The following is a 118,076-nucleotide window of genomic DNA, read 5'->3' as shown; positions in this document are numbered from 1 at the left end:
TGTGCTTCAGTTTTTTGTTTTTCTTTTTTAATACAGGGGGAACATGTTAACGGGATTAAAGGAACTGCATTAGGTTGGTTTCAGTCATATTTATCCGACAGATTCTAGTTTCTTCTTTTAAACGAAGAATCTTAGTCAGACACCAGAGTGAGGTAACAAAGACAGTCCTGGAAACCTGCTTTATATGTGAGTCAATGTCACAGGTAACGTATGTAAACACACCGTAGATTAAAGCCTGTCTAATGCTTCTCACGAAGAAAGTTCAGAAAATTGTGTTAAACTAAAGAAAAAGGGGGGCATGCACCAAAGTAAGTCATGGAGTTCCTCAGGTTCCTGTGCTCGGACAGATCCTTTTCATCTTATGCTCCCAATAGCATGCCATAAATGTCCATTCCTATGCTGATGATACTCAACTATACTTAGACTACAAGCACGTCTTAGGGACATAAAGACCTGGATGACTCTGAATTTTCTGCTTATAAATTCAGACAAAACTGAAGTTGACATCTTTGGACCTGAGAGCTCCAGGGATAAACTGTCAAGCTATATACTCTAGATGGCATTTCCTTGGCTTCTAGTACAACCGTGAGGAACCTCTGGGTTATTTTTGACCAGGATCTGTCTTTTGACTCACGGATGAAGCCAGCTTCTGGTGGAAATGTTCTGCTGTCAGCTGTACTGAGGAGCATGCATCTTCCATCGAGCAGCAGCCTCAGAGGATATCAGAGCCCAGTGGATAAAGTATTTCTGAGGGGAATGTTTTAGGGAAAGAATGAAGAAACTGAGCCACAAAGAGGGATCAGTTCCAACTCTCAGTGTCTGAACTTCAGACCGGGGCAATGTAAGTATCTGAGAAATAATTCCATCCATCCATTTTCTATACCAGCTTCATCCAAGGGGGGCAGGAGCCCATCCCAGCAGTCATTGGGTGACAGGCAGGGTACACCCTGGACAGGTCGTCAGTCCATCACAGGGCCACATAGAGACAAACAACAATCCACGCTCACACTCACTCCTAGGGTCAATTTAGAGCAGAAATAATTCCTCATGGTTTATTTATTGATTTATCTTTTCCTTCAGCAGCAGCTAACGCTAACAGCTTAGCTAATGAAGATGATGTACACCAACTTCTGAGGAATTATTGCTGTTACTTTCTGAAAGATGAACATTATTGTTCCCACATCACTTTGTTAGCTGAAGCTTTCTAGCTGAACGGTTCCGTTCTGTAACTCATCAACCTGCAGCTGTGTGGATAAGGTGTGTTTCCAACACAACACCGGTCCTCTCCTCACTCTCTTGCTACATTGAATGACCAGAGGTCCGTTTCACGTAGCAGGTTTAGTGAAAACTCTGAGTAGGTTAACCCTGAAATGAGGGAAACCCTGAGTTTTCCGTTTCACAAAGGGAGGTAACTCAACCCAGAGAAAGAGGGGTAACTCTAGTCTGTTTCACAAAGAGAGGTAACTTAACCTCACGGTCAGTTACCGGAGTAACAGACTCTCTGAACCTAACCTGGTCGGGACCAGGTTTTATTCAAGAAACCTGGAGTTTCTTTCTGTCTCCGCCCTCTTTCAGCCACACACGCCATTTGATTTCCTCGTTCATTCAGTCAGCAGAGCGAGTTCTTCTACTTCTATAAGTCCATTCGGCACAGCAGGAGGCGACTTTTTTCACGAACATGTCCTTTTGACAACGATCCCGTGGATGAAGGTGCAGCATTATTGCGCAGAGAAATAAATATTCGTCGGAGATGGTTATCAGACCGCGCATAGATTTTTGCATTTACAGACAATTATCTTTTTGAGCGGCACCATCAGAATGTATTGGGACAAAAGAAAAAAAAGACATAGAAGACAATTAAATATTTGTCTGAATAGGCTTAAAAAAAAGACATATATAGGCCTATTACATTTTATAAAGGCACTCGTGTCTTGGGGGTGGACTCCCTCAGCCACTGACCCGACTGACGGATTCAGCGGTGTATAGATAATGGATGGATGGATGATATAGATGAGAAGACATAGTTTATGTGTGTGAAAACAGCATTATGTTGGGAATAAAATAACTGCACAGTCAAATAGCCACTTAATATTTATTTTACAGTGTAAAACATGATCAAAATGAGCCTCCATGCCGAGGTCTCACCTGTTTGAACAATATTTTTATATTTCATCTTAAACTGCTGCCAGAAGCGCTTCTCCCCTGCGGGATTGCACCTAAATGAAATAAATGAATGGGCTACCATTCAAGCAGTTTCCCTGTAATATTATTGTGATTGCAAAGGACTACATTTAAACTTACACTTTTGCTGCTGCAGCGGTGTTGCACTTATTTCTAAAAACGTATTGAAACTCGCCGTATGAGCGCATTAAGATTTCCAATTCGAGGTTGGTGAAAAACGTAGCCCCTCCTCTTCCCCGTTGCCAAGGTGACTCGTCGAATCGGGGCTCCATTGATGCTGGCTTTTTAAAGTTGTGGTGCACGCGCTAAACTCAAGGTGAACTTACTCAGAGTTGATTAACCTCACTCAAATCAGCGTTTCTGGAACTGAAAACTCAGAGTTTTCTATCTCAGAGTAGATCAACTCAGAGATCAGGAATAGACTCAGAGTTGGTTGAACCTGCTACGTGAAACGGACCCCAGGTTTTGATGACAGGTAAGACCTCAGAAAATTGTGTTAAACTGAAAAAAAAAAAGGGGGGGGCATGAAAAGTTATATTATGCCACTTTTAAGATTACATACTACAACTTTAATTTTGTGGTTCAGTCGGTGATAGAAAATCTGAAAGCAGATTATAAAATTAGAAAAACATTTTCAGGTAGCTGACAAAAAGAAACAGAAAATGAAAACTGTCTTTGTCACTGTGCTGCCCTCTAGTGGTTGTTTACCTGTGTGACAGCTCCAGCTAATGAAAGCACGTGAGACAGGTGGCTGATCCTTTGGTGCCCCTTCAAATATGGGGGTGCCGTCTTCTCTATGGGCTCTTTGTGGCTCTCTGCAGCTGTTTGCTTAATTTAAGTGTTTTGGCATTCCAGAGTTAAAGCACAATGGAGCCCCAGAATGGGGAGAGGGCAGGTCAAACAGCACCAAGACGCTCAACATGGTTTGTATTCCTGTCTGGTGAAGCTGTTACACCTCCCCATCGGTGTGCTGAACAAAATGACACAGTTCTGAGCGGCTAAGAAAAGCACCCGAGCAGAGAGGCTGAGTGCTGAGAGAGGTTGACACAGATAAAGATCCTAAAACAAGAGGGTGGACAGAGCTCAGGAGACGTGAAAAATAAGGTCGAGAAGCTGAGACAAATGGACAGAAGGCACAAAGAAATCAAGAGGGACAGCTGGCACACTTCACTAACTACACCACGCACCTGCATTTTTCTGTTTGCATCATGCACAAAGCAGCAAATTACTCCATGAATTGTCACTGCAGCCACCAGAGTGTGATCCTGTTTCCACGACAACCCATGGTCTTCTTCACCCACAGGATAACCTGTCGGTTAGACCTCTGTCTGTCAGCAAAGACAAAACAGGTAAATAGATGGGAAGCTAATATTTCTGAGGAAATTTGAGTTTTTTTCAGGCAACTAAACTGGGATTTGGCTCCAGACCAGTGAGTCACTGCACACAGACAGGATCAGTCTTTTCCTGCATAGTTATAGGGTGGCGCTAAGCTCGTGAACCAGACATTACTGCATGTACAGTAAATGAGAGGTAACAACAAATGTAGGTTCAGGAAGATAGAATGAATGATAGGTGCACATCTGTGAAAGAACAAGAAAGTTAATGGTGAAATACAAAGTGAAATAAATAGATGAAAAAGTAAATTAAAGAAATATTAAAATAATAAACATGAAAGAATTCTTCATTTACTTTGATAATATGTTCATGTATATAAAATGTGTTTTCCTATAAATTATCATTCTATTAATTTATTTCTTAGTTTATTTATTAATTTATGTGCAACTCTAATCATTTGATATCATTTTGAAGCCAAAACAAAACTGCTCACTCCATGGGTGACATCAGCAGCACAATTAACCATCAACACCACAAGCAGTAATCACAGCTCGACATGCAAAGCGATGAAAGGATGAAAGGATTTGGGTCCAAGTTATGAGACTTGTACAATTAGGCTATCATGCATACCTTAAAAAAAAAATAAATAAATTAAAAACGTATTGTAATAACCGGCATGGGTAGGAGAAATTAAATCTAAAAGAAAAAGAAAACGATTCAGCTGTTGCTCTTGTGTGTTATCTGAAGCGTTAATGAACCCAAACCCACCCCCAGAATTTTTTGGGTTACGTTTAACACTAAAGTTTATTTAATCATGTGCAATTACATCAGGATTGAAATCCAAACACCACAGGCTGTCCTAAAAATGATAAAACTGGTAAATTAGACTACACGACTGCATGAAGGTCCTGATCCAGCCCTCATTTCTTTATATTTTCCTTCCAAGCAGCCAGACTTTCTTGCAATCATCTAAAAAGGTCTTGAACAATAGTTCTCCAGGCTGTCTGGAGGTCTTTCAAAGTTTTTCTTTGGATATTGGCAGCTTTTCTGTTTGTTAAGTCACTTAACACTGACCCGTTATTTCATTCAGGCATAAAAAAGGAACCAGTGGTTCATTCCTTGATGAGCAGTATCTGAAAGTGATGTCCTTCAGAAAGAGGAAAAAATCCAGCAAAGACTTTTGCTCAGTATTCTATATGTCTTCATCTGCTATTTAAACTAATAACGTGACTGCAGTTTGCTATTACATTGTTTTTTAATCTCTGACAAAATCTGAAAAACTACAAAACATGTCCTAAAGCGCCATCTTGTGATCATCCTAGTAGCTTTGACATGTTTAGATCCTCTATTCGTGTACATTACTAAAACAAAATACACTTTAAAAGATATTTTTGTTTTTTCTAAACGACACACATGGGCAAAGAAATCGTTTTAAAGAATTCTGTGACGTTGACAAATCCCTTTCACTGCTGAGTTAATGTTGTTATCCTCAGAATCTTAATCAGAATCCTGATCTGTTGGAAAGCAAAAACTCAACTACTTTATTTCTATTTATAAAAATTTACTCTGAGTTTTTGCAACTTCATTCTGCATTATGTTTAATTTGTTAAAATGAGCAGTTTTAAAAGGCGTCGGTGCCGCTAGAACAGCGGAGCGGAACAAAGTCACAGTTGAAGAATTTCTGACGAGCCACTTTCACTGTAACACAGAACGTCGTTATTTGGAGCTGTTAGCTGTTAGCTAGGTAAGTTTGAGCGTCACAAAAATAATTCAGCGCGATATGAAATGTTCTTGCACCAAAACTAAAATCCTGCTCAGTTGTTCATCCAAGAGTTTCGCTTGTCAGACATGACATGATGTTGTGTTGCCAGCAGCGGTGATTTGTGAAGCTAAAGAAGCTAAGGTTAGCCACAGGGCTGCAGCTATGACGTCCTACAATCTCAACTCAAACGAGACAGACTTTATCAGCCTTACTGCTGTCATACAAACTCACAGCTGTGTTGTTTTTATACCATTATCTGAGTGCATCTACTGCCTTTCAAGGCTGAATTTGTGTTATGGCTAACGTCTCATCCGTGACCCGAGAAGCGGATCAATGGGACCGATAAGAGCTAGCGTCTGTCCGTTTGGCAGAATTTATATTTAATTCAGTCGAAATCAAATTGCAATTCAATTTTACAAAGCGCATAATTTTCTGTTAACTGTTTTCATTCATTTGATAAGTTGCCAAAATTGTCGTGTTCTTTTCGGCCCCGAAGGCCTGATTTAGCGTAATCTTTTTTTCTTTTCTTTTTTTTTTTTTGGTAATACCATAAATCTGTTTTGCAGGACACGACGAAGATCCATTAACTAATTTTCAGAAGAGGGTTTTATAGAATACACACACACACACACATACACACACACATACAGACACACACATTGTACGTAGTCATATCTTTGTTCTGACATATAAAGTCTTGGAATGACAGCTCAACAAATACTGAGTTTAAGCTTTTTCAGGAAAAATAAAAGAATATTTATACAGTCATGTGCTAAATAATTAAAAACTAACCACTTATGTAACAGGACATAATGAAAAAGAGTCCTTACCCTGTCTTAAAATTAGGCCAATGTCCTTAGGAGGGCCTTGGTTATATTTTTAATTTATTCTATAAAACCAACGATGAACTGTATTTTAGAATTTCTTGCTGAGAAAGATCAAAATGATTTTATTTGATAGTTGGATTTATTTTCTGCTAAACTACATATGAGAAGAGAAAAAAAAATGTATAAATTCCCAGTTTTTCTCAAGAGGAAAAGCACTCAGGACCAGTCAGTTATGAGGCGAAAAAAATGTATATATCTCGTTGAAATGAAACTCAGAAGTAAATATCTGTTGTTTTTAGGGTCGTTTCAATGGCGGGTGATGAAGCTGCCGGCGCCGACCTCAGCAGGAAGTTTGTGTCTGAGTCAGAGCTTGATGAGAAGAGGAAAAAGAGACAGGAGGAATGGGAGAAAGTCAGGAAGCCCGACGATCCCGAGGGTGAGAACACTTACACGTGGATTCTAAACACACTGAACCGGCTGCAGTGCGAATAACCACATATTTGTTTGTTTCCTCAGAGGCCCCAGAGGAGGAGTACGACCCACGTTCACTATTTGATCGACTGCAGGAGCAGAAAGACAAGAAGCAGCTGGAATACGAGGAGCAGTTTAAATTCAGTGAGTCTCGAATCTTTCTATCATTCAGCTGGTTGACCAAACATCCCATTAATAGGATGAAATAAATATATATATATATACACACACACACACACACACACACACACACCATGTAATACTTTTAATCCTAATGAAGGAAAGGTGATTTCACCACTGAGGGATCCTGCTTGGTTGAATTAAGGGAATGTATCCACCACAGTCTTGATTTTTCTGTCAGAATTTATTTTTACTTTTCAATTTTATTCTTAATCAGGAAAAGCAAATATGCACAACTGCCATTTTGACTATAGTTACAGCATTTTTGGGCTTTATCGTTGTGTTATTCAGTCACATTTTCTACTGAAAACAGGAAAGGATGGCTAAGAAAAGTCTAAATGTCCTTACCAACAATGCTTTTGTACACTTAGAACCTTTTTTTCTGCACTCTTGAGAAAAAATTAGTATTTATTTCAATCCATTCTTTAATAGTGTGGGGGGGGGGGGGGGGGCTCTACTTTTAACCATTTTCTTGTGATCCTAGCTGCTAATAGTGTACTAAGTAATCTTTTGTCATTAGTATGCCAGTTATCAAACACTGTGTTACCTAAATACTTAGTAACAAAATGCTTGTGGATCTCCTTCCATTAGGCTGTAATGACCTGGGAGTTCCAGAAAATGTAGGTATAATTGGCTCCGTCAGTCATTCTCTCCAGCAAGCATTACCACTTCCCTGACGCCTTTTCTGGACGGGCGTAACAGAGAATCTCACAATATTTTTCATGCAAAACTCTCGCTATGCATTTGACCCTGTTGAGAAGTCGGGTGGAAGAAAAATAACATCCACACAACAGCAGAAAATCTGCTAAAACATGTTAAAAAACACCCAAATATCCTAGCCAACTTTATTTATAAAGCACTTTAACAACAGCAGGCAGCGAGTTCCACAACCGTGGAAAAGCTCTGTCCCCTCTGAGCTTTCGCTGTGTTTTTGGCACATCCAGGAGCAGCTGGTCAACTAATGATAAAAAGGTTAAAACTATAAAAAAAAAATCAACTAATTTAAAGCAGTAAAATGATTTGGTATCACAAATCAGGACATATATTAAAAATGTCAGCCAATAACATCCGATAAATCATCTCTTGAATTAAAAACAGAATAAAAACCTGATTATGAACTAAGTGAAGGTGTGTGGAGATGAGCTACGGCTGATAGCAGCAGGAACAAAGCTGCTTTTGTTGTTCTTTGTTCTGCATTTTGGGACTTAAAAACCCTCCAGATGGGAGAAGTTTAAAATCACAGAACAAAGGACGAGTCATGATTTAAAAAGGATTTAGCTAAACATACAGGGACGCTGCGAAAAGCTGTGCCTCACCGATCAGCGACTGGACCATTTACCAATCAGATTGAAGGAGTTGTTCTTTCTTTTAAGATGTTTGACCAAACCATGGCACCAAATAAAAATACAGGACTGATTCAATAAAAACAAAATGGTAAAACATGGTCATTATGGTGCGATCAATCTGAAAGGATAAAAGTTTCCTGAAACGATACAGATGCTGGGGAGCCTTCGCTATTTGCTTCAAAATTCGGTTTATTGTCAGTAATGGTCTTCAGATATTTTGAGAACCACTTCTGGCCCATTCTCTCCCAGTTCTTTGTGGGAATCAATACATTTTTACCCCTTTATGCAATTTGTGTTGTCTCGTTTTTGGACAGATGGATACATTCTACAAACCAGAAATAATCTTGATGCATGATCTGAGCTTAATTAGTGATAGAAATACCTGCAGAGACCCTGATTCACCTGTTTCTGCATGCAGGATGGCTAACTTGCTGGTATCTGTAAAAGTCATCATTTCCCAACCCATGTTCATTCTGTGGAGCCTCTGGATTTTACTAAAACAATCCTGGAGCAGAACCTAAACTTAAACATTCATAAATCAGAGCCTCTGAACTATGTGTGAGTTTTGAAAGCAGACTGTGTAGGTTTGTCATATTTCTGCCTTGTGTTGAGAGCTTGTTTCCGTGGTGACAGGGAACATGGTGAGGGGGTTGGACGAGGAAGAGAGCAGTTTCCTGGATGAGGTCTCCCGGCAACAGTGTCTGGTTGAGAAGCAACGGAGGGATGAGGAGAAGCAGGAGCTGTTGGAGTATAGAATATCCTTTATCGTGTGAAGTATTATCTGCCAGTTCTGTGATTATTTGACTTGTCTTATAATCCATTTTAGTGAACAATAACAGATTTTCCTGATTTGATATACGCAGCATCACATGAGAATAAAAAAATAACTCAGGAGAAATAGAAACATTCCCATTCATGCTGAATCTGTTTCTCTGTTCCTTCTCGTGGCTCCATCATGGTTTATCCACCTTAACTCTGTGTTGTCACAGCGCTCTAGTGAAGCATGCATCCGCAGAAACCCGCAGAGAGCCTGAAAAGAAGGCGGCACCAAAACCATCAGGGGCGGAGCAAAGAACCAGCCACCTGTCTCAGGCCCATTTATTAGCTGGAGCAGTCAAGAGACGCAAGTACGCTCCCAGACGCCTTCCATTTAATCCCAAAACAATGTTTTTCCTTTTGGCTGCTTTTCCTCGTGAGCATCAGTCGACTTTTTTCTCTTGTTTCATCCTTTTTTTTTCTCTACCTGCTACTGAGGTAAACTAATGTTAAATGCTGGATGGCTTTCAACACCATCTGCTTATCACCAAAACATTGAAGTTGCAGAAAAAGAAGCCGCAGGTTTATGCAGGCGATAAATAATCCGAATTCTTCTTTGTTTTCTCACAGTTCTTCGCAGTCGTCAGACAGCAGTAAGAAGCAGAAGGTGGACATCACGACAACGGCAGGAAACGGAGACCGACTCACAGGTGGGCCGCAGTCTGAGGTCTTTCAGACCAGAGAAACCGAGATGTTCTCCTCACTGCTCGACTTTATGATGCTTAGATGCACTATTTATTTTTTTTCAGGCAAAACTGGCTGTTTAAAACTGTCACATAAGACCAAGATTAGTCCACAGAGAACCCAGCTGACTCATTTCTATACTTAACTCAGCGTCATGTTGATGTATTGTACGACATAAATGATAAATTAAAGCAATACAATGTAACTTCTCAAAAAGCCCATTATGGAGCTCCCCCTACAGGCTTGGAGGTAATGTACGGTTACACTGTCATAAATACAACACCCTTTCGCTTTCACGTTTGTTGACGAACCGGCGAGGAGTCAGAAGGTGCAAGCTATGTCGACCGAGAAGGTAAGAGTAATCAAATGTACCTGGGAGCGTGAAAGGGGTCTATTTGTTTTTGCGGGAGGTGTGCCAGAAAGCAAGTCGAAGTACTTCCACTCAGCTCCCGGGCCGCTCCAGCAAAGTTACATAGCGCAGTTATTCCAACTCAGACCCCTGAAGGGCATAGGAGACAGGCCAATCGTAATATTAAAACTCATTCTAGCCGCACAATTTTTTTCAAGCTGTTATTTTAAGGTAGAAATGTTACATAGTATTGCTTTAAGACCTGTTTTCGCAGTGTAGATTTGGATCATTATCAAAGAAACCGTAGCTACTTTTTTTGAAGATATAAGATGATCCAAGGGCAGCGAGACCTGCCTGGAATTTTGAGCTAAAGTTCACCTTTCTCTGGCTGTACCTCTTACTTGTTGTCATTTTAGTCATTTCTATGAGCTTCTTTTATAACGTACTCCAACTTAAACTGATTGTTGAATTCAAATGACCCACCCAAAGTGTATTAACTTAAGTATCCAGCCGTGATGTATGAAAATATAGAAATGAATTCATGCCTGCAGTTCTTCTGTCTGAGGATGTTGCAAAGCAAAGAACTGAAAAACTCACCAGAATAAGTGGGTACGGCTTCCTGTTTCGCTCCTCATGAAGTAAACGGGCTGGGTGGATGTTTGGATGGATGCGTTTACATCTCTGAGTCTTACAGTGTGTTGTGTTGTTCAGCACAGGAGGGTGGAGCAGGAGGAGGGACGAAGGGGGCCGTTGATGAGCGAGCAGTTCCCGGCCTGACAGCCAAGACTCCGTCGGCTCCGCTGGGCGCCGGTCGAGGCGTGTTACACCTGCCATCGGCGGCCGTGTGCGTGGGCGTTTTACCGGGACTCTGTGTTTACTCTGGCAGCAGCGACTCCAACAGCAGCTCGGACAGCGAAGGTAGCGTGGATGCAATCATGTCGCCGTACCCACGGCACAGCAGGGCCTACAGATAGACACACACTCAGTCCTTGCACACATTTTCAGTATTCCTGTTGATTTCACAGCTGTGAGTTAAACTGTTGCTCTTTGTCATCAGAGTTCAGCCCAGTGATAGGAATGAACACTTTAAACCCATTTAAACGCTATTCTGAACCAAATCTAGTTGTGATTTTTTTTATTTATTTTTGCTGTTGTGGCGCTAAAACATGACACCTCCCCCTTCCTTCCCTCAATCGCATTTCACACAGTTTAAGCCGAGCAACAAATCCCGCACTGCCTACCCTGACGACATCCGGCCCCCTCCCCCACGCTCCCCTCCCCACCGCAGCCACAGTGACTGCAGGCTGAACTATTGGCTGAAGGAACAGTGATTGACAGCTGTGGAGCACGGAAGAGACTGCTTTAGATGGTCACATGACACACCCGTTAGCTATCAGCAGCAGAGGAGTGAGAACACAACACGCTCGTCTGACTCTTCCATTGGGTTCAATGCAGAGTTGGAACGGTTTGAAAAAGGCTTTGATTTGTGAGATTTAATTTGTTTTCCCATCAGTAGTTTGTTTCAGAGTCTTTGTGGGGAGATGCTGGATCCTTTGCTGCTGTCTCAGATGTTGGAGTGTATTTTGTTTATCGAAGTCTGAACAGAAAAATAAAGAACTTGTTCTTGTTTTGTGATTACTGTCGAATTTGTGTTAGTGTGACAAAAAAAAAAAAAGAGAGACTGTCTGTTTTCTTATTTTGATGCCTTTGAAATGGACTTTTCTGGCATTTTACCATTTGATTTACAGATAATACAGAAGACGTCTTGAGTGTGCCGAACTGTTGGCCTTCCTAAAGTCGAGACTTTGCACAGCTACCTTGTGCACAGATTACAGCTTGCTTCATCTACTCACTGGGAATTTTTGCCCATTCTTCAAGGAGCTGGAGGTTTTGATGGTGTTCAGCAGTCTTCTCAGTTGGCCTGAGGTCCGGGCTTTGACGAGGCCATTCCAACATTTAAACCTCTCGAATGCTGCTTTAGCAGGCGGCTGAGGGTCTTCATCCTGCTGAAAGGTGCTCCAGTCTCATCTCTGTAAGACTGAAATGTGTTTTCCCCGTCTCTGGCACCATCCATTATGTCATTAATGTATGAGCACCAGAGGCTTTCCTTCTGTTTAGATCCTTTAATCTGACTACTTTGAAGCCTTTCTGTTGAAGTATCCACTGTTTCACGGTCAAAAATCATTAATCCAGTCAGAACCTCTTGTGCTGTCGGTAAAGTATAAATATTTTTAAAACATATCTAGAAACCTTGGTCCAGCGCTTTCGTGATTGGACTAAAGTTACTGAAACCCATCATAAATAGGTTTAATTTAACAGTTTGAAATCCCGTTAAGCGTCCCTTTTCTTTCAGGGATAAAGGAGAAGTGGAAATCCAGTAGTTTCGGGGGCCATTTGAAAGGCTCTAATACCACAACTCCTTGATCTTTAAGATAAAAAAGGTCCTTTCCTCTGCGTAGGGATAAGGTCAGGAGGAGAAACTGGGATCGGTCTTATCCTCCATTACCCTCTATATTGTGACAAATGGAGGAGGCACAGAAGAGAGAGAAGTCAAGATATAAAATTCTGTTTTATTTATTTTTTTTTTATTTAGACATTCTCACTCCTGAGCCATCATTTATATCAGTGAGAGTTAAATATGAGGTGCAGAGCTGCATCATCCGTCCACTGGTTTGTTTGACGTGTTCCTAAAAATAATATGTTCAAACTACTCTTACTTCCAATTAAACACAATGCATTTAATGAATTATCATGCACTTTGTGGAATACCTCTTGACGGCACATTCAGGACAAACAATCTCATCGATGTCACAAGGTGTGCTCTAACGGCTGTTTACCTTTTCAGTGACAGGAAACTGTAAACTTCAAAATGCATCAGACCAAGCCATGTGTGTGTATAGAATTATTGAAGAGGAAATCTTGAATCATGAAAGAAAATGACATTCATAGAAAAATAGCTGACGTTATCAACGCGTAATGGAAATTGTAAACTAGAAACACTATAAATCATGGTTGATTAGCTCTCTGATGGTGGGGGAGCAGCCTTGCGTACAGCCTTGAGCAGGGCTTGTTGGATAACTGGGTACAGTTTATAGCATCCCTCAATGCAGGTCCGAATCCCTGCCGTCAGAGTCTCCTCAGCCATTTCTCCATCCGACTGCAGCCCAGAGATCTGGTTCAGACTGGGTAGGAAGGCAACAGTCAGACCGCCCTGGTTCTCACCGCTGCCAGAACTGCAGCTGTTCTCCTCTGCGTATGTCGGGTCGACCACATAGGAGGCGCCGTCCTGACGGATGGAACAACCGAGCACCAGATCGTACATTTCAATCCCTGCGTCTGCGAGCGCCAGAGAGGCGCACGTGATGGCATGGGCCAGAACTGAACCGCCGTTCTCCAGAACCATCACACTGACCTCGATCTGAGAGCGGGGGTATTTGTGAAGGCACAGCGCTGGCTGCAGACTCTCATGGAGCATCAGCGAGAGGTCCTTGTCCTGGCTCCCCTGGATCCAGGAGCCCCTCTCCGGGCAGGAAAACGGAGCGAAACGCATGTCGGTGGTCAGTCTGGATACACAGAAAAACGCAGAGGTGGTGTCTTCTATAACACAAACATATATGTCCACCTCAAAGTTGTCACATGGATGCTTGAGGGGTAAATGGCTTGCATAATTCAAAGTAATCACAAGGTTATGGCTTCATTATGTTTTTATGCCAGTGTCAATAAAAAGTTGTGTTAGGGTTAGGGTTAGGGTCTTACCCTTAGGTTAGGGACCTGTGTGTTCTCCTATATGGTGTCCTCAGTCTGCACAGTTACATTCACAGATGAGTTGCTATTTAACTGGACCACCATCTGTTTCCCCATATACCTCCATGGGAGGGTAATAATCAAGTTATTGACTGAAGTATGTCTGACGTTGTAATGCTGTCGAAAACGTTCAAGACATTCTGCTGCTTCCAACTTTCTCTGTGGCTTACTTAAAAAAATCTGGGTTACTAATTTTGAATTTTAGCCGAATGAATTAATAGGCAGCAGGTCTGTGGGCTGTCTGTGGCAGTAGCACGACGAGGACGTCAGTAACACCCACTTTACGACAAAAAAAAAAAAAAAAAAAAAAAAAATCAAAATTACAGTAACCCGGATTTTTTTAAGTAAGCGACGCACCTCCACGTTATCAGTGCTAGTGTACAGTAATTAATAAATTATAAACAGCATAGTTTGTGCCTGTATAAGCTTGCCCATAGGAAACCGTTTCATGGCCGAATATCTCAAGAGAGCAGCCAGACGCCTCGCGAATATCTTCGGAACAGCTCCAAATGACCAACAACAAGCAGGGGTGAGTAGAACATCATGTTATAATGTGAAATCAAGGGCCCAATGTAAAAAAAACGGTCTTATCCTTTAATTTGGAATATTTCCTCTTGGGTTAGATCTGCTGATTTATTCTTATGTATATGTATGTGTGTGTGTGTGTGTGTGTGTGTGTATGGAGAAGCAGCATTTAGCTGTTATGCTGCAAACAAGTGGAACAAACTGCCAGTGGAGATTAAACTTTCACCAAATGGAGACATTTTTAAATCCAGGTTAAAAACATTTCTTTTTTCATGTGTCTATGCATGAAATATCTTTTAACTTATCTAGACTGTTGCTTGTTTTTTTAAATTCATTTAAATTATTTTATTTGTTTCTCTTTATATTCTTTTATGTATTTTTAATGCTTCTTACACTCCCTGTTGCAATTCTTTTATTTATTTTATTTTATGTAAAGCACTTTGAATTGTTTGTACATGAAATGTGCTATATAAATAAATTTGATTTGTTGGAAATGTCGGGAAGGACTACTTTCTAATAATTATACAGAACCAACTTTGCTCATAAATAACATCTGACTGTCTACCGTCATACACAGTAAATAAACACATATATCATCACTACATACCTCCCACATTTCATATCCGTCTCATCTTTCCGCTCTGTTTCTCTGGGACCGTAGACGCAGCTCATCAGCTTGGTGTTTCCAGCTTCGATGTAAGCGGAGCCTTTAGCTTGACTCACCAGGCCGCAGCGGACAAAAACCGGCCGCACGTCTACCTGATCCCGCTGCCGAACGTCCCCTCTGGGGCCGTGAGAGAGGAGAGCCGCCGCGGGTCTGCACGTAAACAGAGACGGACTTTGAGACACTTCGGGGCCGCGAACACGTTTCGTATCAGTCGGCATGGTGAAATTAACTGTACAGCAACAAACCCCTGTTAAACTGGTCCTGTGCGAAAACCGCTCCCCGCAGAACTGCAGCTGGCAGAGAATCGTTCCGCCCAAAAATAGATTTAAAGGGAATTTAACTATTTTCACACTCAATAAGCATAAGAGCCTCTTTTGAGTTTCCAATCAAAATTGATTTTCCAATCCCCCATTTATTAGTTCGTAACAGTGTATAAGTATTATCAACAACGAACAAAATTCCTAAAAAAATGGGAAAATGGATATTTGTTGCACATTTGTAAATAAACTGTTTGAATACTTCAAACACTTCTGTAAATGTTATTTGTCAAAATACGTCTCCAGCATAAATTTAATACAAGCTGGGGCGAAAAAAACGCACATTGACACTAGCGTCTTTTGCATTGCATCAGCCAGACAGTGAAGTTTGTAGTGCTGGTGTGGCGGGCTCGGCTAAGATTGACAGTCGAGTTGTCCAATGGGAATTTATAATTGATGACGTTTAGGTGCGGCTGGACCAATGGGCGACTAATATAGGCGTAGTCACAGCCTCTGCGCTTTCCTTGTGATCGAGCAGCGTGGATCGAAGCGGTGTATCAGGGAGCTGTTACTGATTCATTCTACGAGAACAGCGACTTCTGTGAGTATTATTACCTGCTGTTATGCTGTTGGAATAAACAGCTGTTACTGTAACATTTAGCAGAATAGGTTGTCTTTTAATTGTCGCGTTCTGAAATCTTTCATTTAGCCTGAGAAAGGAGAGTTAGCCTGACGGGCTAACATCTTAGCTTGCTAACTTCAACTCAAGCTAGTGTCTCTGCCCGGCGTGTAATTGCAGTTTATACAGTTCCCACAACGTGTCAGCAATGCAAAATACAGTTTTAAAGACTTTTTTAAAGGGGCAGTTTCTGTTGGCTTGACTGTCAATATTTTATGGTATCAATTTTCTTACGCTTGTTTACAACAAAGGTGGCTTGTGTGAATTCACATTTGTCCCAATGAATGAAGAAAATGATCCATTTATTACTTAGTGTTAGATATGTGAGAAAACTCATCATTGTAAGTCTATGTAGGCTCAAACAGACCGTCAATCTTTGGTGGAAACCAAGCCATATTTAGGCATCTGTGTTGAGCTGTTCCATTAGAAGCTTTTTAGTGTTTACTATTCACTTGATTTCTCTGTAAATATGCCTATTGGTAAGAAATAACAAAAATGGTCTCATTTGCAGGTTAAAACTGCCCATTTTCCTCCTCGTCGTGCAGCAAGTTAATGGATGCTCTTTTCTGTCTCACTGACTTTCCTTGACTTTGCTGAAATTTCCATCCCATAGCACAACGTCTGTACCTTTATTTTGGTTTCCAGCTGAGTGGTTTTGTAGTCAGGATGGGGAGAATGGATGTTTATCATCCTTGCTTGCCCCAGAGATCTGAGGGAACCAGCTGTGAGGTTTCCTCAACCGGATAGTTTTCAACAGAGTCCACATATGGGAATTCAGCTGTACAACCTTTTAATTATGCACAATGCTTTGTTTAGCAACGCTGTAGTAATTTCTCAGAGTCAAAAACATATTTCCAACTTTATTGGTCGAATTCAAGTCCTTTTGGGAGTGTTTAAAAGTTTGAATTTGGCTCTGTGTTGCTGTGATTTTCGCGTTTTACTAATTGAATTTCAAAACGGGTTTGTTCTTACTTGCGTCACAATCTTTTTCTTATAACAGAGCACACACAAAAAAAATGGATCTTCAAGTGTAAGGGGTAAAATAAATGTGTTGTAATTAATTTGCCACAAATGCTTAAATGAACAGACACAACATCTTTTTGAACAGCTCCAAATACTTTTTATGAATGTGGGATACCGCAACACAATTAACTTCTGAATAAAGGGTGCGTTTAACGGCTGTTTAACAGGATCACTGAACTTCGGTTGGTTGATGTCAAAGGGTAATATTTAAAACATTACAACAATACATGCCCAGTAATATTCTTGTAATGTTTTAAATACTTGAACGCAGTTTTTCTAGAGAATATAATTGTTTTGTATATGGGATTATTCTCCATCGACTCTTTTGGGCTTTCACATGCGCGAGCGTACAACCAGCCGGTGAGTTATATGCTGTTTATAAAGTTGTTTTGTAACGTCCCCATGCCAGTAATGTGAGAACCATGCATATGGTTTTGATGGTAAGGCTTGTGACTTTATTGTCGGATGGTTTATAAAGTGGTGTGACGTTTCTGCTGTGTGCAAGTTGTTGTTTTACGTGGAAGGGTTAGCGCTTGCCCCTAGCCACCACGTATTAGCCTCGCATGACACGCTGTGCGGACAGAGCGATCTCCACACAGGGAGCGCAGATACGCACCTCTCTGTGTCCTACTATCATTATTTGACAACCCCTGGCAATGGAAACACGCTTCAAATGCCCCGGAGTTCCCCTTTAATTTTAACACACGGTCACCAAACAATGGTCCCAATGTGCGCCACACCTGTGTCAGTCATATCACCATTTAATTAATGTACCATTACACTTACAGAGGCACCATTGCTGTGCTTAAAATGTTTAAAACACTCATTGATAAGCATGCATAAGCCTATAATTTGGTTTATGGATGCACATATGTGGTTGCTTGTATGTAAACGACTAAATGAATGATTGTAGTGGGACAACAGTCCGAATATTACAAAAACATGTAATATCATCGTTGAATATTGCAATGATGATGTGACTTGTGACGAACGAATACATCATAATATGCTGCTAATCTCAGGTGTGATAACAAGGGCTTCATCCCACTTCTGCTTCTTTATGATGATTATCATGCATGTCTTGTAAGAAGGTATTTTATTTACTAAAAATAGTTTATTAATAAGAAGTCTGTGTTATTATATACATCTGTGATATTATAGTGTCTTAGAAACCATTCAGTAAATGGATGCTTACCCTTCCACGTAAAACAACAACTTGCACACTGCAGAAACGTCACACCACTTTATAAACCATCCGACAATAAAGTCACAAGCCTTACCATCAAAACCATATGCATGGTTCTCACATTACTGGCATGGGGACGTTACAAAACAACTTTATAAACAGCATGTCACTTACCTCTTGTCGGTAGGCGCGCGCATGTTAAAGCCCAAAACAGTCAATGGACGATAATCCCATATACAAAACAATTATCTTCTCTAGAAAAACTGCGTTCAAGTATTTAAAACATTACAACAATATTACTGGGCATGTATTGTTGTAATGTTTTAAATACTTGAACGTCCTACCGTCAGTATTTGACAACCTCTAGCAATGGAAATGCGCTTCAAATGCCCCGGAGTTCCCCTTTAATGTTGTTAAAGCTGTTGTAGACTTTAGACTAAAAAGTTGACGAGCAGGGAAGATTGAGCTGGATTAACTGATCATAACGGTCCTTTATGATCAGAATTGTTTCAGTTTCTCTTCTAACTTGTTGTTAGGCCATGTGACAGGTCACATAGAAAAACAGTTTGTGCTGTTTAAAGCATTCAAACATCAAAACATTCAGCCAATTCTGGAGCTTTATGCTATGACTAAGTAGTTCTGCTTGTTGTTTTTCTAAAGTTTGACAAAAACTATAACAAAAAATTATTGGTGGGCAGCGATGAGGCTGGTTAGTGACAAATTCAGCTTAGCCAGCTGGCTAAGTCAGAGCTCCACACCACAGCTGGTCTTTATCTGAATCATGGCTTCAGCTCTTTTCTGCATGGTGTCCTCTTATAAACGGCGGCAATACCAAAAGTCTTGGCACTTAGCTCCAGAATCCAGAAGTTTGATACTTGAACGGTTTAAACATGTCAAATGAATAGAAAGACTGCCGAATGAATGATTGGATTTTTTAAATTGGCTTTTAAACTACATAAAACTCGGTGCTTATTGTAAAGGTGACTAACATGCATGAACAACAAAATCTCCGCCCACAAATCAAGCCTTGTCCAATCATCTTTTTACGGCTTTGTTCAAAGTCAACATCAGAAATTTGAAGCCCTTTAGATGTTTTTCAGCAGATTTAAGTGCACCCTTTCGCAGGAACAGCACCTTGTAGTGATGATTTAGCAGCTGCGTTTTGTAGCATTAAATGTTATTTTTTTGTAAGTATCACGCTGGCAGAGTTCATACAGTTTGTCCACTTATGATCACTTGATCAGCACCTCAGTAACGGCTGTTTTTGGGCTCCACTGGTTGGCCAATGCAACTGTCTCTTTAACCTTCCCATTATCCTCCATGTTGGCTCCGGTTCAGCTCAACCTGGACGTCAGAATCGGAGCATTGAGGGCCAAGTCTTTAGTTCACAGAAACGGGTTAATTGCTGCTTCTGCTTAAACATAGACTTTTTTACCTTTTTATTTGATGAGGTAAACGGTTTTCAATCAGTCCAAATGATTTGGCTGCCTTGTTTCTTTTTAACTGCAGCTGGAAGACAAACGGTCTGTTGTTCGTGACCCAGAACAATTTGATTGGACGTGAACCTAACGTATACATTGCCGCTATGGTTGGAGGTGTTTTTTTCCTTTCTGTATTAAACTCATATTTGTATGTGTGTGTTTGATTTTTGTTCAGATAGCTGATTCAGAATGGACTCCTCCTTAAGTGCAGCTCAAATACGCCAGAAGTTCATTGACTTCTTCCGTCGCTATGAGCACCAGTATGTTCACTCGTCGGCCACCATCCCACTGGACGACCCCACGCTGCTTTTTGCCAATGCTGGCATGAACCAGGTACGCATGGTGCTTTTCTTATCTACGTACCCTCTGACTTACAACTTTTTGACTCTGTGCCTGATTCTCAGCAAACAGCACAGCTCCTAAATTTGATTTTCCACCTCTTCCAATTTAGTTCAAGCCCATCTTCCTGAACACCATCGATCCCTCCCACCCCATGGCCAAGCTCCATCGTGCCGCCAACACTCAAAAGTGTATCCGTGCAGGAGGCAAACACAATGACCTGGATGATGTGGGTAAAGATGTCTACCACCACACCTTCTTTGAGATGCTGGGCTCCTGGTCCTTTGGAGACTACTTTAAGGTATTGTCATTGTAACGACGCGCTCGCCGTTAGCTCCGTATTCAATCGCGGATTAAAATGAACTATAACAAAACAAAGGCACAACTTACCTCAAACGGCTGCTCTGTCCTCCCGGGGTGTCACATCAAAAGAGGTCCCCAGGAACCTGACCCCTTAAATATGGTTCCGAAGGACAGTAGCAAGTAGGGATGTGTGTAAAGATGTTATTCATGTATATGTGTTTTGGGTGTTAAGTAATGGTTTAAGGGTTTGTAAATAGGTGATTATATTGTGTGTATATATCGCAATTATGGATGTATGTACATATTTATGATTTATTGTTAATTATGTAAATATTTGAACCTACGGTGTTTGGTCTCATTGGTCATGTGACTAAGGGTAGGGGTTTTAAAAGGGAGGCAAAATGGTTTGTTGGGGCAGAGTGTTGGAGATTGAGACTGTAGAGTATTGTTATTGTAAAGAGTTTGTATTTTGTATGCGTTTCATTAAACACGCCTTCATTGCCACTGAAAGGATTATTCCTTGGTTTTTGCCTCCGGACGCTCGACAGTCTGACAGTCATGTTTTCAGCTTTTTCAATATTTTTTTGTGCCCTTATATTTGGAAGCAACGATGATGATCACATGTGGGAGTTTCCCAGCTGGGGAATAGTTTAGGTTGAAGAAACACTCAATGTCCATGACCCTCAGTTTGTTTCTTTTTGTATGTTCTGTTTGCAGTGTTTTCTGCAGGCTGACAAACTAGATTAGCTGACCCACTCCTAAATTCTGTCTGAGATAAGGAAGCCATTCGTTGCCATGCAGTGTTTTCCAGTTATTTGTGGCATTTAGCCTCAGTATTTTATGAAGAAAGTCTGGTTAACTCTGTAAACCAGCGAGTGCTGGCCACTCCAGCCGGCTGGGTCCTTATCTGGAGGCTGGTTACAGAGGCTTCATTCTGCTCTCTGCTAGATCATCTGATGCAGGTTCTGTTAAAGTGGAGATGGGCTGAGTGTGCAGAGCAATGTAAGGAAGTAGAGTTGGAGTCTGTGGAACTCTGAATGCATTTCTCTGTATTTAATTAGTAGTTGGCTGTTAGAATATTTGCAGTTAATTTTATTTAATTTTGTTGTTATCTAATGAAATTAAGAAAGCCCGTCACAGAAAATCACTCTCTGTGGCCGTCTCGCCATCTTTTGTGCTCTCTTTGATGTATGAAGGAGACAAGCTGGTGAAGTCATCTTCACACGTGCACTTCAGCCCTGAAACGTTCTGCATGTGAGAACACAGATTCCCACATGATCCCTGCTGCCAAACAATAACTCTGGAAAATGGGAGCGAGATGATGTGCAAAAGCAGCAGGGAGTTAATGCTGCTTTGTTTATATGCATGTTGGTAAAGACGAGTCTGGACATCATTGTTTTCGGTCACTCCAAAACTTTCGTGGTAGTTGTGTGTGAGAATTATTTAAGAAAGTAACCTATTAACATGAACATATTAATCTTTATGTTAAAAGAAATGATGGAATCATGAATGATAACATCCCTATTTGTGGTCGTTTTGAATGTAGAAGAATTCTTCTTCTTTTTAGTCCTCAACCTGTTTGTCGTCTCCTTCGCTCTGCAGCAACTGGCCTGTAAGATGGCCCTGGAGCTGCTGACTCAGGAGTTCGGTATTTCCATCGATCGCCTGTATGTCACCTACTTTGGAGGAAACGCTGATGCAGGCCTGGAGCCTGATCTGGAGTGCAAACAGATCTGGATTGACCTGGGGTGAGTCTGACTCAGAAATGAGGAGTAGCAGCGAACGGGTCAGGTGAAAGCATCAGCTTTGGGATATCTTAGATCAGGGCTTTTCAATTACAAATTCAGTTGGGCCAGATTTTAAAACCGAGACCTTAAAGCGGAGTTTATGGTCGGAAACCAGGTCGTCTGCGTGTGTGTCGCAGTTAACGCAGACATGCCCCCCCCCTACGCAGACACTCAGGTGCACCTCCCCAAAATTGTAACTGACCGCAGACAGTGCCTCAGATATCGTCGCAGGGAGGAGAGAAAGGAGGCCTCTGATTGGTCAACTCTACATCCGCTCTACACTATGCGTATTTCCGGTTTGCTAACCGGCTTGTTTTGTTTGTATGACCATCTTCTGTGACGCTTCTTTCGCCTCTCTGCCAGCTCCAGTAGTAGTAATATTTCTTACATTTCTAGATCGATCAGCTGCATCTCAATCAAAGTGCGCATTCGTCCAGTTGCCATTGTTGTTGAATGACCTCCATAACCGGAAGAGAAACACGCCACCCACCACACCCACAATCCTAGCTTGTTCGTGATTGTCCCTCTTGCGTTGTGGCGTGGAATTAACATAGCGCAGACCGCGCTTCAAAATTGGGAATAAATCAAAAATAACTGCATCATACCTGCGACAAGATCACTGCGAGACACTGCTGCGAGAGTATACACGGCGCTTAAGCTGGGCCGGACATTTTCAGCAGTCAGAAAGGAGGAGGTCATGACAAATTTCAAACCAACACAAATATAATGAAATAACATGTGATGTTTATTCATCATATTTTTTTTTTTAAAACACAGCCACTTCAAAAAGTGCATAAAAACAATGGTGAGGAAATAGTTTTTCCCTTTTGAAATGAAATAAACATATCTGACATAAGAACATCAAAAAGTGCGTTAAAAACTTCTCTAAATAAATCGAACCTGAGGCAACAGCAATGCTATTTTTCACTTTAAAATAATAAAAAGAATATTTTGGTCACAAAATGTCGTCTCCCTTTTGAAATGAAATCAAAGTAACATCCTGGTCATATCTGACCGTAGCACATCACAAGGTGCGTTTAACTGAAGAAAAAAGAACTGTGTGGAGTTTGGAGTTGGCTTTAAAATAAAACGGTATCTGTCCGCCCAGGCGGGGTTAAAACGACGGTTTTCATCGTCAATTTTACGTTTGAGGGTTGAGAGAGACGTACTTTTCAGGGTTGGTTCAGTGTTGCTAGGCTACTGGACTGTTTCATTCACCTTCTGATCTACTGTAGGAATTTTGAGCTCATTTTCGCGACCTGTGTTTTTCATGGTTTTTCTGTGGCTGAACCACAAGTTGGGCCACTCTGGTATTGCTTCATTTGAATAGCCCTGTCTTAGATAATCATCCGTCTACTGTGATTTCTGTCATGCACGTTGTCTCAGTAGTGCCGGATACATCCACTAAATGATATCAACTGTGTTTTTACATAAATTCTGCTTGCTAAAAAGTGATGTGGAAGCCATTTATTGAGCCTCCACAGAAACATTGATGAAGAAAGAACACTGTTTCAGTTTTTAATTCAAGTATTGCCTTACACAAAAAAGAAGCTGGTCCTCCCAAAAACAAGTCGAGCTCAGGCTTCATCATCACTCTAATAATCAGAGTCTTAAGTGGCATATTGAATGGGTAAATATCTACGCCATGTACAGATCGCAGAAATGATCAGAATTTAAAAATAAAAGGAAACCACAGAGCAAAGAGGAGACACTTTGTCCCAGTGTGAACATTTAATGGAGGTTATTTAAATAAGCCCCCCCCCCCCCCCTGTGTGTGTTTTGCTTAGCATGGCGGAGGCCCGCATCCTGCCAGGCAGCATGAAGGATAACTTCTGGGAGATGGGAGACACCGGCCCCTGTGGTCCCTGCAGTGAGATCCACTTCGACCGCATCGGAGGCAGAGATGCCTCTCACCTGGTGAACATGGACGATCCCAACGTGCTGGAGATCTGGAACCTGGTGTTCATCCAGTTCAACAGGTAACACACGGACTGGTGGAGTGCTGGGAGATAAGTCTGTTATTGGTTTATCAGTGCAGACTGAGAGGCTGTTGGGTTGTCATTAGGGCACCAGAACAAACGGGAGCACCAATTTCTGTTTCATTTTAAGGGTTAAAGTTTTATTTTACAATAAAAAAATATCATTAAGTTAAACTGTTTTTATGTTTAAACACAGCAGAACATGGAAATAAAGGACCAATAACACAAATACATGCAAACAATGATTAAAAATGGTTGTCTTCCACATCAAAACGGCTTTCTTTGATTCCCTGATGAATTAGTGTTTCTAACTTCAGTTTTCTTGTTGTATCCTGCTCAGAGAGTCGGAGACGGAGCTAAAGCCGCTGCCTAAGAAGAGCATTGACACAGGGATGGGTTTGGAGCGCCTGGTATCCGTTCTGCAAAACAAGATGTCCAACTATGACACTGACCTCTTTGTCCCTTATTTTGAGGCCATTCAGAAGGTGCAGAGCTGTCCGATGTTTGTGTGAATGTGACAGAGATCTGGTGCACTTCTAATGCGGAATGGCACATTTTGACTTACTTTAAGGAAAGAACATGAACGTAACGAGTGCGTTGTGCTGCCTGGTTCTAAAGGTAGAGAAGGTGTCTGCTTCCTGAAGCCAAACTGGCAGCTTATTCCACAGAGAGGGGCCTGATAACTGAAGGCTCTGCCTCCCAAACTGGCAGCTGGTTCCACAGAGAGGGGCCTGATAACTGAAGGCTCTGCCTCCCAAACTGGCAGCTGGTCCCACAGAGAGGGGCCTGATAACTGAAGGCTCTGCCTCCCAAACTGGCAGCTGGTTCCACAGAGAGGGGCCTGATAACTGAAGGCTCTGCCTCCCAAACTGGCAGCTGGTCCCACAGAGAGGGGCCTGATAACTGAAGGCTCTGCCTCCCAAACTGGCAGCTGGTTCCACAGAGAGGGGCCTGATAACTGAAGGCTCTGCCTCCCAAACTGGCAGCTGGTTCCACAGAGAGGGGCCTGATAACTGAAGGCTCTGCCTCCCAAACTGGCAGCTGGTCCCACAGAGAGGGGCCTGATAACTGAAGGCTCTGCCTCCCAAACTGGCAGCTGGTTCCACAGAGAGGGGCCTGATAACTGAAGGCTCTGCCTCCCAAACTGGCAGCTGGTCCCACAGAGAGGGGCCTGATAACTGAAGGCTCTGCCTCCCAAACTGGCAGCTGGTTCCACAGAGAGGGGCCTGATAACTGAAGGCTCTGCCTCCCAAACTGGCAGCTGGTTCCACAGAGAGGGGCCTGATAACTGAAGGCTCTGCCTCCCAAACTGGCAGCTGGTTCCACAGAGAGGGGCCTGATAACTGAAGGCTCTGCCTCCCAAACTGGCAGCTGGTCCCACAGAGAGGGGCCTGATAACTGAAGGCTCTGCCTCCCAAACTGGCAGCTGGTTCCACAGAGAGGGGCCTGATAACTGAAGGCTCTGCCTCCCAAACTGGCAGCTGGTTCCTCAGAGAGGGGCCTGATAACTGAAGGCTCTGCCTCCCAAACTGGCAGCTGGTTCCACAGAGAGGAGCCTGATAGCTGAAGGCTCTGCCTCCCAAACTGGCAGCTGGTTCCACAGAGAGGGGCCTGATAACTGAAGGCTCTGCCTCCCAAACTGGCAGCTGGTTCCTCAGAGAGGGGCCTGATAACTGAAGGCTCTGCCTCCCAAACTGGCAGCTAGTTCCTCAGAGAGGGGCCTGATAACTGAAGGCTCTGCCTCCCAAACTGGCAGCTGGTTCCACAGAGAGGAGTCTGATAACTGAAGGCTCTGCCTCCCAAACTGGCAGTTGGTTCCACAGAGAGGGGTCTGATAACTGAAGGCTCTGCCTCCCAAACTGGCAGCTGGTTCCACAGAGAGGGGCCTGATAACTGAAGGCTCTGCCTCCCAAACTGGCAGCTGGTTCCACAGAGAGGGGCCTGATAACTGAAGGCTCTGCCTCCCAAACTGGCAGCTGGTCCCACAGAGAGGGGCCTGATAACTGAAGGCTCTGCCTCCCAAACTGGCAGCTGGTTCCACAGAGAGGGGCCTGATAACTGAAGGCTCTGCCTCCCAAACTGGCAGCTGGTTCCACAGAGAGGGGCCTGATAACTGAAGGCTCTGCCTCCCAAACTGGCAGCTGGTTCCTCAGAGAGGGGCCTGATAACTGAAGGCTCTGCCTCCCAAACTGGCAGCTAGTTCCTCAGAGAGGGGCCTGATAACTGAAGGCTCTGCCTCCCAAACTGGCAGCTGGTTCCTCAGAGAGGGGCCTGATAACTGAAGGCTCTGCCTCCCAAACTGGCAGCTGGTTCCACAGAGAGGGGCCTGATAACTGAAGGCTCTGCCTCCCAAACTGGCAGCTGGTTCCTCAGAGAGGGGCCTGATAACTGAAGGCTCTGCCTCCCAAACTGGCAGCTAGTTCCTCAGAGAGGGGCCTGATAACTGAAGGCTCTGCCTCCCAAACTGGCAGCTGGTTCCACAGAGAGGAGTCTGATAACTGAAGGCTCTGCCTCCCAAACTGGCAGCTGGTTCCACAGAGAGGGGCCTGATAACTGAAGGCTCTGCCTCCCAAACTGGCAGCTGGTTCCACAGAGAGGGGCCTGATAACTGAAGGCTCTGCCTCCCAAACTGGCAGCTGGTTCCTCAGAGAGGGGCCTGATAACTGAAGGCTCTGCCTCCCAAACTGGCAGCTAGTTCCTCAGAGAGGGGCCTGATAACTGAAGGCTCTGCCTCCCAAACTGGCAGCTGGTTCCTCAGAGAGGGGCCTGATAACTGAAGGCTCTGCCTCCCAAACTGGCAGCTGGTTCCACAGAGAGGGGCCTGATAACTGAAGGCTCTGCCTCCCAAACTGGCAGCTGGTTCCTCAGAGAGGGGCCTGATAACTGAAGGCTCTGCCTCCCAAACTGGCAGCTAGTTCCTCAGAGAGGGGCCTGATAACTGAAGGCTCTGCCTCCCAAACTGGCAGCTGGTTCCACAGAGAGGAGTCTGATAACTGAAGGCTCTGCCTCCCAAACTGGCAGTTGGTTCCACAGAGAGGGGTCTGATAACTGAAGGCTCTGCCTCCCAAACTGGCAGCTGGTTCCTCAGAGAGGGGCCTGATAACTGAAGGCTCTGCCTCCCAAACTGGCAGCTGGTTCCACAGAGAGGGGCCTGATAACTGAAGGCTCTGCCTCCCAAACTGGCAGCTGGTTCCACAGAGAGGGGCCTGATAACTGAAGGCTCTGCCTCCCAAACTGGCAGCTGGTTCCACAGAGAGGGGCCTGATAACTGAAGGCTCTGCCTCCTGTAATTCATGGAGAAACGTTAAGTTAAACTCTTCCATAGCTTTGGAAGTTATGGTTTCCGTCTTTGTGTAATGTTTTTAGGAAATGCTCCTTTGTGTATTAAAATGACGTCACCGGCAGCTAAATTAGTTTTGTTGAGAGCTGAGATGAGAAAGGGAGCAGATAGTTTTTCCACCGGATGATGGATGCAATTGATTTATTCTTTAAGGAAACATTTATTTATGTATTTATTTAATTTCCTTCAGTACGTGTAAAACCAGAATCCAACTAAATCAGAACCTATATGACGTCTGTTTCAGGGGACAGGTGCTCGACCTTACACCGGTAAAGTTGGTGCTGAGGATGCTGACGGCATCGACATGGCCTACCGTGTCCTGGCTGACCACGCACGCACCATCACCATCGCCTTGTCAGATGGTGGTCGGCCTGACAACACGGGAAGAGGGTGAGACGAGCAGAAAACAGGCTAAAAAAGACATCTGATGTATAGAAGATGAAGCAAACAGTGATGTCGTTTGTGTCTCTGCGACGTTTGTTTGTTTTAGATTCAACGGGCGATTCAAACATGAGCGAAAGCACCTTAAATATAATCCAAAATGCACCTGGAAAAGTTTGTGCATCAAGTCTTAGTGCTTCACTGTCATGTTTTGTTGTTTTTAGCTACGTGTTGAGGAGGATCCTGCGTCGTGCCGTCCGTTACTCACACGAGAAGCTGGGAGCTCAGAGGGGCTTCTTCGCCTCTCTGGTGGATGTGGTGGTTGATTCCCTGGTGAGGCTTTTTTTTTATTCACGTGTCTGCTTAGAACATGTTAAAAACATTCAATATTAGTAGTGTTTGTGTAGCTGGTTCTGGTTCTAATCAGGCTTCCGCTTACGTTCAGTTTCTCAGGTTAATCAACCATCTACCAGTGATGTAATACTTCTGGGAAGAAGCTAATTCCTTGTATCTGTTCGGCAGTAATTACAAAAGTCTCCTTAAAGTCTCCTCTTTGTCAGTTTGAAGTTTGGGATTAACAGAAGAAATATATCACACAAGTCGCTGAACAAGAAAGAGCCTCTCATTCAGAGTGTAGTCAGGAAGTGTGTGTTGTTTTCTGTATATTTAAGATGTTGTTGGGCTGCTTTCAGCCGGTCAAAGGCCGACTTCAGTTTGACACTTGCATCTGTGTGTGGGAGCTGAAACCAGCCTTAAACCAGGTAAACTTAACTTGTGTACCTTCACCGGATGGAAGACAAGAAACGTCCACAGGACTCCGGCGCAAAAGATTAAACAAAATGCATTTATTCCAAAGTTTTCCAAGGTATCTTGTTGCAGGAGAATTCCAAATCAAAGTTGCACTGCGGTTAGAAAACTGTGTCGCTCAGTCCTTAATTCAGCCTCAACTGCCTCCAAAAGCCTAAGACCCGTTTTCTTAAAGCGACAGTAAAATAAAAATGGCTCCGAAAAAAAAGTTACTAAATTCTATTTAAATAAACATGAATTCAATCAAATTAATTAAATAACCTTTTTATCCAGTCAAATTGACATTCATATGAACTTTCACACCTAAACCAACAATATATGCATTAAATACAAATAAAACCCACTTTGGCTCCCACACTGACTTAAACACTTTAGGCACACGCAGCCAGAGGTGAATCACCTCAGGTAAAGGTGACAGAACCTGAGTTGTGTTGTTGTTTTTATAGATTTCTAAGCATTCCACGTCTGAATTGAGCATTATGTAGCCAATACACTTCAAACTGCTTTTGGCTGGTTCGAATCAGGAGTTCAGGCAAATGATATGAACATTTTTCAAACCTCTTCTCATTAGATTTATGGATAAGAGTGGATTAATATTTACAGTTAAACTTTGAATTTTCTGATCATTTAAAACAGGATTTTGTTGTGTTTTGGTCACGATTGAATTTAAAAGTTGTTAAAATTGGCTTTATTAAATGTACTTTTCCACGATGGACACGAGACATGACCTTAACTGATCCAGGAATGGGAAGACAAAACAATTAGCCTGGGAAACCAGGTGCAAGGTTCACACACACATTATTTTGCTTATTCAGAGAATATGACGAAGCATGTTGAACCTACTCGTATCCAATCATATTTGGTCGACAAGGGGTCCAACCTCTGAGGCATATAAATACAAAATGTTACCGGAAATCGAGGCTCTTTCTGACGAGAGTTCTGTCATACTGGGTCCAGCGCTGTTATACTCCATTTGTTGCCAGAAATAAAGACTTCATTTAACTTGAGATTACTCCGGCTTGTTCTTGAGCTTCCAATGAAAGTATCGATCTAACAAAGTCAAAGTCAAACACTCTTTTAAAACAAAGTTTTGTGTCTATAAAAAGAGTCTTTGCAACTTCCTCCCTCTTTGTCTGCGTTCACTCTCCTCCTGCAGGGTGAAGCCTTCCCAGAACTGAAGAAAGACCCAGAGATGGTAAAAGACATCGTCAACGAGGAGGAGGAACAGTTCCTCAAAACCCTCAGCAGGGGGCGCCGCATCCTCGACAGGAAGATCATGAGTCTGGGAGACTGCAAGATCATCCCCGGTGAGACACGCTTAAACCAGAAGCCTCTCAAACTTGTATGTGTGCACATCACGTGTCGCGTACTGTTGATTTTAGTGGAAAGCGCCACCTTTGTTTCTATCCTCTTTCAATTATTCCCTCTGCCTTACATTTGAATCCTCGCCTCCTACATCAGATCCTGTTTCGGCTCTTTATCTCCGTGTCCCCCTCCATCCCTCCCTGGCTCCATTGCTGTTTTTCTTCCTTTAATCCCATCAGAATGAATTTGCTGGCATTATGGATTAGTGTCCCTTCAACCATCCGACTGAATTCTTTCTTGCCCAGGGTTTAAAAGTACTCGGGTCAGTTAGAGGAAACTAGGAAAGCTAAAATCCCAATTAACAAGCTCTCCTTATAGCCTCCTGTGAGCCTGTCGTCTGTGTCAAAACTTTGATTTTCTTTAATTAAGATGTTGTCTAGGAAATTAAAATAAGAGTGAGGACACCGTTTGTGTTCATGATTAGATTACGCTGATGGAAATGCAGTAAGAATGAGGCTAGCGCGAGATGCAGAAACCAGCACAAAAACCATCCCATCTTAAATGTCTCACTATGATTACAACAACAAACTACAAATACAACATGAAGAAAGTCAAGGACATGCATGCCAGCTTCCGCTCATCCCAGTATTAAGGTAAATGTGGTCTGAATTGAAAATGTATTGGCTGTGTTGTTTCTTTTTTTGTGGGATGTTTTATATGTAGAAATGCATATTTGCAAAAGGGGACTTTAGTATGTTGTGGTAAAAGTGGCTCTTCCCTTGATTTTGCTCTGCCAATGTGGCTCTTGTGAAAGAAATAGTGAGTATCACTGGTCTAAATAAATGTTTGCTGCTGCCTAAATACGGACTTGAGCTTTTCCTGTTTAACACGCGGAAGTAATGGCATGTTTGAAGTGAGATGTTGTTTCTCTCTGTATGTGCATCCAGGCGACACAGCATGGCTGTTGTACGACACCTACGGGTTCCCTCTGGACCTGACCTCCCTCATTGCGGAGGAGAAAGGCATGGAAGTGGACCTGGCTGCCTTCGAGGAGGAGAAGAAGGCTGCACAGGTGAGGAGATGGAAGCAGCGGTGGAGGGCAGTGAAGGAAACCTTCTGATAGTTTTGCTTTGATAGTCGTGTTCTTTACATTGCTTTGCGTCCACTCCTGTGGGAGCACTATTTTGCCTTGTCAGCCTTCTGCTGTATTGCACTGTAAGTGAGAACTAGGAGCCGTGCACCTGGTGTTTAAATAAACCCACATTTACTTTACAGTCCTGTGCAAATCCCCTGTTGTTTGATGTTGCAAAAAGGCTGATGTGTTTTCCTTAACACTGCAGCATGCGTGTGCACGCAGCTCGTGCGTGCGTGTGCACGCAGCTCTGCTTCCTGCCAGATGGGGGAGTTTGAAACACTGCACTTGCGTTTCCTCCTCTTCTGGATTAAGTTACCTGCGTTTATTAGACTGACCTGTAGAATGTAAAGCATCTAATTGAAATAACTTGCTGTAAATACTAAATACTCTGACTGGATATCAATAAAAACTGAGAGCTTTATAACAACATGCTGAATTTCATTCAGCCGCACAGGTTTACACGGTGACGCATCAGGTGATGAGATCCTGTTTCTGTCACCATGTTATAGTGACCCCTAACCCAGTGCTGGCCTCTTCTTTAATTACATTAACAGTTTGAATCCTCTTCATCTCTTATAGCTACATTTTTATTCTTATAAGCAGTCAGATCAGTCTGAGCTTCAGGTTTACTTGGTGTTATCTGTCTTAAATATAAAAGCTGCACGTTTTCATTATCCCACCATATAACCGTCAAAGGTCCGCAAATCCCCTGTAATGGATGTTAAACTGCTTTTACTCGCAGTGCTTTACCTGGGCGTCAGTGTATGACTCGAGTTGAAGCTCTTTCCACTGCTGCTGCGTGCACACTCAGGACGTGGATCGATGGGGGGGTGGGGGCAGTGAGAGAGAGTTTAGTTTGTTAGTGAAGTAAAACCTGTTCCTCGGTCTGGGGGTGCAGCGTTTCAGGGCTCTGTAGCGTCTTCCAGAAGGCGGTAATATGGCTCAGCTGCAGCAGAGAGCTCTTTTTTACCTATAAATTCAATCACCTGAAGGAAGATGTTATACTAGGGTGTGTGCGCTGCTTAGTTCATTCTTTTTTGTAAGTTTACAAAGCCCAAAGTGAGCCCAGACGTCTGCTTATAACGCTGTATATCGTATGTAAGGATGAGTTTTACAGCAGTTAAACGGTGAAACAGTTTAACTTCGGAAAAATCATCCAACGTGCAACAATTTTGACTTATAACGGCTAAAACGTCGGCACTTCTACTGCATGCACATAGATTTTATTATGGGATGCAAAAATGGAGGCTGCCACTTTGACAAATGAAAGAAAAGTGGTTGTTTTAAAGAAAGATATGTCTTGCTAATATGTTGTTCTGGAAGCGATCAGAGGAGGAGTTTGTGTTCTATGTGAACACTGTTTTGTGTTTGTTTAGCTGAAGTCGCAGGGTAAGGGCGCAGGAGACGTGGACCACATCATGCTGGACATCTACGCCATCGAAGAGCTGAGAAACAAGCCGATACTGGCCACAGATGACTCTCCAAAGTACAAGTACAGCTCAGATGAAAACGGCAACTACGGTGAGTGATTTCCACATCCAAGTTCAGCTGGACTGGCGCCTTCTTCTTAAAAACATTCCCCCACTGATCATCAGTCTGTTGTCGGTGTAGAGTTTGAGCAGGCCGTGGCTACAGTTCTGGCTCTGCGCCGCGACCGCGCCTTCTGCGACGAGGTGACGACGGGCCAGGAGTGCGGCGTGCTGCTGGACCGCACGTCCTTTTACGCGGAGCAGGGCGGGCAGTCGTTTGACGAGGGCTACATGCTGCGAGAGGACGACAACACGGAGGATGTAGGTGCAACGAAAAATGATAAAAAGTACCGGAAAGTGAGCATGTGCACGCCTGAGTGCTGCACAATGAGCTCTGTGGATGCTGTTAATTTAAGAGATAAGATGACAGTCGGTCTTCTAAGCTGACGCATCTGTTTAAAGAGGACTGGTGCGTCTGATTGATGGTGGAAATCACAGCTTTTAGCATTGTTTGAAGACTGGGAGCCGGGATGGTAGGAAAACATTCAAATCAGGGTCTGCAAAGGACCATCTGTGTGTGGAAGTGAAGACTCAATTTTCTCCTCTTTATTTAGCATCACATTTATTCTCTAAATGCCAGAAGAGAAACACGCAGACTGACAAATGCACTCGTTTCTGTCTCTTTCTCTGCAGCGGATGGAGTTCACGGTGAAGAACACGCAGGTTCGAGGAGGTTACGTTCTCCATGTGGGCACCGTCTACGGATCGTTGAAAGTTGGAGACCGCGTCACTCTGCATGTGGATGAGGTGAGGCATCGCACAGGTATTCCAATGAGACACTATCAGGAAGCGCTTCCTAAAGGCTCTAGCATGGTTGCTGCGTCTGCTCGCGCGAGCGGTGTTGATGACGTCACGAGTTCGTGCCGGCCATAGGACCCTATATAGTGGCGCAAGTCGTTGCGCCAGTAGTTGCAATTTTCTCCGTCACAGAGGTGGCGCTGCTACGTGAAGGTTACCGCTACTCTACAAGCACGAAAGTGGAGAAGAAAACAATGCCGCTGTCAAGAGCAAGAATACTGTAATTAATGATACTGCTGCAGTTTTCGGATCATTTTAATTTTTTAATTCAGTTAAAAGAGGTGAAGGTTTGAAGCCCCCGGCATCAACAGAGCCTCTGCCCTCTTCTTTGCCTTCACGTATCTGTCCCGTAGCTTCCTCCACACATTCTTACAGAACTCTCCCTCTTTCCCCAAAGTTCTGCCAATCTCTGTGTACCAGTTTTGGGAGTTTACGTTGGTCCCTGTGCTGTTTCACTGCAGTTTCGTACAGCTGCCTGTACAAACGCACCTCCTCACTGAGCCTGGTCTCACATCGGTCCATCCGGTTCGTTGTGCTCGGCGCCGCCAAGTTACAAAAATCGACTGGTGCACGACAACGCGCTGCGCCGTCTGTTCAAGGGAAGCGCCAGGCCTGAAACGTCATTTTGACGTCACGGTCCACCACCGCCGTGACAGACGCGGCAACCATGCTACCGCCTTAACTCGTCTCTGCTTTGCTTCAATGTGGTCGCAGGCTCGTCGCAGGCCCATCATGAGCAACCACACCGCCACTCACATCCTAAACTTTGCCCTGCGGGGAGTTTTGGGGGAGGCGGATCAGAGGGGCTCCCTGGTTGCTCCCGATCGCCTGCGTTTTGACTTCACCGCTAAAGGTGCTCTCAACACCGGCGAGATCCGCCGCACCGAAGAGATCGCTTGTGCCATGATAAGAGATGCAAAGGTCAGTGATGGATGGATGGATGGGTGTTGCCCTCGGATACCTTTTTACTCTTAATAATGCTGATGAAACTTCCATTGTGTTGATCACCAAACCATCCAGCCCGTTTATGCCATGGACGCTACTCTCGCTGAGGCCAAGGCGATCCAGGGTCTGCGTGCCGTGTTCGATGAGACGTACCCCGATCCTGTCCGGGTCGTGTCTATTGGCATTCCCGTGCAGGAGCTGCTCGACGACCCCAACAGTCCTGCAGGGTCCCTCACCTCCATAGAGTTTTGTGGTGGAACGTGAGTATCCTGCTTCTGGTCCTTGTTCCTGTCTTACGTGTAGATTTTGTATGTTTAGACATTGAGCAGATGTGACGCTCTGCTAGCATTAGCATTAGCACAAACGAGAGCAGTCTGTATTATTGAGTTTAAACAGCTGCTGCAGACTAAGGAGCCAACTGCGATGTTTAAAATGCGTACTGTTGACCAGGTACTGTTCTGACACGGTGCAGCGAGAAGTTTCCTCGATGAAGTTTGGACGAGTGGCTCCATGAGAACAGATGGATTTAGGACGAGTGATGTTCACCAAGGACAAATAAGCAAAGAGTGCTGCAGAGTGTGATCTCTGCCACAAAGCAAACTAAACAGATTTCAGAGGATTTTATTTTGGGGAGAGGAGAAGGTTTGTTCATGGGTTATTTGGTGTCGTGATTTTTCTCTTAAGGCGGTTTTGCTCGTTAGTTTCGTAGCAAAACATTAGCTTCTTTTTCTGAGTTTAGGCCAAGCAGATGTTAGAAGGCCCTGGAATACATGTCAGACTACTTCTCATGGTCTCCTGATGATGAAGGTTTTACAGTCTGTAACTTTTGAATTTGGATGGGATACCGACATTCGGTTTCCCTACATTCCGATGGATTTTCAGTCTCAGAAATAGTGACGGCTCAACTCCGAAGGTTGCGTTAGTGGCTTGAGTTTGAGCCAGTGAAGCTCAGGCAGCTGTGAGTCAGATACGACTTTAATGTGTCGCTTGCTTGTGTCAGAGAAGTCAAATCAGCCCGTGATGATAAACTGTTTGCTGGACTTTGTAGAACACTGTGTTTGTCTGTGTCTTCTTTGTCTAAAATGGGCTGTTGCTTTGGTTTCAGTGTGACTGCTGTCAGTGCACAGTCAGTTTCCTTGTTGTTGGGTCTCTTTATGGTTGTGAAGCTACAGAACTGCTGAGGAAAATTGGTCAAACAAATGTAAATGTACTTTATTTCTGCAGCCCTTTACAGACAATCCTTACGGTGTACCTAAGTGCTTTACAGCAGGTAATAAATAAAGAGAAGAAGAAGTAAAAACAAATAAAAACAATAAAAGAACAGTGAAAGCAATAAAATACAACAAAATCTAATAAAATAAGATAAAAGTGTCATCATGCTACTGGGTATTAAAAGCAATCCTAAATGAGTAGTTTTTTAGCCTGGATGTGAAGAGGCCCAGGTCAGAAATAAGACTTAGCTGGACGGGGGGCTTATTCCAGAGCCTGGGGGCAGCTTTGGGAAAAGGCTCGCTCACCCCAGGGTTTGTATTCTGACCTGGGCACTTCCAGCAGAAACTGATCTGTTGACCTCAGAGCTCTACCAGGACTGTTAAAAGCTCAGATAAATACGACGGGGCGAGGGCGTTAAGAGCTTTAAAAACCAACATTAAGAGTTTAAAATCAGTTCTCTAAAGGACAGGAAGCCAATGGAGGGAGTTAAGAACAGGAGTGATGTGCACACGTCTGTTGGTGTTGGTTAAAGATGGGCAGCAGCGTTCTGCACCAGCTGAAGGCAGCTGAGAGAAGACTGGGAGACGCCCACATAAAGAGCATTAAAACAGTCTGACCTTGAACTTATTAGGGCATGGATGGCTTTCTCAAGGTCATGACCACTTAAAAACATTTTAACTTTGGCCAGGAGACGCAGCTAGAAAAAACTAGTTCTGATGACATTGTACATTTGTTTGTCCGACCTCAGATCAAAGGTCAAAGGTCACTCCCAGATTTCTGACAGTTGAACTAAGCTTTGAAGACAAGAAGACTGTACGTTGGCAAAAAAAATCTATTATTTTCTGGAATAAACCATTAAAAGGAGCCTAAAAACACGTTTCTGTCTGAAGTTCTAGTTCAGCGGCGTTGGTTCTCCTGTTAGATTCAGCCTGCTGCTACGTGGCTTCATCCTGATTCCCCCTCACTGCTCCCCGACCGTCGGTCACGTAATGATGGTGTTTGCTGACCTGGTTTAACACACTGGGTGTTTCATTAATGTGAGTGATGAAGATGGATAAAGCAGCAGAGCAGCAACACAGTGCTGCTTCCATCAGGTACTCTGTCCTGAGTGCAGTCAGGTGTGCAGCGTGAAAGCGTTAATGCGACACATTAGAGCCGTGTCTGAGCGAATGTCTTCATTTGCACGAAGCAGGTAGCTTTCAGAGGACTTGGGGTGATTTGTGAAGTGTAAACCTTTAATTGGATTTCTGCGTTTTTATGTTGAGACGACCGTGTCGCTGCACAGACCCGGGCTCCAACATTTTGTCAAGCTCAATCCAGCGATTAGACGCACTCCGCTGACTCTTACAGCGTCTGTTCCTGGCTGTCAAATTCACCTTAACGCAAAACATCTCAACTGTTTCATAGATTATTCTGTGGCATTTCACTCATTTTCTCCAGGAGACAAAATTCCCTGCTGTATTTTATTTATAAGAATATATTATAGACATTTACACAGTAAAATAATGTGAAAATAAAAGAACACCATCTTTCAGATCTGAGGTTTTATGAATCAGGACAGGATAAAAATCATCAGCCGGTCTTAAGTCTGAGTAAGTACACATCACGTATTCCGCTGTGTAATTATTCAACTAAAATTAAGTCGAATGCATTGCAGTGAATAAGAAAACTAAGTGAACCCCTGATCCAGCAGCTGGTAGCAGCAGCTCCAGCAGCAGTGAGTTGAAGTAACGGTTTCCTGTGGGACGTTATCAGTCTCTCTCTGGTTGAGGAGGAATCTCGGCCCACTCTTCTCTCCAGCTGCTTTAGCTCATTGAGGTCTGCAGCTCTGGTTTCTGCACAGCTCTCTGAAGGTCCCACCACAGCATCTCAGTCAGGCTGAGGTCTGGACTCTGACTGGACCGTTGCAACACCTTGATTGCACGGCGTTAAAGGGATAGTTCGGGATATTTGACATGAATCTGTATGGCATCACCATAACCAGTGTCGTGCATTCAAACTGACTTACCCCCGACAGTGTCCTGTGAGCCGAGTTCTTGTCCAGTGTTGGTCAAGGCGAAAGTAGTCCGGCTTGTTTGCTGGGGTCAAGAAATTAGCGCGTTTTTCTTCCCAAAACAGTACGTGTGCTAAAGAGTGATTTATTTCATCACAAAAACCGAAGCCGGCAAAAGTCACTCCTCGTTATCACTTGGGCCCTATACTGTCTCTCATTGTGTATCAGTGCGCACGTCATTCTGACCGCGAGCTGTGCGCACGAGTCTTTCTGTTCTTTGGCAGTGCTCAACACTGTCTTACTCTGCAGACAACTGGCCATCGGGTCCAGCTGGTCTGGGACGCCTCTTCCAGTTGATCTTGGGAACATGGAGAAAAGTTCTCAGACGCCTGCATTCAGGAGTGCAGGGAAGTCACCGTTATTTGTGATGCAGGCAGCAGCTGTCCCGCGGCCGCCGACATCCTCATCTATGGAAAGGTTTTGTATCTGGGGCATAACTAAATCCCACTCGTGTCAGCAGTAACATTCCACCTCTGTCTGCATTACTTCGCACTTCAAACAAGTGCACCAGGATTTGTCGGCCACCCTGGGTATCGCAGCTCCAGCAGTGGCTCCAGCTTCTGTTTCCATCACTTCTCTGTCCACCCTCTCTCTTTCTGCCCGATCTAAGTCCATTTGGCGAACTTCCTCCTCAGTATAAACGGGTTCAGAAAGATACCCCCTTGGCTCTGAACGGAAGTCAATATGTTCCTCGTCGCTCTCGTTGTCAGACATCTTCCCGAGCAGTAAACAAAGTGAATCGACTCTGCGCACAGCTCGCGGTCAGAATGACGTGCGCACTGATACACAATGAGAGACAGTATAGGGCCCAAGTGATAACGAGGAGTGACTTTTGCCGGCTTCGGTTTTTGTGATGAAATAAATCACTCTTTAGCACACGTACTGTTTTGGGAAGAAAAACGCGCTAATTTCTTGACCAACACTGGACAAGAACTCGGCTCACAGGACACTGTCGGGGGTAAGTCAGTTTGAATGCACGACACTGGTTATGGTGATGCCATACAGATTCATGTCAAATATCCCGAACTATCCCTTTAAGCCCTCCACCACCGTGCTTGACAGCTGGTGTGAGGTGTTTGTGCTGATATGCTGTGTTTGGTTTCCTCCAAACGTGCTGCTGTGCATTATGAGCAAACATCTCCACTTTGGTCTGCTCTGTCCAAAGGACATTGTTCCAGAAGTCTTGTGGTTTGTTCAGATGCAGCTTTGCAAACCTAAGCTGTGCTGCCATGTTCTTTTTAGAGAGAAGAGGCTTTCTCCTGCAGCCCTTCCACACAAGCCACACCTGTTCAGTCTGTTTCTAACTGTGCTGTCATGACCTTTAACCTTTAACATGCTAACTGAGGCCTGCAGAGTCTGAGATGTAGCTCTTGGGTTTCTGACCTTGGGGTGACCTTGCTGGGACGTCCACTCCTGGGAAGATTGACAGCTGTCCTGAATGTTTTCCACTTGTGAATAATCTTTCTCTCTGTAGAACGATGGACTCCAGATAGTTTGGAAATGGCCTTATAACCCTTCCCAGGTTGATGGGCAGCAACAGCTGCTTCTCTGAGATCGTTGCTGATGTCTTTCCTCCTTGGCATCGTGTTAACACACACCTGAATGCTGCAGAACTCCTGCTTTTATAGAGCTGCTCACACTGACTGATGGTCAGTTAATCAGGCAGCAAGGGTTCACTTAGGCTACATTTACACTGTCAGTTAAATGTTACCCAATTCCAATTTTTTTTTTTTTTACTCATGTGACACAGATCGGATATGTTTTTTGACCATGTAAATAGGACAAGGACGCATGCATTCGGATATTTTGAGTTCGGATACAGGCCTCCTTCATATGTGGAAATTTATCAGATACGAATCGAATATGTGACAATGCGACCGCTGTGTAAACAGGCAGATCGGATATTCTTACACATTGCCTTCCACACGTCATTAAATATGCGACGATTTTGATTTTTTTTTTTTTTTTTTTTTTGTCGCACGTGGTAAGCTAGTGAATGCGAGAAGCATAAACATACAAGGAACATGTCGGAGGAGGTCAAAACCAACGAGGCGCAGTGGACAGTTGAGGAAGTGACCGGTCTTCTCGGTCTTTGGGGAGAGGAGGAGATGCAAACCAAAATTAAAGGCGCCTATCGTAATAAATCAGTCTTTCAAGACATTTCTAACTTAATGGCGGAGAAGGGCTTTACGCGGACCTGGCTCCAGTGCCAAAGGAAAGTTAAGGCCCTAAAGACCAAATATAAAGAAGTGAAAGACCAGAACAATCGAAGTGGAAGTGGTCGAGTGTCCAAAACTTCTCATGTACCGCAACACTAGCATCACACCTATGTCAACGTCGTCCATTTGCCTCAGCAGCAGAGTTTGGTAAATACTTAAGTAGGCATGCGCGATGTTTCAGGTGATGGGCAAGTGTAATCGTGTGAATCAGATATGAGTCACATTATTAAAGTACGTCTAACCACACGTTAAAAAAAATCGGATTTAGGCAAAAAAATCAGATCTGGGCATCAAGACTTGCAGTGTAAATGAAGCCTTAGTTTTCCACACACTGCTTCTGCATTTTGTCTCAGCTTCCGTTCATGTTATGTTTTGTCTTTTTTAATGACCTCATTTTAAGACCTGCTGAGGATTGTCGGATGGTTTTTCACTGTCCTGACCTTGAAAAACCTTAAAACCTTAGAAAACTTGCCTGTAGATGTTGCATCTGGTTAGTGAGCTCTGGTTTTGAACAACTGGAGGAGACGTTTGTATCGGCCTTTGTTAAATCGAAAATGTCCCCCTCTCGTGCTGATGAAACTCGTTGATGTGGTTTCATCAGCGTCTTGCTCCTGCTGCTGCTGTTTCTGTAATGTTTTCTCCGCTTCGCTGCCTCCCACAGTCGCGCAGCGTTGGTAATGTGCCGTTTGTTCTTCTGTGTTTTATCTGCAGCCATCTGCGGAACTCGGGTCACGCTGCGCCGTTTGTCATCGTCTCAGAGGAGGCCATCGCTAAGGGCATCCGCCGCATCGTCGCTGTGACAGGAACAGAGGCCCAGAAGGTTAAAGCGCACACTCGGTGTCATGCTCATGCACACACATCCAGCCAGAGTTGGGCAACATTTTAAAGTTGCTATTTGTCATGGTGTGATGATCAAGTCAAGTCTTTGCATTGATTGATTTGCCAGTAATATAAAAATAACAAGAAAGAGCTGTTCCTGCGAAACAGCTTATGAGCTGAATGGGGATAGCTGACCATGCTAAAATAGCTGAAAATAGTTCAATTTTAGCAGTAAAAACTGTTGCTAAAGTATTGGTTGATGCAATTTTGTGATTTTTATTTTTTTTTGTACTACCAAACTTAACATTGGAGTTAGTCAGAGAATTTGAGAGGATGATCTCTGTTCAAGGCTCATAGCTGAAATTCTGTAAATGTGAGCTCTTTGGTAGTTACATTGGCTGAAAGAGGACAAATTTTCTTACATTTTAAGTAGTGGTGGGCCGTTATCGGCGTTAACGTGCTGCGATAATTTGAGAGTCTTATCGGGCGATATAAAAAATATCGCCGTTAATCTATTCTCAAAGTTGGGTTGGGAACTGGGTCAAAATAGGTAAGCAAACTGTGATGACTTTTACCTTGATATTTTAGCTCGGGTGTGGGCTGATGTACTTTGTCTGCCGTTAGGTGTGATTAAAACAGAAGAACGCCACTTTGCATAAGCCTGTGCTAGGCAGTTTATGGAGGTCGCTAATCTGTGGGGGATAGTTGACAAAATCTGCTCTGTTGGAACAGACAGCGCTCCTAATATGGTGGCCGCAGGGAGGATACTGCGCGTGTGGCGCAACAGAGACGCACTGCACACAACGCTATCTCAACAGCAGCACCACCTGGCCCTCCCAACAAGTGCTGAATATGAGAAGTTGGCGAAGCTAGAGAAACTGCTGGAGCCATGCATGTGAATAAGCTGGGCTGCCTGCTGCGTGTACACCAAGAGCGACCTCGCTGGAGAAGCTTCGCTTGAGAATTTGCGTTGGTAGCTTTGGTAGCTCGTGACGTCACATTTAGAATGTTCAATTCTTAAAGGCCCCGCGGCTGTACAGCACCCCCGCGAGAAAAAACCATGAGGAAAGAGAGTGCAGGGACACGAATAAACGTTTTGTTATTTACAATTTGTTATACAAGATATACGTCACGTTACAAATGATGTAAAACTACATTAGGTACACCTGAGAAGAGCAGGAATAGCAGAGGCAGCTGTGAAAAAGAAACTAAATTCGAAATAAAATCCGAAATAAATTCGAAATAAAACTTAATTGCAGTGAGAAAGGTATGCGTGGGGTTACTACACTATTGTATTGAAGCACTCGACACTGCAATTGCAACAGTCTCAGGATTAAACGACTATTGTTTGGATAGGAACTAAAGTTTACACGTCTGTTTCCGCAAACCCCGCGGATTGTCGGACCCCTGAATGAGCCATTTTAATCTAGATTAATTTCAAGATTTCAGTGAGATTAATCTAGATTTAAAAAATTAATCTATGCCCACCGCTAATTTTAAGATATATTTGTTTCTCTAAGTTAAACTGTATGAAAGTTAGAGGAATTTGTTTGAAAAAGAACTGAAAAATTTGAGACTTATCAGCACGCACTCAACTGTGTGCTCATTCATAAAAATCAAGAAGGAGCAAAATGTTCATGATTTTGAAACTGTCATATTTCAAAATTGGCTGAAGATTTGAAAAAGCTGAAACAATTGGTAATAGCTGAATGTTTTGTGACCCATTTAAAGTTTGAATGGTGTCTCTAGCTGAAAGTAGGGCTGTCGCGGTGAGGGAATTCCCACCGCGGTGACTCATAGCCGCTCAACAGCGCGGTATGCGGTGATATCGCATTTTTGTTCATTAGGCTACTTTCCACGACATGCAATGTTAGAGAAAAATCGAGCGCATAATCCGTCTTTTTTTCCCAGCGATTCTGACATTTCACTTTGCTTTGCCTGTCATTTACTCGCTCACAGACCAACATAGCGGAGATCAAGCAGCGCATACCCCAGTTCTGCATTGTTGCCAGTGCCACATGGCAAATATCAACATTGTTGCAGACCTGCGCACGTTTTGTTTAGGAATGACGAAGAAAAACGAAGCAGATAAGGGCAGCAGTTGAGCTCACGTGTCCGGGATACAGTTTTTTTTAACAGACTGCCGCCGACCAACCAACCCCGGCACATTTTTTAAACTTTTTTTTTTTTTTTTAAATAGTTTCACACAGTTTTGTTGAAATGATCAGGTATTTCCCTACAGCAAATGTGCACACACAGCTGTGGTTCTGTGGAAGCTAGGTTATTGTTGATATTAGACGGTCGCATTTACAACATTAAACATGGATAATAAGGGAAGATTCGAAGCCATAAAGTGTCCGGACTAGGCAGAGGAGTAAAGCCGAGATAAAGGTAGGCCACTGCATTTTATTTTAACTTCTATTGCTACGACACTGAGTAGAAAAATTCTTGTAATATCAGCTGCTGAGGGAGAATGAGACCACAACGAGTAGCATGCAGACGTGTGTGCGTGTGCGGTGCCTATATGCAAAGATGGCGACAGAAACGCGGCACCTAGCTGTGTTAATGTGTTTCTCCTGCCTTGAGGGGAATATACAATGTATCATTATTACTGTGCTGGCTTTAAAAAGTATCAGTTCTGTCAGTCGCTTTGTATCTACTGTGCAGTCTTAAAAACTCGTTTAGTTTCTCGAGTTGTTCTGCGCGTGCAAGCGGGCGTGCGGTGGACGGTGGTGGCGGTGGCCTGGACACGCACCGCTGAGGTCCTCTCAGCACCGCGGTGATTGCATTTTGCGGTTATCGCGACAGCCCTAGCTGAAAGCATGCAGAAGTAGTTTAGTTGGAAAGAGGGAGATGATTGTGAAGAGCTGAAAGCAGTTTCCATTCATTTGAATGACGGGAAAATTTGAATAAAAGTTGAATATCTTAAAAAGTGTAAAAGTTTAGATGCCATAAAGCATTCTCACAATTATTAATTAAATTGATTCCAAACAGAGGGACAGCTTAATGTCCACTGTTTTTAGAGGTTAAATACTGTTTTATCCACCTTCAGGCCCAAAGGAAAGCCGATGCTCTCCGCCAGTCTCTGTCCGCACTGGGAGACAAAGTGAAGCAGCAGACGTCCCCGAACAAGGACGTGCAGAAAGAGATCGCAGACATGACCGAGGTAAGGGACGTTTCTGCGCTGGAAACACTTCAGAGCAGCTCAGCGCTGTGATGTCATCGACTCCGCCTTCTCTGCAGTCGATAGGCACCGCAGTGGTCTCTCAGTGGCAGAAAGACGAGATGAGGGAAAGCCTGAAGGGCCTGAAGAAGACGATGGACGACCTGGACCGCAGCTACAAGGCCGACATTCAGAAGAGAGTCCTGGAGAAGACGAAGGAGGTGATCGAGAACAACCCCAACCAACCGCTGCTCATCATGGAGATGGAGACCGGATCCTCAGCAAAGGTACAAGCCACGACAAGTGTCTCTTTTTTTTTCTTTTTTTTTTTTTGTTCTGCCACATTCTTAAAGAAACGGGTGAATAGTTTTGTTTTTTGTTACCTGAGAAAGAACTTTCACCCCTTAAGCGCTGAATAAATTCTCTGTCATTGATTTACTCGAACACAAAGTGACACTTTGAGCCTGTTGGCTGTCGAGGAGACGGACATCCGTCCCTCTTCCTCACCAGTTCTCGGCCACTCAAACACTGCAGCCAGATTCTGATTGAAAGACATTTTACTTACTTTGTTTTGGTTAAAAAGTATTTTGTCAGACGCACTAAAAAGATCATCGTATTGGCCACCATGTTTACGACATCAGCCTTTACTAAACCCATCTGTTGCGCACTAATTAAGATTGACTGAATTTGGCTCTGTGGTATTGATCAGAAGTGGGTAGAGTAGCCAAAAATTGTACTCAAGTAAAAGTACCGTTACTTCAGAATAATAAGAGTAAAAAAAAGTGCTTGGTGAAAAAACTACTCAAGTACTGAGTAACTGTTGAGTAACGTCTGACAAACAGACAAAAATACTAAATAATCATCTTTAGGCAAATTAGAGTTTATCCAATTGATAAAATAAATTTATTACAAAACAGCTTAAATTAAAATAATCCAGGTAAATTCAAGTACTTCAATAAAAAATAAGATAGACTTAGGAAATGTTTAAAACATATGTAACCTAAAAAACAAACATTCACCTATCCATGGGGGAAAAACGAGTTTAGGAAACTTAGCGCTACATGTTTCCTCAAGTTAGATGTTGAGTTTCTGCTGAAATGTGCGTTTGTTTTGGTTGACACAGAAGACACATAATGTAGCTGCTGTTTCTCACTCTTTGTAAGGTAAACATGCTTTCAGTATGAGGCCTCGTCTGCTTCTTCATTTCCCACCGTTGGTTCTGACATTTTTCATCTGTTTCTTTGTTTGTTTGCTACGACTGCTAATGCTAAAGCTAACCCGTCCCGCCGCTGAGATTGAGTACGGTCACGTGAGCAGACTGCACGGCTGCGTCTAATTGGTGGAACACAGTCAGGTGGTAGAGCCTTTGGCGGAAGTCTCTCTCTCTGTCAGAATAAAACATTAAAATGAGGCGTACGCGGGGGGATAAAAATAATGAGGCGTAGAATACCAAAGAGGTAAGAAGAAAAGTAACCAGCTCATTGTAGCCTAATGTAGCGGAGTAAGAGGACAGTTTCTGCTGCACACATCTACTCAAGTAAAAGTAAAAAGTATAGAGATTTAAAACTACTCCTAGAACTTACTCAAGTAAATGTAACTTGTTACTACTCTCTCCTCTGGCAATTGAGACATCAAAAGTTCTGCTCAGGAGTCTTTTACTTGACCCACTTTTCCTCGTGTCCCATTTCCCTCTCTGACCCTCTTTCCCCTCATCTCTCTCAGGCTCTGAACGAGTCTCTGAAGCTGCTGAAGTCGCAGTCCCCTCAGACCGCCGCCATGCTCTTCACCGTCGACCCCGATGCCGGAAAAATCACCTGCCTGTGCCAGGTCCCACAGGTATCCCACCCACCCTCCCGTGCGAGCCTCGGTCGTAGCGCCACATCTTTACGCAGATCTAACTCCTGCCTTCCTCCTCCTCTCTCTGCAGGAGGCGGCCAGCCGCGGCCTGAAGGCCAGCGAGTGGGTTCAGCAGTTGTGCCCCCTGCTGGACGGCAAAGGAGGCGGCAAAGACATGTCGGCCCAGGCCACAGGTAGAAACACACAGTGCCTGCAGGAGGCGCTACAGATGGCCAACGAGTTTGCACGGCTCAAGCTGGGCGAGAACTGAGAGGAGGTGAGGTCCAAGCACATTTCGGGGAGTGAAATGGAATTTAATTTAAAGTCTGAAAGAGTCCCGCCCTCATTTGCTCCCCTGCTTACTTCCTGCAGGTCAGAGATGACGGACCGAACAAAACTCAGGGTTCTCGCTCCCACCCCGACAGACGACCACTGACACTCAGCCAGCAGCAAATGAGCCACTCATATTTATTGAGACTACTCTTTGCAGATTTGAAATTCACCTGTCTGGATGTAGCTCGACTATACAACATCCTCTCGTGCACTTTTAACTGAGAAAGGATGAAGGATGATTTCAGAAATTAGTTTTATCGTGTCTACTACATTGTTGCATGTTCGAATGAAGAGAAAAAGGGATGTAGGTTTGCTTTAGCCTCTTAGTAGTACTGTACAGCTGGGATGAAACGACTGATCCGCCATCCTGCCTCTGAGCTCATGTTTCATCTCACTGTCGCCCCGTTTGTACCCCCCCCCCCCCCCCCCCCCCCCGAGGCACTTTGTCTCTCTTTTGGCTGCTTGCACCGCTTGAGCTCAGCCTGAAGATGGAAAAGTAATAAGTCAGCTTTGCTCTTAAACAACCGAGGTACAGTGAATACTGTGTCCTCTACTGGCTCAAGGCTCTCTGTGTGTTCTCTGAACAGTGGCGCCGTCCATCTGTGTGAGCGAAACCCGGTTTTCACTGGTCGGACGTAGCTGTGCCGTAGTCTCCAACAACAACCAATTACCGGACAAACCCGCGGTTTAGTTTAGTAAATGAATGATTCCTTAATGTGTAAAATGATCATGAATGTGTTCAGTAACCAGTCTATGTCTTCATGTCACTGACGTGTAATATTTACTGAATGCAGGGCGTCTTATTGTAGTTGTTTCATGTCGCAGAAATGATGGGGATTGAATAAATGCGACTGGTAAATGGCACACGTCTCGGGTTGTTTTTAATGTGTGAAAACGGAATGATTCGCCTCAGATAAGCAGACTGATTAATCTGAACTTCAACTACGGGTTCAGTTCATAGGCAGTCGGCTCCAGCATGAAGGTTAGCCTGAGATCATTTGACGTGGATCACTGAACATAAACGTCTGTTATCAACACCGACCATTTAAACTTTGATAAGAAAGAAGCCACCGGCCTGAGTGTGGCCTCTCCAACCCCCCGGGGTGAGCTTTCTCGGGGGGGGGCTGAGCAGCGTGATTCCTCCTGTCGTTGGAACCACCGCCCAGGTCTGCCACTCCACAGGTGTTGACCCAGACCTCCATCCGACATCCACAGCCTTTAGCGTCTCAGGACGGATCTCGTGTGTGGGCAGCAACCACTTCCAAATAACCGGGAGGTTGGCAGTACGATTCCCACTCGCCACGCAAAAAGATTGGTGGAACTGACAGCTGGAGAAGCGTCAGTCCAACTCCTTGTCACGGCCGAGGTGCCCTTGGGCAAGGCACCGTACCCCCATGCTCCCCGGGCGCTGTGAATGGCTGCCCACCCCTCCAGTGTGTGGCATGTGTCTCTCTGAGTGTGTGACCCTGAGCATGAGTGTGTCAACAGGGGCCAACCTGGATTTCGTGTGTATGCATGACCAATAAATCTGATTTTAATCTTAATTCAGTTAAATTGAGAAAGCATCTGCTGCTAACTTACAGCTACTCTCTCAGATCAAATGTGTTGCTGTCCATCTATATAGAGTTGGAATGTTTTTGGTATGGCTGGAGGAATAGTTTGATTATGTTTACTGCCCAGCTTTTCATAATATAATTATATATAACGTATGTAGACACGCTACAAGATATAAACTGGAGTCTGCAACAGCCAGCATGTCTCTGGCCAACTTACAAACATGCATAAACTAACCTGTAACTGATGTCCTGGGAAAGCCCTGATGGCTGAAACACTCAAAAATATAATAAAATAATAATAATTTATTATTAAACCCTCGGTCGGTCACATGATCCCCATAGATGTGCCCTGCAGCTCGGCGCTGATAAGCAGCTAGAGACGGAGAGAGCACGACTGACGGTCCGGTGAGTTTTTTTATATTTGTCTGTGCACGCCTCGCTGTATTCTTGCAAGATGACTGACGAAGTTAGTGAAGTGAGCAGCATCCTCTGTGTGTGCGTCTGACTCTGCACACACTCTCATGAGTTACAGCCGCTGATTAACCACACACAAATGTACGTCTGTATGTGTGGCTTCTTTTAGTTTCTGTTGCTTTCCCTTACGGGCAAAGTGCCTCAGAGAGATGTTTCATTTTACTGTCGGTGAGGTGCAGTGTTTTTCCTACATGTATGTTTCTAGAGGCAATGAGGCACAGGTTATTTCACTAAAACTATGCAATGTAGCCAACATGCTTATTCACATAATTTTGGACTATATTAGTATAAATACAACAATAATCACAATAATAATTACAAGAATTTGAATTGTGATTTTTCTCAACCTCATTTAAACAAATCAGTACTTGTTTATAACATTTGTAAACACAAATTAAATATAATATGCATAAATATAAAATATATAACTTTTATAACCTTGCGGTCTTGCACAAAGTGGATAGTCAAGCGCAATACATTTAAATACATGATTTCGATATCATTTAATTTACTTTATCAGCACTACGAATAAGAAAGGGCAGATTTTAAATCTGCACCAGGGAGCAAATTCGTAGCTATACAGTATGCGTCTTTAAAAAGTATGAAATGTCACTGTGTGTGTTTATAGTTTATCAATCATATTTCATTCTGCAGAGATGCCTCATAAGAACAGGAAGTTGAAACAAAAACAAAAGGAGTGTTTCAAATCCGTGCTCCATGTGCCCCCTTTTGACTTTGACCACCTGTCCCTCCAAAGGTCTCTGCACGGCCCTGCAGGAGAGCAGGCCAACTTGTTAAAAATGCCCATCGAAGCCCCATGTTGTACCATTTATTACTTTATGTTAATACACGTTTTTGATTTTCTGGGGCATCGGTGATGATGTTTGATGTGAACTTGGACCGGCTCTGAATACTGTTGTAATGACGCCGTCATTACCGGTAAATCCCTCTGGTCCCAAAGTGCAAATCAGTCGCTTCACAAACACAATGTCGGGTTTCATGAAGCTTTTAATTGCACAATAGCATAAGATAGAAAGAGTCACATATCATACAGTTGTTCCAGTGGTAATTACACGTGTGCTACCTTTTCCAGATGGTACTAAAGGAGACATCAAAGGCCGGATGAGACGGTGGTGGCAGGACTCTGACTTCACCAAGTTTATCCTACGACTTCTTTTCCTACACTATCTGCTTTTGTACATTTGCTGTTTCAGACTTATGAAGCAGCTTTGTTCCTGCCGCGTTAGTTCAGTATTTAATCTGTAGAGAAGAAGGACGACAGCTAACAGAAGTATGAGTGTTGGCGTCAGACGGCAGTCTGATGGGCAGCTCTCTGTTGCTTTACGAGTTGTTTCTGTCGGACAGTGAAGTGAAGGACATGCACGTGTTCCCACATCTCTGAGTTCAACGGTTTCAGAGCCAGCAGAGACTTAAAGATCTTTCTAAAACACAGCGACGGATCTGATCAGAGACCGTTTTAACTGCAGCACTTCAGAAATGGTTTTACTTCGATTAATTCTCTCTGTGAGACGACCAAAAAGTCATCACATCTTCTCAATTTCTGCCAACTTAATAATAGTAATAATATTCTAAAGTAATAAGGCCTGAAGTAGCAGTTACTTCCCTTAAAGTTTAAGCAGCTTTTACCTTTTCTTAGAGAATTAGAATAAGAGAGGCAGCCACTGGTCCTAATGATGAAAAACGCAGATGCATGCTCGTGAGAAGCTCTCTTCTCTCAAATTGTCCTAACTCCATCGGTTTAATTACCTCTTCAAATGAGATATAACCAGCTAAACGTGCCTGTTTTGGTTTTAGTAAATTTCTGTGTGACTGTAGAAAGCTCAAACTATCAGTAAATGTTTGATGCTGGGGGGAAAAAAAAGAATAAAATTAGCCCTGAATGTAGAAGAACGCTGCATTTCACTGACAGCAAGAACAAAGGTGATTTTTATCTTTAAGGGAAAGCAGTTTATTTTAGATCAACTCAATACTGAGTTGCTTTAAGTTGGCCATCTTTCAGCTATCAGAGGATTTCACTTGTTTAGTAAAAAAAAAGTCTCCAGAATCTCTTCTTCGGGATGAAATAGGTTTTTAGGTCAGTGACGGGAGAAAAGACCTTTTCTAGGTTAGGTCGGCTCCGTGAGACGCTCAGATCTGTGTCAGGTACTGTGGGTGGGAAAAAAAACCTCTAATTTCCACTGAAACGGCAGTAAGGGATCACCCTGCTCTCCTCCTATCTGATGGCCACACTCTGGTCTCCAGCCGGCGAGGAGGCTGATAACAGCCCTGCTGGCACAGCCTGCGAACAGTTTAACTTTTAAGGAACAAGGCATTCTGCTGCCAGAGGACTGAGAAATATCCGCCTGAAATAAAATTAACATTCATCATGAAGCTGGAGGGGAGCATTTTGGATTCCCTGCAGCAGCCGACTGATATTTCTACACCTTTCGATGCTTTTTCATCATTATCTGTTTGTCTGCAGTCACTGTGCACCTGAAAGCTGATACAGAGAGATAAGGTGGGCACCTGCAGTCCGCCTTACAAGTATCCACTGTTATGATCAGGAAACTAGCAGAAAATTATGAATTCACTCTGCCACTAGTTTACATCCTCTCCCTCAGCTCACAGCGATCTTCAGAAACAACGTCGGAGCACAAAGCACTAAGAAGCGAAGAGCAGAAGGCAGTGTGTGTTGTCGTGTGTGTGTGTGTGTGTGTGTGTGTGTGTGTGTGTAGCTCAGAAGGCACAGCTCTCAGCCAGAAGATGAGTGTGACTAAAAAAAAGATGCAAAAGTAGCAAGTGTGCGTCGCTGATGGAGCAGCAGCAGGCGGGAGATGTCCAATGGCAGGACAAGGCACAAAAGCGTGTGTTTTCTGTGTGTGTGTGTGTGTGTGAAGGAGAAAACGAAACGCAAACCTGTCCAGATTCAGCTGCAGCCACTGTTAAAATGAGCCCAGCTTAACACTTAAGCTTCCTACAAAACCTGCTATAGAGTAAAAACATTAACAGCAGATAAAGTACAGTGAGAATACATGGAGTTACAATATAATACGATACAATAACACATCAATAGATCTGAGCTCGGTAGAGTTCCTCACATGGCCTGCAGAGGGCAGCGTGGCACGCCGTCAGGGTGCAGGAACTAAAACACCTTATCAGAAGTCGCCTTGGTGGTGAAATCCTGTAACTTTAACAACAGTTAGCTCTGACACACACGGCCTGCTGGTTTTTACATGACCAGAGGATGTGCTGGGCAGCTGGTGCTCATAGATCTTTACTCTTTCCTTTTTAAAGCAGCCTTAATGCCCCTGGAAACATCATCTCTGAGCAGTTGTGCACGTTCGAATGAAAATAAGACACATTAGCTGTTTCCTAAACTTTAAGGAGCCCAGTTTAAATAACCCCAAGCCTGTTTTTCCTCATGGTTTTCATGCACCTTTTCCTGCTTCTGAATGATGCATTGCTGGCCTTAGTGGTGCTTTGTCAGTAGGTCTTTAAAATCCTTTGTAAGACAAGGTGTTTGTCAGGTCACACCTTCTCAACCAGGTATTCGTTTTTCACTTCTTTGATCTGGTAAAAGGTCCAAAGGTGGTTGTAACTTTTACTTACAAGTTACTTTTACAGAAGCTGCATCGAACTTTACTGTGTCATAAAGAAGGTTTAGCGGTTCAAGATGACTATGTAAAGAATGCTGTACACCTACGATTTTGCGCAATGGGACAAATATGCAAATGATCTGGAAGGGTCAGATCAGTTTGGCACATTTAATCTGGACACGTGTCAGACACACGCACTAAAAAATGAGTCGGATGCACATCACAAGGAACTTTTTGCACATGCGAAGCAACTTCTGCTTACAAAGTATTCGATATCCTCTTAAAAACAGAATAACACCGTTTTGTGAGTCTTTGTAGACGGTACCAAAGGTTTAATCTGTCAGAAATTAGCCGGTGAAGATGCCTCACTGCAGTAAACCTAATATGTTTTCAATTTCGTCTTTAGTTACCCCTCACAAGTGCTCACAGATGTCTGTTGTGATATGTGAACAAAATTAGGTGGATATCTTTAATACTTCATGAGCAGAAAAATATAACTTTTGCATCTTTGTTCCTGAAATCGAGATAAAATGTGCCATAAACTGTCCCCATGAGTTTTAAGTTGCCATTTTTCAGCTCTAATCTCACGTTGAACATTGAAAATCTGACCTAGCTTCTGTAAAAGTTTGAATATTTGGGATCTTCTCCATCTCAGAGCCTCAAAAAAACAACAGAATATGTTCTGCACGACTCTCCAAGCTGCTACAAACTCCACCTGGTAGCGTTTTGAATTTCACATTGTTTATATTTTTTAAATATGGGCTTTAAGTAATCCATCTCCTGACTTATGTGTCTGTGCATGTCATATATCAGGTGAATCTATCTTGAGAGACTTCTTTTCAAATCTGTTGCTTCTCCGTGTTCTCCAGACGTGCACAGGAACCCTAAGCACTTTTCTTTATCAGCAACCAGCTGCTTCTTTATAAATACGTCTGTCATGTTTGGATGGATTTAAAGCCGCAGCTCAAAGCGCTCCTCTTTTCCTCTCATCCCTTTTCCCGCTGATGCTTGAGTTTTACGACAGAACAGCACTTCCCTCACTAATACTTGTTTGTGTTTTCTGTTTTAAAGATGTAAATAACTCAGAATGGAGGGTATACATGGATAATTTATGATGTCAGAAACCATTAGTGTGCTGTCTGAGTGGGAGAGAAAAGCCCATCTAAGCCAACAGTGTAAATCCCGGAGGAATACAAACTCAAAGTGAAACGGCACAAAACTGCAGCTGAAATCTGTCGCCGTCAAGAAACGGGTCGCAGAGGTGAAGTCTAAGGCGCCTGGAGGCTCCACCTCCTCCAGACTTCGCAAAGTTTTAATTGGCTGATCGGGGACCGGGGCGAGTGGTTAATGAGGCCGCGCTGCTGACAAGCAATAACAGGTTCCAGTTGGGGTTTCCTTCCACCCCATTAGGTGGGCCTTAATCTGGGGCAGACACTTTCTGACTCCCCTGGGACTAAGGTGTCCAATTTGTGGCTGAGAAAAGAGTCGACCCCGGTCCAACTTGCATGGAGGTGTGCAAGCTGCTGCAGATAAACAAAACTGAACTCCTTTTTGGACTTGAAAACACACAGTTCTCCATCTCCGTTTCTACTAAATTAGACCTTGATGGGGCCACATGGGGATTAAACTTCAGTCCAGAACCAGCATGCCTCCATCCTAACGGGAGGTCCCAGGAGACGGACTTTAGCCTCATTAGAGTCTTGCACAGTCCAATCAACTAAACATCTCTCTCCGTGTCTGGATGTGAATAAAGGCTGCAGCAGGGCCCACGGTTGCCATGGCGTTTCGCAGCTCGTCCGAGCACCGCTTTAGTGATGTCTCTGAGTCAGAATGGCTGAATCCGTGGATCTGCCGCATGATGCTGACACTGTAGCAACCCGGGGGCTTCAGAGGACAGTCATATTCAATAGGCCTGCAGTTTCTTGACAACCATTTTACAATCCATCACAGAGACGCTGTGACACATGAAGTGGATAGCTGAAAGTGGTAAAGAGCCTCTGTTGCACTGAAATTCTACACACCAAAACCTTTGCCAGCATCTGCAGCTTCGAAAGGTTAAAATGTCACCAAACTGCTTCACAATGTACGAAGAAGACGGTCCACTGTTAGCGATTTGTGTCGACGAACAGGCTTTAAATAGTCCTCAGTCAACTTTTCCTCTTTAATTAGTCCAGAACTGAGAGTCTTGTGTGGTGCTACAGAGTCAGTCTCAGTAGTTACGGAGTTTTCCTGATAGCTGTTGTTTTTCACTTGCGTCAAAGAAAAGAACAGTAGCCCCGTCTCCCTGTCCTGAGGCCAGCTATTAAAGGGGCAATACTCTGATTTAGGACCCAACTTCCAGGAGGAAAGTTAATAAATTAACCTTCAGAGAGGCTTTACTTCAACTGGGAATCCAAACTGGTGCAGGTTAGTAAAAATAAGAATATCTAAGCAGCCTGTCAGATCTACTTGGGGTGATTTGTTACTCATTTCCCAGGGAACACTGTGATCTTGCCGGCCTTAGCCAGCTGCTGGATAATCTGGGCTTCGTAGTCTGCGTCATGGACGCCGGTCTTCCTGAACTCTCCGGAGTAGCGGTTCTGCTCCCAGTAATGGTGCCAGTTCCCCCGGCTGTCTGCCCCGAAGCCAAACACGTTCACCTAACGTTAGAGGGGAAGCGTTAGGCTCACAAATGTATATCTGTCCAGGAGGGATGTAATGCAATTATGGTTCCCGTGTGATGTTAGTCTGACAGAAAGGAAAGGGGGAGAACTGACCTCATCACAGATGTGCAGAGCGAAGAAAAGCACCAGCATGCCGGTGGATGGATAGCGCCCGTGATGTCTGGTCCAGTGGTCATGGATGTATTTAAAGAATGCCGGGTTAAAGACCTGGACCTGGGAGGTAGAGAGAGGAAAATACTGCTGATTCGCTCTGACAGACCTCTGATGTAAAGTCATTAAAGTTAAAAAAGGTACAAAAATAGGTTTCTGCACAGCTCTCTGAAGGTCCCACCACAGCATCTCAGTCAGGCTGAGGTCTGGACTCTGACTGGACCATTGCGAGTTCATGGTGGACTCAGTGACTGCGAGGTGCCCAGGTCCTGTGGCTGCAGAACCAGCCCAGATCATCAGCCCTCCACCACCGTGCTTGACAGCTGGTGTGAGGTGTTTGTGCTGATATGCTGTGTTTGGTTTCCTCCAAACGTGCTGCTGTGCATTATGAGCAAACATCTCCACTTTGGTCTGGTCTGTCCAAAGGACATTGTTCCAGAAGTCTTGTGGTTTGTTCAGATGCAGCTTTGCAAACCTAAGCTGTGCTGCCATGTTCTTTTTAGAGAGAAGAGGCTTTCTCCTGCAGCCCTTCCACACAAGCCACACCTGTTCAGTCTGTTTCTAACTGTGCTGTCATGACCTTTAACCTTTAACATGCTAACTTGGCTCGCTTATACTTACCCTCTTAACTCATGGAAGCACTAATGGTGGACTTCTGCATTTTGCTTTAGTTTGAACTAAATCACGATACGTTAAACCTTGAATGAGGGCGTTCCTTAGCTTTTATGTGGATCTTTTACGCAGAATCAGGATCCAGCAAATCAAACTGCTACATATTCAAAAAGTCATGCAGCACAAAGATCATTTTGAAAAATTAAGTCTCTTAATGGAATGAAAAGTAATTCCAAATTCATCCTGTGCCTCCTGTTGATCCCGACAAAAAGGGCTTCAGGCTGCTAAGGGCTCCAAAGTGGAAGAGTTAAATCTTATAAATCTATATTTTTGGGTCAGCCTCAAAGGCACTGCGTCCCTGACTGGACAAAGATCTCCTCAACATCTTCACGTGAGGGGGATTAGTTTGAGTTTATTTATCTTCAGGGATTAAAGAGCAAGCAGGAGATTAGTGAAAACAAAGGGAAGGTTTATAATCCCTCATCAGCAATGAGGACGGGGTGTTATAATTGCAGCAAAGCAGGGGCCCGTCTGTGTGTCTGTGTGTGTGTGTGTGTGTGTGTGTGTGTGTGTGTGTGTGTGTGTGTCTGCGTGTGTGTGTGTGTGTGTGTGTGTGTGTGTGTGTGTGTGTGTCTGCCTCGCTGCATGTTTTGGCTCAGTCAAAATGGCCAAAATTAATTTAATTTAAAGGACATACCTTGTCTTTATCTACACGGAGAAACTGCTTCACTGGAGCGTACGTACTGCGAGAGAGAACACAGAGAAATGGATTAATCGCATTCAATCAGCACTTTATCTTATTTCTGCAGCCACACATTTTGTATAATTGACAGGTGACACATTGTTCAAACTGCATAGCTCCTCACCATTATTCTGTGTGTGTATGTGTGTGTGTGTTAAGTGAATGTATCTGATGCGTGCGTGCACCCTGATGTCTAACAGAGGCTGTAAAACCTCAACAATGTTGGTGCACATCTGTGCCCTTACAATCGAATCTGGCCGGTGGACAGAGCACTGGTGATCCAAACCAGGTCCAACGTTTTGAAGGGAACCAGGACGAAGCTGACGTTGGCTGCCAGGTTTTTGGCGCTCTCAGGGTACATGAAGTGGTGAGTGGTGCGGCTGCCTGCGTCTTCCTCGTAGCCCACTGTGGGGGCCAGATTTATCCTGAGAGAGGCGAAAGGGAGGAACATGATCAGAGATCTGCCATCTGCAGAGTCACAGTAGTTTCACAGGGAACTTATTTCATGCTGATCTGCTGGCAAAAACGTCCTGTTCTAAGATTTGGGTTGTAACATTTTGGGAGATAACTTTTGGGACCGTGCAGTAAAATATGAGCCCACAATTTACCTTTTTTTACACCGATATAACAAAATATCAGCAAATCTCTGTTCCTGCCCTCATCAGGCCTGAATTTCATTTCATTTCTCCATACGGACTTTTTAATTTACATCTGTTTTTTAAATGAGTTGTGAAATCAGACATTTAAACTGCTGTTTCTGTATAATGCACCGCTGTCGTCTTCAGCGACTAAAAGCTGAGCCGGTGTGTGTCACTCAGCAAAAAGCTAAGCTGCAGACTCACTGAAAACTTCACATTGTTGCCTATTTAGTGACTTTATCAGCACACCTTTTTTTTTCTTTTTTTAAAGGGAAGCAACTGGCGTTAATTGTAGAGACGTGTTGGACAAAAATCTGCCGCCGAGTTGCCATGAACTTGTGAGCGTGGCTGACGGCTGCCTTTTGCAGGTAAGACGCCGATTATTCACACAACAGCGGTTCAAATAAACTGAAATACACCTTTAATTGGACAAAAAGTAACGAGAACATTTTTAAACCATTTTCCTGGAAATCCAAAACTCAAAAAGACAAGTTTATTAGTTTTACTGCAGGGACGGATCATATAAAAACATTTAATTTTCACTGTCGTTTGCAAACAGATGCATTTTTATACCTCCTGCTTTCCTCTTTACAAACTTATAAAAAAAATACTGGCTCTTAATGCTCTTAATGCTCCATAGTAGCCCTTTTCACAGCATACTTTTAGCTTCATGTTCTGACTCTTGTGTGATCTATTCAGGCCAAACTGGATATTTCTAGTGATAAGAATGTGAAACAGCTTCTGAGCGAGTTCAGACTTAATTCTCTAAATACTCTACAGAAAAGTTTCTTTGTGTGCAAACAGCCAGATAGTCGTTTCTGTCTACCATGTGGTGTTGGATACGGAAGGATTAACATTATCCCTGACGACATCTTCCTTACATATGTGGAGACACGGAGAGCCAAAAAGCTTGGCCCCAAACAGACTTTTCCATCTCTTACAACCGGACTTGCTCTGAACAAAAAGGTTTACCTGTAATAAAAATATGGAATCAAAAGTGAAAATCTACAGGCATGGTGAGCCTCATCAGGTATGCCTTCAATCCACACCGTCATGGGTGCAGACAGTCGAGACAACAAGAGCGTTTACATAACATTAACACAGCCAGGTATGCTCAGCTCAGCTCAAACGGACGCAAGAACTCTGCACATGCTCCAAAGTTCCATCTTTTTGCCTCTTTTAGTAAAAACAAGTGTATACTACCCTGCCACCTCTGACTGAGTCTGACTAGTGGTTTCCTTCTATGTAGCTCAGGGATGTCCAAAGTCGGTCCTGGAGGGCCGCTGTCCTGCAGGTTTTAGATGTTCCCCTGCTTCCAAACACACCTGATTCAGATGAAATGGATCTCTTCAACAGATTGTTAAGTTCTGCACAAACCTGTTAATGATGCATTGATCTGAATCAGGTGTGTTGAAGCAGGGAAACATCTAAAACCTGCAGGACAGCCGCCCTCCAGGACCGACTTTGGACATCCCTGATGTAGCTTATTGATAGCTTCGATGTTAGCTGATAATGTTGTATCCTCATTTATAAGTCGCTTTAGATAAAAGCGTCGACTAAATGCATAAACAAGCAAACAAATATCAACACAGCCGAATTCCCAATAAAGCTGCTCACATCAAAATATTTCTGTTTGTTTCGTGAGACGGCAAAATGCGCCTGATATTAAGACTAAAAAGCAGCCCAACAAAATGATGTGACGACTCTTTAAGGCGTTTCCAGACTGTCGCTCTGCTCTGATAAAATCCTGGTTTTAGAACCGCAGCCCAAAAATATAATAATAATAAAATAAAGTAATAAATGTAAAAAATGTAAAAATATATGTACAAAGTATTTGTATCTGACAGAATCCCCATGAAAGTAGCTTAAAGACGGCGTCTGTACGCTGAATTCAGCTGGACTTACATGTGCCGTGATCTGCAACAGAAAACACAGAAAGTCCACAGCGTTGTGACATCAGACATCGATTGCCCTCCCATGCATGTATACTGGGCCGAGGACAGTGGTCCAATAAGTGGCAGCTGTAACAGTAGCCTGACTAAGCTCTAACAATGCTGAGTAAAGACAAATAAGCACACGCACCCCCCCAAAGGCTGTTGCAATTCCACAAAAAGACCAACAACTGCTGAGTCATTGTTTGTGATGCCATTCTCATTGCAAAGGCTTTCCAACTGCACATTCCTCCAGCTTTCCTTCAGTCAGTAACTGAAGCACTCCGCTCTGTCTGCCCACTTAAGACATTTACAGTGTTTACTGCACAGAATATGTGAGTCACTGTCTGGAGAAGTGATATATCTACGGAGACAGGGAGGCGCACTGAGTGCACCGACCCGTATGCCAGGCGATAAAACAGCTGTTTGTTTTTCCAAAGTGGGAGTGAGAAGGAATGCAGGCATGTGGCTGGTGGTGTGTGGGACCGCTGTGGCCGAGCCGAGGCTCAGAAAACCAACGAGAATCGAACCACATCGATGACTAATCGTAACAAGAGATGGAAGCTGGAGGCTGCCCACACCGCTCCGATGGGAATGCATCTGGAACGGATGTGGTGGCCACATAAAAACACAAACTACCAGCCGCTTGTGCTGAGTGTTTCACAGCATAGAGTAGTGCTCACGAGCCCGCCACCAAAACAACCGAGAAAGTGCCTCAGTGCATGGGTGTGTGCACGTGGGAGACACAATGAAGGGTTTATCTGTCAGCTTCTTTTAACATAAAGCACTTTGTGTTGCCCACAAGGGTCAGCTGACCCCTGCCAACCAGTACGAGAGCCAAGCGGAGGAGAGCATTAAACAGTGAGATTAAAGTCTGTATCAGACGCACACATCTGCTGTCTGTGTGAGCACATCTCCCCCTCACATGCACACAATCTACAAATCTACATGTTGATGGAGTATTAATGGGATATACTGTGCAGTGTGATTTTTGGAGCTTTCCCCTCCCTCTATCCAGCTGTCTCCCTCCTCCTCCTCCTCCTCCTCCTCCTCTTCCTCTTCCCAGTTTTAGCCTTCATCGAAATGTATTCCTCTGAGTCGAACTCTCATCTAATGCAGCTGTGCATCCGTTCTTTTCCGTCCTTCTTACCTCATGATGTAGTTGTGTTTATCGACGGTCTCTCCATATCCGGCCCCGCGCAGGTTTCCGGAGTTTCCCACCACAGCGCAGCGCAGGCAGCGACCTGGATCCCAAGTGCCATACGGCGACCTTCCGGGAATCACCTGCAATAGACTGTCGTGATCAGATCAAGCAGACTATGCTCGAGCTACAAAGGAAATGAAATGGGAAGCTAGCAGGACGCATAAAATAACCCAACCGGCAGCTCAGACCTGGCCGTGAAAACTCAATGCAGAGGAGAAGTCTTTATGAGGACAATATGAAAAATACATGAACAAATTCTGCCCTCAGAGAGCCACACTAAGAGATTTGAACATATGCGAAAGCACTGTGCTGCACTGGGACACTTAATGGGGAAAAAACGTATACAGACACAGCCAGGTCACAGAAAAACCGAACATCTCCCCTCAGCCTTTTTCCACTTGGCTGATTTTAAAGGACCGTGGTCATGAAGTGATGAATTAATAATATTAAATACCTGGAACAGCCTCATCAGCACCTGCTGGATGCTGTGGGGTTTAAACTGGGGCTGTAACATCTGCAGAGAGAAAGGGAGAGTGCAGTTAATATGTGTCCCCCTTCACAAACAAATCCGATCTGACAACAGACTTTAAACATTCGGCGTGCCCGTGTCTGCGCATGCATTCATCCTCAAATAAACAGCTGCTTGTGCTGACCTTTGTGTGTGCATCGTTGCCCACATGTCAAAAACAAGCTGGCTGCACTGCTCTTACTGGGCTGAGTTGGAATAAATAAATGATAATTAACAAAGAAAAGTTATGTGCCAGAAGTATAAGCGAAGCAGAAGAAAGACGGAGGAGGATGATCCCGTAGAGAAACATCTCTGTCAGAGGCCTAATGGATTAAAAACACCATGAAAGTGAAGCTATTGATGCTCCCTACAAAAAGCTCTCAGTTTTAGATCTTCTTTTAGGCTGTGGTGAAAACTGCTCTGAAGAAAATGTGTCTGAACATTAATTACCGTCAAACTTAACTAAAGCAGGGTGCTTGGAAGCAATAAATGAAACCAGAATTTAACTTCCCAATAGCTTCCAACATAGGTGGAATATGATAAGACTACTGATGAGCTTCATTATGACGGACAGAGACCTGTGTGATCCACAGAAGAGAAAAAACTTTAAAAAAGTACAAAAATAAAAGCAGGATTATTTGGCCGACAACATCTCGTATCATCTGATAAAACAAATCTGTGCAAAGTTTGATCTCGATGCCAGCAGCATCATTTAGCATTATTATTCATGCTGTTGCACATATGCAGGTTGTAGTTACACATTTTCCTGCTGAAATGAACAAGACATTTCCTAAAAGAGGACAAGTTTGCCCTCCTTTAAATCTAAATGAGATAAAATGACAACAACGCATGAGATTTTACATTATTGAAGTGAACCCTTAATGTTTCCACAGGAATTAAGAGAGTAAGTGGCAGCCAGGAGCTGCTGATCAATGCTCTGATTAACTGACCATCAGTCAGTGTGAGCAGCTCTATAAAAGCAGAAGTTCTGAAGCATTCAGGTGTGTGTTAACACGATGCCAAGGAGGAAAGACATCAGCAATGATCTCAGAGAAGCAGCTGTTGCTGCTCATCAACCATCGGCCGTTTCCAAACTATCTGGAGTCCATCGTTCTACAGAGAGAAAGATTATTCACAAGTGGAAAACATTCAGGACAGCTGTCAATCTTCCCAGGAGTGGACGTCCCAGCAAGGTCACCCCAAGGTCAGAAACCCAAGAGCTACATCTCAGACTCTGCAGGCCTCAGTTAGCATGTTCAATGCTAAAGTTCATGACAGCACATGATGGTACAGTCATAAGAAGCTGAATAGTTTATCGCCTTCATTTGGAACTATTTGGATTTAGCCAGCAGCTGGTACTATTGCGTTACTGCCACCACAAGATGGCAGTGATGCACCGAGCTGTTCGCCATCTGACATGAAAGCAACAGAAGAGAACTTTAGATGTCGATGCTGCTCCAACGAAAGAAACGCGCCAAGCAGTCCTCAAACGACTTTAAGACTTTAACCGTGTGGAACTCCTTAAAAAGTAAAAACTCTTTCAGGTACAGCTAGCATGCCGTAGGCTTCCGGCCGGTTTACGCCCAGAGCACATTATTTTCTTTTTGTATGACCCATTCTGAATGATATTAATCACAGCTTAGCATGGTTAAAGAGCGTTAGAATGGAAAAAATCCAGGTTTGGTATGAAGGATGAATGGCTGTCTCCTTTTTTATGTACGTGTTGCTTGTTCTGCAGCCACAGGACCTGGACGACTCGTCATCGGTCATCGAGTCCACCATGAACTCCTCTGTATGCCAAAGTATTCTGAAGATCATCAACGTTCAGTTTTGGTCTTCACATATGATCTGCAAATAATAAACTAGTGCTGCTCCATGCGGACATAGCTGCTTGAATTGAACAGATGTGCCACCTGCAAGCAGTAAGCGCTTCCTTTTAAAATATGTATCACTAATTGCAGGTTTGAATGCTTGTCAAACTGTTATTAAATGTTATTAAAGGATGAAAAAACAATGCAGCTTTAAGTGTTAACTGTGTGGAAAAATACATTATCTCTGGTTCATTTTGAACATTTAACTGTAGAAACTAGCATTAATTAAAAATGAAGATGGAAGATTACGGAATCAAACGAGGTTAAAATGGGATTTGTTCTCCAGTTTCAGGGTTGAAGTCAGTCACGTGTGTGCACATGTATGACATCATCTCTAAACATATCTTTTAAAGAAGTTTGTTAGTTTCCTTATCTTTGCTTCAATCATGTCTACGTGCAGCTCTGAATCTTGAAACAATGCAAGGAGATTTAAATGGACATTTATTATACATGGAAAGATATTTTTTAGCCTCGTCCAAGTTCAACAAAGCGCTTTACATGTTTTTCACGTTCACAAAGACACTCACACAGTGCTTCTTATCATATTAATGCACTCTATGTACAGTATCCAGCACTTTCTCTCTACTATCAGTTGGAGGATGATCATTCGGCTCAGCCGCATCCACAGCCTCATAAATATGAAAATGAGAGTATTTTCCAAGCTTAATAAACTAATATCAAATAAAATCTTGTCCCTGTGAGAGTCAAGGCGGAAAAAGACAAAGACTGCAGGCTAATTCATTGTCATTATTTTAGCTAGAAACTGTTCAGATTACCATGCATTACCTATCCATGATGTGATTTACTGACATTTTATTCAGAACATTGAAGTTTTAACAATGCTGACTGACTGTAAACCGTTTGATTTAGCTGCTAATGGAGGAAACCTGCCTCAAATCTCACATTTAAGTTACAGTATAATTGTAGAAAGTAGCTTATTACGAATATCAGCAATTCTATTCTAAGACCATATAACATGCATTCTGCATTTTCCTCCCTATCTTTCCATCCACCTGTCATTTTGCTATCTGTCCGTCTCTTATTTCTGAAAGTGAAGTGAAATGAGATGGCCGATCTGCTCGTAAAGGGATTCCTGTGGAGGTGAGCTCAGGCATGGATGTGTTCATATGTGCTTTAGAATGGAACAAGTGAGAATGAGGCTTCATTTCTCTGAATAGGTCTGTAAACGCACCACTTTAAGATTGAAAGAGCATCAAAAAGACAGCAAAGCTGAGGAGGTTTCATCCATTCCTTTCCTGGAGCATCATGGGAAATATATCAGGAATGCAGTATTACATATTTAAACGGCACATGGCTGCAGGTACACATTCTAGTCCAACTCTACACGCCTCTCAGACTATACCGGCAGACGGAGACTGCAGACAGAGCGGTAAAAGTAAAGGAGGAGGGATCGCGGTGCTTTTTAACAGGTGGCATAATGCTGGACATGCTACAGAGGTGTCTTAGCACCCTGGATATCCAACTGTTGGCTATAACTTCCTGTTCATTTGGTTAATAATAATTATACATTTTACAATAATAATACATTTTATTTTTTAAAAATTGCCTTTCTCAACACTCAAGGACACTTTACAACACATTAAAAACACAATAAATAAAATAACACAAGTTAAAAAGAGGATAGAGGGAGAATACCGCTTGAAAAAGATGGGTTTTGAGTTTTGATTTGAAGAGGGGTAAAGAGTCAATGTTGTGGATGTCTGGTGGGAGTGAGTTCCAGAGTTGGAGCTCTGCTCCCCATGGTGCTGAGGGCACAGAGAGGTGAAGGGAGGAAGAAGACCTGAGGGAGCGAGATGGGATGACAATGGAGAGGAGATCAGACAGATATGGGGGGTGAGGTTGTGGATGGCCTTGAATGTGTAAAGTAGGGTCTTGAAAGTAATTCTGAATTTGACCGGGAGCCAGTGAAGCTGCTGGAGGACGGGGGTGATATGGTGAAAGGAGGGGGTACCGGTGATGATGCGGGCTGCAGAGTTTTGGACCAGTTGAAGCTCATGAAGGGATTTGTGAGGGACACCGAAACACCAAAAAGGAGTGAGTTACAATAATCGATGCGGGAGGTGACGAGGCTGTGGACCAGGATAGCAGCAGTGTGAGGCGTGAGAGAGGGGCGGAGACGATTAATGTTACGTAGATGAAAATATGCAGACCGGGTAATGTTATTGATGTGGGAGTGGAAAGAAAGTGTGCTGTCGAGGATGACACCCAGACTCTTAAACTAAGGGAAGGGGGACACTGTGTCTATGGTGAGGGAGAAACTGTCAACTTTGGAAAGGGTGGATTTGGTGCCAACAAGGAGGAGTTCAGTTTGATCACTGTTTAGTTTAAGGAGGTGAACCAGGATTTAATCTCAGCGAGGCAGTGAGTGATGGCGGGAGGGAGGGAGGGAGAGGGGAGTCAGGTTTACTGGACAGATAGAGCTGGGTGTCATCTGCGAAGCAGTGGAGATGTATACCAAATTTTCGGAAAATATCGCCAAGTGGGAGGAGGTAGATGATGAAGAGGAGGGGCCCCAGGACGGAGCCTTGGGGAACACCTGAAGTGACGGAGAGGGCTTTTCCTCTCTTCCTTTGGGGATTACAGCCATTACAAAATGATGTCAAAACATATATCTTCTGTTCTTATTTGCACCCGACGACTATTCCAGGTCAGACTAGGAAAGCTGTGAACCTGTCCTCCAGCATCAGAACTTTATATTGACAGCCAGCTCTTGCTCTTAGAGGAACGAAATATTGTGAAGCCACCGTCAACAGTGAGAGCATTTCTGCTCCGTCGACTTTCATTTTAAAGTTTCTTTTTCTTTTTTTTTACTGGCTCATTGTGGGATGATGACGCGTTTCCAGCAACAGCTGACAACAAGTTGACCAATGAAAGAGAATAAAAATAAAAAAAATCTCTGGCACATTTGAACATCTGTCAGGAACATCTTCATTCATGTGTGTAAAGATGGAGCAAGAACCTGCACAAGAGCAAGAAAATCGCCATAAACAGAAACACACCGAAGTTCCATCAGGATTTTGGCAGCCGCAGCTTCTCCTCCTCCTCTTCAGGACCATCGCCTGCTTTCTCTCCCACACAGCAGTCTTTATTCATTTCACACTCTTTTGTCTCCACTTCCTTTGCACCCACCATTGGCCTTAATTCTCCCGACACAGATCTCATTCATTTAGATTTTCATCCACTCCGACGGTCTCTAAGCACTGTAATTCCTTTTCTTTAATTTCGCTTGTTCCCGCTTTGTTTCTCCTCCTCCTCTTGTCTTTCATCATCTCTCTGGGACGCAGAGACCAGTAATCTTTCTTTTACCGCCTCTGACTTTGTTTGTCACACCTCTGGATTTCTGTTTTCTCTTCCCCATCCTCCTTGATCCCTCCATCCTCTTCCTTCCTCCGTCTCTGACTACCTGCTTGATGCCTGAGCGAGTCTGGCGTTCAGCACTCCCTCTGGTTCTGGTGGTAACTCATCTTTTTGGCAGATGCTCTCTGGCAGTGGTGCCAAACATCGTCTCGTTTCTTTCACCACAGTCACTTCCTGTCTCCTCATGTATAAATATCCTGACACATATATAGTTAGACCTGGTAAATTAAATATTCTCAGAACAATATTTCAATGCCAAATAAACTGCTCAGCCTCAGTATAATTTAATGTTGACTCAGTGGAGATTAATTCTATGCTAAATTACAAAGTATTGCACAAGGCAAGTACTTTCCCCCCCAACAAAAACCACGTTAACTGTAACATGTCATATCTAATAAACCCGAAACAAGTAATAAACTGGGCTCAACCATAACAGTAGCCCAGGGCACCTAAATTCTGTGTTTTGGCAGGTCAAAAGTCTCACGCCTGATCAGACAAATGTAAATATGATGCATTCACTTATATTTCCATGTTGGAAATTTGGAAACTGTGTTGTTGTTGTTAGCCGATCAGTCTACCAATCAGAGACTGCGCTCACGACCAATCAGACGAGTTATCATGCTGAAGGGTTGCACGAGATGACAACGAAGCAAAATTGATCCAAAGAAAACAAGGTTTCCCTGAGTCCCTTAAAGCAGACATGCAATTTAGATTAAAATTCAGTTATATTTGGGGGTTTATCAGTTGAATGATGATTAACTTTGTGATAGCTTTATATTAGCATTAAAAAAAGTGCCCAACTCAGAAATTCCAACAGCTCCACATAATAACTGAAACACTCACAAATAAGTTGAAGATGAATATTTCATGGCAACATGAAAGATCAGGTGCGTCAATCATAAAATTTTAATGTTGTTATTAAGTGTAATCATCAGAGTTTGTGTTAGAAACATAAGGCTGTTTTAACCTGTTCAGTTTGACCACTTTAATATAAAAATATAGTTTTAATCGGGTGGAAGAATCTCCATGTTGATGCAGGAAATCAAATTACCAGGTAAAACCTTTTTAATCATCCTTTTAGTCAACAGTTAAAGCAACTTTAGGAGTTGATACTTGACAATATTTCTGGTTTTACGAACACCCAAACACGAATGTTAATGTTTTAAATACAGCACATCACACCTGCATCGACAGTGTGTTTTGCACATGTACATAAATCCTCCCTTTAAATAAAAAAATAAATAAAATTGGACCCCGTTTTCCATTTCAGACAAGTAAGTTTGGCTCCTGGGCAAGCAGAACATATCTGCTGAAAGACGTAATGATCACTGAGCTATGCTAACACCCTAAAGTTTAGCCTGAAGCCTTTTACAACGCAGTGATGTGGACTGCCTCATGGGTTAAGATTATCTGATATTCATTAAATCAAACCTAAATAAGATGATGAAATATGTCTACTGAAGCGTGCTGCTACTCTTCTTGATGGGGCTTTAACTTAACACTTCAGAAGACACAATTAGTTAGAATTTAGGATAACTGATGTTTTCTCTCCTTTCCATTGAAATGGTTTGAAACGCGGTGTAGAAACCAGTTTATCTTTCCTCCGCCGCTCCCTGACCTTTCCCATCTTTGTTCTTCCCTCATCTCGAGCCCGCCATCCATCCTTTCCTGTTAAGTTAAAATGGATTTATTGATTGAATGTTGCAGATCTGCTGACTGCAATGTGAAGGGTCACATGTAAAGCTGCAGCTCAAATGGATTGATGCAGCTCACATGGCTAATTTGATATAATTAATGTGTTTAATTATATGCAGTAACTTATAAAGTAACTTCCATTTTCACAGCTTTAGTTCCATCAACAGAATTACTCGCCACCGCTTTCTGTTTTTCCTTTGAAGCACAAATAATTCTCCAATCGCTTCCAGTTGTTGGTGATTTTAGTCACTTCCCAAAACTGGAATTTAAAAAGTCCCTCAGAGACCATCAGAAGTGTAAAATCATGCCTAATATCTACAGATTACTGACCGCAGGTTGGTTTGGGAGTGTTTTCGGGGTTTGAATAAAACAAATATATTATCAAATAATCAGATTCATTTAATTAATATGACATGTTTTATCAATGTTCTGGTGTTACATTCATTACTCAACAGAATCTGTCCGTTAGTAAGAAAGCAGCAACAAGGGCTAAAAAATAAAAAAGTATTTACACGGATTTTTCCTGCTATTAAGTCACATTTAAAAATATCAGACTCCAATTAGGGTGACGAAATGATGAAATCAGAAACTATCAGGTGAAAATAAGTTAAACATATTAAGAAAATCCCAACACAATAATTCTAATTCACATATAAGAAGATGAATGAATTTGACAGATCAGTCAAATCAAGAGTGACGACCCCGTCTGTTCGGCTGCGTAATCATCGTGCACACGTCTCTCTGACACATGTGGTGCTCACTGTTGTGGAAAGACTACAAACAGCTGTGAACAGCTGCAAGCAGACCTTCAGAAGACATGTTTGGTGGATCCAAACGTCATAAAAGAGGTTCGCACCGATAGGAACGAGAACTTAGACCTAAAATCGGCCCTAAAATAAAGAAACTTAACAAAAACGGATCAATGTAAGATCTTTTTAAGCAACAGCCTGTCGTGTTGTGGTTTGGTTTATTTCATTGCTCTTTTTCCCCACATTCTTTCCTCCTTTAACCTCCATTTTCCTTTTCTTTCACACCCCAACACCTTCTTTGTGTCTACTCTTCCTCTCATTTCCCCACTGTGGGCCTAATAAAGGTTTATCTCCTCTTTATTCCCCCTTGTCTCCCCTCTCCCTCCCTCCTGGTTCCTCACCTCCCTGTTGCAGTGCAACCTAATGACTTGGCAGCGGTTGGTCTGTGTTTGCAGTTTCTTGCCATTTCAGAGCTGAACTGAGGACACAGCTTTCGGTCTACCCTAGCCCCTGAAGGACACCACATAACATGCAGATTTTAATTCACATTTACGCGTACGCAGCCAAAAAACATGAATCATGACACACCCAAGACGTGGCGTCAATACATCAAGTCTGTAATGAAGTGCTTCCCATCTGCCTCGTTCATTCTCCCGGATGACGGATTCATTTCAGCTTTTCCGTCAGAGCTCTGTGCCGCTGAAGGAAAACCCCGTGGCCAGCTGTTTGTTCCACTTCTGCACTAACACTGTGACATATGACCGCCAGGGCAGACGAGGAGGATGTTGTACTTTTGGCTCAGCAGTGAATGCGGCTGAGGAGGAGGTGATTATGATGCATTACTCCCCTTAAATTAAAGCCATAATTAAGTTGCATCTTCCATGTAACTGACTCCCACCCCCCATGTGCCATATATATATATATACAAATAGAGAGTGTTTGATGGTGTTCCTGACAAAAATGATTATTATAGGAAAGCTGCCGTTAAAATTAATAATTCCTAACCCAATTACTGTGTCGTGTTGGTGGATTTTATTTGATCAGGTTGGAAAATATTAGGTTAGAAAAAGCCTTCAAGTTTACTGTGAACTTCCAGAACTGGCAGCCTAAACTTTCAGATGGCAGATCTTTGTTTTTTGTACAACGTGTATTTGTAATGGTGCGGCCCTGTGTTGGCTCTCTGGCTGATGCACACTGCAGCCGTTCATCTGGTCTTAAAAATAGTCTTGAACTCACTTATTTCTTTTTTATAAATTCTGGGGTTATGAAGATGAGAAATTGGATGTCATGGTGAAAACTGTGTGGGATTAAATTCAGTTACTGTCGGCTCAGTATGTGTTAACAACACTTATTCAGCGTTTCATCCTCTGTGAGGTCCTCCTGCTTGCATGGTGAGGGATTTATTGGCTGATTAAACTCTGGTAAAGATGAGAAAACTCAGTCACTTCCTTCCAAAACCCTCAGACACATTAAATAAGCCCTGTTCTGCAGGCCTGGGACTGCACATAAAGTCTCGGACGGTGTTTATCACCATGATATTCGCTTTCTCATCCAAAGTAGATGTTGCTGATGAGAAAGTTGAGTTCTGGTAAAGAAGTGATTAGAAACACTGACGGTAACCAAATTAAAACGATAAGAAACTAGTGCTTTTCATTACAGTGCTTGTGCAGTCAGTTTGACATTTGATAAAGTGGAAAAAGCCACTCTTCTGTACTCTTCGTTTTATATCTTTTACTTGAGTGTTTTTGACCTTTTTGAACTCGTGTGGAGTTTTAGCAGCAGAAGTTATAGGCAGAAGCAACACACTTCCTCCATTACAGCTATCGTTTCCATCTCCGATTATCCCGACTGGAGACAATAAATGCGGTTAAAGTGGAGTCATTTGACTCTGGAGTGTCTGCCAACCGTGCCCTCGTCCACTCAAGACGAAGGCAAAATGTCCGTGGGCCTTTTTCTCTTTTTCTTCAGTTTGTGAGGAACTTTATGATGACAAACATTTTATGAAGCGTGCATAGAGGAATAAGAAGATCTGAGATGCAGAGGTTCAAATCTTGCACGGTCGGAGTTCAGGAGCCACCAGCGTCTCAAAGGCTCACAGGTTTGCACGTTATGACTTGCATGTTGAGAGTCTTTAATGGTTTTACGTGGGATTATGTGCACAACTCAGCTGGTGCCATCCAAACAAACATGATAAAAGCTGCTAATCAGTGAGCTTTAGAGGAGCTTTATAAGAAGATTTTGTTTTTGTTGGACAGAGGTCCCCTGCTTCCAGCGCCTGTGCCGCATGTTGCTCAGTGTTTACAAACAAACAAGTTATATCCATCGTCCATCTGATTAACTGTCAGCTATCTGGCTGAAATTCTTTTAAACGAGGCCAACCGATACATCACTGTTAGGCTAATATCTTTTTATTAACAGCACTGGATTGATTTCAGACACAAAGTTAAAGATAATCTACGTCAGATTTAATTATCTTATGATGCCCATAAGTGACTCGCTACAGCATCCGCGTGAAAAAGAACAAGAGCTCGATTGGATGGTCGAGTTCTTTGATTTTTATTAGACTTGCCGTGTTACAATGAACACCCAAATGCTGATACTCCTAAAGAAAATAAACTAATCAATACTGTTAAGTTGAAATGAACTGGTCTACTGCATTTCTGCAACAACAAACGGCTTCAATGAGCAACAAACAGCAAGCTGCCAAAGAAAGAGGAATCGGTGTACATTCATAAAGATCATTTCCAGGTGTTAAGATGAAGTAAAAGCAACCTCGGATGAACAACAACATGACATATTTAACTCATTGTTTACTGGACTGAACTGAACAGCTAACAGCTTCCACAGGAGTTAAGAGGGTCAGTAGCTGCTGATCAATGCTCTGATTAACTGACCATCAGTCAGTGTGAGCAGCTCTATAAAAGCAGGAGTTCTGCAGCATTCAGGTGTGTGTTAACACGATGCCAAGGAGGAAAGACATCAGCAATGATCTCAGAGAAGCAGCTGCTGCTGCCCATCAACCTGGGAAGGGTTATAAGGCCGTTTCCAAACTATCTGGAGTCCATCGTTCTACAGAGAGAAAGATTATTCACAAGTAGAAAACATTCAGGACAGCTGTCAATCTTCCCAGGAGTGGACGTCCCAGCAAGGTCACCCCAAGGTCAGAAACCCAAGAGCTACATCTCAGACTCTGCAGGCCTCAGTTAGCATGTTAAAGGTTAAAGGTCACCCCAAGGTCAGAAACCCAAGAGCTACATCTCAGACTCTGCAGGCCTCAGTTAGCATGTTAAAGGTTAAAGGTCATGACAGCACAGTTAGAAACAGACTGAACAGGTGTGGCTTGTGTGGAAGGGCTGCAGGAGAAAGCCTCTTCTCTCTAAAACGAACATGGCAGCACAGCTTAGGTTTGCAAAGCTGCATCTGAACAAACCACAAGACTTCTGGAACAATGTCCTTTGGACAGAGCAGAGCAAAGTGGAGATGTTTGCTCATAATGCACAGCAGCACGTTTGGAGGAAACCAAACACAGCATATCAGCACAAACACCTCACACCAGCTGTCAAGCACGGTGGTGGAGGGCTGATGATCTGGGCTGGTTCTGCAGCCACAGGACCTGGGCACCTCGCAGCCACTGAGGCCACCATGAACTCCTCTGGATACCAAAGTGTTCTAGAGTCAGATGTGAGGCCGTCTGTCCGACAGCTAAAGCTGGGCTGAAACTGGCTCATCAACAGGACAAAGATCCCAAACACAGCAGCAGATCTACAGCAGAATGTGTGAAGAAGAGAAGAATCAAGGTGTTGCAATGGTCCAGTCAGAGTCCAGACCTCAGCCTGACTGAGATGCTGTGGTGGGACCTTCAGAGAGCTGTGCAGAAACCAGAGCTGCAAACCTCAATGAGCTGAAGCAGCGCTGGAGAGAAGAGTGGGCCGAGATTCCTCCTGAACCAGAGAGAGACTGAGAACGTCCCACAGGAAACCATTACTTCAACTCACTGCTGCTGGAGCTGCTGCTACCAGCTGCTGGATCAGGGGTTCACTTAGTTTCTCACTGTTGCTACAAGCTGCTGGATCAGGGGTTCACTTAGTTTCTCACCCATTGCTGCTACCAGCTGCTGTATCAGGGGTTCACTTAGTTTCTCACTGCTGCTACAAGCTGCTGGATCAGGGGTTCACTTAGTTTCTCACCCATTGCTGCTACCAGCTGCTGTATCAGGGGTTCACTTAGTTTCTCACTGTTGCAACAAGCTGCTGGATCAGGGGTTCACTTAGTTTCTCACCCATTGCTGCTACCAGCTGCTGTATCAGGGGTTCACTTAGTTTCTCACTGTTGCTACCAGCTGCTGGATCAGGGGTTCACTTAGTTTCTCACCCATTGCTGCTACCAGCTGCTGGATCAGGGGTTCACTTAGTTTCTCACTGTTGCTACAAGCTGCTGGATCAGGGGTTCACTTAGTTTCTCACACATTGCTTCTGTGTTTTGGTCTTAGTTTTAGTTAACACAGGTTTTTGTCACTCTCAGTTTTTATCTGAGGTTATATTTTCTTAACTTTAACACCTAGTCATTAACTTTTTTATGAACTGATGCATTAACGTTAAAACCGACAGAGAATGTTCTTCTTTTTCCTCACATGACCTCCAGCTGGTCGATGCCAAACGCAGCCCTGCACACATATGTCTCCTAATCTGTGATGGATGTGTTTAGTTTGGCCTTCCCGCTCAGCTGTCAGAAGTGATCAGGATGGCCATCTTTTTCGTGTGTTTTCTGGAGCTCAGAAGCTGAGGAGCACAACCGTTAATTGAACAAATTAAGCTCAACATGCAGGAGAAAAGTCATTAGGGAAAACAGGGCAGCGTGTCCCACTTTGAAACTAGCTACAGAGCCGAGTTGAGTAAAGGTGTGAGGTTATTTTTACTTACCACCCACCAGTAGTAGACATCAGGGGGCAGCTGGATGTTGTCTCTGGTCCAAACGGGGGAGATATCCGGGTCGTAGTTCTCGTCAAACCAGTCGGAGACTCCGGGATCTCCGACGCAGTGAGGGCAGGCGCATGTCTTCTGCAGCTGAGCGTCGGGTTGCGACAGCCGGTGTGCGCCGGCATAGCTGGGCACCAACTTCACCCGCCTTGACTCCTCCCACCCCGGCGGCTCCAAGTAGTTGAAGCCGACGCCCCCGCGCAGCGAGACGGACAAGAAGAGCGAGGTGAGGAAGATGAGGGCCAGCATTCCCAGCAGGACCCAGAGTCTGCGGGAGCATCTCACCCTGCCTCCTTTCTCCGCTCCACCTCCTCCCTCCACACTTCCTCCACCCGCCACCACCCCTCCACCCATCCAGGGTCTGAGCTCTGACAGTCTGGGGGCTCCCCTGGGTGGGACCCCGCTCCAGAAGCCCCAGCCCCAGCCCCAGCCCCTGTCCCGGTGGAGTGTGGAGGACGGGATGCGGCCCCCCCACGGCCATGCCCCCACCCCTGGGCCTGCCACTGTCTTAGCCCCACCACCACCTCCCCCTGTGCCACGCAGCAACCACCAAAGCCTGGTCAGCGTGACGGGACAGCCCCACCGGACCCCCCTCTGTATCAGAGCTGTGAAACACTGAGGACAATGTGTGACAGAGTCGATCCGTCTCACAGCCGAGCTGTGCGCTCAGCGATGCTCCCACGCCGCCTCTCCGCCTCCCGCCGCCGCCGTGTGTTCGCCTCCCACACACGGACGCTGAGTCCCACAGCTGTGACCTCACTGCTGAGAGCCGATCTCCCTTCAGCTCCGAGCAGCCTCTCCCTCCTTTCTCCCCTCCATTCCTTTTGGTTTTACTTTAAAACTTTCCCCTCCCCGGGTTCCCACCGTCTTCACGTCGAGCCATCACTTTTCCTTACGAGCAGCTTCAGAGAGAGATCCCCGTTCGCTCCGCCATCTGTGTGGGCACCGAGCTCCACTCCTGCGCTCGGCGTTCTCGCTCTGCACTGAAGCGATGGAGCCGAGTAACACTGGCAGATCAGATTAGAGCGGTGGAGAGAGGGAGGGAAGACGGGAGGAGGAGCAGCAGCGGGGAGGAGGTCTGTCCTGTAGGGTGCTCCATCATGAACAAAAAGTCCCCCCCTTCTTCCTCTCTTTTCTGCTTCTCTGCTCTGTTGCCTGCTGTCTTCTTATTCTTTTGTTTTTCGTGTCTACCTCAGCCTTTCCTCTACTCTTCTCCTACACCTCTTTTAGTCCACAGTGAGTGTCTACTAAAACACAAAAATTAGTTGATAAGAAAGCAACTCCTCTGTTGCTCTTTTCTCCAAAAGTCAAGTTTAAAGTCTTTGTGATGAACAAAATAAATCGGATATTAGCAGAAGATCTCGTGACCTTGTGCAAAGGGCTGCAGCATTTCCAACTCACTGATGCCAGTGCTGCAGTTGGTGGGTTTGTGCCAAGTCTGTCCTTCCACTCTTCATCTTTGTCCCCACGGAGGAAAAAAGTGAAAAACACAAAGATCAAACAACATGCTAACGCCAGGAGGTGTCTTCAAAGCACCAGAAGCAGACTGGTGGAGATTTTTTACGATGCTGGTTTATCCGAACACAAGAGGACGGATGAAAGTGGAGGGTGGAGCGAGATGTGCGAAGGGTGTGATGCTAAAAAAAAAAAGACGGGACCAGTCAGTCCAAAATCTCATCTTCTGTCCAGCTGGCTGTGAGAGGATGATGCGCTGAAGGGTGGGGCAGCATCTGTCCTCCAGCCCACAGCGCGCGTGCATGTGTGTGCGTGCACGTTTTTCTGCCAGTCATTTAAAGTGTGCAGCACTAAGCTAGATTTGGACACCCTGTCCCAGTCACACTAATTTAATTGTGTTCTCCAGCTGTGGCAGTGTGTACACGTACGGACGTGCTGCACCCAGCGTATGTTTGGTGGAGCCTGTTAGCTTAAGGTGACTGCTTAGCTTAGCTTTAATCCACTAAACTATAATGGCCCCTGTAGGGTCCACCTAATCCTAGCTGCCACACCCACCCATGTCCATATGATGCCCTAAAAACACTTGTTTGACTCACTTATAAATGCTAAATTATACATGAGTTTCCCCTTCAGCAGTAGAAACAGGTTTTTGATGTGTTCATGATCCCTGAACCACAAACCACTGCTTCCAGTAAAGTTTTAAGATGGATTCTTTCACAGTCTAACGTCTGTCCGGTTGGGATTAAAAGATGTCTGGCATGAAGTCCGGCTTCCTGATCTGTGGAGAACCTGTCGAGACAGAAAGAGACGAGCGGTAAAAGACTGAATGCCATTTACTTCCATTAGTCTACCTCACCGCCAATTCAATTTTCTTTCCCCCATCAGACATTCGACTCATTTCTCATTTCATCTGTACTCTTCTAGCTCCAGTTGTCCGACAGATATCCATCACAAGAGATGAGGGAAAATATGGGAAAAAAAACCTCTGGTCTCCCCTGTTTTGGTACTGAATAAACTTCAAAATGTCACAATGCTGAATAGGAAATGCTGAAGTAGACTGACAGCATACGGGCTGAAAGGGCCTGGGTGGAATACCAAGCAGAGAAAGTGAACTTCCACACAAACTCCTGTCATAGCTGGTTGTTGCTGCTGTATTGGATGCTTGTACTTCTGTTTCTAAGCCCACTCTGACAGCGTTAAACTTTCCAGTTTAAATGTGTGAGAACTAACTAATTAAGTCCAGCTCATTAGAGTTTCGTGCCAAGCTGTTTCCAGGCTGTTGAAAATGAAAACCGTGTTCTTTGTAGCCGACGGCGGAATATTTGTTGAGGAAAAAAATGTTTCCTCCCGTAAGAGGAAACATGATTTAAAGTCCACTGATGTCATAAGCTGTGGAAAAACACGAGAAGCTGAATAATCTCTGTGGGGGATTTTGGTGAAGCTTTTAAATCTTCTGTAGATTCTTGCTGAAAACGGATGAAAAAAAACTGAATAACACACTGCTCTGAATGTTTAATGAGACTTTTGAAATCAGGCTAAATGCATCTTGGAACTGTCGAGTGAGCAAATTATTTCTAATTTCATCCACAAAGACTTGGGTGGAATATTAGACCTAAAATCATCATCAGCCCAAACCTTGCTTAATTACATCATGCATCAGAGAAAAGGCTGCAAATCCTGACCAAATGTTTCCTGAATTAGCTGTTTACTGGAGCGCGTGGAGTGACATTTCAGTCAGAAATGTTCTGAACACAGTCAAACAAGTCAAAAATAGGGAAATATCAAAGGTCAGCGTCTCTGACAGTCCCGACAGTCCGAGCGGGAGATGATTGAGTCTACATGTCTATGAATACTCTGCTTTAAATGTATAAGTAATGTAATATATAAGTAATAAAGTAGAAGCTTCTGTTTCAGGATGCTGAACTCACAGCTACACTAACATACGTATTATCAGTTTGAGAAAAACTTGATCTTTTAATTCGCCGGAGGACGCCCTCTCCTCGCTGTGTTAATTGGACCAAACATTTGCCTTTATTCTCATAAACAAAGCGCTTACTGGACTGAGTGGTAATCAGCAGACTAATCGCACCTACAAGCAAAAAAGTTTTAATTAAGGCGAGACACTACAGGTGAATAGGGTAATATTTTAAAACAATAGATATCACCATGAAACTTCCTCAGTTGATTACTTATACAAGTATGAACAAAAAGTTTTAGAAATTTGTATGTTTAATTATGCAAATGAGGCATTATCTCATTAAATATGCGCACATTTGCATATATTTCCGTAAGATAGATCTGAACATATGATAAAGCCAGGTGCAAAATTCTTTTTTTCATTTTGTTTACACACAAAATGAAAAGAAAATAACCGAGGGATTTCAGGATATCTGCTTTCATTTCCTAGGAAATCAAAATATACTGTCCATAGCCTAAAAAACATCAATTTTCGCTGTATGCATGACCAATAAATCCGATCTTAATCTTAATAAATAAGGCCAGGAATGATTTATCAACAAATCCTTCTGTAAATATCTTCAGAATACTGCTAAGTGTATAACTGGAAAGTTTGGTGTCAGTAGGTGCTCTAGCCTGAGATATTGATTCTGGAAAAATACAAAAAACTGATTTTGAGAAAACGGCATTTAAAGATTTAAATAGGGGAATTCATTTTGGTCAATTTGGGCGAAACGTACTGCCGCGAGTAAAGAAAATGTGATGAAATAAACATTTTAATTTATGTTTTCAATGTTTTCTTTATAGCAGGTTGAAAGAACACATACTGAAGGAGCAGACTGGCCCAAAATCTAAAAAATTGACCACTGCATGAAAAATCCCTGTTTTTGCCTGCCGTGTCTCGCCTTAATAAACAAAATTTGTGACGTGTCAGTTAAAAGGCCCCAAAAACCTCAAAAAACATCCCAATATTTAGCCTGGCTCTGCCTTTTGTCCCCTTCATTGAAGAGAAGATATCTAATGACTCTGAGGACAGTCTGCCTCCTGTTCAAACTATCACCCTCTTAACGCTCCCTCCCAGCAAAGAACGATCATTTTCCACCACTCTATTTCTGATTCATTGCCATGGCAGCCAGCAAGAGATGCAGGGTTGTTACAGCAACACAAGCCAGACCTTGACCCATCTAATCAATGCTGGAGATCTAGGGCAGACTGCCTCCAGTTGATACATTTATGTCCCATTTCCATATCTGCAGTACAAACCGCGTCTTCCAGGACGGAACATTCTGTGGCTTTTGCATAAGTTTATCACTGTTCCTATATCCCCCCCCCCCCGCTGTAAAACTGAACCGACGACACAGATTCACACAGAAACACATGCGGATATGTAAAGCTGGCTAAGATGCTGCTGAAGCTGTGTGTTTGTGTTGCAGATTTACAGCACGGGCCTTTTCTGCATCTATTACTCTGCTCTCCGTTCAGTTCTCAGGTTCCGTGTAACGACATTTTAGAATTCCTTCCATTTATCATCTAGGTCGTGGGACACAATTAATTTGAGCATGAAGCTCGCCTCTGCCCTTTGGGTTTAATGAGAAATGCCACCAACACGACTTACATTTTTCTTTACCGTGTCCATTAATCACACGGATGCGGATAGATGTTCACCGAGGCCGCTGTTAGTGACACAGCCGTCTTCACCGCTGTTTTCCATCAGAGAAGACACAGAAATCATCTGTTGAAGGATTCAAACTGTCCCCGGGGACGCGCACACCTCTGCGTGGCGAGGACGGCTCCGTGCTACACAAGACAACACAGCTAATCTATAATGTATCGATTCAGGCAGAAATCCCAACATGCTGTTGGTGTTTTCCATCAGCCCAACCGGTTAAGGGGTTAAATCATCCGCACATCGTGCAGCAGCTTCAGTGTGTTGTGCTTTGTATTCTGCGTGCAGTTCTGTTTCAGTTGCACTGAGCTTATCACTTTTAACTATCAATCATCTCACCCACGTCCCCCTGCCTGCATCATCCTTCATTTCTGCTGCAGTATACCTATATTCCTGTCAAATCCAAGCTTCCAATGCCATCACCTTTTACAGCTACCAATTATACCCAAATACCTCCTGCCAGCCTCATTCCAGTAACGATGGGTCTTAAAAGGTGTCGCTCTCACCTCCAGCTTTTTAATGACTTATCCACATGCAAACAGATCTCAGGCATTCATCGTGGAGAGCTCCAGCCAGATGTTCAGTGTGTACAGGGCTGTCTCAAACCTTGTGATTAAACCTTTCAGATTTACAGTATTTCTTCATAAAGATGAAGATTCGAAACAGTGTTCATTTTGCTCATCAGTTATCACTGACGAGCTTTTTTCAGACTGAAATGAGATGGAAACTAAACGAAAACGACTTTACGAGGACTAAGACTATGACGAAGTGACATTGACACTTTGGTCAGTGGATGAGAACCAGATGAAACAGAGACGGGATCCAATCAGAACTCTTTGTGGAAGGTAGGGACCAATTAACCTCACTAAGCAGTAAGGACGTTAGCATACACACACACCTTAGATCAGAGATACTCATTGCGCGGCTCCCCAAGCTTGCTAGCTCCTTTAGCCAGCGTGAGATGCAGGCAAAATGGATCGGTGTTTAATTAAAAAAGGGAAAAAACCAGCACAAAAACCAGCACAAAAACCAGCACAGAAACCATGCTCATCTTAAATGTCTCACTATGATTACAACCACAAACTACAAATACAAGATGAAGAAAGTCAAGGACATCCATGCCAGCTTCCGCTCATCCCAGTATTAAGGCAAATATGGTCTTAATTGAAAATGTATTGGCTGTGTTGTTTCTTTTTTTGTGGGATGTTTTATATGTAGAAATGCATATTTGCAAAAGAGGAACTTAGTATGTTGTCGTAAAAGTGGCTCTTCCCTTGATTTTGCTGCCGATGTGGCTCTTGTGAAAACAATAGTGAGTATCGCTGGTTTAGATGATCAACCATCCCCCAGGCACAAAATGACAAAATGTCAACACCTGGGAGAAAAAGAAGAGGACATGGACAAATTTCACATTTGATGTCACATGCAAACCGTAAAAAAAAAAAAAAAACTCATTTGAAGTTTGCAGACGAGTCATCCTGAAATCCACGCAAAGGTAGGAGCGCTAATGTTAGTCTTCTGAGATACCGGCGGGTTCCTGCCAAGCTATGAATTTGACACCACCGCTGCCCTGTAAAGCTAACCTTATTGATTATTATCATTAAAGAAGCAAATGACCCATTTCAAATAAAACTGGATTTTGTCCCTCTTATTAGCTCATAGCTGCAGGAGACCTCAGCAGGCAACAGTAAGGGTCAGGGTCTGCGTTTTTCAGCAGCTCAAACTTTAAACATTACAGTCTACAGTAGTCCTGCATTTAGTCGACTAAAACTAAAATGATTTAGATTAATAGATGGATGATATCTGAAGGCTATTGGAGACGGGGTGGGACTAAATAATCATCAGATGTGTCAACTAAATCAACAAAAGTGGAGCTAAATTGTAGTGTTTTTAGTGGGGCTGGGCAACGATTAAAACTTTTAATCTAATTAATCACATGATTTCCCTGATTAATCATTTGTTCGCAAAATCCAAAAATGAATCCAAAAGTAGCGTATAGCTTTTAGCCTTTAGTTTTATTTTAAATGTGCTGCCATGTGAATGAAAGTGCCATAACATTTGTTGTGCAAACACACTTTTAACATCAGCATCTTTCTGTAGTTTTTATGTAGAAGCCTCGCTCCACTGTCTGTTTCCTTGAATGACTTGCTGCTATCAGTTGTGTGTTTTGCCTTTAAGTGATATTTTAGACTGGAACTACTACGCTGAGAAGACAATTCAACTTGGCAGTGTTTACAGATGACTTTGGTTCTGTCGACTCCGCCGTCTGGAAGAACTTTAAAATGAAAATGGCCGAGTAAAAGTTCCGTACCCTTCTCCATGTTTGGTGGATCCGCCGATTACTTTCTTTTCCGGTTCCGCAGCAGACAGCAACAGACTTTTACAAAATAAAAGCCTGTGAGCAACAGACTTTTACAATAATAAAATAAATAATAAAACAGGGGTGGTCCGTGGCGTAGTGGGTTGAGCAGGCGCCCCATGTACAGAGGCTATAGTCCTCGCTGCAGCTGGCCCCGGTTCGAGTCCTGCATCGGACGGCCCTATGCTGCGTGTTGTTCCCCCTCTCTCTGCCCCCTGCTTCCTGCCTCTCTGAACTTTCCATTAAAAGGCACAAAAGCCCCAAAAAATATTAACTTTTTTTTTTTTTAACGACAATAACGAGTTAACTCGCCCAGCCCTAGTTTTTAGTTTTAATTTTGGATGATATATGTGTGTACGACCTGTCCAGGGTGTACCCCGCCTCTCGCCCGATGACCGCTGGGAGAGGCTCCAGCCCCCCCGCGACCCGACCGACGGATTAAGCGGGTATAGAACATGGATGGATGGATGGATGGATGGATATGTAATCACCTTTTCTCTCTATATTGTTGACATGTATATGGAAGTTGAATCTAAACCCTGAACCCGTATTGATTGGTAAAAGTGTGAACCAAACATTAAAACAAATGCTGAAGTTAGAGTCTTCTCATTAAAGAACTTTAAGATCTTTGAGTCTGAGCTCTCCCAGAAACCTGTGCAGGTAAAACCGGCTCCAGATGATGTCGTTCTGATCAGCGCAAACAGCTCGCTGCTTCAGCCCGGCTGTAGACCTGCACGCTCATATTTAAGATTACAGCATCTGTGCGAGTCCCCATCCAGGTTTAATTACCCTTTTTAATTACCTGCCTGTTGCCATCTATCAGCACAATGTTCCAGGCCTGCCATTAACCTGCCAGGATAGGTCCCCCCACCCCCATCTCCTTTCTCTTCCCCGCTCATTTTAAATCTGGCTTTGTCAAAATCCTGTCGTGGAAACATCTGCTAATAGCAGCTGTGATTGTAGTGTCGACCATTTTCAATTACTTGTCATAATCTCCTCCTACTCTTCACAATGTCCCAATGTTCTTCTCTTATTACCTCCCCAAACCCCACATGCATCCACATCTCTTCCAGTTGTGGCTCTTTGTAATGCCATCATTACACGTGCGTTGCGCCCATTTTGATGCCTCCCTCAGCACTCGCACCGTCTTCATCTCTAATGTCTGACTCCTTCTCTGGTTTCCGCCATTAACCAGCGTCTCGGGTTCAGACGGGTGCAAACACTTTCCCATTCTCTCAGCCTCACAGACGGGTGCAAACACTTTCCCATTCTCTCAGCCTCACAGACGGGTGCAAACACTTTCCCATTCTCTCAGCCTCACTCGCCGCCTCGCCCGTCTTTGTTTTTCTCCTCATCACGCTCTCTCGTCATGCTTCAATCACCGCAGCAAATGGCGTGACTCGGGAACAATAAAATGTGGACAGTTTGGTTGTTACACTTGTCTGATATACCTCCTGTGCCCTTCAGCGGTCCTCACCCCTCCCTCACCTTTACCGGCTCTCCTCTGCACTCCAATTCATGCAAGACGTGCCTTTTTGAACATAAAATCCAGATTTTACAGTGCAGATAAACAATTCTTGGAGCCCTTTACGCTTCCCGTCAGTATTCAGACCCTTTGTTGTGTGATGCTTCTACAACTTGACCTCAATCCACCTGTGCTTGATTTAATTTATTTAACATGAGAGAGTCCAGGGTGAGGGTTGCAGTTAGCGAATGTCTGTCACGCTCCAGGTTTTCTGTGATCCATGCTCTTTGCTCTGGTTTAGTCTCTGTTCAGTGTTCTTGTTTTTTTCAGCTTTATTCCTCGTATTCTGTTTCAGTTTTCAGTCCTCTGTTATGACCTCTGTCATTTTCCAGATAACTGTATGTTGTTGTAAGTCTCATATTTCCTTTGTGGTCTCTCTTCTCAGTTAGTTTCCTGAGTCGGTCTGCCTGCCAATGCTTTCCTTGTTTCTTCTTTTGTTTGTTCTCGCTTTTTCTCTGAATAATTATGCTTATCCCGCCTTGGCAGCGCCTTTTGTTTAGTTTAAATAAAACCATTGTTCATCTACCGCCTGCAGTCCTGCGTTTGGGTCCAACCACGAGTAAACACGAATATCAGAGTGAAAACAACGCTGTGAGGTTGGGAGAACTGCCCGTAAACCTGTGAGACAGGAATGTTAAGGCTCTTATCTGAGGAGGGACACAGGAAAATGTGCGCAGCCAAAAACACAGCAACGTCCATAAAGTGGAAGAAGTTTGGAACCACCCACAGATTCCCTAAATCTGCCTGCCCATCACGGATCAGACGTGAACGGCGTTCGTCAGACAGGTAGACAGAAAGCTAACGGTCATCGTGACGGGGGTCCACAGCTGGGACAACCTTACTGAAGGACAACCATCAGTGCAGCGCTCCATCAATTTGTGTGGACAGACAGAGTTCAATAAATGACACATAAATGTGCCAAAAGGCAACTGAACAACTCTGAGACTGTGAGAAGCTAAATCCTCTGATCTGATGAAACAAAGATTAAACTGTTAGGTCATAATTCCCAACAGAAGGAGGTCAGGCACAAAGCACTCCGAGGGGCTGCTTTTCCTCGACAGTGGCTGGAGCAGAATTCTGAGAAGAGGGAAAGACGGATCCTGGAAATGATGGAGAATTATAATGTCTGGAACCCAGAAACCTAAACTCAATGGATCCCCATGCTCTCGCTGGAGGGGACGTACACATTTAACCTTTAAGACTTTGGTCCTTCGCCTCATTGTTCCTTATAATTCCACATCACATTACGGTCATTCTGCAGACGCTTTTATCCAAAGCGACTTACAATAAGTGTGTTCCACATCGGTAGGCCACAGAACTTCAGGTCACAAGAAATCATAAGTGCATTTCCTTCCTAAACCAAACAGCTAAGAGCATAACTAGTGCTAGAGTAAGTGTGATAAGTTAGGTACCGAGACAAATGGGAAGACGATTTAGAAAACAAATAAGTGCGTAAGGACTTCCACCAGCAGGCTTCAGCAAAAGAGACGAATATCTTCTCAAGATTTTTATGGCTGCAAGTTAAAAATTTTTTATTAAAAACAATGTGCAGCTTGTCAGGATGACTAACATCATTTACTCAATGAAGAAAAAGGGAGACCGGATTTTCTTTTCTCTGTACTGATGTATATCATCATGTTTGCTTTGTGAACTGTTTTCCAGCCAGAGACTGGACCAGAACCCAGAGGACCAGAACCCAGAGGATCACCTCAGGAGGACAGACCTGGAAATGGATAGTTTTTTTGGGTCACTTTTAAGTCATCCCGTCTGCCTTTCTACTTTAAATCAATAGCAGTATAAGAGTGATGACACAGCTGCTTTTCCAATTCCACTTGCTGTCAGTTAGCCTGTTTGTCTGGTCAACACATCAATACAATCTATTCAAAAGATGCATCTGTACCGTTGACTCTGGTCAAACACACGAGTCTTTACCAGAAGATCTTTAAAGATTATAAAACCCCTTCAGTACGATCCCTCTTGGTCATGTCTGGTTACCCTGAAAAAAAATGCTCAGCTTTGAGCCGTACGGGGAGATAAATACAGATGAGAAAGTAGTTCCAGACACAGTCGAAGAACGGCTAATTTGAAAAGAAGATAGTGGGTCATTTATCACTGAACTTAAGTGACTCCATTTTTATACACTGCAAGCAGAAAGTGTCGCTCCGCAGCCGAGCTGTAGCCATGGAAACTCACAATCTACATCCTTTAGAAAGACAGATTTCTTTCACTCCTGTCTACAGTAAATTGTGTCATCACAAATTAGCATAATTAGCACATTATACACTACAATATGTTGCTGTTTCAGCTGGATAAGACAATCCACATGTCCCAATTAAAATAAAATTGAAATTTTGTAAATTAAGAGCAATTGTTAACACATGCACAATAGCAACTCAGTCTGAATCTTGGGATGAAATATTTCACAGGACAGTCGCCCAAGGCGCTCTCCTTTAAACGGTCACAAAGCTGCCATTCAGGTGGATATTTCATAACTCTATTCCAAAAAAAACCACAGATGATGCTTTTGCATCTTAAACGCGAGCTCATGTGTCGCGACACCAAGCGCTTCCTTTCACAGCACACGGTGTGAATTCCTTTCAGTGGATGCAGGATGACACACCTGAGCAGGAAGCCGACACATGAGCTCGCTATCACTCGCAGGTGATGAATGCACAATGTGATCACCTGGTGGCGATAAGCTTTTATCTATTAGACTTCCTTTTTTGTTGTGCCGCATTTAAGAAAAAATAAGACCTCAGATTTGTTTGTCTGGCTGCACATTTAGATCCAAAGATTCTGTCAGTATGTCTTCACTTTGAGACTTTTTCTCCTGAAAGCTTAGCTCAGACTCTCAGTGTAATTCAAAGATGTCTATCTTAAACGTTAACTGCATCCTCTGATCCTGGAATTAATTATTTTTCCTATTGCATTTTCCGTGCAGACCGAAATGCAGACCGAGCAGTTTCCTGCTTCCAAGCAGCAAACACCGTAACAGGTGCAGCTATCGGCAGGCGGCCGTACGCAGTGATACGAAGGGAGAGAAAATAGGGCCAAGCGATTGTGAGGTCTGACTTTTTCCTGGAGAACCATTTTGTGATGCAAATGTATTACTCTTTTGAACACATATTGTTTTGTGGCCCCAGCCAACTTGCCGGACTACTTTCGTCAACACCAAAACGAGGCCGGAACGAGGCGTCAAATTTAATAAATGATATTGCTAATATGGGATGTCATACAGCTTCATGTCAAAAGAGGCGAACTATCCCTTTAACTTAAAGCTTGAGGAGCATTATGCTAACTAAATTAATTCCCATTCATTTAGAATTAAAAAGCCTTTATTGCATATCATATAAAACACTAAAAGAACTGCTACTTTAGTTACAAAGACCAAGGATTCGGCTGCCGTGCCACTGGTTCGATTCCCGGTCAGGGAACAGGTTTATAGGGCCGTGGCTCAGGGCTGAGAGTGGGTTGTCCAATAACCTGAAGGTTGGCGGTTCAATTCCCACTCTCGCCACTCAAAGACTGGTGAACTGACAGCAAGAGGGGTGCCAGTCCACCTCCCTGCCACGGCCGAGGTGCATGTGTGTTCAACTGGTGCCAACCTGGATAGGTTAAATGTGGAGGAGAAATTTAATGTATTTCATGTGTCTACATGACAATAAAGTCTTAATCTTAGATGTTGGACAGTTTTAAGAAAACTCTCTCTTGAGCCGGTTACACACGAAGAAGGCAACAATAGAAACAAAAGAAAGAAGATAACCTGGGAATATAAGATCGTTGAGAATCTTTAAAACAAAAAAATTCGCATAAAGTTTCTGAAGCTTCAGTTCACTGCAGCATCGTCTCAACATGTTCACACTTAATGCTTTCCTCCGATCTTTCATAATGAAAAAGGAATAAAACAGAATATTTGTTAGTGCCTCTGTTCTGTGCTGTAACACCTAAATATCCAGCCAAGCAAAGAGCTGAGGTGATTTTAAATCTTTTCTGACAATTCAATGTGCTTGCAAATCATTTCTCTCTGACACGAGCGGTAAACGTAAGTCCGATGGGATTTGAGTTATGCCCTCACTTATTTTTCTCTTTGCCAGGACTATCGCAGCAGTGTTTTGAATTGTAGGAATCTCTCCATTGGCTGAGCGTGATTGCCTACTTCTGCTATGTCGGCATGAATATAATTAGATGAGCTCCTGTGGCAAACGATCACGTAGAAAGAAAACATCTTCTGATCTGAAAAGGTGTCGACTGCAGCGAGAGAAGGTGATTAAATGGTGTTTTTATGATGTTCTGCCACTGACGTGCATTGGGTTTTTTTTAACTGAAGATGAAAACACCTGCATCAGTTTTCCCAGAGGTCCCAAAGATAATCGTACCAGATGGGAATTTGCATCTGAAAAGAAAAGGTTTGCAGACAAAGCGAGTTTGAGGCAAAGCAAAATAAAAAATGTTAAAGACATGCAGTAATGACATTGACAGTTACATTTAATAACCGGGGGGAACTTTCACTCCGATTCATTGATTTTTAAAGTTTGCTCAAGATTAAAGTCAAATAGAGGGAATAACCCCGGAGGACGAAGGTGAACTGTAAAGGATTTCCTTTCCACTTGGTTCTACATAACAGTGTCGTGACTGCTGAGCCTGAATTAACCATCTTTGTTCAGTCAGTCAGACAGACAGAAGCAACGAGGGGCTGAATGAAAAAGGGAAAGAATAGAGCAGAAGCAGGGATAGAACAAACGGGCCGAAGAAATAAAGAAGGGAATGAGGAACGGACGGAATAGGAGAAGATTTAATCTAATTTTATCCTAATCTTTGGATGAATTATGATGTCCCACAGTCTCCTGTCATTACGCTCAAAGTCAGAATTATGTGGGCAGGCTCCACAGAATGGAAATGTCCCCGAAGAATAGAAGTGAAAAATAAGCTAATTTTCAATAAAATCATCACTTAATTGAATTCTTCCTGATTATACATGTCATTATCGTGAGTGCTGAGACTGAGAAAAACATCTTTGTGTCGAATTAGCAATCAGACGGAAGCAAATGATGGATGGAGGGAAGCGGGCAAGGACAAAAAGAAAGGAGGGTAAAAGTAAGGCTTAAATTAACAAACTCTTCACAATAGAACACAATAAATTAAAGAAAACAGGTGCATGCTGAGTGGCTTTACATGCAGAGCTCCAAAGGCCAACATCAGAATATTAAAATGAACTGTGAAGGTGATTTTTATGGCTTGATTGGATGAGAAATGACTGTCCTGTCCACAATGTAAAAACGAACCTCCTTTAACCAGCTGGTTTTGGCCCAAAGGTGAGAAGGAGGCTGGATTCTCTGTCTTCTTCAGTCAGACCTGCTTTACGTTATCTGTATTTTTATGAGCCAGGGTTTGAGCCTCGATCAGCATGTAAACAGTGCAGTTTTCTTCATGTTTTTATCAGCTCAAATCAGGTCCGTTGTATCCCCGGCACAGAGGGAAAGGATTGTCTGTGCTCGTCTTATCCCTTCTTGACTATTCCAATTCCCTTTTTACTTGTCTGAGCAGAGCTTCTCTGAACTGAACTGCTTACAAAAGGTCTGATTTCTTTACGTTGGCTCCTGGTCAGGTTCAGAATCCAGTTCGGAGTTCTTGTTCTTACATTCAGAGCCTTGCTGCGGCCCTATCAGAACAGCAGGGCTTAGAGCTAAAGGAGACTGTGCCGTTCAGGTTGTTGCTGGTAAACTTTTGAACTCTCTTCCATTGGACTTGAGTACTGTATATAGTCTTTACCTTTCTTTCTACCGTATTGTGCTTTTATTCTTATCTTTTGTTGTTTTTACTTTTCGTGAAGCCCTTTGGGACGTATGTTCCTGAAAAATACTACGTAAAAATAAACTGTACTTCCTTAAAACATCCGCTGGTTTACCACTAATGTGTCTTCTTTAAGTTCAAGAGCTAGAGCTAGATAGCACAAGCCTGCACAACCCAAAGTATGCAGTATTAGGAGTTAGCTGTGCATGCAGTGTGCAAACAGACGATAGCGGCATTAAATCAGGAATAAAACTAAATGGCAGATTCCCCCGCCCACTAAAGGATTGAACCTGCAGGGCTGCTGGAGAGTATGCAGGTCAGAGTCTTACTGATGCATTACTGACATTTATATTATGAGCAGAACAAGATGTCCTGTTCGTTACATTTCTGCAGTTTTCTGCATTTTAATTTTGTGTGCTGAACCGAAATCCTACTGAGCCCTGACCCCAGTACAACGTGCATAAGGAAGTGTATCAGCCACACGTGAAGACTTTATGAGAAGCAAATAAACACATGTATAGTATGTATGTGAGGTCAGTCAGATGCAGCAGATGCAGTCTATAAATCATCAATAAATTGAATGCAAGCACTTTCTTTAACATTTTTTTTGTTATGACGTGTAACGCATTGATTTTACTGTGTATTTCACAGAGATAAGCACCGTGAGGCTTAGCAAGGATAAACGGGCTTAACCATGCATATGTATTCCAACAACTGCTTGGTTTTTACAGTGATTTTTCTCTGAACCCTGACCGGCGTAGTCAAATTCAGATGCTTATTACCCACGAGGCGGGGAAGAGGCAGAGCGAAATTACCACAAGAGAGGAGCGACTCTGTTTTCTAATGCTGAACACTCCAACAAGACACATAACAGGATTACAGCAGGTAGGCATGCAAATATGATAAAACATGTGTCCCTGAACCCACATCCTGCTGCTGTTACACAGGAATGGTAAAGGATTTGACCATTTTGAAAAAGCAGTGCCCCTTAGTACTAAAAACAACCAACATCCCAACCAAAGTATGTGAGAATTGATCTTTTCCAGCCTAGATTTACATCTGTTAACTAGTGGTAGTGCTATCATACTTTTGTAATGCATCAGGAAAAGCATTGTTTAAATGGTATTTAATGCAGTGATGACATGAATATAGAAACAATACTGCTTTGTGAACAGCATCATATCTGTTGCCATATGTAAGAGCAGCATTATCTCTTTTTTCCACCTCCCACCACCTGCCTTCTTCTGTTACTAATGCTTGATAATCAACCCTCACTGTGTCCTAAAAGTTTCCCCATAACTGTAATTTGTCTGACTGCTTTTCCTCCTCCTCGCAACCACTGTTCTCCCTTTAAAGTGAGTCCTGTCTACCGTTTCTCTCCTCCTTCCACTCCTGCCCTACATCAGATAGCATCCATAATGTACCTACTTGACAACTGAGTCATTACTCTCCAGTTGAAAGGACACTGCTTTTTGTCTTCAGCTGTTCCTTCATCTTTCTTTTTTTGGATTTATGAGACATTACGCTCGGTACCTGAGTTAGATCGAATCGCATTTGTCCAATCCCAGGAAAAAAGTGCCGCACCTAAAGAGTACAGGGGTTAGACAATAAAACTGAAACACCTGTCATTTTAGTGTGGGAGGTTTCATGGCTAAATTGGACCAGCCTGGTGGCCAATCTTCATTAATTGCACATTGCACCAGTAAGAGCAGAGTGTGAAGGTTCAATTAGCAGGATAAGAGCACAATTTTGCTCAAAATATTGCAATGCACACAACATTATGGGTGACATACCATTGTTCAAAAGAGGACAAATTGTTGGTGCATGTCTTGCTGGCGCATCTGTGACCAAGATAGCAAGTCTTTGTGATGTATCAAGAGCCACGGTATCCAAAGTAACGTCAGCATACCACCCAGACTGTTGCACGCCCAGAGTGAAGCATGGGGGGGATCAGTGATGGTTTGGGCTGCCATATCATGGCATTCCCTTGGTCCAATACTTGTGCTAGATGGGCGCGTCACTGCCAAGGACTACCGAACCATTCTGGAGGACCGTGTGCATCCAATGGTTCAAACGTTGTATCCTGAAGGCGGTGCCATGTATCAGGATGACAATGCACCGATACACACAGCCAGACTGGTGAAAGATTGGTTTGATGAACATGAAAGTGAAGTTGAACATTTCCCATGGCCTGCACAGTCACCAGATCTAAATATTATTGAGCCACTTTGGGGTGTTTTGGAGGACCGAGTCAGGAAATGTTTTCCTCCACCAGCATCACGTAGTGACCTGGCCACTATCCTGCAAGAAGAATGGCTTAAAATCCCTCTGACCACTGTGCAGGACTTGTATACAGGTATGTCATTCCTAAGACGAATTGATGCTGTATTGGCCGCAAAAGGAGGCCCTACACCATACTAATAAATAATTGTGGTCTAAAACCAGGTGTTTCAGTTTCATTGTCAAACCCCTGTACTTACAGCTGGAAAAGAGTAGTGAGGGGGTGGTCTATCATTAAACAACAATCACCCTTTTCTCCTGCTTTCATCTGCTGGCCCTACTTATTTTATCATTCATCACTTCCTATACTTTGCCCACATCCACTTACACCTGCCTCTGTTCTTATTCCCTTCCAGTCTGAATTGTAAGAGGTTTTATACAAACACCGGATGTCACCTCAGCCATCTAATATTGGCGATTTGTTTTAAGAAGGTTGCTATGGGGGACATCATTCAACAATGTGAATAGTAAGAAAATCGAACTTTTCTTTTTTCCTCAGTTTCAGGAGGAGTTATTGCTCCCCTGGATCTCAGTTACTGCTCACACTCATGCTGAACTACAGCTTTTGTCACACGAGCTTCCCAAGAGAAGTTGCTGTTTCACACCCAGTCAAATATTCTCCCGTCACGCCTGGCTTTAATACAAATCTCAACTCCTCCCTGCATCTCATTATTTCCACCTTTCCTTTAATCTCAGTTGTCGTTTTTCACACTTATTGCTTTTAAATCTTTGATCCAAGCTGAATATTTGTCTGTAGTTCTATTAAGGTGAGTGGTGTGTGACCTATATGCATCGCAGGTGCTGGTACGGACACATTGGCACGAACCACATTTCATTATGTTAAATCCCATCCGGTGATAATATGTGAGTGTTGAGCATTTGGGAGATTAACAGCCCTGCTGTTCCAAATCAAATCAAATCAATTCTTTGAGTTTTTGACTAAACTGAAACACTAGGATGTCTTTCAGTGTTGATGAGCCTGAGGCTTCACAGTGCAGTGATCCATCTTGACCTTGTGAAGTTGCAGGAATGGTTGTTATCTCCTAAATGAGCCTGCAGCTTGGACTGAAACTATGGATTAGTTTTACCAGATGAGCAGGAAAACATTTGGTAAATCAGTTAAGACTGAGAGGGTAAACACGGAGCCTGCATAAACACATTTAGATGACAAAAACTCGTTGTTGGCATCTATAAGTTGTAGTTTGTAAACTCAAAGAAAAGGACTCGCTGAAATCTGAGCTGGTGTTAAAGTGCAATACCACTGAAAGTAAAAAAAAAGGTTCCCACTCACAAAAAACACCAACTTCTCCCTTTAAATACAAAACCAATACATTACAAGTCATTATGGTGTTATCAGCCACACAAAGATCTGCCTTTTCCCACCAGAGGCAGACAGTTTTTTACCCTAACCCCCCTCCGGAAACGCCTCCCAAAGTGAGGCTTATTCAGAGCAAGTGGCTTCAATACTGACATGTATAAAAGAAGGAAATGAGACGCTTAGAAAGAGATGGTCCATCTCATTTCTCCTTTTTCAGTCTCTTGGACTTAATTCCTAAAATGCACCTGAAAGAGGGAGAACGGAGGAGAGAGGATCAACAGCGTAACCTTTGCAGAAGTCATTCAACATTTGTGACATCTCTATTGGAAGGGACTCAGATGCGAGATGAGGCGAGTAATCAAATGTGATCCAGGATAAGTAGAATGGCGCAAACACATCCGACAGCGTCCAGAAGTATCATTTTCTTCAGATATTAGGAAGATGTTACAGGAAGGTACAGTATGTTGTTCACGGTGGTGCATTTGCACGGCAGGAACGTTTTCATAGTTTTTCTAACCAACTGAGGCAGTTCGACTTCAGTTTTCCAGTTTTTCCACTGGTACAAACTACATAATTAAATTGTGATCGTCTGAACTTGCAAGAGCAACACAATTAAAAAAAAGTCAGTCTTACTGGAAGCAGTTCTTACAGGGACAGTTATGAGCAGTTTGTACCTTACCTGCAGTAGGCAGCTGTCAGAATTTCCCCTAACACAACTCAAATCTCTAAAAATTTCATAGCGTTTGGCTCCCACATGAATTCCTCCATGCTTCCCCAAACGGAGAGTTTTCTGACCGCTGCCTTCAATGTTTGCCTCTAATAGCCTTTTAAAAAGTCAGGAAAAATGAATGGAGCAACGGTGAAACAAGGGGATTATCAAGCTTATGTACAACAGAGGGATTAGAGTGTGATTTTCAATCTTCTCCTTCCCACGGGCTGGCCTCCAGTCCCCAGAACACTTAAAGAGACTAGAATCGTGTGGTTCGCTCATCATAAAAGTCCCTTCTACCCACTTAAGAGTTCCAGTAAAGTTCTGCATGTATTCACTTAGTTTCAGGACTTCACCATTTTAAATAAGAATCAGCAAGTGGCAGCTTAGGCTGCTAAAAACTAGGAAAAGCTTTTATTTTATATATATATATTTATACACACAAAAATGCTGTGGATAGGAATTATTTTATGAATCAAATTGTTTACTATAAGCTTGGTTGACTTCTTTTGGATCGGGCATAAAATAGTTTATTATCTCACATATTCAGGTAATTAATGCAGTGAATGACCGTGTGTGGCTGTGGGCTCAGATCTCAGTCAACATATAAAGCGAAAATATGTAAAGTTCTTTAAATAATCATATTATGTGAGGTATTTCATGATATGTTGATTTGTTGTGTCTGTCTGTTTATATTAGGCTGGATAAACTGTCAATTAAAATCAAAGCCATAACGCATCTGTGGGTTTTACTGGTTTTAATCACCTTATCAAAATTAAAAGGCTGGATTAAAATGAGTGTTTATCTACATTAATGTAAGCTGGAGTAATTAGCACACTGAGCTTAATACTTTACAACATACAGAAGCAATAGAGAGTCTTTTCCAAGGTCAAAGACCATGTTTTTAATCAACTGAATAACCCACTGTACATCACCGGTAAATGGAAGCAGATCCCTGATACGATCAAAGATGAGGACAGTATTACTGGCTCTTTGCTTTCTTCATGTTTAAGCACTGAGGTCATTGGTATTTTTGTGCTGGAGTGCAACACAGAGCTGTTTCTAAAAGGCCGAGTATGTAAATAAAGAGAAACTACAGACATGTCAAAAAATAAAGAAGCCCTTTTTTTTTCTTCCCTGCTAGGCTTTTCCGCCGCTCATCTAATTTTCTATCCATCAGTCTTCAGTCCTGTGAGAGGCGAGAGGAATAATAAAGGGAAGACGAGCAGGGTAGTCCTCCGTCCTGAGGCTCGCTGCCAGCTGCTGCTGCTGCAGAGTCTATCCATCCAAATACAGGCAGGCAGGGACGACACTACTTTGGAATCCATGCAAACTCAGAGGGTTAAGACCACCTCAGTGGACTCCAGGCTGTTCGGGGGCTCAAAAGCCATGACGAAAGGAAAGACCCAAGTAGTGATTTGTTATCATTATAAATGTGCCCATCTCTCATCGACCATGTACACATGTAAAGTTTCACCTTTCCTGCATTTCATGGCACATTACAGCAAAGACTGACTATAGTGAGCTAATTTTTAGTTCAGTAAAAAAAAAACATCCCAAAGCTCTTCTTTGGATGTCGGCTGCCTTTTGTTCCGTTCTCTGCCCAACATGATCCCACACTGCTTCAGTAATGTTGAGCTCCGGGCTCTGGGGAGGATTCATCCCTCCATCAGACCTGCTGCCACTGATTTTCAGCCCACTTCTTGTGTCCTTTGGCACAGCTCAGCCTTTTCTCCCCGTTTCCCTTCCTTAAAGGTCCCATGGCATGAAATTTTAAAGGTTGTTTAACATTAATATGAGTTCCTCTAGCCTGCCTGCGGTCCCCTAGTGGCTAAAAATGACGATAGACCTAAACCATGCACTGGAAATTATTCTCCACCTTTGGAAATGTGACCATGCAGGTGGCCTGATCGGGAAAGCCGCCGCTTATGACCTGTGCCCGCTTATGACGTGGAGGTTGTTTCCACCCAGAGCCAATAAACTGCCTTTCCCCGCCCACAGCTCTTTGGCCAGCTCATTGCACTGTATATCGATGTAAAAAATCTGTTTAGAGCTCCTGCATCAGAACCTCTAAAGAGCCAGTGGACAGATTTATTTTTTTTCTGGGAAAGTGACGACAGAACCGAAGAGATTTGTGTGTGTGTGCGCCAAATATTTCACAGACGAATGTTTCCAGAACTTGGGCCAATACCGAGCCCAAGGGAGAGCCCAGACACCTTGCGGAGGAAACTCATTTCAGCCGCTTGTATTCGCGATCTCATTCTCTCGGTCACTACCCACAGCTCGTGACCATAGGTGAGGGTAGGAACATAGATTGACCGGTAAATCGAGAGCTTCGCCTTCTGGCTCAGCTCCTTTTTCACCACGACGGGCCGGTGCAGAGCCTGCATCACTGCAGACACCGCACCGATCCGTCTGTCAATCTCCTGCTCCATTGTCTCTCACTTGGGGAAGGATCTCATTCCCGAGTAAGTAATTTAACGCTCGATTATTGTGTTGCTTTCCTGTATGTACAGTATAGTTACATAGCTTGTTACCACAGGAAAGGGTTTGTATCGTTAGCAGCTAACGTTAGCTAACGGTTAGCTATGCAGCTAATAGCATCTGCAAGCTCTTATCTCTGCCAACTGGGCTGTTGGAGGTGTTTGCATGCCCATGAGATGGTTAGCTCGCTCATTTTAGACCAAAACCCCCTACTTCAAGCTTCCTGAAGAAGAATGAATCCGCAAATTCAGTGCATTTCATCAGGATAATGTGTCATGGTTCCAGTCAAAACGGTCAGTCTGTCTGTGTCGTTAGCTCTGCAGCTAATAGCTCGGTCACTGTCACTAATGTAACGGTAAATAGCATGAGGTATGCGAGTGGACACCTCATTTACTGTAATGCGAGTGTTGTGTACTTATTTGTTGTTTTGATAGCCGTCCTGCTGTTGGTGTTATGGCGTGCACGATATCTGACTTTCCCCTGATTGAAATGACTCGCGCTACGTGCATCTTTGCAAACCAGAGCAATCAGCTGAGAATGTCAAAATCCTCACTCCTGCTTTCCCCTTCACGCACGCCTTTTTTGCTGTGTCTTGTGTAGCACTTGCTTGATGTTTGACTGTGTTAGGAGAGTTGTTCAGTAACTAGTTCGTCATATTGTCAAAGTAAGCTCATATCAACAGGTTTCGCTAGTTTTACGGCATAGGGCTGCCGTGCCATCTACGTGCCATTGCGATTCACAAAACATTTGCGCAAGGTACCACGGGCGTAAGTAAGGTCACACCCCCACTAAACAGCTCATTCTGAGGATCCTAAAGAAAGCTCATTTTTGGGACTGTTTTTTTCAGGAAAAAAACTCAGATACAGTATTAGGGGACCACTAAAGCCTATAAAAATACATAAAAGCCTTCATTTATTTTCATGCCATAGGACCTTTAAGAACGGCTTCTTGGACTTTCATGAATATTATGTGGGACTGCCCTAAGATTTATAATTTTTGGAAATATGTTGTACGGACTCTGTCAGATATATGTGACTTTAAACTGCCCATGGACCCTGCTCTACACCTTCTGGATGATGACTCTCAAATTTGTACGAGTGAAAGGTCTAGAAAACTGTGGCTTGCTGGTCTGACCGCGGCCAAAAAAAATGATTGTACAGGTTTGGCTACCTCCCCACAATTTATTGCTGGATCACTGGCTGCATGTTTTTGGACATTCTTTATCTTGAACTTTCTTCTGCAAGGACAAATGGTGCCAAACCAAGGACGATGCAAACTTGGTCCAATGGAATTACCAGAGTTAAAGACTTGTTACTGAAGAAAATCTAACCAAATTGTCTGTGTAATTGTTTGTGAACTGTTGTAGGTGTTATTTGACTCCCATGTAGAGGGGTGGGGGGAGGGAGGGAGGGTAAGTTCAATAGCTGTGCTCTTGTCTGTTGTAATGACATTTGCTTGTGAAAATCAATAAAAAATTTGTAAAAAAAGAACGGCTTCCTGACAGCCACCCTTCCATGGAGCCCATTTCTGATGAGGCTTGGGCCAACAGCAGATGGATCAGCTGAAGGTCCAGATGCATCTCTCAGCTCCTGTGTCAGGGCTTTGCTGGATGTTTTCCTCTTTCTTAAGGACATCACTTTCAGATCCTGTTCATCTGCTGTAGATAGTTCTTTAGGCCTGACACTTCTTCTTTTGTCCTCCACTTGTCCAGTTTCCTCAAATGTTTTAAGGACACACTGCACACCTTGCTGAGATATGCCAAGTTTTCAGCTAACAGCTCTTTGGGAATCACCTTGTTGCTGCAGAAATCCTGTTTTCTGTCTGTCAAACTGTGTTATCTTTGCTGTTTTTCACACATGCAGCTAAAGAAGTGGGAACAAATGATGTGTCTCTGTGACAGGCTGCTGAGAACAAAGTGCCTAAAGATCCAGTTTAAAATGGCTTCTTTGCTAAGTTGTCTGTTCTGCGTGGATTCAACACTGGTTCATCCCTTGAGTTAGGAGCCTTTTTTCTGCTTGAATGATTCATAGGTCAGAGTTAAGTGGTCATGTACAAGCACTGGACTGAAATGAGTGAAAAAGCAGCAAAAAACTCTGAAAGACCTCCAGAAAACCTGAAGAACTATTGCTCAAGACCACTTTAAAGATTACATTAAAGTCTGGCAGCTTGGAAGGAAACCGAAAGAAATGAGGGCCGGATCAACACTTTTACAGTCCTGTACTTCACACAAAATCTGCGGAGTGAGTTGTCGCATCATATTTGACACAGTGTGTGCCCACTCTCAATGATAAGTCTGCCTGCACGCTGTGGCTGGTGCACCAGCTGTTGTGCACCAGCAAACTTCAGAACAATTAACTTTTCTTTTCATCAAAACCGCATTGTAACTGGCAGACTTGTTAATGGTGTCATTACCCTCTGTCAGTCCTTTGGAGTTAGCTGAACCAAGGCAAGAATGGAACGGACCATCTGGAAAGCTCCAACACACTGTCAGATGGAGGTTAAAACCTGCGTTTACCTAAAACACTTTTGCACTTCTCTGCAAATATTTTGCTATTAAAGGGGCACGCAGCCACCTTCAAACAAACCGAGGATATCCCCAATTCTTCATCCCTCGTATGTGGGTCGAGCTCAAGACAAGCTGGATGCCTCAATTCCCCCGATGCAAAGTATTTTTATGATTTGTTCCCTCACAGGCATTTCAGACTTCATTTAACCCCCCTCCCCCCTTTGTGGGACAGATGTTCTGTTACATTTCAGTTTCCAAACCAAATCTGACACTTTCAACAAACTTGAGGACTAACTGAAATCAGCTGTATGAACACTGTGGTGAGTCAGTGAGCCAAACAGAAGATTACCCCGCAGTAAAATGACGGTGATCAGTCTGCAGTGTTTGGTGCAAATAAAAAAAGAAAGAAGCTAAAAGTACAACGTGTGATGTGGAGTGAACAGACGGACTGCATCCAGGTACAGCTGCTTTTTCAAAGAGAAAAAAGGAGGAAGACAATTAAGTGTGTGTCATTAGTGATGTCACATCTACCTAAATATTCATGGTGTAGACCAGAGATACTCATTGCGCGGCTCGCGAGCCACATGCGGCTCCTCAAGCTTTAACTGGTGGCTCGCACTCACATAGTAGCTTATAACAATATGGTTACAATGACAATACATTTTTTCAAATAACATACAGCGAATACTGCACAGTATTAAGTATTTTTATTAAGTTTGTGTTTTTTTAGTATTAAGTATTTTTATTAAGTATTAATTAAGGCTTAATGGTGTTTCCTAAAGGGGGCTTTGTTAAACCTGGCAACGCAGCCCATTTAAACCACCGTCACACTTGACCACAGAGCACGCTAGCTCCTTTAGCCAGCGCGAGATGCAGGCACAATGGATCGGTTTTTAATTAAAAAAGGGCAAAAACCAGCACAACAACCATGCTCATCCTGAATGTCTCACTATGATTACAACAACAAACTACAAATACAACGTGAAGAAAGTCAAGGACATGCACGCCAGCTTCCGCTCATCCCAGTATTAAGGTAAATGTGGTCTTAATTGAAAATGTATTGGCCGTGTTGTTTCTTTTTTTGTGGGATGTTTTATATGTAGAAATGCATATTTGCAAAAGGGGACTTTAGTATGTTGTGGTAAAAGTGGCTCTTCCCTTGATTTTGCTGCCAATGTGGCTCTTGTGAAAAAAATAGTGAGTATCACTGGTGTATAGTTCCACAGCTCCAAACAAACTAATGCAAAGTTTATCCTCGCTGTGAACGGCGGCAGTGGCTCAAAATGACCTGAAAACAACTGCTGTGCCAGTCATTTTTACGCTGTCTCTGCCAGTCGCGTGCCTCTCGTTTTTTGTCGTTTCTGTGCGCTTCCGGTACGACTTCGGGGGCTATTTCTGCTGTGTAGCAGGGTCATTTTCTCAGCTATGTCACCTACAGCTTAAGATGGTTATGGCGCTGCGTTGACATGACAATATGCTCACATAACAACCAACATGGGGAGCATAATTGCGGCTTGATTCTTCTGGCATTGTGACACGAAAACAGAAATTTAAAGGATGAGGAACTGATGGTCCAATAAGCTGCAGGTGAACTGGGGATGGATGCTGGAGTCGTGCTGCAACAGGGACATTTTAAAGAGGCAGTGCTTGATGTTTCGGCACTTGAGAGACATGGCTGTGAAGTGACAAATGCACAGCCAGGCTTTAACTGCCTGTGATGGACTGACGACCCATTCAGGGTGTCCTTTTGGCCCAGTGGCAGCTGGGATGGCCTTCAGCTTCCTGTGATGGATGGATGATTGTTTTACCAGCTGTTACTTTCTGAAGCTCCATTCTGAACACTGGTGTTGACTTAAAATGCATAAAAGTGACGCAGAAACAGTGGTGTCACAACAATAAAGTTGTGCATGCCTGACTTCCTCTCATTTCAAAGATTTCAAGCCTCTCTCAGTAATCAGCTCTGGAGTTAACACCATGTGAAAGTGGCACCCTTTCACAGAAAACTATTATATCAGTTGAGTCAGTGGTAAACAGGAAAAAGAAGCTTTAGATTAACAGTGGTGATTACCAAGAATAAGCTCCGTGACCTCTGCGTCCGCAAGTGAGACGATCGGGCAGATTTACTAAATCTGGTAAATGAACACGAGGCAGCAATCCCCTTCGGGTCGGCTGCGGGTCACATCGATTCTCCTGCAGAGTCGGGACATTTCAGAAACTGCAGTGCGATGAAATGACCTCGCTGAACAAAAACTGGAGGACTGAGAGAAATTCTGGTGCAGAAAACTGAATCTAGTAAGACAAAGTGCACAATGAATATAAACTAAACCAAAGTGGACGAGATCCAATCAGAACTAGCTTTGGTTGCACAAGGTAGGGACGAGTTAGAGTTAAGGCGGATTTACAGTTGACGCGTCGCTCACGGCGCAGCCGGCCCCTGGCGTCAAAATGACGTTTCAGGCCTGGCTCTTGCCTTGAAAAGACGGCGCAGCGCGTTGTCGTGCACCAGTCGATTTTTGTAACTTGGCTGCGCCGAGAACGACAAACCGGACGGACCGATGTGAGACCAGGCTCAGTCAGGAGGTGCGTTTGTACAGACAGCTGTACGAAACTGCAGTGCAACAGCACAGGGAGCAACGTAAACTCCCAAAACTGGTGGACGGAGATTGGCAGAACTTTGGGGAAAGAGGGAGAGTTCTGTAAGAATGTGTGGAAGAAGCTACGGGACAGATACGTGAAGGCAAAGAAGAGGGCAGAGACTCTGTTGATGCCGGGGGCTTCACCTTCACCTCTTTTAACTGAATTAAAAAATTAAAACGATCCAGATACTGCAGCAGTATCATTGATGACAGGGTTCCTGCTCTCCATTGTTTTCTTCTCCACTTTCGTGTTTGTAGAGTAGCGGTAACCTTCACGTAGCAGCGCCACCTCTGTGACGGAGACTTGCGCCACGAAATCGTGACGTCATCAACACCGCTCGCGCTAGCAGACGCGGCAACCATGCTAGAGGCTTTACTGCCTGATGGCATCACAGCTTCTGCACTTTTTCCTTTCAAATGTTTTCTTATTGGTTGACTAAAACTGAACCAATTTAGATGACTAAATTAAACTACATTTTAGTGAAAAGACGAACTAAAACTAAATTAACCCTGCTGGGAGACTCCTTTGTGCTCATGTTTTTAGCTTTACATCATATTTTATTGTACTTCTTTTTATAAAGTAATGATAAAAGTTTGTTCCCTTTCCTAACAACCAATATGTTCGGATGTCTTCCTCTAGCATTCCCAAGGATTTAACCTAAGCAGAGGAACACTGAAATGCTTATTAAAGCTGTAAATAACGCTGCAATCAGCTGTAAATTCAGTGCATGTTTCATTGAAATAATAATCCTAAATACTGTGCTCTGAAAGTGAAACTCACATTAAAGCCTATCAAACGAGACCAGCAGCTGAAATCACAGGGGCCACAGCTTTTATAAGTTGGAGTTTTCACACTACAGAACGGTTTTCCTCCTGGTGGAACGTGGGTAAACGTGGCCTGATGAGCTGCAGCAGAAATCCGGGGATCATGTTCAGTGGTTTTTAGTGGTGGTGCAGACTTATTATCATTCAGCGTGTTGTAGGAGTTAGAGTTAAGAGCAGTTTTAGTGTGGTAATATACCGAGTAATATCATTTCGTAAAGGATAACAGAAAGGACAACGCTGCGCAACAACAGAAGATGAGAACTGAATGTGTTTAAACTGGAGTCTGACATTCAAAATGGATATTCTACAGATAGAGTAGCGTATGAAAAAGAGCCGACTCAGTGAGCCTCAAACCTCTGCCAAACAGAAACTGCGTGCATGTCAGAGGAATTTTATTCAAATGAATTAAAAATATTCTTGTCAGAATTTGTTACCGTGACAGTGAGTCATCGGCATATCAGAGCGAGTCAGCCGTCACAGTTTTGGTCTTCACTCGATCAGAAAGACTATTTCTTTCAGAGTAAATACAACCCGGAGAGCTGCGGCAGCCACACTGGTCGCCACGTCTCCAGCCGTCAAGTCATGCTCCGTCAAGTCATGCTCAATGAACCGCAGTGAAATAATGAGTGCATCTTAAATCCAGAGCAGGTGGTGCTTGCAGAGCAGGCAGAGTCCCTGCAGTTTCAGGGGGAAGTCTATTAAAAAAGGCCTCAAACCTGCAAATTTCATGAAAAGAGAGCAGGAGGAATCCCTTGCTCACCGTCTCCCACGGGTGCTTTTTTCATGCTCTACACCGAGAAGAGAAAGAGATGAGATGAACGCTCGACAGGCAGCTGCCCTGGGAGCTCCTCCTGTACGTGCTGCCTTTCAAAACAGAGACAGGCAGGAAGAAAAGAAAAGAAAAGAAACTCGGGGAACAGCCCCAGCAGCTCCACTTTAACGGGAAAATTCTGCTCAGGGAGACGTGGAAGTCTGCGACAGGAGCATTTCCTCTGATGCTGCTCATAATTGACTCTAACACTCGTGCTCGCAGAAATGATGGCAGCACTGTGACTGAAGAGCTGATACCGAATCAGCAGAGGTTACATCAAATGTTCAGATGCTCCGGGACGGAGCTTTTCGAAAGGTGATCATCGGAGATGAAAGAGTGATGAGGCTGTCTGTTCTCAGGTCCCAGGTGAGGACCGGAAATTTAAAGGGAGCAATAATCCTGCAAGAACAAAGCCCTCACACGGCCATAAGCCAACGAGATTCATGGCCCCGTTTAGAGCACGAGGGGGGATATAATAGTTGTTACACCATGTTAGACACACACAGACTGACTTCAGAGATAAACCCACATAACCTGGAAAACGGATGCTATTTTTGCAAATATTTCCAATGGCTGTGTTCGAAACCGCATACTACATACTACATACTTCCATTCTGCATACTCATTGATCAGACAGTATGCAGAGCGTTTACCCACAATGCATTTCGCTCCTGCCCGAGCCGAAATCAGCTGGCCTGAAGCTGATTTCACTTAAGCTCTAAACTTTGTAAACTTTAACAACATTTGAAACATTTTCAGGCGAGAAAGTAGTCGTTTAGATCCCCAACGTGTTGAAAACCTGACAAAATACCGGCTATTTACAATTTTGTTCCCACGAATTCGGTGCTACTAAAGCTAGCCGCAGTGAGCAACGCACTTCCAGTTATTTTCACAAAATAAAATACCCGTTGCCTTTTATCATAGGGAAAGCCATTAACATACAATTGGTGCTTTTGTTTTGAAAACAGGAAGTGAACCTACCCTTGTTGTAGCTAGCTTGAAACTGCCGTTTTGACAGGAAATGACAATCAGTGACGTCACGTTACGTTGCATCTTGGGTAGTTTGAGTATGAGTAGTAACCTCATTAAGATTAAGATTAAGATCCACTTTATTGTCATGCATACACACGAAATTTGTCCTCCGCTTTTAACCCATCCAGGTTGGCACCTGTTTGACACACACATGCACATGCACAGGATCACACACTCAGAGACAGATGCCAACCTGGAGCAGCCATGAAGCGCCCGGGGAGCATGGGGGGTACGGTGCCTTGCTCAAGGGCACCTCAGCCGTGACAAGGAGGTGGACTGACACCCCTCCAGCTATCAGTTCCACCAATCTTTTTGAACCGCCAACCTTCCGGTTATTGGACGACCGACTCTAACCACTGAGCCACGGCCACCCTCATGATGCATACCCAACATTTCGGCCAATCTAGTATGCATCCGGCAACTTCTCGCTTACTCAAACTCGCATACTAGCTCAAAAAGTTAGTATGAGTAGTATGAGTAGTATGAGTAGTATGAGTAGTAGGAGAAGTATGCGGTTTCGAACACAGCCATACTGACTTCAGAGATAAACACACATAACCTGGAAAACGGATGCTATTTTTGCAAATATTTCCAAGGTCCCTGCCGCACTTAATCTCCCAAACTAACACTGCAGAACTCCTTTCTTTTACATCCACAGTGTCAGGCTGCAAGCACCTGTCAGGCATGGCGTTATATTACACCAAATAGCTGATATCTGTGACAGATTTGGAAAGGGCTCTTGCTCGGGGGGCACTTTAGGGAATCTGTCATCACGAGTGATTTTAACAGCAGGTTACAGACTGCTGTAATCGTACTGACTGGTGGAATTTTCCTCTACAATCCCTCACCGGCAGCAATCATTTCACTGAGATATGTTCGATGTGAGGAAGAAATTTTAGTGCACAAAAACCCTGAGTTGTTCAGGACCTAAAAACACTTCAGTGATATACACTGAATCTAAGTCATTTGAACCTTTTAGCATCCACATTTTGCACTGACTGCACTCTCTCTTATCAAAGATAAGTGGAAATGAACCCACCTAAGCCATCTGTAAAACCTGGTTTAGGTATGTAATGCTAAAAGAAAGTATGTTGCGACTTTACTTTTTCCAAATTTCAGAAAAAGTTTGTTTCTTGAGTCACCGTGTTGTCTGATAACAGACAATAAAAAAAGGAAATAAGAGGCTTTATTAGGATTTTGGCTGCATTTCACAGTACATGCAAGCAGAGACAGTACAGAGAACAGATGTTAACACAGCTAGGAAGCAAATACCTGCTGTTCTGTAGTACCATCATCAATATCAGAATGAGAGATGTTTTTAGGTAAATATCATTGGTGGTCATCTCGCCCAGCCTTGATGGTGGCTATACGTAAAAGCTAGTTTAAAAAGTTATTATTGCAAAAGTATTTTTCATCCGATTAATCGATGGAATAATAAGTAGAATATTTAAAGGGATATGCCACCCCCATGCCAAATTAAGTGTATCCCCGCATTCCCAAGACATAAATAAGTGTGTGGGAGCGTTTTCCTGGCGACCCAGGCATTGTCCGAATCTCACATCACTGACCACTGCTTGGTTGCGCGTAATACATATATGCTAGCGTCGCCACTCGAAATATTTCGCCCAACGTGAATTAATTTACTTGATTTACCTTCTAATTACTGTGTGAGTGGTGTACTTTCACATCGAGTGCAAATGACTGTCTAAATCTACGCGGATGGTTTGGTTTGCTCATGTCGGTTTGGAACTAGTTTCCAGTGCGGAAAACACAGCCGAAGCACACTCCCCGCTACGTCATTGGGAATACCCCCCTTCACGCTGGTTTGTTTGAAGAAATCGGGGGTGGGGATTCCCAAAGACGTAGCGGGGAGTGTGCTTCGGCTGTGTTTTCCGCACTGGAAACTAGTCCCAAACCGACATGAGCAAAACAAGCCTTCTGTGTAGATTTACACAGTCATTTGCACTCGATGTGAAAGTACACCACTCACACAGTAATTAGAAGGTAAATCAAGTAAATTAATTCACGTTGGGCGAAATATTTCGAGTGGCGACGCTGGCGACGCTAGCATGTATGTATTACACGCAACCAAGCAGTGGTCAGTGCTGTGAGATTCGGACAATGCCTGGGTCGCCAGGAAAACGCTCCCACACACTTATTTATGTCTCGGGAATGCGGGGATACACTTAATTTGGCCTGGGGGTGGCATATCCCTTTAATCACCTACATACTTGTTTGCTGCAGCCTGAGAAAGCACACGCATCAAGCATATCGGTTTATGATGAGATTCTGAGAAGAAGAAAACATAGAATCAGTCAGGATGATGCTTGCTGTGATTATGTTGCATGCTGTTATGTTCATTATATTTCTGGGAAAGTTCATGTCGAGCTTACAGTATTGATTTAACCCAGGAGGAGCGATCGAGCTTAACAAATCGATCCAGAATCTCCCAAAGGTGTTCTGCTGGACCGGAATCTGGTGATTGTGAAGGCCAAAGCAAAAAGGCTGCCTGACACTACTGAGTGCTTTCTGACCTGTCTTCACCTTATATTCCAATGTTTGTCATAACACCTCAATGCTGTGTCTGCTCCTTCATTCTGTAAACACTGCTTTAATCCTCTCAGTCATTTGTTAGCAACATACGTGCAAAGAGTACTTATTGAGCAACAGTAACTGAAACATTAAAATACGGGAGAAGAGAAGGTAACCCGGTTAGGTTTGTGTGGCTCCCCGGGCATCGGATTAACCTATTTGAAGCTAATTTAATTAGTCAAGGTTGGAGACATCTAATGATATAATAAAAGATCATCAGCTGCATTCTTAGATTTGGGTGCGTGGGAAGAGGAGTGATCTATAATTGTATGATTATGCCGAGTTTAAATTCAAAAGTACCCTCAGCAGGGCCAACTGTACGACTGCCTGGAGATATAACCTGGTTTTGGGCAGCGATTTCATCAAGAAGTAGACGCTAGGATGCTCCTTGTAATTCCACGCTGTCTGGTTTTGGTGCTCCAAACTGACTAAATTTTAAGATCATATCATGATGTTTTTATCACTCGCCCTCCAACACCTTCAGTGCATCGGTTTTAATTAAAGAGCCGAGAGGGAGACGGAGAAGTTTGGGTAAAAGACGACAACCTGTGGAGCTGCTTTTTTAAACCACGAAAGGACGACGCATGATGATGGCGTGCTTTTGTTCTTATACGCTCTCCATCTTTCTGTGGAGCAACATCATTCATGGTTTGGATGCTATAATGTTGAAAAGACACATTGTTTTCTGTTCACTGTGGCTGCAGTTTCTGTCTGAAATGCGTTTCCAAAGAAATGTGCTCGAATGTCTCGGCTGTTTGGTATGAAAATGTGAGTCAGTGTTCAGAAGATGCAGAAGATGGAACTGTATTCATCAACATGCCTTTAGTCTGTATTAATATATCAGTCCCTGCTGTTTCCACAGCGTTAGGTTCAACAGACTGAATTAAATGCTATGGATTGTCCTAATTTGGCTCTCACTCATTCATGTCACTGATGCTGGAGCGAGCGCATATGGCATCTGGGCTTTGAGGGAAGTGGGACAACACAAGGGACAGAAAGTAATTAGGTGGTTTTTGGGTTTCCCTACGTTCCTGTGTGTGAGTCTGACCCGAGGCTGGGCGGCTGAACTTCCTCTCCACAAACTTCCACAAACCAGAACAAGCTTTCAGCGTGGTGCATCAGTGACTAAGTGCGCTTTTATCGGAGCACTGATCACAAAAGAAATGGAATTACATCTTTATCAGATGCTTTTAGTGGCTAAATAATCTCTATTGGAGATGTAATTACAATCGATAACCCACAACAATGTTGCATACGAATGAAAATGAACACAAACAAAAGTCCCACTCGGTTGATTTGCAGTTATTCTCTGTAAGCTGCCTGATGAAAATGAAAAGTCAAGCATTCTGAAATACTGTTAGACTCCCTTTAGCTGAGTTTATGGCATCATTTCAGAAGCTTCTCCAATATCGCAACGTTATTTCTGGCCTGAGCTACATTGATTTTTCATGTGATGGAGAGCCGGAGCGCTGCGTTAAGTCTTCTCCGGCACATCTCACACATTCTCACTGGGGTTGAGGTCAAGTCTCATGTTCCCTGAACCACTCTTCCACAATTTGAGCCCAATGAATCCTAACATTCTCCTCCTGGGATCCCCAGATCAAAGCCCTGACCCCCTCAGTCATGTACAGCAGACCCCAGACACGATGGGTTCAGCACCTTATCCACCGCTCTTCTTGCCCTGATGCACCTATCGGCATGGCAACGGGTAAATGGGGATTCGGCAGACCACATGACCTGTCTTTTGAGTGTAATCTTTTTACTCCCCAGCTAAGTGTTTCCCCACCCTGGGTCAGCTCTTCAGCAGATAACAGGAGGACACAGCCTTTTCATAACCTGTTAATCATTTAGTTATTCTGCTATTTCTAGTTTGTTCTATCTTTATTCCTCACACCAACACAACTCTGCAAATATTCATTCTTTTTTCTAAGCTCTTGTTGCTGCTTTGAGTTAATTGTTGAGTGGCCACAGATTTAAAGAATAAAGTGAAACGACCTGAACCGACTGACCTTGAGCTCTGACTATTAAACACCTTCGTTCTGATTTCAAACGTGGACGTAAACTCTGATCATTCTCTGATGATTCGAGACTTTCTTCTGACCGCTTTCCTTCCAGGTTTTAAGAATGCATTGCACAGTTTTTCTTTTATTCGCTTCTGAAACGTCTTTTCCACAACACACAAGATGTTTTTAATCGTGGTTGTTTAATGAATGAATGAGAAGCTACTCGGTACAACACACTGAGAAGTACCTGGCCTCCTTTGGTTTTATACGGAGATTTTTTATAACAATTGACTTAATTACATATGTAAATAAATGGGTTAAATGTGTGTGAAGTTAAGTAGCTTACAATGATTAGATAGAGTATGTGGATGTGGCTGTGATAAAATAAGCAGTTACTCTTAAGTGGTTTAAAATAATAGGATTAAGTGTGTCTTTTTGACCTTATGCATGCGCATGTGTCCCACAGGCTGAAGAGGGCGTTTCACTTTACTCTCAGCACAACAGGAGCTCAGCTCGCTGCTGTCTCTCCTTACGGCCCACAAATGGAGCCTCACTGGAGGGCTTTTGCCTCGAGGCAGTGTTTAAACTGCACATCGCCAAATTTTTTCCTGCTCATTAAATAATAAATCTGAAGCTTTCGTGATGAAGCTGGAGTTCAGTGGCTGATTTCAGGCCTCTAACCTTAACTTTTGTGCCTCACATGAACTCGATCACCACAGAATCAAATGTTTTAGAGGACCTTCACCACCCGTGTCCTGTTGCTTTTCCCCTTTGTCATTTTTTTTTTTTACTTTGATGGTACAACTCTTTGATCACAACATAGGTAGAGGATCATTCATCAAAAGCTGGCACCTGCTTTTATTAAGGCAGCTGGTCCACTCGGGCTCCCTGTCAGCCTCATGGTGCATTACCGGCGTTAAACCTGTAATAGTAGCCCGTTCGATTAAAGACGCCACAGCTTTGAAAAGACATCACAGACTGAACAGCAGCGCGTTGATTTGGCATCATTGTGCATTTAAATTAAAGCTGAGATTTTTCATTGTCGGCACATAACAGTTAGCTCACTGTGCACTGACACGGCTGACTGGTCAAACAGAGTTCATCAGAAGGGATTTACATTTCAAATCTGTTCTTGGTATTCTCAGAATGTAGCAGCAGCATAACAAAGACTGAGTAGGTGTGTGTGTGTGTGTGTGTGTGTGTGTGTGTGTGAATGGTTTAAGGTAAGAATCCTATTAGCAACCACTTGGCTTAGTGTTGAGCTTGTCACCGGATGTCTCATGTTTCTGTGCTATTAGAATTCATTTGTAAACTGTCAAAAACATGTGCAGTCATGTGAAAAAGTTACAGTCATCTGGTCCTCACCAGGTCTTTGAGGTAACCGTAAATTCAACCTCAACTAGAAATGCACTCAGAGAGTGCAGACCTCCGCCAACCGCCAACCTACCTGTGGATAGCGAGCCATGTATGGACATACGTTCCTGATGTAGGCTACTTGTTCTTTGGCGCTGTCAGCAGAAGAGGCATTCCCTTCTCCCTATTCATTATTGAACAGCAGTGTTCGCCGTTATCATTAATTATTACTAATATTATTATTATTATTATGTTTTGTGGGGAAGCAGTGTTCTGTCAGGAAGCAGTGTTCGCCGTTATTATTACGCTATATGCAGTTATGCACACTGGCTTGCCGTTGCAATCTTTTGTTGTGCTAATTACAGCAAATCCGCGCACTATGCATTCTGTCTGGCTTTGGCTCTGTTTGGCTTTGGCACCTTGAGGTCGCGCCACCTTGTGGCAGGTCGCAAGATTGCAGCACGAACAGACGAACGAACGAACATCCAGACAAACTCGGGCGATCACATAACCTCCTTGGCGGAGGTAATGAACAACAACACATGACATATTACACTGGATCATTATTAGTTTAGTCCCCTGATCCAGCAGCTGGTTTCCTGTGGGACGTTCTCAGTCTCTCTCTGGTTCAGGAGGAATCTCGGCCCACTCTTCTCTCCAGCGCAGCTTCAGCTCATTGAGGTTTGCAGCTCTGGTTTCTGCACAGCTCTCTGAAGGTCCCACCACAGCATCTCAGTCAGGCTGAGGTCTGGACTCTGGCTGGACCGTTGCAACACCTTGATTCTTCTCTTCTTCACACATTCTGCTGTAGATCTGCTGCTGTGTTTGGGATCTTTGTCCTGTTGATGAGCCAGTTTCAGCCCAGCTTTAGCTGTCGGACAGACGGCCTCACATCTGACTCTAGAACACTTTGGTATCCAGAGGAGTTCATGGTGGGCTCAGTGACTGCGAGGTGCCCAGGTCCTGTGGCTGCAGAACCAGCCCAGATCATCAGCCCTCCACCACCGTGCTTGACAGCTGGTGTGAGGTGTTTGTGCTGATGTGCTGTGTTTGGTTTCCTCCAAACGTGCTGCTGTGCATTATGAGCAAACATCTCCACTTTGCTCTGGTCTGTCCAAAGGACATTGTTCCAGAAGTCTTGTGGTTTGTTCAGATGCAGCTTTGCAAACCTAAGCTGTGCTGCCATGTTCTTTTTAGAGAGAAGAGGCTTTCTCCTGCAGCCCTTCCACACAAGCCATACCTGTTCAGTCTGTTTCTAACTGTGCTGTCATGAACTTTAACCTTTAACATGCTAACTGAGGCCTGCAGAGTCTGAGATGTAGCTCTTGGGTTTCTGACCTTGGGGTGACCTTGCTGGGACGTCCACTCCTGGGAAGATTGACAGCTGTACTGAATGTTTTCCACTTGTGAATAATCTTTCTCTCTGTAGAACGATGGACTCCAGATAGTTTGGAAATGGCCTTATAACCCTTCCCAGGTTGATGGGCAGCAGCAGCTGCTTCTCTGAGATCGTTGCTGATGTCTTTCCTCCTTGGCATCGTGTTAAAACACACCTGAATGCTGCAGAACTTCTGCTTTTATAGAGCTGCTCACACTGACTGATGGTCAGTTAATCAGAGTATTGATCAGCAGCTCCTGGCTGCTATTTACCCTCTTAACTCCTGTGGAAGCAGTAATGGTTCACTTAGTTTTTTTCAGTAAATAATGACTGAGTTTAATATGTAATGTGATGTTGTTGACCTGATAAGGACCAGATTATATGTTCTGATAAAATCAAACTGGGTCCATTTCTTTTTCACATGACTCTACATTTCTGTTATTTATCTTCTGTAAATGCAATCTGATCACTATTCATTTCATTTTCTTATTTTGTGGTAAAGAGTCTCAAGAGGCTAAAGAGAATCAGTCAGAAACGGCCCATAAAAACACATAAAGTGGGCTTTCATTTGGGTATTTTTCCTTAAGTAGCGCTTTTTGCAGATTTCCAAGGTCAGTGGAGCTTTTTTAGTGTATTATGCTGTGATACATTTATATGAAACCCTTTTAAATTTGATCACCACGGCTACATTAAAAGCAGTGTTCACTTGTAACACCAGCTTGTCTCTTTCCAAAAACTCTTCTAATAAAATGTCAGAGGAAACAGTGAATCACACAAGAGAAATGCTTTTCTTCTTCATTTTCTCTGAATACTTTTTCCTGGTGTATCATTCTAAGTGGATAATGTGTCTCTGAAGTAGACCTGTGATTATCACACACTGCAGCTTTTGGGGTATCAGAGGATCCGTTATGTGTGAGCACAAACCGTTTCTTATCTGTTTGTGTATGAAAGAAACTTTAAATATTAAACACAGTTAATTATTCATAAGTCTCATTGGCTCCTCGGTTGTTTACATCTTGTTTTTTCTAAACTGGGTGTGTATCTGTGATTTGCTAATGGATGCAGTTCTGTGAGCCTCTGCTAACATCCACTTCAGAGTCCACGAAGGCATCATAAATCAGGGGGCGGGCTGTAAAAGGATGCAAGTTAGCAGAAAATAACTTGAGCCAAGACACCCAGTCTATACAAGCATATATTTAGAATAGACTGGGTTTAGGAGTTATATTCGCCATGATTATAAAGATAGGGCAGCTTTGTTAAGGCAGCATTTAAGCCTTCCTTGAAACCAGGAAAGATCCAGAGTAGGAATCTGACCGTTGCTGTGCACAGTACATCGAGTGCATGTGATCTGTGGCAACTCGTGCACTCATTTCCACAAACCCTGTTATTAAAAAGCCTTTTAAAGCTTTCATGTTAGACATGTGAAATGAGAGCAGTTTGTAGCAGGTTTGTAACATGTAAACGGCCGCAGACGGAGACACTCGTGCAGGAGTGACAACCTGCTGGTTTAATCACTTCACAACTGTTAATGACCAAAACAGGAACAGAAGGTTTCAATGACTTGACACAGATTGCAAAGATAGATGGAGGACTATATCCCTGCTTACAGTTAAGCCTCAGGATTTCCCTCAAAAGTGAAGTGTCGCTGTGATCTTATAGGCTCCGTGATGCATACCTGCACGCACACATCGGGCTTTATCTAAAGCTGAGTCAGCATCTGATGCCTGGTGGCGGCGTAAAAAGTGCACTCGAACACATCTGATGCAGTAAATGAGTTTTTTATGTCTGAATAAATAAAATCCACTTTGAATCGGTGGTTAATATTCAACATAAATTTGAGCTGAATATTGAATTTAATATTTTATCATTGCCCAAAAGGGAATGATGTTGTTGCAGAATAAATCACAGAGGAGAAATAAATACATAGAAAAATATATATGAAAATAAATTTAAAAAGAAGAGCCCAAAACTTGCATCTTTGGTTTCCTGAACTGATCTATTTATTTCTGCAGCATCATCATCAAAACCTACTTATTTAGGATTGCTTTTAATACCCAGTAGTATGATGACACTTTTATCTTATTCGATTTTGTTGTATTTTATTGCTTTCACTGTTCTTTTATTGTTTTTATTTGTTTCTACTGATTCTTCTCTTTATTTCTTACCCGCTGTAAAGCACTTAGGTACATAGTAAGGGTTGTCTGTAAAGGGCTGTATAAATAAAATACATTTACATTTTTACATCACTGTTGCTCACCAGTTTTATAACTTGTAATCCGTGGGAAATTATCAGTTTATTAACGTCTACATAAAAAATAAAAACTACTAATAAAGACCTGTGTTACACCTGCATATAAGGCCTATTTAGCAGAAAGAAAACCTCCCTTTTTTTGGTTTTAACCTCATAAAAACTGCTGCTCACAGCGAGGTCGCTGATTTTTTTTAATGGTGACTCATCCAAATGGTGACTGTTTATCTTTTTGGAGAGTTTATTTGTTCAAAGGGTGTGGTATAACATCTGGAAAACACATCAAACTACAACACAATCGCAGAAATGGAGAGAATTCGACAAAATCTTTACTCTGGCTTCCAGTCAGTCACAGAATAGATTTTAAAAGCTTGCTGATGGTTTACAATCTGTGATCTGTTCAGAGAATATAAAGCCAGCAGAGCTCTTAGATCCAAGGACTCAGGTCAGCTGGTCCAGTCCAGAGTCCAGACTAAACATGGAGAAGCAGCATTTAGCTGTTATGCTGCTAACAAGTGGAACAAACTGCCAGTGGAGATTAAACTTTCACCAAATGGAGACATTTTTAAATCCGGGTTAAAGACATTTCTGTTCTCATGTGTCTATGCATGAAATCTGCACGATATCTTTGAACTTATCTGGACTGTTGCTTGTTTTTAAATTAATTTAAATTATTTTATTTGTTTCTCTTTATATTATTTTATGTATTTTTAATGCTTCTTCCACTCCCTGCTGCAATGCTTTTATTTTATGTAAAGCGCTTTGAACTGTTTTGTACATGAAATCTGCTACAAATAAATTTGATTTGATTTGACTCTGTCACCACATGGATTCAGCTGACACGGACATGTTCTGGTATAGTGAGAACACAACCTTTCTGGGGTAATATTCAGTCAGATAAACATCACTAGTCAATGGTAATCCAGCAAGAGAAAAGCTGATAACCGACGACGTGGCCCAAGGGCGTAATTTTGGGTCTACCATTGGGGGGGTTAAACTCACGTGAACTCACGTGCACAACCTCGTCCACAGAGGGGGAGGGGTTTGGGGGGCGATTCGGCGCTTGTTAGAGGTTGGGGGAGGGACCTGAAAGTTGTATCAGTTCGAATTTTCCGACTTTATACTCGGAATTTTGAAAACCTGCCGACGGCAGCTTTAATGTCGGGTGTGTTTCCAGAGCCACTAAAAACAGCTGTAATCAAACCTCTGCTGAAAAAGGACAATCTTGACAAGACACAAATGAACAACTACAGGCCTATCTCAAATCTTCCATTTTTAAGTAAGATCATTGAAAAAGCGGTTTTTCAACCACTTAATTACTTTTTAAAATCAAAATAACTGCTATGACATCTTCCAGTCAGGTTTTAGACAGCACCACAGCACTGAGACTGCTCTGACAAAGAGTTTAACAATATATGTCTGAATACAGACAGTGGAAAAATGTCAATCTTAGTTTTACTAGATCTCAGTGCTGCATTTGATACAGTTGACCACAATATATTACTGAAACGACTGGAAAACTGGGCGGGTTGAACAAATTTCACGGAAAAACATATGTTTTGACTGTTAAGCCCGGTGAAGATTTAACACATTAGCAGTCATTCCAGTTGTCAACGCCGCTTAAAAAGGTGATTTTCTCCTCTTCTAGCATTATCGTGACAGGAGAACCATGCCAACTTTGGATGCAGTTATCTTAGCGATAGCAATAGCCCCAGTAGGTATGCAACCGGCATTCCGACATCCCGCCATACCGACAGTTTGGTACCACCATTCCGACACTTGTTGGGAGCTGTCAGGGTCGGACTGGGAAAAAAAATCGGCCCTGGCAATTTTCCCCGGGACCAGCACCCCCCCCCCCCCCCAGCACAGACCGCTCAGTCAATGGCATGTACCCATAGAAAAAATACACACACATCACACAACCTGACTATCGACTGCTATCAACCATGATCAGTAACCTACACAAACCCAGACACATAATGGCTCGGCGGCCAGCAATCGGATAAACCAATGAAGTGAATCAATCCTGTGAAAGAATGAAAACAGGTGAATGAAACCTGCACTCACCCATTATGAAGTTAACTCTGCCAGCCCCTCCATAACCTGCTCAGCCAACTCCTTGACGTCGGGTATGGTTGGTAACGTTACTGCGGCTAGCATTAGCAACTAGGCTGCTAGGCTTGCTAAATCGGTAAGCATTAGGCTACTGAAGAAAGCTAGTCTTTTTAGCTATGTTATATTATCATCTTTCTTCTAGGCTATAAGTTAACCTTTGTTTATGGCCACTGGCCCTAACCTGACGCCCTAGCTGTCAAATCACCGGAAGTTTTCACCGGAAGTACTGGCGCACACACAAAAGCTCTCTCCAGACATATCTTTCTTTCATTCCGCCCAGATGAAATTTAATGCCACCCAAATGAAATTTAATGCCACTCTTCGAAAATCGGCGAAATTTAAGAAATTTATTTTATCTGCCGGTGAACCCAAGTGTCCATTGTCTTGATAAAGATCTAGCCTACCAGCTGTTGTGAGGCTTCACTTTGACAGCATTCTCAGTGGTTTAAGGTAAAATAAATTGAGGCAATTGTCACAAAAACAAATAGCATCCGTTTTACACTGCCAAATGAAATATTGGCTACACAACGAGCCCCAGGTCAGCCCTCATCATCAGTAAATTTGAGTGGGTGCGATCAGTCTTGCTTGACTTGCGTGTTGGAATGTCTCTCTCTCGGGCATTTGTAGCTGGTGCAGCCCTATTATTGCATGGCGAGCTGTCCACGCGTGTGGTGCTGAAATCGCGTGTCGGAATGGTGGTATGTTGAAAAGAAGAAATCATACCGCCATTCCGACAAAAGAAAAAATGAAATTCGGAATGACGGGACGTTTCATTTCTTAAAAAAATGTCACCATTCCGACCATTGAACGTCAATGTCGGAATGTCGGTGTGTCGGAATGGCAGCATGTAACCGCCTCAGTATACATATCGTTGGAAAGCTTAGTTTATGGCCGTTCATGTGAGCACAATAACTTAGTTTTGTAAATTTTACCAAAGCGACTGGTTTCGCCTTGCAGGATCACATATAAGGAACACATGAGGTGAACGTCTTGGTATGTGCAAGACAACATTCAAGATTTTCGCGCTAGCTTTGTGAACTTTCTGAGCAGCCGTCACTTTTCCATCAATTTAACTCTCGTTAATCCACCTCTTAGCACAACAAACCCCAAAAACGTGTGACTGTATTGGAGCAAACAGCAACTTAAGATACAGTTCAGTGACATTGGTTCTACACAGTGATCCCTCCCTGGCACCCTCTGGCACCACTCACCAGCGGCTGCGCATAGCCTAAACAAACTTTCGGTAGAGAAAGTGGGTTGGGTAATACCAAGTAGTCGGTTTGGGGGGGGGGGGGGTTACATTACAGATTATTTAAAACATGATACTATCTTGAAATGAAATGGATGAATAAAGAAAACAAACAAAAGTTATTTATTCAGAATTTTATGATATTTTTTGATGATTTGATGATATTGGGGGGGTTATAGCTGGATCTGATTTTTGAGGGGGTCATGACCCCCGTAACCCCCGTGCAAATTACACGCATGATGTGGCCCCCATCCTCTCTGACTTTAACTTTAGGCTCTGTCGAGCTCGCTCAATTAGATTTTTTCTATCATTCCACATCATTATAAACTGAATACTTGCAGATCCGTAAAAGGCATTTAGAGACTTCAGCTTGGGTTCTCGATGCTAAAGTGGTGGCAATATCTACATTAGGTTTTTAATTTACTGTAAAAGCTACCAACAGTTACTACCTGCAGCGACATGCCTTGTTTCTGTCACCTCAGTGTTTAACGGTGAAACAACCTCCATACAAGACAGGGTTTCTGAGAGTGAATCTTATGATCTGCACCTCCTTTTCTGAGGAGGTGAAGCTGCCCCTCCATCTGCTCCACCCTTTATAGTCCGACTGCTGTTGTCTCTAAGCAACGCCACCGGGTAAATCAATGGAAGGCAAAAGAGATGAATGAGAGGTGGTGAGGACAAAAGGGGGAGGAAGAAGTGGGGAGATGCGAGTGTGTGTTGGGAGAAGGAGAGCAGGAAGTGGAGTTAAGGACGGAGGAGAGGAGGGAGGCAAAAAGAAGGCACAGAGGGGAGGTTAGGGTGGAGGCAGATGGGGGTGAGCGTGCTTAAATGTCAAGCCCTACCAAGTCACCGCTCTTAACGTGGTTTGGGTTTAAAACGGGATGGTTGCACACATCTGCACATCGACTACAATGGAAGCAAAGAGGGTCTAAATAACCAGGTTTCACGTGCATTCAGTAACCAGATCTGACTTCGACCCAGAGAGTAGTTTTTTCCTTTAATTAAACTGCAAACCGCGGTAGGATTGAGCTAAATTAACGCCCGAAATGCGTCTTATTGAACCGCCGCTAATGAGTGGAAAACACTTTAAAAGGTCAAGCACGCGCCATCCTGAGAGACTCACAGAGCCGATGGCGCCCGACATCAGCGGCTGACACCAGAGGAGGAGAATGATGCCTGCCTCTTCATCATGCCCACCCCCCCCCAAAAAACAACACAAGAATGCGTAAAACACAGCTGTTCGTGGGCTCACCTCTCTCTGCCGGTTGTATCTCAGGTTGGAACCATTGGCTTCACACACCGGGTCCTTCCCGCACCGCTCCGTGGTGCCGATGCTTATTTCAGGCGTCGAGCGGCTTGCGTAGCCCGCAGTCACGTTGTCGGGATCTGAAATGTGCCTTTATCTCCTCACTTTTTTTTTTTTTTTGGATAAAAAGCCAAACAAGGTGAAGAATCTAGACTTACTTCAGCAGAAAATAATAATAAAAAGGACGTAAGCAGCTTGAGCCAAGCTCTGCATAAGCATTGGGAGCAGATGTGGAGGAGGCTAAAGCCTGCTAACCGACACAGTGATGAGGCGGTGTCCAATACGGGCGGAGGACCGCGGGCTGCTCCCCGGGACGACCCGCAACGACGGGGCTGGAGGAGCAGGAGGCGGCGTCGGCTCGGTGTAGGTCTTCCTGGGAAGGACGGTCCTCGTAGACCCCGGCGGCCACGGTTGTCATGCTGACCAGCATAAATCCAACACTTCCTGTTTGACCTTTTCACAATTAAATAACACTCCGAATCTGTGTGTGTTTTACTTGTGTTATGGTCATGTTGTGAGGACATGACTTTGTAAACAATACCACATTTATGACAGCTGTGGACGCATAAAACTGCCATAATCCGAAATGAATACGAATCTGATTTTAAATGTTACTAAAATGAAATGGTAAAATGTTTCTATTGATCTATTTCACCTCTCAGTTTTCAATTTTAGTTAATTTTCTAAATCGAAGTATATTTGATTACTCTTTTTGTTTATTTGTTCTATTGATCTATTTAAATTCCTTCAGTTGTTTCTTTGATTTTTATTTTGAAACTTTGAAAAGACGTCCCCTCACTTGCACAATGAAGCAGAAATGCGTTCAGTAATGATAAAATTGAAACAAGGGAAATGTAAAGAGAAAACGCGGGGAAATAGACGAGGGGAGAAAATGCAAAGGGGGAAAACGTCCGAAAGAAATCATTTAGAGGGAACAATTAGATCAATTTGATATAAATGAGATTAATGAGGAAAAAATACAGGAGTCAAAGAAAGAAATGAAATACATTTCAATTAAAAATTGAGTTAGATTTAAAACTGAGTCGAAAAGTAAATAAATGTCAACATTAACTCAAACGTAAAACAAATGCAGTTTAAAATGTAAGGCAAGGTAGGTTTATCTGTACGGCACAATTCAACAACAAGGCGATTGAAAGTGCTTTAAAGATACATTAAAACAGTAGAAATAAAAAGCATGATTTAAATTTTAAACAAAAAATAAAGAAAGAAAAACAATAGATAAAATCAGTAGTTAAAATGTGATTAAGTTTTGAGAGTCAAGCTTCAGATTTGGAGCTTTATTCAGCTGAAAATAGGTGTGTCTTCAGCCTGGACTTAAACACACTGAGTGTTTCAGCTGGTCTGAGGCTTTCTGGGAGTTTGTTCCAGACATGGGGAGCATAGAAGCTGAATGCAGCTTCTCCATGTCTGGTTCTGACTCTGGGAACTGATGGAAGACCGGATCCAGATGACCTGAGGGGTCTGGAAGGTTCATACTGGGTCAGGAGGTCACTGATGCATTCTGGTCCTGGACCACTCAGATCTTTATAGACCAGCATCAGAACTTTAAAGTCTATCCTCTGATGGACAGGCAGCCAGTGTAATTAAAGCAGAGAAATGTATTTATTTCACATTTTATTAAATCATTTATGCATTCATTATTTTTTCATTTAATTGCAGTGGCATTTAACATCATATGAATGTATCTATTTAGCCATTTATATACTTTTGAATTCATTTGGGATTATGGCCGTTTCAGTCCTTTATTATTCAGCAGCAGTAAGTTGAAGTGATGGTTTCCTGTGGGACGTTATCAGTCTCTCTCATGGTTGTGGAGGAATCTCGGCCCACTCTTCTTTCCATATTTTCCATTTTCTGTAT

At 43.4% G+C, this 118,076-nt stretch overlaps 4 protein-coding genes across 6 annotated transcripts; 2 read left to right on the top strand and 2 right to left on the bottom strand.

Moving 5' to 3' along the window:
* Positions 1–5,181: 5,181 nt before the first annotated feature.
* On the top strand, positions 5,182–11,578 carry psme3ip1 (proteasome activator subunit 3 interacting protein 1). 2 transcript variants are annotated; one of them, XM_075470688.1, is made up of 8 exons: positions 5,182–5,260; positions 6,405–6,541; positions 6,622–6,720; positions 8,736–8,858; positions 9,091–9,229; positions 9,489–9,568; positions 10,663–10,869; positions 11,160–11,578. In XM_075470688.1, the coding sequence occupies exons 2-8, from the start codon at positions 6,415–6,417 to the stop codon at positions 11,162–11,164; spliced, it is 780 nt and encodes a 259-aa protein (XP_075326803.1). In that variant the 5' UTR covers positions 5,182–5,260; positions 6,405–6,414; the 3' UTR covers positions 11,165–11,578. The 2 variants fall into 2 exon arrangements, with proteins under 2 accessions (XP_075326803.1, XP_075326802.1); XM_075470687.1 differs by having other exon boundaries at positions 10,663–11,578.
* Positions 11,579–12,517: 939 nt separating this feature from the next.
* exosc6 (exosome component 6) lies at positions 12,518–15,230 on the bottom strand. Its single transcript, XM_075470689.1, has 2 exons — positions 14,888–15,230; positions 12,518–13,514 (listed from the first exon to the last, which is right to left on the bottom strand). The coding sequence occupies exons 1-2, from the start codon at positions 15,163–15,165 to the stop codon at positions 12,968–12,970; spliced, it is 825 nt and encodes a 274-aa protein (XP_075326804.1). The 5' UTR covers positions 15,166–15,230; the 3' UTR covers positions 12,518–12,967.
* A 492-nt stretch (positions 15,231–15,722) lies between these two features.
* On the top strand, positions 15,723–46,269 carry aars1 (alanyl-tRNA synthetase 1). 2 transcript variants are annotated; one of them, XM_075470685.1, is made up of 21 exons: positions 15,723–15,805; positions 19,749–19,906; positions 20,025–20,213; positions 21,818–21,963; positions 23,790–23,981; positions 24,322–24,466; positions 27,566–27,711; positions 27,927–28,035; positions 29,666–29,816; positions 30,762–30,886; positions 32,326–32,470; positions 32,561–32,739; positions 33,112–33,225; positions 33,991–34,197; positions 34,297–34,481; positions 40,417–40,525; positions 43,577–43,690; positions 43,768–43,974; positions 45,410–45,523; positions 45,615–45,800; positions 45,896–46,269. In XM_075470685.1, the coding sequence occupies exons 2-20, from the start codon at positions 19,763–19,765 to the stop codon at positions 45,792–45,794; spliced, it is 2,901 nt and encodes a 966-aa protein (XP_075326800.1). In that variant the 5' UTR covers positions 15,723–15,805; positions 19,749–19,762; the 3' UTR covers positions 45,795–45,800; positions 45,896–46,269. The 2 variants fall into 2 exon arrangements, with proteins under 2 accessions (XP_075326800.1, XP_075326801.1); XM_075470686.1 differs by having other exon boundaries at positions 45,615–45,805; positions 45,903–46,269.
* Positions 46,270–48,876: 2,607 nt separating this feature from the next.
* st3gal2 (ST3 beta-galactoside alpha-2,3-sialyltransferase 2) lies at positions 48,877–72,965 on the bottom strand. Its single transcript, XM_075470684.1, has 7 exons — positions 72,543–72,965; positions 59,877–59,936; positions 59,369–59,502; positions 55,895–56,074; positions 55,605–55,650; positions 54,239–54,358; positions 48,877–54,121 (listed from the first exon to the last, which is right to left on the bottom strand). The coding sequence occupies exons 1-7, from the start codon at positions 72,951–72,953 to the stop codon at positions 53,948–53,950; spliced, it is 1,125 nt and encodes a 374-aa protein (XP_075326799.1). The 5' UTR covers positions 72,954–72,965; the 3' UTR covers positions 48,877–53,947.
* Positions 72,966–118,076: the final 45,111 nt, after the last annotated feature.

Source organism: Odontesthes bonariensis, chromosome 7, assembly GCF_027942865.1.
Source record: "Odontesthes bonariensis isolate fOdoBon6 chromosome 7, fOdoBon6.hap1, whole genome shotgun sequence".
Lineage (NCBI taxonomy): Eukaryota > Metazoa > Chordata > Actinopteri > Atheriniformes > Atherinopsidae > Odontesthes > Odontesthes bonariensis.
The sequence above is the reverse complement of the archived record's forward strand: the minus strand, read 5'-3'. Positions and strand labels throughout refer to the sequence as shown.

Coding starts and splice junctions, on each gene's coding strand:
- psme3ip1 (XM_075470687.1), top strand. CDS start 6,415: ATGGCGGGTGATGAAGCTGCCGGCGCCGACCTCAGCAGGAAGTTTGTG. Junction 9,230..9,488: donor GGAGCAGTCAAGAGACGCAA/GTACGCTCCCAG, acceptor GTTTTCTCACAG/TTCTTCGCAGTCGTCAGACA. Junction 9,569..10,662: donor AAACGGAGACCGACTCACAG/GTGGGCCGCAGT, acceptor TGTGTTGTTCAG/CACAGGAGGGTGGAGCAGGA.
- exosc6 (XM_075470689.1), bottom strand. CDS start 15,165: ATGCCGACTGATACGAAACGTGTTCGCGGCCCCGAAGTGTCTCAAAGT. Junction 13,515..14,887: donor ACGGATATGAAATGTGGGAG/GTATGTAGTGAT, acceptor CTGTGTATCCAG/ACTGACCACCGACATGCGTT.
- aars1 (XM_075470685.1), top strand. CDS start 19,763: ATGGACTCCTCCTTAAGTGCAGCTCAAATACGCCAGAAGTTCATTGAC. Junction 32,471..32,560: donor AGATGAAAACGGCAACTACG/GTGAGTGATTTC, acceptor TTGTCGGTGTAG/AGTTTGAGCAGGCCGTGGCT. Junction 34,198..34,296: donor CCATGATAAGAGATGCAAAG/GTCAGTGATGGA, acceptor CAAACCATCCAG/CCCGTTTATGCCATGGACGC.
- st3gal2 (XM_075470684.1), bottom strand. CDS start 72,953: ATGGGTGGAGGGGTGGTGGCGGGTGGAGGAAGTGTGGAGGGAGGAGGT. Junction 59,503..59,876: donor TGCTGATGAGGCTGTTCCAG/GTATTTAATATT, acceptor AGTCTATTGCAG/GTGATTCCCGGAAGGTCGCC. Junction 54,122..54,238: donor CTCTGCACATCTGTGATGAG/GTCAGTTCTCCC, acceptor CTCTAACGTTAG/GTGAACGTGTTTGGCTTCGG.